Source organism: Amblyomma mixtum, chromosome 8 (genome assembly GCF_055824585.1).
Source record: "Amblyomma mixtum isolate Tamu chromosome 8, ASM5582458v1, whole genome shotgun sequence".
Classification (NCBI taxonomy): Eukaryota; Metazoa; Arthropoda; class Arachnida; order Ixodida; family Ixodidae; genus Amblyomma; species Amblyomma mixtum.
Window position 1 is genome coordinate 41,406,897 of NC_143019.1, and position 144,179 is coordinate 41,551,075.

Genomic DNA, 144,179 nt, shown 5'->3' on the forward strand with positions numbered 1-144,179 from the left:
TTTCGGTTACGTTTGTTCCGCTTGCAATCGTGCGTAACGCATTAGTAAATATGGATCGCCACACGGAATTCGTCTCATCCCCACAAATATTGCACAATTATATTTGGTTCCCAAGGTATTTTCGCTTTCGGTTTGAGTAATAAAATGGTGGCTGTTGCGTCAAGGTGGACCTCAGGGCCCGCGAGCCACACACAAACAGCGACATTAAAGCTACTTCGTAATCCTTTGCTATTCTAACTTTTCGGGAGGGCTGCCATGAGAATTTGTGCAAAACAAAAAGAACAAACCAGCATTATGTCTTCGTTGTTGTATGCCTCACGTGACACCATCTCAGCTTTGACGTCATAGCCACCGCTTGGCTGTTAAAACCGAAGAAACATGAAAGAATAAAATTACTTATATATTAATTACAGCGTGCAGCCTATTTCCACGAGGTGAATCATGTTTAGTAATGCATTTCGTAGCATCGTATTCCATACGCAATTGGATGCCATTCGCGATAAATAATCCCAGTCGTTCGAAATTATTCTGTAGTTCTCCAAAACGGCGTTTCTTATAGCCAATGTGCCACTTCAGAAGGGTAAATCTCGGATACCGTATCATGCCAAAGAAAACAAACGCGATCAATAATGTGAGGTCATTGTTCTTTCAAGACACGCATTGTATACTGGTTGCAATAAAGATTGCCTGTCCACTACAAAGCAAGTTTACGGTATTGACTATACGTTTTAGATATCTAGGAACCATTTTGAAAGACCGGACTGATTTCAGACTCTGTACTTTTTTGGTGCGTAGATGTGCTAAAGATCACCACTTCCTTCCCCAAACTATACGCGCATCTACTACATTGATCACGTGACGCTACTACATTGATCACATGACGCAGAAGGTGCATCTGCGGAACGCACCCCATGGATGATAGTAAATTAACATACATCTTACATACGCCGCCTGTGGTACCACTTGTTGCGGTGAAAGTTCTCGGTGCAGTTGAAAGTTTTGAAACGTGACGTCATGTAACTCACTCCGGCTCATTCCATTAAATTGTAGATGGCCATCCACAAACTGGACGAAACGTGGATGCACACCAACTACCACAACTACCGCAGCGCGCTCAACCTGACGCGATTCTACGAGGGCTTCATCCAACTCTACGACCCTAACCTCAACTCTACGGCGCTCGCTACGCGCATCGTCAAAAGCGAAGATGTCGGTACGTGCTGCTCAGCCAAACGTTGAATAATAGTTACAGCGTGTTACCGAATCACGAAGTATTTAGTGCCTGCGAAGCTTCTCGCTATTCTGGGTAACGAGGAATTGACAGGAATGGCAGTACCGCAACCCACCTCCCGCCCTAGTCATGAGCGAACGAGTGGTTGGCGTCACTATTTTGGTTGCCTGCAGCATAAGTTTTACCCCATAACTTGAATTTCTCTTGTTTGCTTCAGTGTAGAACAGAAATGTAGTGAGGTGAATGTGTACGCCTGACTCAGACCTACCGACTACTCTACCTTTCATGGCCTGGGAGAGATACTCTCTCAAACATGTTAGAGAACATCGACAAATAACCACACCCTGTCCCCAAATTTCGAGCATTTCATCTAGAAAACGTCATCTTGTCCGTGAGGAAATCTTCAGTGTTCACAACTGTGTACACACTGGGCAAAAAAATTCACAGCGAACCCTAATTACTTTGAGATGCACTGCGATAGCGTTAGATACGGTATGTGCCTTTACTGAGAGTGACGTTACATCGTATACGTTGATGACACATTCCTCCAACCAGTGTGAATAAATAAACCAGGCCGGCGCCCCTCCTTCAGGTAATGCTACAGTTTCGTGGGGAAAAGGCGATAGACATGCAACTTTCAAGTAACGGCTACCCGCTGCACAAGGACTGCGCACGGGACGCACGCCAATGCTTGGAAACTTGCAGATGGAATAAGTCTCCAACACGCTGTTACCATCGCTTTGTTACATGACTGATGGCAGTGTACATATTTGTGAGGTGTTTCACAAAGGATTGAAAGGATTTCTCAGAAAGGCGCTGCCACTCTTAACACGAGTACGCCTGTACGGGAGTAACAAGAGAGTGATCTGCCCTCCAGCGCACTCTTCTCTAAAAGGGAGTTGGAGGACAGCTTATTCCCTTTTTACTCCCTCCTGTTTAGAGATTTACTAGTAACAGGGCACGCAGCAGTGCTGTTCATTTTACGCTTTTTCCACAGTGCGGCGGCGCATAGAAGATAGCCGGATCCATAGGGGACCACTGATTGCTACAACCGTGGGCACCCTCGGAAATTTCACGAAGGAGTTCATCTCAGCAGGTGCGTAGGGCCTCCCGCCCGTACACCATTTCGCACAACTGAAAAAAATTACAGGATCGCGCTTAACTCTGCTTACAAGTGGAAATGCGAAAGCTTTTCCCTGTCCTTTCTCCCTGCATTTTTTCCTTTTCTTTTGTTCATTTTCTTCTTGTTTTTTCTTATTTTTAGTTTTGTTTTGTGTCAGTTTGGTTGGTTTTCTTTCTATTCGTTTCTATTTAGTTTTTGTTTGCTTCTTATTTTTCTTTTTGTATTACAGTTTGTTTTTTTCTATTTCTGCGGGCGGCACTCATGAGCCAAGAAAGGACTTTTTAGCCTGTTTAGCCAATGTATGGATTGTTATGTGGCTAGTGTTGGATTGGCTATGGATCTGTCTTGGCAGACGAACGCCACTCACGAGCCAAGAAAGTCTTCCTCCTTAATAACTGAGCGTCGGAGTCACGCGACACAGAAACTGTGCCGAATTTTCTTTAGGACACGGGTCTCAAACGAACCGTCCGGATGTCATGCATTCTTGAGTGCGGGCATGTATTGTGTTTCGTTTCATCTTATCTTCACCATTACCTGAAACATTCTGCAAGTTCGACAACCAGGCAAACATCTCGAGTAGTAATTAACTTAGGCCTCCTCTCCACCTCCTGAGGCATTTTTACTTGCATCCCTCTGCTGAGAACCGGAAGCATTACTTCGTGCCCTAGTGGCTGGAAAGCGTGTATCCTATTTGCGAGCATAATGAGCCCGCGTTTGTTTTTTGTTTTTTAAAACTTGTCCTAAAGTCATGGGGAAATGTTCGAAAAATATGAAACGGTAAAAACAGGGTAAAAACGAGGTCTGTGCAATAAATACTTCAAATGGTACGACTGGCCTTTCAAGTATAATAAAAAAAACTCTTCAATCCGGTTACCGTGCTCAAGAGAAGATTCGACTAGCACATACAACTCGCAGAGCGGTTCATAAGGCTGTTGTTTGCACAATGCTATATGCTCTGGTATAGCCGAATTCTCGTTTTAAGCAGTTACCGACAGCACTTTACTATCGACTTGTATTTTCCCCAGATTTCACTTTGTGTTCACTTGGCTACCGGCAAAGGGTCGCTATAGCGAGAGAGTAAAGCTTGTGACCCGCTCTTTCTGTTCAGCGCACTGGGAGCGGTTGATCAAGCTCTACACCAATAACACGCACCAGTCTTCGACACTGGTGGTGCTGGTGGACAACGTGACTTCGGTCGTGAAGATCTTCGTCGACACCTCCCGACTGGCGCGCGACAACGCCCGGCTCCTGATGTCCTGGAGCATTGTTCACAGGCTCATGTATTTGGCCCACGGAAAGGAAATGATACGGCTGGGCAAGCTCATCTTCGGCGGAGGCCCAGAGGCCATCAGTGAACTGTGCTACGACCAAGTCTTCAACATCATGGCATTAGCCGTCTCGAAGCGCTACTTCAGGAAATGTGCGTATTTAATTTTTTTTAACGCGAGAGCATTATGCGGCTCTGTCGCGTCAGCAAAAAGTGTCCGCAAAACGTGTACGCACAATTGCGTCGTTCTCTTAAGATAAATGTGTGTATGTGAAAGTCAGATAAAGATAGTGCAGATAGTGTTACAGATAGTGCGTGATAAAATGCTGCCGTGGGAAATATTTGGTTGATGAGGTATAATTAGTTAATTAAAAGCAATAAATGCACTTAGACAAGAAAATAGCCGTGGTCGTCGATTTTTTTTTTAACGCGAGAGCATTATGCGGCTCTGTCGCGTCAGCAAAAAGTGTCCGCAAAACGTGTACGCACAATTGCGTCGTTCTCTTAAGATAAATGTGTGTATGTGAAAGTCAGATAAAGATAGTGCAGATAGTGTTACAGATAGTGCGTGATAAAATGCTGCCGTGGGAAATATTTGGTTGATGAGGTATAATTAGTTAATTAAAAGCAATAAATGCACTTAGACAAGAAAATAGCCGTGGTCGTCGATGTAATATGCGGATGCTTTGCTTTCGCATTGCTCCAATGCGGGACGCCACAGTGATCCCAGTTTTTTTTTTTTTGGTAACGAATGCGATCTAGCGCTGAGTGGTGTAAAGATAATGTGTACGCATATGTGTGAGCACCGCGCAGAGCAGGCCAAAAAAAAGCTTAAATCATCTTTCTTGCTTATAGGGATGCTCATCCAGGGTTCGGCTAAACAATAAGTATTTTATGACGACGCCTTGCTGCTTTTCCTGCCTAAATGACAGGAATATTAAATGAATTTGCATTTTAAGCATGAAACAGTACATCTCGAAGGTGCACCACTCTCTCGTGTGACAGTCATTTAACAATAGAAATGTTTTTAACCATGAGAGTTCAAAAACGGTGCTTCAGTAAGCAGGATGACAATTCTCTTCATGAGCACAGCGGACGGCTAGATGAGTGCTGAAGCTGTGGAGACGGCATTCCATAAGCTTGTATTGGTATCCTTGATCGTTGTCATATTCCCTGGGACACGGAAAAGAGCGCTAGATCAGATTAGCAAAAGCAGTTTTCGTTACATTAAGTAGGATTTTCGGGCTATTCGGTGTGACATGGCGATGGCGCGAAACTGCTGGAGTAACAATGCACAAGAATGGGACACATTGAAGAGCGCTGCTGTGAACTGAACGTTTATCTGCAAATATCGCAGTAGGAGGAACGGGAAAAACGACAAGAGAAGAGTGCGCTCGTCCTTGAGTGCATGTCTGTCTCGTTAATCATGCTCCTTCCTTGTTTCCTTTCCATCGCTGTCATTCTTAATAACTCGCAAGTCCGCCTAAATGCTCGTGGTGTAGCGTCTAGCTTAAAACATTTTCCCACAACAGTGGCCTTCTCTTTCGTTTCTCAAACAATGTAAACATATGCTCTGCTGTGTCCAATCCACTGGCATTTCTTTTGCGGTTGAATATCCTCTTCCTCCACTCTACACCCTCCCCCCCCCCCCCCAAGAAAAAAAAGATTGAGGGAGCACTTTCACTATCTAAAGAGCACAAGGCGAAAGCCTTGCCACCAACGAGACGACAGCCGTAGGCACACACGAGGTGACTATGGGGCGACTTGGATTGGCTAATCATGACTAACCAGTCACGATTGGTTATTGACTAACTAGTGATGACTAATTATCCATGACTATTTTACGACTAGATAGTCATGACTGGCAAATGACTAACTAGCCATGACTAACCAGTCATGATGACTGGTTAATTACTAACAAGTCATGATTAGTAATGACTAATTAGTCATGACTTGTTACGGGCAATGACTAGTTACGACTTTCACCTCAGATGTAACGGAGGGACGGACAGAGTCATGGCCGCGAGTATGAGCGCTTAAAGGCTTTCGCCTTAAAATGCAAGGTTCACAGGGCTTTTCGCCTCTCTGCTCGTGCTTGCGGAACCCCGCATATCAGTTGCAGAGTATCCACATCTGTCGTAACAAAGAGAGTTTATCTTTGCCCAAACACTGGTGTCTTCTTCAGGCGTCGTCGCCCTCCACAGATCACTTGATAAATGTCCATGAGCGAGGGCGCCAAATATCAAAACTGTCGGCGAGCTCTTCTTTATCCGTCCTGATATTGTTATCTGAAGCGTAAAGCGGCTCAAAAGAGTGCGGAAACCTGTGCACCTCTCAACGTCCTGTGATATGATAGACAATGCAAGGACTGAGCCCCAATCACGTGTGTCGCGGCGGCTACAGCAATTTAACATAGTGTTTATTTGCAAATCAGAGTTGTTTGACAAGGTTGCTTTAAAAGCACTGATGCGAAGTCCCTTATTGCGATGAAAAACGTCTTCAGAGGAGCAGGTTTCAACTAGCGGCATGTTTTTCATTTTCTTTCATGTATGACGGCGCTTCTTCATGCCATTCTTCAACGGCCGTGGCGCCTCTTAGACGTTCCATCTGCTGCGCTGCGCTCAGCCACACGATTGATGAAGGACCTGGTTCAATCTCTGGTGCGCAAGGCATCCACCACGGCCTGGTTTAAGGAACCCATACGAGGTCTGACCTTGGTAAAGGCCGCTAATTTGAGCCTTACCATCGGCTTACCGGAGGAACTCTACGACGAAGCCTTCGTGGAATCCATATTCGGTGAGCATCACTGAAGTGATCTGTTCTACCAGTGGGACAATTGAGCGCTTTTTAAGGCGAAGGCCTTTAATGGCTCATACTGTCGTCCGTCCGTTGTTAACAAGGCGTGTCACGCGCGTTTAACTCGGGAATTAAAAAGATCGGAGAAAACCAATGGTTTATTCAGATAGAGGAAGCAAAATGAACCTAGAAGCCAAGTTTGATGACTGTAGAGTGGTTAGTTAATTAATTATAGGCAAAAATGTCGAAATTTCGTCGAAATAGCGCGGACGTCGATATAGCCACGGGAACGATGTGACGTCACATCCACCGGAAGTCGTCACGGTATAATGAAAATTGTCACAGAATGGTCGGGAAAACGTTGGAGTTTTGTCAAATTAGATTGAAAAAGTGTGTATTTAAGCGTAAAAACACTCAAGATCCCCGAAAGATGTATAATTTGGGTATAGATATAGGCATGGAGGCGGTGTGACGTCACATCCACCGGAAGTCGTCACGGCATAGTGTCCTCGGCTTTCGCCTCCCAACACATTAGTTGTCAAGGTGTCCTCGCAATTTTTCGTGGGTAGTTGATGACTTCGATGCTAATGCATTCCTCTGACTATAAATTTGGAGTAATGTAGTCTAAAGGTACTTTCTTTTCTGAATGCCTCTTGCCTCACCTAGGTGCATATTTACGTGTTTCCTATTGAAATGTACTGTAATGTTGACGAGAGTCTTCTTTTTTCTGACGCGCACATGCAGCGGACTTCCCAGAAGTCCATGGCAATTTGTTCACGCCGTATGTGGAGTGCTTCCGCATCGTGACCCAGCGCACCATTCGAGGGAACTACAGCGGCGAGAACTACAAGACCGTGGAAGCCAACGCGTTCTATCACCCACGCAGTAACGGCATCTGGGTCTTCTCTGGCATACTCCAACCTCCGTTCTTCTTCTTCAATGCCCCTTCTGCGATGAACTACGGGGGCATCGGAGTGGTACGCTCAGCAGTGGTGTTCCTGGCGTCCCATAACCTTGACGGATTCATAGCAAAGATGACGCTATATGATGCCTTTACTAAAATATTTTACGAGCTATAGTCGGATACAAATCAAGAATGCAGCGGCTTTTCCCCCTCTAATAACCCCTTTCCAGCCAATGGCGTCTGCCGATTCTCATGGACCTGCTAGCGTGAGAATGGAGGGAGTGGCGCCACAATGGAAAGAGAGGTCTATCCCCTTTCATCTACTGCTCCCTGCTCTGTCACAGTAGCGGGGTCATGAAAGTCGGCCGACGCCGTTGTCTGGAAAGAGGTTATTTTACAGGGAAAAGCCGCTGCGTTCTTCAGTTGTATCCGACTATAGTAACATGGCAGGAAATAACGATGCAAAAGCTAGATATTTCAGCCTGACATGTCTCATTTCTTTCTTGCATTAACAAATCTTTTTTTAACAGTGCCTATTTAGAGTTCGTGCTCCGGAATCCATAGTCCCTACGAGGTCATCTTGCATGGCCGTTCTTTAGAAGGAAACCAAATGTATGTTTGTGTTCTGAATTTATAACTTGTCTTCTTCACACGAATCAAAGCAATATAAACTATTGCAAGTTGGGTCAGTGTGGAATAAAACAATCAATTGTAATATTTAAAGACCGATGACATGCTTATTTGCGCACCAACAGCTCAGCGCCGTAATGTGTATTCCCGTGACAAAATTGCTGAGTCCTTGAAGGCTGCAACCAGTATTCGGTTATTATGACAAAAAAAAAGTGGTAGAACTTCAACGTAGTTAAACCGGCTACACGTACGAAATCAGGGGACACTTAAGATCAACCTTAAGGGCTTTAGTGGGTTAGTGCCCATATATGCTGAACTGGTCATTTTCTACTTAACGTTCATAGATAACGGCGAGTCCTAGCACTCCTACCAACGCAGTGGCGCAATGGATAAGCGATGCGCCACTGCATTGGCAGGTGGCTGTTTCTATCGCAGCCACCTGTAAGGATTGTGCGACCATGCGACGTCAGGATCAACAGTGTGCGCTATCTTTTACCTGGAAATTTATTTCAGGAACCGAACCAGGAATGGTGACTTGTTGCTAATTTCGTCTTCGTGGTGTTAAAGAACCCCAGGTGGTCGAAATTTCCGGAGCCCCCCACTACGGCGTCTCTCATGGCCTTAGTCGCTTTGGGACATTAAACCCCATAAACCAAACCAAACCAACTTTTGCAGCTCAGGCAAAACGTTATGCAGAAATCAACAACGTAGTGTGAAGGCTAAAGAAGAACATAAAACAGCTCTTCCGAAAAACGTCGTGCCTAGCATCATATTGTTACGAAGAAGACGAAGCTGGCAGTGGCCCGGGACGGAGCGCTCGCGCTAGGCCAGCGGCCATTAAATCATCTCTTATCCATCGTTCATCCCACCTCATTCTTCGTCTGGCCCCCACGTAACAATATTAATACTTCAGATGTGTAATTTACCTTTCTTCTGAAGATAATTGAATAGGAGCATTTTTTTGTTACTCAACTGAAATGATAATAAACTTGAAATCTGTTCCCTTCATTCGTTTCTTTACGCCTCTAGGCGCACTGTTTTCGTGGGAAGCAGGGAAAGCGTAGTTTAGTTTAGTTTAGTTTATGGGGTTTAACGTCTCAAAGCGACTAAGGCTATGAGAGACGCCGTAGTGAAGGGCTCCGGAAATTTTGACCACCTGGGGTTCTTTAACGTGCACTGACATCGCAATCATCAAGCAAAATTTCTTTCAGGCCAGTGCCGAATCCATTCTTTTGTTCCTGAAAGCAGCGCTTCTCCTTGCTGCAGACACAATTTCTTGCTTTCTTTTTTTATGGTATTCGCAGGTGTTAGGTCACGAACTTATGCACGCCAATGACGTCTCGAGAATTACGTACAACCACCTTGGTCGTCGGATCGTCAAAAACCGCAATTTGCCCGTGTTGAAGGAATACGACAGAAGGGTGCTCTGTCTACGTGACTCCTATCAAAAGGTACGTAGACCAAACAACGCCTATTGTACACCAGCAAGCATTGAGCACAAGCAAAGCCCTGTAGAATGAGGGAAATTTGCCAGAAGGCATGCATTCCAGAGAGAGGAAAATTTTTTGAAGGAATGCTTTGAGGTTACAATGACTGCTGCCGACTTGGTTTCCTGCAGCCATTCAGCCACAGGACAGGGGAGCAAAGCTTCACAGGGTGAAACATAAAAGACAATTATTATATTAAGGCGAAAGCCTTTAATGGCTCATACTTTCGTCTGTTAACAAAGCGTGGCACCCGCGTTTCTCGGAAACTAAACAAGATAATAGAAAACGAGTCGTTGGCTCATATAGACGAGGAAAAAATGAACCTAGAAGCCAAGTTTGATGACCGTAGATAATTAATTAATTATAGGCAAAAATGCCGAAATTGCGTCGATATAGCCACTGGAACGGTATGACGTCACATCCACCGGAAGCCGTTGCGGCATAGTGAAAATTGTCACAGAATGGTCGAAAAAGCGTCGGAATTACGACAAAATAAAAGAACTGTGTAATTAAGCGTAATTAACACTTAAGATCCCCCAAATACCTACAATCTGGGTATCGATATAGCCACGGGAAAGGTGTGACGTCACATCCACCGGAAGTCGTCACGGCATAGTGTCCTCGGCTTTCGCCTCTCAACACTTTAGTTGGCAAAGTGTCCACGCATCGTTTTAACACTCCATTGGAGCGGTGCCAAGGTGAGTTTTTGTTAGTTGTACATCAATTCCAAATTTCGATATGGCATCCAAACGCAGGGAAACAACGTGAGCCTTGCGTCCAGCTTCTTTAGAACGGACAGTGCCGGCCGACGTACGGAGAGTCAAGGAAAACGCACGCACAGTGAACACGTAACGTTAACGTAACGTTAACGTCGACACAGAACGCACAATGATCTGCCCGCGTGCATTTTATTTAGCGCGCTTCTCCTTCTTACAGGCTGTCGTAACCTATATATGCCAACTTTGCAGGAATTAAAAAAATAGCATAGATATTTACATAAACTGTTTATTTCGCTTCAAAATTCAGAACCATCTTAAGTTTGGTAGAAAGTTTTCTCAACGCTGATTTTTAGCTGCCGTACCATGTGGAATACTAGGAAAATGCGCCACCTATTACGTGTTTTAACAATTTGAATATTTGAATAACGCATCACGCCTGGAAGTTTTCTTACGAGAAAATCGTATTTTTCTTTCTTGGGGAATTACAATGCGATCGATGGTATGGAATCTGCTCCCTGCTTGCTAGCGAAGTCTGGCGGCTCCTTCTCAATGCACACAACGCGGCGCTAACACAGAAAAGGTTTAGAGCCTCTTGAACCTACGCTACTGGGCTTAAGCTTTTACATAACAAAATTCTCGAGTTACTGCAAAAAGAAAAAAGAAACGGTCTCCTATGGGTAGGACGCTTAGAATATCTGGGTTAATGCGAGTGGTGTTGTACCTAGTAGCCCTTCAGGGCGTATTAAATGAAAATCATACGAGCTGTTTATCCAGTATCCGTCATCGGCCACCTTGATTAGCTCGTCTCGTTAAGTGCCTACTTCCTGATGAAGTGTCCCAAAGTTCGAGCCTCCACCAAGACGACATATTCCCAACTGCACAGCACTGCACAACTTCCCTATGAACTTTGCCTATTTTAGACAGTGCTCGGAACAATTGGAACATAACATTTTTTGCCCCACCTGATAAATAGTCGTAAGGAGAAGATCGAGCATAATCGTTCATCTTTGTTTGGAAATTGAAAGTGAGTACAGTCGAACCCGAATATATCTAACCTGGATATATCGCAATGCTGTTCATATCGAACACCCACAGTATCCCCTTGAAAATGTTGTGCAAAAGCATCGCAATATTGTCCTCGTATATCGAACTCGCGTTAACAGGAACATTCCGTACATCGAACGGCGTGCCGCTCCCTGCAAGCGGCGCTTCTGGTAACGGCGCTAGTCAATCAGTTTGTGTGCTCGGAGGCCTGTCAGGTGCACGACTTCGGGCGCTTGCTAGCAACGCTATAGCTTTGTAAGACCACGTGACGCGATTAACGTAGGCTCTGCTTGAGGGTGATTTTTGGTCTCTTGCACTCATTATCCACGCCACGTTCCTGTCTTGCGGTGCAACCGACCTAACTGAACCCTAGCGGCGGCTCTCGCCTGGCGCGCTTTGCTCGCTTCCATGCCGAAGGCGCTGCGCAAAACCAACTGCACCTTAATTTTGGTGATATTATTCTAGTTATGGTGCGCTGGTAACAGGATTACACTTCTTTTAATAGGCAATTAATATTCCAAAGCACCGTCCGCTGCGGCTGCTGTGCGAAGATTAGTCCTAGCAATGCCTAGCGAGAGCTGCGTCTCCAGCGCAAAGGCGGGCGACAGGCCGTTGCTATAGTGTGTTGCCAGCTCGGGTGCAATGTATTCCTGCTTTCAGGTTACAGGTAAACTTACCTATTGCCATTATTTTATATATCAAATTATCGGTACATTATACTATATAACGACCCCCTCAAAATTCGATATATCAAATTTCGACTGCAACACCGTAGCCTGTCCTCAGAAGTCCACACCGAAATAAAATGTCATGTCACTGCAGTGCCTTTGCAAGACGGCAAAAAGATGAAGATACTTGCGTTTTAATTTGGCCATTTCTAGCTAAGAAAAAGCTCTTTTCAGCGACGGCAGGGACGTTTCTGACGACTGCAAGGTGATAATACATGAAAAAACTTCAACTGTAACGTTAAGAGATAGGAAGCGGACGGAGTGGGTGCGGGAACATATGCTGGTTAATGACATCCTAATAGAAATCAAGAGGAAGAAATTGGCTTGGACAGGGCATGCAATGCGAAGGCAAGATAACCGCTGGTCCTTAAGGGTAACGGAGTGGTTTCCAAGAGAAGGCAAGCGTAGCAGGGGGCGGCAGAAAGTGAGGTGGGTGGATGAGATTAAGAAGTCTGCGGAGTTATGGTGACCGAAACTGGCAAAGGACAGGGTTGATTGGAGACGCATGGGAGAAGCATTTGCCCTGCAGTGGGCGTAGTCAGGCTGATGATGATGATGACAAGGACGATGATGATGCATTTAGACCTTGGAATCATTTTATGAAGATGTATGCGCCCAGACACGTGTCGTCAAGGTGCAACGCTTTGCGTTCGTCTTCATCCGCTCGTGCAGGCTGAGTCAGACTCACGGGCGAGGACAGTCAGCGACGAGATAGACTCGGAGGGCTTCGCCGACTTCACGGGCATGCAGCTGGCGTACGACGCGTTCAGCCGCCTTCCATTGGCTGAGCGCACAAGAACTGTGCCAGACGTGGGACTCACCTGGGAGCAGACGTTCTTTGTGGCGAACTGCTTGAAGTGGTGCGATATAGACAAGGACAACAAGCGTCGGCAGCCGAATGCACTGTACTGGCACAGCCGATCCCGGTGCATCGTACCCCTCCAAAATATGCCCCAGTTCGCCCGAGCGTTCTCCTGCGGAACTGGCGACACGATGAACCCCGAGCAGCGGTGCGAGTTCTGGTAGAGCGGCGCGTGTTTTTTTATTAAATGATATTAGCACTGACAGTCGGGATATTGTGTCCGGACGCAGTGTGTACCAGCTTAGTTTGGCCGGTGTAACTAAGGCTTGCCGGGTTTTACCTAAAAAAACCGATAAAAATGCGCCGGTAAGTAACATATGGAATCAGTTGAAACTGAAAAATGCAATATATGATCACACTAGCAGCTGTTGATGCATTTACCGGAAGGTAAGTGACGTCACGCCACCAAACCGGAAGTGACTGCCGTCTGGTCACGTCACTTTACTCCAGCCAATAGGCGATTTATATTATCCAAAACGAAGTTTGACCCTATGGAATTTCTAATGCTATCGAATTCAAATGCAAGGCTTACTTTAGCCATCAAATGAAACAATTCATTTGTTCTGTAAGCTTTACAGTGTCTCTAACGCTTTTGGGTGGGTTTCAGTGTGCTTAGCCACATTGGTGCGATCGGGTTTCCACTCAAGCAGTTTGAAATCTCTTGGGGGTGAAGGGTCAGAGCAAAATGTTTTTACCGAGCGGTACACGTACTCGATGTTCTTTTCCTGGATAGCGAATATTTTCATCTACCTGGGGCTTCGGGGCAATTCAATCGCGGACCTTGCAAAGTTGAGCTTCAGCTGAGAGAGGAAAATAAATTCAATCAATATCCATTACTCTGAATCGAATCCGCTGCTGCACGAAGATCTTCTTTAAGGGCCGCTCAGCGGGTCCACTAGACTATCGCAGGAGCCAACACGCCTCGTGGTAAACTGCACCACACACACGCGCTGTGCATTGGAGAACGTCGTCTGCATCAACTTACATCTGCTGCGTTCCGCGGCACTGCCTGCTCACCGCCGTCTCCTATGCAGCACAAATGCAGGCTTTCGTTCCGATTTGAATGCAGTACACATTCTCTCTTGTTTTTTTTTTTTTGAAGGCATCAAGGACCAGCAAAAACGAAACAGCAGCTCAACCAGTTATTCTCAGGATCTGACGACTGCGAAATAAAAAACATGATCGGCTTCCACTAGTCAAAGGTGGTTCTGAAAGACATTCTAGGCCTCTAATCAAATGTAATGATTACGTTCTGCATGCTCACTGCGGCAGTTGCCACTCTAATGTTGTTTCATTCCAAAGGGTAGCCTTAATAGACTAGAAGCCATAAGTGAGCACACTTTTTTCATAAAATGTGGAAACAATGATCCCGGCTTAGGTAGTGAATACCGATGTTTTATTCGAGTGCTTATAATTTACGCTCAAGCACACACCTTGGTGCTATGCTAGAAACAGCTTTCCCTCTATTTAATGTGTGCAACCTCTGCACCCCCCCCCCCCCCCTATCACCTGAAGTCCAGTGCGGTCAGTCTTACTGACGGCTTGGACGCCAGCAATATATGTCATCACCTCCGACTCCGTAACGAGCTCAATTTGCTAATGTGGCTGCCGGCTACAAATGGTTGCAGCATATACTCCACGATGTAGCTCTTCTTTGAAACGCTAGGAGCATTTTCGGTGCTTGCATCTCCGGTGTACTTGTTCCCGCGAGCACTGCCACATCTTCAACATTCCCCTCCGAGCTCATCATGTCGCGCTTCGGAAGAGCATTACGTGGTTTATAACTTCTGCAATCTCGGCTAACATGGCATAGTGCATGGCTGCATTTGCAGTCTTAGATACCTGCCGTCTTTTTTTTTTTTTATGCGAAGCATACTAGCCGCACAACCGAGCTCTTCCTTGCTGCGCCGCGCGCGGCCGCGTAGCTACCACTTGACCTACATCGGCGCACCACGTGATATGACGTCACAACAGCTGTGAAAGCTGGGGATCAACTCGTGCGCTCGCTTACGGACGCGCAGCCTCCACCGGCGGCCTAACTCCCGCTCCTTCCGCTAGGGGCGCTGACGTCACAACAGCTGTGAAAGCTGGGGCTCAACTCGTGCGCTCGCTTGCGGACGCGCAGCCTCCGCCGGCGGTATGCTTCGCATCCTAGGCTTAACCATAAGCTAAGCCAGGCCATTTTTTTTTTATCCCTAGCTATAACCGGACGTTAAGAGACCAGGAGCAGGCAGAGTGGGTGAACGAACAAACGCGGGTTAATGACATCCTAGTTGAAATCAAGAGGAAGAAGTGTGCTTGGGCAGGGCATGTAATGCGAAGGCAAGATAACAGCTGGTCCTTAAGGGTAACGGAGTGGATTCCAAGAGAAGGCAACCGTAGCAGGGGGCAGAAAGTTAGGTGGGCGGATGACATTAAGAAGTCTGCGGGAATACGGTTGTCACAGCTGGCAAAGGACCGGGTTAATTGGAGAGACATATGGGGAGACCTCTTCCTTGCAGTGAATGTAGTCAGACTGATGATGATGATGGTGATTATAAGCGGACGTCCTCAGCGTGCTGTTTCTTCCCCGCACCTCTTTGTTACCACGGTCCAGCAACGGTCGAAAACAAGTTCCTCGGTGTTCAGTAGAGGGCATTGTTACGTGTACACAAAGACAACATTCTTCATCACCGTGAACTTCATTTTCCGTCATCGATTTTAGTATATTTATTTGATTATACTAATTCCTGAGACAAAATTCTGTGTACAAAGTAAAAGAAAATTTTGTATTTGTATTGATTTCAGTACCGTATTATATCTTTGTGCGGGAAATTACAAGAGGAAAAAGCCGCACGCTTTTGGTATGGCTAAGTCGTTGTTGTTTTTTCGATTACCTGCTCCCTCTTTCGGCAGTTGTTTGGTTTGCGCCATGCTGTCTGTGAAGAAGTAGCTCGCGAACCCACAGCGGGGATTGTCTTCTTCTTCTTCTGGGGATTGTGTTCTTCTTCTTCTTATAAAGAGGTGAAGAAGAAGAAGAAGACAATCCCCGCTGTGGGTATGTGCCATTCCTCCAGAGGCTAACTACAACAGCAGCCCAGCCTCTGCCAGCACCTCCTAGAACTGCCCAGACAACCCCTAAGCCTCGTTCTTGTACCTCTTCCACGGTCTCAGCGACTTCACTTTCGTCTCAGCTAAGGTGAGGCGAACGCTTAGAACAATCCTTTGTGATTCGGGGACTCCGCATCCGCCTCAAAGAGCCAGGTCGAAACTGCAATTCTTCGCGTCTCGAGACAGTCTTTTTGGGGATTTCTGAGACGTGCTTTTCCATGGACGGCATAGACGCGGCCAACCCTCCGATTTCAGGTATTCACGCGATCGTAGTGTGAAGGGTAGGACTAATGCCCGCGATTTGTTCAGTACAGACTGGTAGAACTGGCCGCGGTGGATCAGCGGTTCTGGGATTCTGCTCAAGAGTACGTCACGGGTTTGAATCTAAACTCAGATGCCGAATTTGATTATCGCAAACTGCCAGTACACTCTGTTATTGGTAAGCGTATCCAACTATATAAGAACTTCAGTCGGTTGTAGTTGATCCCGCTCCTCCAATCCAACTTACGTAATACTCCAGAACGGATCTCATACTTGTAAAAGGTCATCATTGAGCATGCACAAACAGTATCGAAAGAGGTCACGTGCAGGGTACGGAATTGCGACGTTCGGTATCTTTTTCCCTCACTTTTTTCGTGTTCTTGGCGCATCATTCTCTGGTTTTCTCTTCCCCCCCGAAGTCAAGAAAAGTAAGTACGTTAAGGCTGCGGGTCCAGTAATCGTTCGGCAGCTTCGGGGGGTAGTGAAGAAGGACGGAATCAGACCGGTTTTTTTGCGGTTATAGCTTCGGTGAAAACTATTACCACGTCCTTTGTTCAGCCAATCGCTGAATACTTTTGGGGTCAAACCTGGCAGGTGTGATGATGGAATATAGGCTAGATAATTTGTTTTTTGGTCAGTTCGAAAGAGTAATCCGCACAGTGCGGATATAAGCTGATGAAAGTTTAAACACACGATATTATCACTTTAGCGCTTGATGAATACGTACATAACTTCCTTTAAAACGCTTTGAATTTTCTGATGAATCTTGTTCTGATTAAAGCTGGAGACGGCATGCAATACTGAATATGATAAGATATTCTCTTACACATGCATGCATTCGAAATTTTCACATCAGTCTCATAATTTTTAACCTTTGCGAATGATAGCGCTAGTGCTCAGGTTGAATTCATTACACGAAGCAGTGAAAGTCTCGAAATTATCCAACGCAGTGTACCTGAACAGATGCGAAACATTCATCGCCTCAGCAGCGGAAAAAGTAACAAACGGCCCAATTTCTCTGTTTATTGGACTCACAGTTCAGCTGAGGCGAAAAATATCGCATAATGATGTCGCGCATGTCCCGAAGTGATAGCATCAATTGCACACAGGCGCCACCTGCCCCGTAAACAGTTTCTACTAGGCTTAAAAAAAACAAAAAAAAGGACGAAGTGACATCCTCAAGCTGGGAAAAATAGTACCCCCTACTGTGTTATGTCTTCTGGGAAAAAACCGTGCTGAAACGAGGTACAAAGAAAGAAGAAGACAACAGGACCAGCGCTGTCCTATTGTCTTCTTCTCTGTCTCTCGTTTCAGCGCTGTTTTTTTTTCGTCAGTATGGACCATCTAGCTCAACTCTCCGTTTTATTGAAGGTTATGTCTTCATTTCGCGTAAAAAAAATGGCTGTGGTTTAGCTCTGGTTAAACCTGGAGCGGCACGAGAGCGGGAGTGGTGCCCTTTCCGCCTCTCCACTCCCCCCCCCCCCCCGACTCGACACGGCGCATGCTCACAGCTGTTGCAGTAGCTCGGCTTCGCCGGAAGCAGCAGCTGCTTCGCACCACGTGACCAACGGCGCCATCCTGAAGCTCGAAGAGCGGGCGTAGTGTAGCTCTCGCTACAAAAACGCAGTTTCTTCTTTCGCTCAGTAGAAAGAAAGTGAGAGTTAAGGTAACTTTGCTAGCTGCTCATTCGACCATAGAGTACTTTCCCGCTAAAGGCAGTTTTCTGAGCCGTTGGTGCCATTCGCTTTAAACTAAAAATAAGAATTTCACTATGAAGTTCAAACTTCGTTCGTTGAATTATTCATTCACTCACGTGTGCTTGGATTTATTTACTTTTTCGGTTCTAGCTCTACCCCTTTGGGGAGAAGTTGGTGGCGTGATTCTGCCACGGAGATGTTATTAGGCTCTGTCTTTGGACATATATACACCCCGGCAACCGCTGCTGCTGTCGCAGCAACGCCTTATGCAATAAGGAGGAATCAAAGTGGAAGAAATGTTCCTGCTTTAAAGGTGTCTCTTATAAATTGGGGAGCGAAATTTTGCGTCTCTGCATTAATTATGTGGCACACTATAAAGGCATGCTTTTTAGTTACATTATTGAGCGAAAAGACACGGAATATATCCTAGCTGCCATTCGGTATTCGCTTCCAGGTCCCAGGCAGCGATAGGAGTTCACCATGACATTCACCAATCAATCATCGCCATATATGCCAAAAATGGAAGCGCCAGAAATGGAAGGTAAGTGTCGAAAATTTTTGTCTGCAGTACTTTCCGCTAGAAACTACACGAGATTATGTTGCTTCTACAGATATCTGTTGTTATCAAAAGTTCATGGGCAAATATATCACATAAAATCTGTTGTGGTGACAAATTTTTCTGTTGGGGTTGTCGTATAGGACGAAGCTCTCTTCTGCAATCTTTACGAAATTGTTTATGATTTATGGGGTTTTAACGTCCCAGAGCGACTCAAACTATGGGAGACGCCTTTTAAGAAATGTAACATGAAACTTTTCTTGTTACCCTCGAGAACATCACCCCTATTTTCTTGCATTTCAGCCTCGAATGAAGGGTAAGTCCTGCTTGAACTCTTGCGCCACACAACCCGTTTAACGGAAACGCTTCAGCAACGAAAAAATGCGTCACTACCACACACTCATGAAACGTGTCGTCTCGAGGCGTTTGCAGCGTAGTTCGCGCTGCATATACCGTCTTGTAAAGCCAGTCGTCTGCGGCCAACAGAATACAAGGTGCCGGCACATTCTATTCATTTTGCGTGGAGACACCGAAGATTTTGCACGAAGCTTGAAGGAACAATTTTCCTCCTTCAAATGATCCACTCTTGAACGTTGCTCTTTTAGAAATGTGGCCGTTTTTTGCCCACTAGCGACACCTTGTTGCACGCCCCTGTACTACACCAGTAAATATCTTAAGGCCCGCGGCACCATTCGGCTATTGTTTAACAACGTTGGGCACAACTCTAAAATGTGTTGTTCCGTTAGTTGTGCGCAGCGATGGCTGTGTTCGCAGTAATGAGGTCACCCACAGACGCCTGACGCCCTCTGTCGGAGCGGACGACAACTATTGTATTAGTTGTCCACTCAGACAGGGGACGTAAACTTAGTCGAATCAAACTCAAACAGCATCGTTGTGTCATCAGTCTTACACGAGAGTGTAATCTGCCCCAAAGTTATGTGGGCGAATGAGCTTAACAAGTTTGCGGGGATACTGTGGCCGCAACTGGCGAAGAGGGTTAATTGGAGGGACGTGGGAGAGGCCTTTGCCCTGCAGTAGGCGTTGTGCGGCTGATGCTGATGATGATGATGATCAGCCAGTTCGCTTAGATGTTGATGAAAATGCCGCAGGTTAACAGAAATGGTTATTTTAATACTTCATGTTAACTGACATGCGAGATGAGTGCCCTGACATCGCTGTGGATGATGGCCTGACTTGCATTCTGCTAACCTGCTTATACAGGCTTGACCTCTATTGTGCGTGAGCTCGATTTGAGCCGCTTTCAACAGGTGACGCAAGTCGGGTGCAAGCATCCATATCGAATAAAACTAACTCCGCCTTAATAGCCCAAATTGCGTAAAAATTCTGTTGCTATCCGGGTAAACTTTCCAAGCAGTAAACTGCGTAGAACAGCCACTTCCTGGAATGAAGTCCAGTGGAGTATCTCTTAGGCTTTTCCACAAAATTGTGGCACGCAACAAAATTCCCCGGAATGACCGCGGAACGCAATGTGAGCTAGACTGGTGTGAGCTGATTAGTTTCTGAGCGCTCATGAATAATCCGATAGTGGCGGGCAGTATGAACCAGGTTGTATCCTGGTTCCGAGGGAATAGTTAGTGGTCGTGGTATATTCCAAACAGTAAGGACCACTAAATTCAAGTTGTCTTCATGTGGAGACTTCTTTTACGATTTCAGCACCTAATTATCTTATGCAAACTTCTAACTAGAGGAAAACTGTTCTCTGGGCAATGTTAGCCGACCATGTGGACTAATGGTGTGTATGTGGCGAGCCCACATTGTTTGTTTGGTTTGGTTTATTGGGGTTTGAACGTCCCAAAGCGACGCAGGCTATGAGGGCCGCCGCAGTGAAGGGCTCCGGAAATTTCGACCAGCTCTACAATTTCGATGGGCCGCCAGAATTTCGCCTCCATCGAAATTCGTCCGCCTCAGCCGGGATCGACCCGCGTCTTTCGGTTCAGCAGCCGAGCACCATAGCCACTGAGACACCGCGGCGCACATTGTATGTGTCTATTAACGAGACACCACTGACTCCGCAGCATTAAGTTTCCGCAAATAGGCACTGTATGTGTCTATCAGCGGAAACATAAAGCTCTGCCTTGCGCCATACACACCGCGCTTATCCTCAAACCCCTTCCTAAGAATGTCCACCCTGAATACCATTAATCCCGCCGAGTCGCGCGAGCCAAAGCTCTCCATAAAGAATATGGCACTTCAGAGGATGTCCGCTGGGTGGACGCCGCGTGTGGTCCAAACCGTTCAGTAGCTGTGGCTTACCATTCAGCAGCCCCCCCACTTACCCATTTCATAGACCCCCCTTGTACCTCGGAAGAAGCAGAGGAAGCAGCTATAGCAATAGCCATTGCCGAAACCAATGCGGCTTATATAGTTAGCGATTCAAAAACAGCCATTCTTAACTTCGCCCGCGGACGCGTCCATCCCCCCGCGTGGCAGATATTGAGAATGTGCACCCTAAATTCCGATAGGCGTATTGCGCTCGTGTGGGTGCCGGCTCACTCTGGCAATCCTGGAAATGAGGCCGCCGATAACATAGCCTGAGGACTTATTTGCCGGGCAAGTGGCGACCCCAGCTGGGATTTCTCGAGGGAGCGGGCACACATGTTCTCAGAACTGACTCAACAAGCACGCCTTGCCCGTCGACTCCACCCCCCTCCCCACCCCCGCCTATCCCACTTCCAACAAATCCTCTGGAGGCGACTCCAGACCAGAACTGTTCCGACCCCTCTGCTTCTATCCTACTTCCGCCATGTTTCCCCAGAGTGCACTCTCTACGGGGAATCAACGCCACCCTGGACCACATCCTCTTCGGCTGCCATGCCGATCCTCCCCCGCAGGGACAGCCCGCCATCGGTACATGGGAGGAATGGGAGGCCTTCCTTGCGTCGCAGGACCCGGACGCGCAACTTCGCTGTGTGAACTGGGGGGGCCAGTGCCATGGCCCTACGTGGCCTGGACACATACGCGTAATGTGAGGGCTGTGCGGTGGCCTTGAGACCTTGCACGGTCCAAACTCGCTTGCGTAATAAAGTTTTCCATCCATCTATCCATGCAGAGTCAGTGGCGTCTCATTAAGGACGGTGTTGCAATATATCTTGTTTTCCCACAAGCGACCTTCGCTATAACGTTTCGGAGGGCAGGTGCATTTGTAACTGATGTTGTACATCAATTTTTCAGAGAGAATAACATTACGCGGGTGCCCATGGGTGTTTTCTACGCCCTCCTCCTCCTCGGATTGGTCGGTCTGGTCATTTTCGGGCTCGTTGCAAGCACAAGGGATGGTGAGACCCATTTTACGATCTGTGCTCTAGATGCAGCGACGCTATAGTTTTCCGGTTTTATTGTGTATCTACTTTGTATTTTGTGCACTGTCCATCACAGTGTTAGCATTGAATTTCTGCAGTGTCTGTTTCATCTGTGTAGTGCATGTATTTTGCACAGTGCAGCGAATGTCTGTATTACATCATGTTTTACGCCTTTCCCCTGCAATAATGTCCACAAGGCCGCTGTAGGGACCTGTATGAATAAACAAATAAAATAAAAAATTGCGAGGACACTTTGGAAACTGAAGTGTTGAGAGGCGAAAGCCGAGGACACTATGCCGTGACGACTTGCGGTGGATGTGACGTCAAACCGTTCCCGTGGCTATATCGATACCCAAATTATACATCTTTCGGGGATCTTAAGTGTTAATTACGCTTAACTGCACATTTTTTCATATAATTTGACACAAATCCGACGTTTTTCCGACCATTCTGTGACTATTTTCACTATGCCGTGACGACTTCCGGTGGTTGTGACGTCACACCGTTCCCGTGGCTATATCGATGTTCGCGTTATTTCTACGCAATTTCGGCATTTTTTCCTATAATTATTCAATCTACAGTCATCAAACTTAGCTTCTAGGTACATTTTTTCCTCCTCTATCTCAAGCAACCATAGGCTTTTTTTTTATTTCCCGAGTTAAACGCATGTGACACTCTTTGTTAACGGGCGATAGTATGAGCCATTAAAGGCTTTCACCTTAATATAGGTGCATAAACGTGCACCAGGCTTGCTGCCAACGTAGTTTAATGCCCCTCTTTGGCCCGAATAGACGCAGATGACGGCAAAGCTGATACCGAGGCTGAAGTTCACCTCATGAAGAGGAATGAGGACGGAACGGACGTCGGACACGCAGGGACCGGCAGTGATGTGGCTCCCTTTCCCGACGGGCGAGTGATTCCCCCAGGAGTCCGAACTACCCGAACAAGACCCCCGGGTGAATTCTCCGTCCTTTTTTTTTAACGTGGTATCGTTACTAGCCGCGGCTAGCGACTTCAGCGATTTGTGTGTTGCCCTTCTGCGTCAGACAAACAGAAAAATCAGCCGACGCTGAGGCAGCGATCGAATATCGAGCGTTAACACACCTAACATAGGTCGCCGGTTCGAATCCTTGCCGCGAGCTGGACTCTAACTTAACTAGTGAAATTATGCTGTGCGAAACGTTGAATCGTATGACACCATCAGGAACAGAACACACTGGGACTAATGGTCGAGACGCAATGTTCATACGAAGATTCGTAAAAACGTGGAATGGGGCTGCATAGGTCGCCGGTTCGAATCCCCGCCTCGAGCTAGGCTCTAACTTAACCAGTAAATTTGTGCTCGTATCGTGTTACGCCATCCGCAACATTCTGCTGCAAACGGTTGGCCCAGAAAGTTTATACGAATGCCGGGACTAAGTTTTCGGACTTGGACGTCTGCTGGACAGGAATATATATACCGGATCGACATAATTCAGTTTAGAGTTGCTGTGCTCGGGCATCACGTTGCCGTCTGTTGTTATTCCATTCTGTCATGTAACCACCTCGGTTACCGTGGCAACCACTGGGTTACAATGTCGTTGCTATAGAGGCCGCCATATTGGATTCTGTCCGGAGAATCAGCATAACTGGGATGCTGGAAACGAGAACATTAGAGTTTAAGCTCTAAAAATCATAGAAAGACAGTTCCACGGGTCGCATTCGAACCCAGGAATTTCTCTTGGGAAGGAAGTACGGAACCTCATTCCACTATGAGTTTTTTTTTGTTTTTTCTTTATTGTTCATGGCCACAACGAGTGACATGTTACTTCATCGATAGACGAGAACATAGTGTGTGCGGCAAAGTAGCAAGAGTCCAAAAAAAATATAAAATAGAAATATGAAAAGTACAAGCAACAAAAAAAAAGAAGAATGGTTTGAATTCATCATCATCAGCCTGACTACGCCCACTGCATGGCAAAGGCCTCTCCCATGTTTCTCCAATTGCTCCTGTCGTTTGCAAGTTGCGGCCACCGTATCCCCGCAAACTTCTTAATCTCATCTGCCCACCACTGGATCTAAAACTGCAACGCGCCCTCGGCCCTTTGTCCAGGACCTATTGAACGCCTAACACAAAGGCTGTTTTAATAAAAGTGTCGCACCACCACCACCATCCCCCACCTAACTTTCTGCCGCCCCCTGCTGCGCTTGCCTTCTCTTGGAATCCACTCCGTCATCCTTAAGGACCAACGGTTATTTTGCCTTCGCATTAGTTGCCTTGCCCCAAGCCCATTTCTTCTTTTTAATATTGACTAGGATGTCATAAACCGACGGTTGTTCCTCTACCCACTCTACTTGCTTCCGGCCTCTGAACGTTACACCTGTAATTTTTTATGCGAAGCATACTACTTTAGCTACCACTTCAGCCCTTCACCGTGGTTATGCGCCTCCAAATCACGTGATACATGACGTCACACCACGTGACACGATGACGTCACGACAGTGGAGAAACGGGGGCCCTCCTCGCGCCGTCGCTGTGGTTGTGCGCCTCCAAATCACGCGATACATGACGTCACACCACGTGACACGATGACGTCACTGGAGAAACGGGGGCCCACCTCGCGCCGTCGCTGTGGTTGTGCGCCTCCAAATTACGCGACACGATGATGCTTCGCATTCTCCAGGCTTAACCAAGTTAAGCCTCAGCCATTTTTTGTTTTTGTTTGTTTTTGTGTTTGGCCTCCATGCGAACTCGGTTGCCATTCAACACGCGACGTCTGCATCAGGAGCCGAACGCCGACAGCACTGAGCTACCTCGGGGGTTTGGATTGGAAAACATTTATTCCATCAAAAATGCAGATGCAGACGGTCCGCGCTAGACGGCCATGGCTGGCGGCGACCTGAGCGGCCCACTCGGTGGCCAAGGCTTGTATGCCCGGGTCCGAGCTGACCAGCACGGCCTCCCATCGCTCAACAGAAGGAATTCGTACTAGATCCTCCGGTGGAGGTTCTTCTTTACATTGCCATAGTATGTGGTCATACGTGGCTGTTTCGCCACAGAACCTGCATTCGGGGATATAGTCATCCGGGTACATTTTTGATAATAGATAGGGGGTAAGAAAGGACCTCGTTTGGAGTCTCCTCCAGGTGGTCTCTTGCGCCTTATCCAACGTTTTGTCAGGTGGTGGAAATTTGTGTCTTTCCAATTTGTAATGAGTTGTAATATCATGAAAAGATGCCAGCGCCTCCTTGCAGTAGTTTTCGCACCCGTTGGAAGCGTCGCGTAGTACTTTCGTGTTAGTTCCAAGTGTCGCACTCAGTGGTCTATTACGGCCATATCACACCAAGCCAGAAAGACGGTTCATGCTAGAATTATGGGTAAATAAAAGGAACAGTAACTGCTGAACTTTTTTTCGTACGTCCTAAGTGGCTCCTTAGCAAAAGAATTAATCTATAAAACTAAGGACAGAAAAAAAGAAGCATAGATGCATACAAAGTGTGGTCTCCGGCTTGTGTAGGTTTATCCAGCTCACTCGCAATGAGAATTTTACACGCACTTAACAAACATCCATAGCGTCAGCACGGGCAGGACTCTAGACTTTCTTGTGCTTGCTTGCAAATTTTAAAAGGGCCGCAGAATGTTTTCAGTTTCATGAAGAGCTCTGAAAGGCGACAAAACGTCACGAGGTCGTGACAGGAATGTATTTTATGCTAAGGCATAGAAGCCTCACCAGAGCGAAAATCGGGCGAGGACCGTCTGGTGTCGTCCAGAAAAATCCTAATTGGCTGAAGGGAATTGATGTCATCAGTGACGTCACCATAGCGGAAAAGTTCAATTGGCGAGAGGGACGTGATGTCACCCGCTCGGCACTGACGTCGCCATGCCCGAGAAGGCCCATTGGCTCGAGGGAAGTGACACTACCATACCGGGTTTGTCTGTGCGAAGCGTTCACCTGCCAACCGTGGCAGATATGGCAGCTGCTTTTCGGGAAGAATTCGTGAAGAACAACCCGCATCTCACACCAGTCATATCTGGCCCCAGTCACTTCCGGCAAAAGCACCAACAGCTTCTAAAACTGTCGCATGGCCAATACAACGGAATTAGGTCTCCCTGTGTGCTTTTTTCGAAGTTTATCGAAAAGGGCGAGTATTAAGAAGCGGCCAACGAACCAGTAACAGTTTCCATGGTAACCCGCTGCACTTTCTTCTACTGCAGCACCAGTGACAACCACTGGCTCCACACGAACTACCTCCCGAGTACCTCTCCCGAGTACATCCCCTCGGACGAGTCCTAGTACTACACGGACTTTCCCAACGGAGGAGCCCCGTACGACTACCTTCAGTCCTTTCCCAACAGAGGAGCCCCGAACGACTACGTTCAGTCCTGGCGGCATACCCCTCGCCGTCGAACTGATCAATTCTTCGCTCAACTGGAGCCACGCGCCGTGCAATGATTTCTACAAGTTCGTGTGCAGCAATTTCAAAGGCGCCCCTAACGTCCTGGACAAGGTGAGTTCTCCTTGGGCGCACCGCCTTCCGGAGGATGTGTGTCAGCCACTCTTTTATCTGACCACAATTAGCCATATTCTCATGCCAAGGTCATCTAGTTTCGGCTCGCTTTGTGCAATCTAGATGTCCCAGAAAATATTGGAATGGAAAGTGCTCCAGGTTTCACACGAATATTGTGAGTCACACAATCGTGAGCAACGAGAGATACGTGTCGTGCAGGAATCTATGCGAAAAGTGCACCTTTTGTCTTTACATAAATTGACGTCACCAGACTGGACAACTCCGATTATCTGGAGGGAATGGTCGTTACCGGACTGGCCGTGACGCCAGTTCTTGTAAAGGCATCAACAGCTGGTGATGCTATCGCACTACGACTACATAATGTAGTTACGTGTCCCTGTAATTTTTTTTCTTTGTGATGTAGCCGTAAGGGATGCTTGTAGAGAAGGAGCTATCATTAACGTGACTGAATTATCACCTTAAACAAAGCTCACACTTGCTGAAGTATTAAGATGCAAACAGATTCACACAGCGCTACGGAACGAGGACAGAAGGAACACGAAAAACGCAGGACGGGCGCTGACTACCAACTCTTTATCGCGCGAAAAAACCAGCACATATTTATACTATTTTTCTGACCCACGTGATACACTGTCAACCACGGGACACAGCGAAGGAACGCCACACACGCTTAGCGAGTCATAACACAGCTCGAAAGAACTCATGAAAAGTGCATGCACTATCAAACTATAGTATTACTAAACTAATGATAAAAGGACTAACAAATAAAAGATGTGCATGATCCAGCTACAGCCTTTGACAACTACTGCTCAGATAGGCAAGAAAATGAGCACATCAGAGCAAAACGGAATCTTTGGGCTACATAAAAACATTTAAGAGGGCGAGAAGGCGTAAAAGCATGAGAAAATGCATGAGAAAATGGCGATGAAAAAAAAGAGAAAAAGAGGGGCAAGAAAAATAAAAAGTTGCTAGGCAATAGGCACACTCAGCAGGCTAAAAGCGAAAACAAAAACCGACACCAACAAATAAGACGGTAAAAGTGACAATCGTTAAAGAGAGAAGTTGTTTTGTTTGTTAGCCTTATGCGGAACGTTTCTCCCCTCTCTTTTAAAGACTTTTAATGGTTTCACCGTCTTAATTGCTTGGCCGGTGGTGGTTCATGTTTTTTCATTATTTAGTTTCTCTTTTTAACGATTGTCACTTTTACCGTGTTATTTGTTGGTGTCGGTTTCTTGTTTTCCCCTTTAGGCTGCTGACTGTGCCTATTGCCTAGCAACTTTTTATTTTTCTTGCCCCTCTTTTTTTCTTTTTTTTTCATCACCATTTTCTCATGGATTTTCTCATGCTTTTACGCCTTCTCGCCCTCTTAAATGTTTTTATGTAGCCCAATGATTCCGTTTTGCTTTGATGTACTCATTTTCATGCCTATCTGAGCAGTAGTTGTCAAAGGCTGCAGCTGGATCATGCACATCTTTTATCTATTAGTCTTTTTATCATTAGTTTAGCAATACTATAGTTTGATAGTGCATGCACTTGTCATGAGTTCTTTCGAGCGATGTTATGACTCGCCAAACGTGTGAGGCGTTCCTTCGCTGTGTCCCGTGGCTGACAGTGTATCACGTGGTCCAGAAAAATAGTATAAATCTTTGCTGGTTTTTTCGCGCAATAAAGAGTTGGTAGTCAGCGCCCGTCCTGTGTTTTTCGTGTTCCTTCTGCACTCGTTCCGTAGCGCTGTGTGAATCTGTTTATTAAGCATGAACCAACTAGCCCACACTAGAATCCTCTCAGTAAGATATACTGAACCGAAAACACGCTCCAAACAGTTCCATCGTCATTGTCATCATAAGTTGGCTGTTTGCAATTCCTGCATGGGCAGTTGGCATGTTTGGAATTTTGGAGACGGCTTGCTAGCATTGCCGCCCTTGGTCTATTCGGACCCAGCAGTGACCTCCGAAACATTACCAGGAATTTGGTACAGCGCTCATCCAGTGACCGTAAAGCCTAGCGGCCAATAGCGTGTCAATGGCAGGGACTCGGTCATTTTCTTTCTTACGTCACAACTGGTGTTAGCGCACCCTTTTTGAATGCTCAAATCTATGCGCCATGTTGTGATAGCTAAGGCAGCGAGAAGGGATTCTCCCAAATTCTTCGTAATGTTCGGGGGGGGGGGGGGGGGGGGGGGGGGAGAGAGATGTATAGACCAGCACTGATCTGTGACGCAAGCAGGAGTGAGATGTAGAGGACAGCTGACTTCCTCTTTGCTCTCATGTAGGCATATTCATGTATAGTGCATGACCTGTAATTGGGGCGAACGTTCATTAGCCGTGTCAAAGTGGGTCTATCTGCTCGTTGCGTAATTAAATGCTCCTGCTTTTCTTCTGCTGTCAGCTAACCAACCACACGGAACAGGCAGCCAGGTACATGCTGGCGAGCATCGACATCCCCCCTGCTGGTCAGACACCGACGGAAAAAGCTGCAGGCTTATACCGCGCATGCGTGCGCCTCGGATCCAGCCCTTCAAATTCCGAGGTACGCGCCCCTCTTTTTAGAGGTTATAGGAACTGAAAAAACCTGCTTTTCTTAGAGAGTCTCGAACACTCTCTGGTCGAAACTTCGATGTACTTGTACTGCGGTTGCCAGGAGTCGTCTTTGGAAAGCAGGGTCTTAATTTTTTAGAGCGAGGGTTCCACTCCTCGAGGTACAACTTTCTATTTCGATGTGGATGAGACAATGACCTTCAATGCCACACAAGGTCAAACCGTGGATGAGACAGGGACCTTCAGTGGCTGATAAGGTCAAACCGAACTTAACTGGGTGGTGGTATGGTCCAAGCTATGATAGTATAATTGCGTGATAATACGACTACGACCATTCGGTTCCTGACCTTGAATTTTCACCTTGACCCTTGGCCTTGTTCTTGACGGTTGTCCAAGCAACTGTGTAAAACCCCGCGGAAAGACCCCGGAGGGTGGCGAGCGGCGTGACACACCACAGTCGTGGTCTTGTCAGTATGGAGGAACGTTTTTGCTCTAAATGCTGACAGTTCCTGTCAGGAACTTTGACACCTCTTAACACACATTTAAGAACACAGTGCGCTCTCATTAGATATCCCTCATGAGCAAGTATTCCTGCTCTTTCGCCTAGGTTCAGCCTACACTCGGAATTGGCCATTATACACTGAACTGTTTTTCCTTCGGCCAAAGTGCTTGAATGTTTTTAAATAATTTTAATCGCCACCGGCCACGGGTGGCAACTTGCTTACAAACCGGTGGGAAGTTTGGCACTTGCCATCAGAGGCAGGCTATGATGACGTCACAAAATCCCGTGACGTCTCTCTACCATCAATAATTTGTTAGCTATCTGCACGGTGAGCAGGTTGTGTTCACTCCAATTGTCACGTGACCTCTTTTCGACGAATCACCGTTGCAGCTGGGCCGCCTGTTTTTTCGTTTTTCATGACATGGACGGACGGACGTTTTTCATGACAGAACGGGACCTGTGTTGCTATCGCATTAGTATTTTAAATTCACCACGGCGGCTGTGGCTGATCGAGATTTCAGATAAGCAAGATTAACGTGAAAGGTTATTCCGATTCGCCTTTCCTCTTCCTGAAAAAGGATGGTGACGAAAAATCGCATCGACGCGACATCTACAATTAGATTTTGTGCTGCGTGTAAAATCCTACTCCGTATGAACACGTTATTTTCAATTTTGGCCGGCCTGACTAAAACAGTGCTACTCATGTCTTTTACCGTTTGCGATATACTTTCTGTGCCGGTTGACGCTTTCACCGCTATTTAGCTGTCTTGTTCTTATTGCAGGTGCACTTTATGAAGAGTTTCTTCTCCGGTTTGGGCCTCGACTTCGCCGACATCTCCAACGACACCAACTTCGACATGCTGAACTTGATTGTGAGGCTGAACGTCGAGTTTGGCTTGCAACCTTTCGTGATGATCGGCCTCTTGCGGAACGTCCCGAGAATCCCTAAATACACGTTATTCGTACGTAAGCTTCTGTTTGATTGCAAGAGTAGCTACAATGTCTGGCTCTCTCACGCTACACTTAAGGAAACAATGCTTTTGCCGTTACTCATTCCAAGTGCTTGTGCACAATTAACAATAGAAACATTAAAGGGACATGGAGCAAGACTTTCGCACAATATCTCTTTGACACATTCTGTACACAAGTGCATACGAAGTAAACTAGCAGCTTTTTGTGATAGCGGGCTTCACCTAGCAGTGATGTTTTAGCTTCAAGTGAATTTCCCGTCCTTCTTGTCACAGATGAAGTGTTTTTTTTTATGCCATGTAGTGAACGATGCAAATTATATTTCGCTAAACACCGAGGGGATTAACCCGTCGTCTGCCATTTTTGTGCAGACATATTTTGCCACGACCGGTAACATTTTGGTTTTTTTTTTGCAATTTCATGAGTAATGTGCACCTTCGAAATATAAATTATTTTCACGATCCTTGGGGTGTTTACATGAATAAACGCGCCATTACGATGTTGCGATTTTCATCAATTATGATTCTCTCTACGAAATTTTGCACATTCGAGGAAAATATTAACCGCTAGTATTCTGCGCCAGAAAACGAATAAATTGTTTTTCCTCAAGCCCCAGCATTGTATTTAAGTGGAGAAATATTTCTTTTCGGTGCAAACAAAAAAATTGCGTGTCAAAGATTTAATTCCGTATTTCAGATGCCTGCACATGCGCCAAATTAAAATTTATCGAAATGTGAGGTGATTTGGTGCAGCCAATATTAATAGAATGCCATATTTTTATTTTGTATGGGCAGCTTGCGGGTCTGGCAACTGTCGTGGTTGCTGAAGGCCATGGCACCATGAGAGTGTATCTGACGCTAGCCTTAAAAAGGGCCACTGCCCAGGGTCCGGACATTTTTGAAAAACAAGCCCACTGCATAGATGAGGCATCGAAGATAACCTCTGCAAAATACTAGAGCCAGAGTTGAAGGCCGCGGATTAATTGATTACCGGGGGCAATTTAACGTGCGCTGAGATCACACATCACCTGGGTGTTTTCGTATTTGGCTTCTATCTAAATAGGCCACCGCCGCCGGGATCGAACCTCTGACCTTGGGATCAGCAGCCCAAAGAATCAGGGCGACCGAGCCACAACGGCGGGTTAAAAGAAGATTTGTACCCATAGCGAGAATTCAAGCACACTAATGTCTTACGCACCACCCCGAAAATATGTTCAGCCAAAAATTTTCTCTGAAGATTTTCAGTCTAGAAACTTTATTATTGCCCGCTGTGCCCTTCCGTATGTAGGTGTCAGCTTTTTTATTTCAGCTACAATATTCTTAACTTCTCTTATATATAGCCGCCGCGGTGGCTCAGTGGTTATGGTGCTCGGCAGTTGACCGGAAGACGCGGGTTCGATCCCGACCGCGGCGGTCGCATTTCAGTGGAGGCGAAATTCTAAAGGCCTGTGTACTGTGCAATGTCAGTGCAGGTTAAAGAACCCCAGGTGGGCGAAATTTCCGGAGCCCTTCACTACGGCGTCTCTCGTAGCCTGAGTCTCTTTGAGACGTTAAACCCCCATAGACCATAAACCATTCTCTTATGGACGCTTGTCTTTCCTCCTTATAAGATAAGATAAACTTTATTTTCCATCAAAAAAAGATGGAGGGAGACGGGGCTAAAAGCTGCAACCGCAGCTTGACTGGTCCCCGCCCCCCTACATGAAAACGACAGGTGGCACTTGACAGAAACACTTAACAACAATAAGCATGTAAGAACAGTCGTTTTGACGCGACTAAATGAAGAAATGCCTATTGTAACAATACATGGCAACAAAACATGATACTAAAAAAAAAAATCTGAGGAAGGTAAATTGAACATGGTTAATTGAACATGGAATTTGAGCATGGTTACCGAAAAAGGAATACATCAGATTTCAGGACTAGCAACAGAACATCTCTATGAATTATACAATATTAATAGCGGTTACATACAGTTTGCGTTTTATTGAAGAAAAATATTCTTAAGCTGCGTAGAATTCAGCGCTAAAATGTCTACAGCTTCAGACAAATAGGCGTTTAAGATCGAAGGAATGCGGTGTTTTAGGGTTTGTGCAGCGTAATTTGTTCTGCAGGGGCCAACTTTCCAGTATTCTGGTTTTCTTGTGAAGTGACCTGACGAACTTTTAACGGCTAGTTGTGCTAATTTTGTTAGGATTTTGTTATTTTGCCTCCTTTCTCGAATTAATGCGAGACATAGGTTGTACTTGTAGATCTCTTTAATGTGTAATAGGCCCAGCTTGTGGAATAATTGTTGTACATTAGAATCATGTGCAGAGTGTGTAATGATTCTAACTGCCTTACTCTGTAGTCTGCTAAGTTTCTGGATACCGGTCATTGTGGTCGTTCCCCACACGAGTATACAGTAATTTAAGTAAGACAGAAAAAGAGAGTTGTATAGAAGCATCATGACATTTTTCGGTTGGAAATATTTGTTTCTGTGGAGAATCCCAACTACACTCGCGATTTTTGAGGCTATATATTCTGTGTGCCTGTTCCAGGACATCGTTTCTGTAAAAATAACCCCTAGCGTTTTAAATTCGTCGACAACATCTATCTCCGAACCATTTAACTTAAGTCTTAACTCAGACGGAACTAGTCTTGATTTCGCGCGGAAAACGATCGCTTTTGATTTCGAGCTATTAATTATTAGTCCATTGTGGTTTGCCCAATCACTTACTTTAGCTAATACGGAATTTGCAGTGCTAAACAATTCTGTACATTTATCGGAAGCACAAAAAATGCTAGTGTCATCGGCATAGATGACGAACTTAGTCTGCATATCCACGTTCACAATGTCATTTAAGTATATATTAAATAAAAATGGCCCCAAGATACTTACTTCATTGCGGGACTCCTGATTTACTACAAGTCACGCCTGAAGAATCACCATTTAGCTCAACATATTGCACGTTAGCGTCACGTCACGTTAGCGTTACCGGCAACTTCATCTTCAGGAACAAAATATCGGATCATTCCGCATTACTTTTCTTTCTAGCTCATGGCAGCTGCATGGCAGCTTTTTATTGCATGTGCAAGAACCACTGATGCCTAGTTATGTATGTCGTCCTTTTCCGATGCGACACCTGTCACTTCAATAAACATGGTTTCCGTTCGTGAGTTCGACAACTGTTTTGACGTTTACTACTGGCGGTGCTGTCTGTTTTAATGTTATACAACATTAGGGTGATAGGCACAGTTTCACTGTAGCCATTCCCACGTGACCTGGTGAGAAATAGGATTTCCCGTCTCGCTGCTGCAGATGCGTATAACCAAGGAGGACCAGGACTGGATGCGGGAGAAGCACCACTTTGTGAACGACACATTCAGGGCGCAGATGTACCAAGGAATCCTGCGCGTGTACGACACCAACCTTGACTGGGCGCGGATCGTCGCACGGATCGTTATCGCCGAAACCGCCGGTGCGTACACCCGTTGTGAAGGATTTAGAAGCTAATAAGGTCTATAAACCAATCCTTACAACGTGTTTTGAAAATCTAAAAGATTTCTAAATTTATGACTTTCGTACACTTTGATGTACAGTCTTCTGTATACTGGACCCTAGCTTGACTTTCTTCAGTGAACAATCTATACAGTCCGAATAGACAAACGGAAATAACTAAACCAAAGTAAAACCTACAAAAACAATATGCTGGTCAGCGGGTATGAAAGCGAAGTTACTTATAATATGTGATGATTCTTGTATACCGTGTGCACAGTATTCAGTTAAAAATTATTTATAAACTTCTACTTGTTGTTTTAAGTGGCTGAAAATGCATAAAGATGCGGAGCACTCCCGCATTTCTTTCAAGTCTTACTGAAAATGGTCACTTGTGCACTGTCTCCTGAACGTGGGCAGTAGAACTTGGACTTTAGTCACTGCGCTGAAATGCCTCGGCTGATAATGTATTTCAAGATGAAGTTCGGAGAGGACGGTATCGGCTCTCCTAAGAACTTGAATCCACTCGTTGCTTTTACTTTGAAAGCTAATTTAAACGCATGCTCTTTCTGGTCCTAAAGTGCAACGGTAAGCAGAATAGTGCAAGTATAGAGCGCAGGAGGCCGAGCGTCAGGGAAGTACTTGCCACAGCATTCAAGATGACCGACGAATGGAACTCTCCGGATTCCTTTCGTCCCCGGCATCGTGAAGAGATTTGCTTAATGAACAGAAAAGCTTTTGTTTTGCTCTCCTCTTTCGTAACGTACAAGGCACTTTGCAGAGACTATTGCAGGCGAATTCAGGTACAGCCGCCCTGATTTTTAATAATATAGCGCGAGCGTCGACCGAACTGCTTGTCAGCGCCTTATAACGGCGATAAGCGTGCAACAAGGCGAGAGTTCGCGCACGCGCACGAAGGCAGAGCGTCGTCTGCTACGCTGTTCCGAGCACGAGGACACACGCCCTGCCACAATATCAGTTCGCAAGATACCGCCAAGCCGTAGAGCGCATGCGCATGATTAATATGTGAGAACGCATCAGATATGATTTCTTCCTCTCTTTTTTTTTGCCTGTTACGGGATGCCAGCCTGGCGATGCAAAGTTATGATAAGAAAAAATAAAAGGAAAGAAATATAGCAGCACATATAGCAAACGGAGTTCTAACCGATGCCTTTTTATACCGTCAAGACACTGCAAGGCTGAATAAAGAGCTGGTTGGAACCGCGTTTATCGCGATCCAGGCAATGATTTCAATGTGCTGCAATATTTCTTTCCTTTTATTTTTTCTTATCACAACTTTTCATCGCCAGGCTGGCCTCCCGAAATAAGCAAACAAAAAAGAGAGAAAGAAATCATGTCTCATACAGTCTCACATATTAATCATGCGCATGCGCTCTACGACTTGGCGGTATCTTGCGAACTGATATTGTGGCAGGGCGTGTGTCCTCGTGCTCGGAACAGCGTAGCAGACGACGCTCTGCTTTCGTGCGCGTGCGCGAACTCTCGCCTTGTTGAACGCTTATCGCCGTTAAAAGGCGCTGACCAGCAGTTCGGTCGACGCTCGCGCTATATTATTAAAAATCAGAGTGGCTGTACCTTAGCTTATTCCTCAGACATGATCTGAACTGCTCATCTGATGTGGACATAGTTTGGGCCAATGAAGCTGTCGCTACGGAAGAAGCTTTCTCGGGCACCCAGAGATGTGAAGCTGACTGCGTATAGAATGATGACCTCTCCTCCACTTACTTACGCAAGCTCGTATGGGAGTTATATATGGAGCAGAATATTCTTAAATGGGAACGTGCGCATCACAAAGCTCTTGCGTTCATTTGGAATGCTTATTCTCTGATGCAGTCTGTTTCAGAGCATATGAACAAGGGTGCAGTTAACGGTAGGAAAGGGAAAAATGGAGCAGAAAATGATTGTCTTCTATGAGATTTTTCGTTGCTGTTATAGCATAAACTGCGTTTGAAACATCAGAGCAGGCACTCCCTGCAGTTAGTCAAGAACCCAACACACTACACATATTAAACCACTTAATTACAGCACTGACTGTTTTTTAACTCTTTAATGAATGATCAAACAATCAATTCAGCAGAATGATACGAGGGGGTACCCAAAAGAATCCGAACTTATTTTTTTGTTCAGCAAAGCTTCTGTGGTACCGCGTTTTGCCACTAGGAGCGCATAGAACGAACATTCCAGAGTCAGTAAGCCGAGTGCCGTCGCTGAAGGTGGTCAGACTAGTTTAGGCACAGTTTTAGAGACGAATGTTTTGTGTGAATGTCGTTTTTGCAATGGCTGATTTTCGTGAACACCGTGCGGCGGTGACATTCTGATTTTTGCTCGGAAAAAGTGGAATGGAAACTCTTGAAATATTTAGAAGGACGTACAAGGACGATGCTATGGGGACAACTTAAGTGTTCCTGAATCAAATTCTGAATCAAAGCAACAATCATACCAACGGAAAACTTCAAATTCACCTCGCCTCAAGAAAGCTCGTCAGGTGGGACCAAACCTCAAAACAATGCTGATTTGTTTTTTCGACTTGAGAGGAGTCGTCCGTTCAGAGTTTGTTCCGCAGGGTCAGACAGTTAACCAGGCTTTCTACTTGGATGTTTTGGAAAGATTGGGCAACAGTGTGCGGTGGAAGCGGCCTGATTTGTGGCAGTCGGGTGGCTGGTTTTTCCATCAGGACAATGCCCCTGTTCACACAGCCCAGTCTCTACGACAATTTTGGACCAAAAATGGCGTGACCCCTGTTCCTCAACCCTCATACTCACCCGACCTTGCCCCGTGCTACTTTCTTTGTTTCCTAGAATGAAAAGACAGGTGAATGGAAAGCGTTTCGCGGATGTTGCTGAGGTGAAGAAAAAAACGACGGAGGCACTGACAAGCATCACAAAAGATGAATTTAAACAATGGTTTGAAAAATGGAATGAAAGATCCGACAAGCGTATCATTTACAAGTGGAGAATACTTTGAAGGAGATTGAAGGTCTGCGCTTAAAATGTGAACAAATAAGTTCAAACAAAATTAAGTTCGGTTTCTTTTGGGTACCCCCTCGTATTATCAATTATGAGGCTAAAAGCTCTCAAGCTGCATTGCTAGAATAATAAGAGTCCCATACGATATTTTCTGTTCTAGCCTTGCCACTTCTAAGTTTTATTTGTATTTTGTCGCCTTGGGCGGTAGAAAGTTAGGTGGGCAGATGAGATTAGTACAATTGAGAGGATAAGGTGACGTCAGCTGGCACAGGACCGTGTTAATTGGAGAGGAGTATTAGAGGTCTCTGCCCTGCAGTGGACCTAATAAGGCTGATGATGGTGTTGCTCCTTTGATTCTTCTCCTTTCTGAACCCCTCGTGGCACCAGTTTTTTTATTATGACAATTGCTTGTAATGCTGTTACTTCGGCTATACGCCTTTCTTTTCATATCACATGTTTTCAATTGAGAGCAATGATTTGTGTGCGCTTCTCTTAAGAGATTTGTTAGCGCCTTTACGTTTGTTCTCACAACAGTTTTTCATAGTAAGTGTTTTTAGTTGTGCCTCAATTACTAACTTCTAAATATTTTGTTTATATTCCTTGCTTTCACGTAAAAATATTTTCACGTGCGCGTACAAATATTTTCGAAGTTATGGGTATGTGAAAATCTGGAACACGTGTTTTGACCTATGTCATCAGTAAGAATAAATAAAAAAATGGAGGCTTATCAAGGTTAAGCCCAGTGGATGCGAAGCATGTTAAGCAGCTGCCTCAGTGTGGATGGGGCTAAGTAACGGAGACGTGGTCACGTGACGTCACATCATGTGATCTCACTTCAAGGTCAATGGTGGCCACCGCCGGGAGGCGACCGACGGCGCGATATGAGGCCCCATCTGCAGCCGGTGTGACGTCATCACGTGACGTCATGTCACGTGACCTACTTGAAGGTCACTTGAAGGTCAATGGTGGCCACCGCCGGGAGGCAACCGACGGCGCGATACGAGGCCCCATCTGCAGCCGGTGTGACGTCATCACGTGACGTCATGTCACGTGACCCCACTAGAGGGTCAGTGGTGGCCACCGCCGGGCGTCGCGCGAAGGCCCGAAACCTACGTTAATATGCTTCGCATAAAAACTAAATATAAGTGCTCCGTTTACGCGATCCTCTTCTTTGTGCCATATTCACAGCAATAAACAGAGTCACTGTAAGTTACAGTGCGGGAAATCTTCATGCTGTCTTGAAAAAAAAATATGAAGTAATCTTCGGCTCTGGTTTTCGTACTTCTCTGCAGTGCTGGATTTGATGGACGAGCTTAAGGAGGAAAAGTTTCCAGAAACTTTGACGACGGTGGAGGAACTTGGCAACTATACGCGAAAAATTATCTCCAAAGGTACGCTTCTTGCCCATTTAGCCGCGCTTGCTTTGAATTTGAAAGTGTGGGGTGAGCTGACTCAAATACCATTTTACCTGCGTAGGAACCACAGTATAGGGGACTTTAAGGCAGGTGTATGAACCTCGATCACACAACGAAGTGTGGCAGGAAAGAAATGATAGATTTAAATTTGAAGGCAGAGGTAATGCACACTTTCCTCCCTGTCATACACACAAACACGCACACAAAAACTGAACATAATCTCTTTGTTCAGTGTCTATTGAAGCCCACAGCCCCAAGAAAGGAACCTCTATCTTCCATCAGCGCCGCCCACCGCGCCCTCCTAACTATGAGCTGCCCAAACACCTTGGATCCAGCTCCCTCCTTCTCCCTCTATAAACACCATCTACCACCAAACCACCCAGCTCTAGTCACCAGACGCAGCATCCACCACCAGCTCACCTGTATCCACATCCACCAGGCTTCCTCCTACTAGAGTCCCACGCAGCCGCGAACCTAAAAAGCGCTGCCTTTCCAGAAGCCCCGGCTAGCTCCTCACTCCACATCCCTCACATATCTGGGGAGGTGCCCAGCCATCCGCCATCACCATCCGGAAAAATTCTGTACCCTGTGTGAAGCAGAGTAAAATACAACAGGCAATCATCAGGCAGACACTCCTAAACGGTACTCGAAAATAAAGCACATTCACACTATCTTTCGGGTGATATAGAAAATGCGCAAAACAAGACCGACTCCTTGTGAGTATATAACAGCTGTATCTTACCGATGCTCATCTACAGAGCAGAAACATGACGGCTAACGAAAACGGTTCCACTTAAGTTCGGGATAATGCAACAAGCTATGGAAAGGAATATGATAGCTGTAACGCTAGAAGACAGGGAGAGGGCAGACTGAATCAGGGCAAAAAGGCGGGTTAATGACGTACTAGACTAAATCAAGAGGAAGAAATGGGTTTGGGCAGGGCATGTATTGAGAAGGCAATATAACCGATGGTCCTTAAGGATAACAGACTGTATTCTAAGAGAGGGCAATCGTCCTAGGGGTTGGTAGAAACTTATGTGGGCGGATGAGATTAAAAAGTTTGCGAGGATAAGCTGGACAGCGCTGGCACATGACAGGATCAAATGGAGAGGTCTAGGAGAGGCCTTTGTCCTGCAGTGGACATAGTCAGGCTGATGATGATGATGATGATGAATCATCCAGGGTAAATCCATCTGCTTTCGCAAAATTGTCGGATCGGATGTCCGACCTGTTTCGTAACCCAAACAGTTGTTCCAAAAGGTTTTGTAACAGGAGTATAGCCACTCCTGCAGAAGGCGTGCGATTTGCAGAAGTGCGGCGATTCTGGAAAAGGAATCGCAATATGGGACGAGCGTATACTCCATCGAAAGGCGTTCCCAGATGTGCTTCATTTCTAAGACTGTAAGCACTCGGTGGCTGCTCGAGTGTAGACTGGCTGTCCTGGCCATAGAGTTTCTTACTATTACCTAGAGGGAAAGCTGGCAAGCCGTCTATGGGAGTTTGCATGGAGACCCCACGTGACCACCTCAGCCACCATGGGCGCTCAAAGCATCATGGGGCGGTGAGCTACTTGTTGCGGAACTGCAACTTTTGGCCAAAAAATAATAAAAAAAATAAAGCTGTTTGATAACTACAAACGTCCTAACATTCAATATCTTGTCTACTGATTACAACAACCGAGCAGAAAAGCATTTAAGTGCAAAGTTTGCCTAAAATAAGAGACGACTCGCTCTCCTATTGGTGAAGTAGTGAACACTATAAAAACTAATATTTCGTAAATAGCAGGCGCACTTTTAAAAGTAAATATGTTTTAAAAAAAAATGTTGTTGTTTAGATACTCTAAGAGGTTTTTTAATGGCATTTCGGAAGAGTAAAACCTTTTATTGGCATCGTGTGTCGTCGCGTTTTCATTACTATGGCTTTTGCACACTGCGTTCGCGCGAAAGTCGTCTGCGCACACACGAACTACGTTTTCGGAATGAAACGCCTTAGTACTGCCACTCTGTGTTCCCGAAAAACTACGACTGTGCCGCAACAAGTAGCTCACCGCCCCATGATGCTTTGAGCGTCCATGGTGGCTGAAGTGCAGCGCCGCCAGCTTTCCCTCTAGGTAGTAGTAAGAAACTCTATGGTCCTGGCAAATATTGGTAGCTAACACAGCCAAATGGACCGCGTTTACGCGTTTAGCAGAGAAGGCGAAGAAATGAGATAGAGGATGCAATCGAACTTTATTGTAACTGGCTTTGTGACGCCTGCTGAAACAAACTTTCCTTCTTTCTTTCATTCTTCCTTTCTTTCTTTCTATCTTTCTTTCTTCCTTTCTTTCTTCCCTCCTTTCTTTCTTTCTTTCTTTCTTTCCTTCTTTCTTTCTTTCCTTCTTTCTTTCTTCCTTTCTTTCTTTCTCTCTTTTTTTTCTTCCTTCTTTCTTTCTTTCTTTCTTTCTTTCTTCCTTTCCGTCTTCCTTTCTTTCTTCCTTTCTTTTTCTTTCTCTCTGCCTTTCTTTCTCTCGCTCTCTCTTCCTTTCTCTCTTTCTTTCTTTCTTTCTTTATTTCTTTCTTTTCCTCTTTCCTTCTTCCTCTTTCCTTCCTTCTTCCATTCTGCCTCACTTTCTCTCTCTCTTTCTTCCTTTATTTCTTTCTTTCATTATTTCCGTCTTTCCTTTCTTTCTCTCTTTCTTTTCTTCCTTCTTTCTTTCTTTCTTTCTTCCTTTCCGTCTTTCTTTCTCTCTTCCTTTCTTTTTCTTTCTCTCTGTCTTTCTTTCTCTCTTCCTTTCTTTCTCTCTCTCTCTTTTCCTTTCTCTCTCTCTCTTTCTTTCTTTCTTTTCTTTCTCTATTTGTTTCTTTCTCTCTCTCTCTTTTGCTTTCTTTCTCTCTATGTATCTCTCTTTCTTTCTTTCTTTTCTTTCTCTCTTTCTTTTCTTCCTTCTTTCTTTCTTCCTTTCCGTCTTTCTTTTTTCTTCCTTTCTTTTTCTTTCTCTCTGTCTTTCTTTCTCTCTTCCTTTCTTTCTCTCTCTCTCTCTTTCTTTCTTTCTGTCTCTCTCTCTCTCTCTCTTCCTTTCTTTCTTTATTTCTTTCTTTCTTTACCTCTTTCCTTCTTCCTCTTTCCTTCCTTCTTCCTTTCTGCCTCACTTTCTCTCTCTCTTTCTTCCTTCCTTTCTTTCTTCCTTTCTTTCTTCCTTCCTCCTTTCTTTCTTTCTTTCTTTCTTTCTTTCCTTCTTTCCATTAAAAATGGAGGCCGAGATAAAAGCTGCTGGTACGCAGCTTGAAAGGCCCTCGAACCCTTTTACATTCAGCAGCTCAGAGAAACATAGCATACAAAATATACTGCGACACTTTCAAGTTTCTTTGTAGCTTTCCGCGGACAGCCGTTCACAATTAAACAAGTTTGCAATGCTTCCACTATCGCATTGCTTAACAAGGGGCTCCTCACCGCTCTTCTCTTCCAGATCAGTGGGTGTGGGCGATCCAGCACTTCACAAGGAGGGCGTTCACAGCTGAGGACAAGGTGCTGCTATTGGATAAGGCTCCGGCTCTCGTCGGTCTAACGATGAACAGCGCCCGCTTGGCGCGCTACGACGCTCGGGTTCTGTTCGCCTGGGGCCTGTTCCGCCGGCTCCTTCCGCTAGCCCACGGCGAGTGGATGAGGAAGCATGTCGCGGGCGATCAGCGTGTTGGCCTCACCATAGAAGACCACTGCTTCGAAACCATATCCGGCATAATGTCGATGGCCGTCACGCATCGGTACATGAAGACCTGTGAGTATTTTAAGGCGAAAGCCTTTAATGGTTCACTGAAGAGGAATCTGAACTCATCTTTTTGCCGCGGGAACTCAATCTACACGTTCTGAGCATTGTTAGCTTCGATTTATTGACCTGTGTGGCCGATTTCCCTAATTAAATCGAATTAATGTCCGGCTCCCGCCTTTTTTTTTTTTTTTGAATTCTCCCTCGTACGGTGTGCGGAGTCGACCAACGCGCGGAGTGCCTTTCACCCAGTCCCGTGGCGGCTTGCCGCTCTGCCATCGGCGGAGTATTACGTAGTAATCCGCAGAAGCAAATAGTCCGCTCGTATATTTATTTCTGCTGGCTTATTTTGCGGCTATATTATCTGCGACTGAAACTATTTATTCACGGAAACCCAAAAAACAACATAAAGCGAAAGCAAAGGCTCCACGGAGCTGGCTGAAAGGCACTCCACACGTTGGTTGACTCCGCCCACCGTACGAGGCAGAATTAAAAAATAAAGGCGGGAGCCGCATGTTAATTCGATTTAATTAGAGAAATCGGCCACACAGGGCAATAAGTCGCAGTTTCTAAGAATGCTCGGAACGTGTAGATCGAGTTCCCGCGGCAAAAAGACGAGTTCAGATTCCTCTTCAGTGCACCTTTAATGGCTCATACTGTCGTCCGTTAGCAAAGCGTGTCACACGGTTTGGTTTATTGGGGCTTTACGTCCCAAAGCAACTGAGGCTATGAGAGACGCCGGAGTGAAGGGCTCCGGAAATTTCGACCACCTGGGGTTCTTTAACGTGCACTGACATCGCACAGCACACGGGCCTCTAGAATTTCGCCTTCAAGAAATTCAGCCGCCGCGGCCGGGATCGAACCCGCGTCTTTCGGGCCAGCAGCCGAGCACCGTAACCACTCAGCCACCGCGGCGGGGCCGTGTCACACGCGTTTCACTCGGGAAGTAAAAAAAATAGAAGAAAACAAATGATTTCTTCTGATAAAAGAGGAAAAAATGAACCTAGTAGCCAAGTTTGATTACTGTAGATTAATTAGTTAATGAATTATAGACAAAAATGTCGAAATTACGTCGAGATAGCGTCGACGTCGATATAGCCACCGGAAGTCGTCACGGCATAGTGAAAATGATCACAGAATGGTCGTAAAAACGTCGAATTTGTGTCAGATAGATAGAAAAATGTGTAATTAAGCGCAACGAAAACTCAAGATGATTGAAAGATATATAACATGGGTATCGATATAGCCCCGGGAACGGTGTGACTTCACATCTACCGGAAGTCGTCATGACATAGTGTCCTCGGCATTCGCCTCTCCGCACTTTAGCTGCCAAAGTGTCCTCGCAATTTTTTCATTTGTTCCAGTGTTAACACTGTAGGCTTTGGAGGCAGTTAGATAATCGTGCGTGATTGTGTTGCTTGTGCGATGCTTGGGACTCACTTCGGTGAAATCAATTTGAATTTTGGGCGGCTGCAGCTCAGGCCTAATAAACTACCGTCGACATTCGGTCAGGGATAATGACTGCTAATCGACATATACAAGCTCAGCTTTCTTGCACAAAAGTTAATGAATATTGGAATGCTGTAAGGTATGGTTCTTGAAACCTTCAAGGCGATGGTCCATAGAGTTGAGACTACCGTAGGAAACCAATGGGGAACGCTTTTCACGGTAGCAAATCTGTTGATAGTAAAAACAATACAACACTGCCATCGTGTGATGTGCGGACATATTGATTGTTACAGCGAAATCTTACATTATATGAAAAAGGGTCATTCGTAAATGGTTTCCCGTTGAAAAATGCTTTTGTCCAGAATTGCTGGGTATGATGCCAGCACTTGAACGTGAAACTGCTACTTTGAACACAACGCATCTTCATAAATATACAGGGTGTTTCGGCTAACTCGTGCCAACACTAACAAATCATAATTCATGATTCAAGTCAAATCAGATCAGTATGTTGTTCAAAGCGTAAAGGATCACGTCCCGATACATGTTGGGACGCAAGTAGTTGTGCAATCAATTGATGCTATTTAATTAAGGCTCTAATTATTACTTTGTGCACGCATTTTTTAAAACAAAAGCTATGTCCCAGAATAAGCAGTGTTGTATCCGGTCTCATTCCTTCAATATGCGCTTATTGTAACTTCTATTGCGACACGGGAAAATAAAAATTAAGAAATCCTATGTGATTATGTGCTACTGCTCCATCATTTTATGGCCTCAAACACGCTGTGGATGAACGAGAGGATGCCCTTCCCAGCACTCTGATCGAATGAGTAAGATGTCGGTGATAATGATGATAACATTGAAATGATAACATGATAATGGCAACCGCCATGGCATGCACTTTCGGTAAGTTGTTAAGAGTATAGGCACTTAATTTCTGTAGCATGTTTTCTTCGCAGTGATGCAGAAGACATTACTAAACATGCATCACCGTGTGGTATTATCCTACGACCGCTAAATAATTTATCGACTAAATTTTCCCTCATGCAGCTTCAATTAATATCAATTCAAATAGTTTAAAAGCTTATCGGCGGCATGTGGTTGTTTTTTCTTCTGCTTTTCTAATCAATTAGCTTTAAGCGATAACATATTCAGTAACATTCTAAGCCGAACAATAGCACAAAATAAACTAATTAATCAAAAAAAAATCCCCTGTGCCCTTTGGTTTCTGTGGCTGTTGGCTTCTCTCATATTTATAACGAGCCCCTCATTCCCCTTTCCTTGTTTGCTTATATATATATATATATATATATATATATATATATATATATATATATATATATATATATATATATATATATATATATATATGCACATCACATCATGCGTTCTGCGCCACATACCTGAGTTAGCTTTGCGCTGATTCCTTTATTGCACCATGCCGCATGTTCCACTGCCCATCTCCAACGGATGCGCCTTCAAGTCGTCCCACCGCGTGTGGTTAACTCAGCCCGTCACGTCGTCGACGACGTCAAGGTGACTCTGGCGGAGAAGCTCAACAACACGCCCTGGATACAGAACCCTGTGCGGGACTTGGTCTTGAAAAGGTTCGCGGACCTGCGGATTCACATGGCCTACCCGGACGAGTATGCCAACGACGGCCTGGTGGAAGGCTTCTATTGTGAGCACCGAGAGATATTGCGGCTGACTGGTTTATTCTCTGATTGCTTGTACCCATTCATTGATGCATTGAGTTGTCCTTTCAATCGATTAACTGATCCCTGGAGTGAGTGGCGTATTGACCAATGACGTCTTGAATGGCAGTGGCTGTCTTAGAAGCTCTCCAGTGAGATCAACTAAACACGGGGACAATAAAAACTGAAGACAGAGATACAACACAACACAGGGCTTGTCTGAAAGGTGAATTTCGTCGGAACAACTGGCATATATGCAGCGGAGTTAGGATGATTTGTTTAAAAAGCGCGCCGAGTTTTTTTTTTCTTAACATTCTTCCGGCTCATGCAAGGCTCGCGTTTTTTTTTTTCGTGTGTACGCAGCCTACACACAACGCCGTTGCATTTGTCAGAAAGATTTAGACGTGGCAGCCTATATATGTTAATTTCTTGTACAAGGCATTATTGAACACTATTGAAGACCAAGGATTGGAATACTGGCAATTGCCTAATTGTTCGCCTTTGAAGAGGCAAGATGGTTCTGGTTTACAGATGTACAAGGTATAAATGAGTGAGCAAGTACTTTCGTGTTAGAGAAAGTTACACAAACTTTGTGCATATGGTAGAGGCGTGAGGATGCTTACGTGGGTTTTACTAGTAATTCGTTCTGCAGTGTTTCGCGATAACAAAATGTGAAGAAGGCTTAGGCGCGCAAGTATGCCACGCGTTAATAGTTTTGATAAGCGTAGGTTTAAGTTCATGATAGATACACTGGCAATTTTATTTGCATAAGAGTAACGAGCAGCAGAAAAGGAGGAGGACATCACATTATAGCAAGAAAAAAAAAAGAGAAACGACCTCTTTTGCGCTTTCCGTAATGCCTCGGCGTCAGAAGTTAAGCTATTAGCACTGTTTTAGGGCCACAGTGACTTTAGTCCGTGATAATCTCTATTACGCAATTAGAAACCAACCACAATGACAACGTCACCAGCAAGGTTACTCATTAATTCAGAAAAATGATAAAATCGGAATCAGTTTATTGTGATGAAAAAAACAAAACAAAGTGGGCAATTTTAAACAGAAGCATGTCCCGTAGTCAGCGGCTAACTGGGACCTGCCATACCATTAAGTAAAACAGTAGTAATTAACGAAACACAGCAACTGTAATAAAAACTCAATTAATAGTTGTGCAGTTTCCGCTATCGGCAGTGCGACAGTTAATTAAGAAAAGGTGGTTGCAAACAAACACAGGCATCTGCTAGTAGTACCTAGCTGAAGAAGTTATACAATACAAAACAAGAAACAACAAGAGAGGAAAACGTGACCGATATATTTGCACTTGGAACATGTAATGCACAGTTCACAAATATGCTATTCGCTCCTGTGCTGTTAATTTAATAACTGTATGATTGGGAAAATCAGCTTAATAATCATTAAGAATAGGTTTATAGATTGTTCATATGTATATATATATATATATATATATATAAATATATATAAATATATATATATATATATATATATATATATATATATATATATATATATATATATATATATATATATATATATATATATATATATATATATATATAGTGTATTTGTGTGTATATATCGTGGAGTGGGAGATGCGAAATTTTCGATTGCAGGCATTGCAAAACTAAAATTTCTTTGTTTTTCTTTGCCGGGACGCGCGCAGCTCGCTTTCCGGATGTGGGCGCGGATTTCTTCCCCTCTTTCATCGCCTCGCTCCGAGAAGTGACGATGCGTATGTTCAGGGGACACGTGGAGGCGCGCTTCAAGGCGGCCGAAGCGAACGCCTGGTACGACATGGAAGAGAACTCCGTCAGAGTCTGCGCCGGCGTACTGCAGCCTCCAGTGTACATCCTGGATGCTCCGGCTGCGCTCAACTACGGTGGTCTGGGACAGGTAGGCTTAGCTACTGGGCTCAGGCGCAGATTGCATGCGACTCAGCGCTGTTGCATTGTGGGATGTACCGGGGGACGATTGTTTACCAAATGCATCCGTTGGGATGAGTGGTGGATGCTATTAAGGCGAAAGCCTTTAATGCCTCATGCTGTCGTTAGCAATCCGGGTCGGCAGCCGTGTCTGCGTCCGTGTCGGCAGCCGTGTCGACAGGTGTGTCCGCGTTTTGACGGGTGTCCACCGAGATACGTGAAACAGTTACTGCGTAATTTCCTTTCCTCAAATACAATTTTCGGTTTCTTCATTACGGCCCCTCTTTCTATACATATGCACTGTACTTTCAGTACTATACTGTAATATACTATTCTATATATTACAATGTACTATACTTATATAGCCTTTCAATAGACAAGTCCTATAGGAGGTATTCACTGAGGCCGCGCTACCAGACGGCGCGAGCGTCGTCGCGGCAGGCGCGCCATGTTTGCGGTCGTTTCAGGCCAGCTCGCGCAGTGTCACGGTGCGCCGTGAGGTACCCGGCCTGAACTGTTAGTGATCCGTAACATATTTGTACGTTGTTGAATACGTCAGCGACCACGTATCTTTGTGGAGCGCGTATTGTGCATGAAGTTTGCAGCAGAATTCTTCTGCGTCGTGATATAACCGAGTTGCCTCAACTCGGCAGCAAAACTCTCTGGCTGCGCTGCACGCAAGAACGTACACGACTTGCAGCTTTTAATATCAGTTGATAACTGTCAGCTAGTCATGCAGGGCACATCGTGGATAAACAGCACGATTAATTACCGAAATTCCAGAACTGCCATCGCAGAAATTGATAATTCAAGCGCCTAGCTGTAATCCGCGAACTGCTGACGCTTCTCAGACATACGGTCTTTCAGAAGAAAGGCAAAGCGTCATAGCTGCCTTATTTACCCGACAGAACGGTCAAACAAATACTGCCATGCGCTCGCGGCACGAACGGCAGACACAGCGAGAATGTTTTGCAGTTTTGATTGTAGCTACGTAGCGCTGCTTCGTATGCACAAGACCGTTTTCGCAGCAACACAGTGTGCAGCCATCCCGCTAGATTCAGTTGTAACACGTCACTTTCAGCAGGTAGAGATGACAAGTTATGCTACAGCTAATTGAACAGACCCTTCGAATTACTCACCTCTTCAAAAACGGCACTTCGGCCGTCGGCACCGCGGACGTCGGCACCCACAGCACGGCTCTTGGACTCACCCGCTTGTCAAGTAATTGCACTTTCTCATAGGTCTATATCCTTTAATTCCTTGGCCTGCCAGCAAACTTAAGCCATGCACAAGGTGGGCCTCGATACCGGTGAATTCAACACCATGCCGGTGCCTCCGCATTCCTACGGGGGGTCGACTTTTTCACAAAGTAGAACCTTCTGAGCGTGCCCGCTCTTTTCTGCTTCGCACAGTTCACGGAATATTCACTCAGTCACGCGGCGGCACGGGTTGGACAGAAATTACGTGCGGCGAGACGCGAAATGCACTCACAATTCACCCATCACCAGCTATTCAAACGCTGCGGCTGGCTGCGGCGGCCGCACGCGCGACCACCAATATGGCGAATGCCGCGCCGGCCGCTAGCGCCCCTTGCGGATGACGTCATGTGAATACCTCCTATAAACTATTCGCAATAAAGTATAGAGACTTTCTTTACATAAATCCTATACAAATGCAATCCTATAGGCAGTTATAGACGATTTATAGATATATAGGTATACACGGTTAGTGTTCTTTCGCCTATTGACTATGAATAGTCAGAAATAAATATCTATACGAAGGGAACACAATCTATAAGAACTCTATAGAAAGTCCAGACATGGACGACCGCCAGTCCATGTCTGTCTAGCTAAGTCCGTGTGGAATTTTAGCGCTTCCGCAATAACACTGCCTTCCAACTGTGTTCTCAGGTCGTTGGCCACGAGATGATGCACGCCTACGACGTCCGGAATATGGGACGTGACGAGTTCGTGAGGCCGATCAACCTCTCGGAGACGGAGACCATGCAACGGTACGAGGAGAAGGTGCTCTGTCTTCGTAATTCATACATCAAGGTAAGCAGTCACGCCACTCCCTCAACACGGGATCCATATACAGGGTGTTTCGCCTAAGACTTTACACAATTTTTAAAAGCGGGCTTTTTCAGTTAGAAGACCGCTTTTTTCGTCGTAACATTGTCAGCAGTGTAGTACATCAGAATACAGCTAAGACGTACTATTCAGCAGGCTGGTTAACCGATGCACTGATTCTGAGCCTTTGTTCTGATGCACTACAGCGCTGACAGTGCCATGACGAAAGAAGCGCTCTTGTAACTCAAAAAAGCCTGTTTTTAAAAATTGCGTGAAATCTTAAGTGAAACACCCTGTATAAGCTTGGTTCTGTGTGTTTTGTCAAAGTCTCCAAGTTAGTGTCTTAAGGAGTTAGGGCCCCTTAGACATTAGAATCCAAACACGCGCAACCTTTGCCCCGTGCAATCCACGGCACGCTAAGCTAATTTTACGAAACCACATGTGATAAGTGGGTTTTGCGTGCATGCGTTTTTGCATCCCGCATGGAGCTAATAAAGAGTTCCATCAATTGGTTCCTTACAGGAGCGATAAATTTGTGTTTTAAGGCGGAAGCCTTTAATGCCTCGTCAATGTAAGCAGGAGTTGTCGATAGAAATGTCACGCTTTTCAATTGGTCAAAATGGTCGTGACGTAACAGTGCGCGAATTTCAAACGAGGCCAATTGTACTTTCGCTAGTAACCATGCAACCAATTAAAGGAATCGTATAGTGATGCTCCAAGTAAATGGGTCTGAGTTTCGTTAATTGCTTAATTAACCATTTAGCCTAATTAACATTTCTAGTCAGACCAGATAAATAAATAAAACAGGGTAGGAAATTGGTCGAGTTGGGGATTCGAACCAGGGTCTCCGGAGTGTGAGACGAGCATGCTAACCACTCCGCCATGCCAGCTCGATGGCTTGGAATGAACAAAGGGGCGTCTAGTGAATACGGTGTCTTCGTTCACTCCCATCTTCCTCCCTTCCCGTTACGGTGAGGTTCAGGTGTCCACCTAGATATGCGAGACTTTCCTTTCCTCAAAAATCAATTTACCGACGTGCAAGGCGTAGAGCCGAACGGGCGATGGCGTTCTGTGGACTCCCTGGGAGTGTTGCCAGACGCTGCCACGTTCCACTCTTAGAGGCGAAGCTCAACATCTTAACCACACATCAGTGATACAAGCAGCAACACCGCGCTTATGGTTTGGCCTCACCGCACTTTAGGTCAACAAAGCGCCCCCCTGAATTTTTGGTGTTCATTATTTTCCCCGTGTCCAATTCCTCTGCTGCTTACCTGGACTTGCATACCGGTACTCACCTACAGGTCAGAAACGCTCAAGGTTCTTTCAAGCCTGCCAGGTGGACATGCTTCCTATTCTACTTTCCGCTCGCAGCAAGAGGGCGCCTCGCGCGCCAGAACACTGGACCACCACCAGGACTCGGAAGGGGTCGTCGACTACGTAGGCCTGTTGTTGGCCCACGCCGCGTTCCAGAAGCTGCCCGCCCAAGAGCGCGACGAGGTGCTGCCAGGGGTCGGGCTTAGCGCCCAACAACTTTTCTACGTGGCGCACTGCCGCAAATGGTGCGCCCCACCCCAGTCGCGCTATTTCCGACTGCGCGCGGACTTGTACTGGCCAAGGCGCTCTCGCTGTGTAGTGCCCTTACAAAATATGCCCGAATTTACCGACGCGTTCAAGTGCAAGCCAGGTGACGTCATGAACCCCGAGGAGAGGTGCCCCTTCTGGTAGGGCATTGGCGGGGAAATAAAGAGGTTATTGAGTGTCGTGGTCTTCCCCTGGTGGACATAACCGACGGTCTAAGACTGCCAGCAAATTGTACAATAAAGTCTCAACTAATTTTTAGCGCAGTGAAAAGCCGGAAAAGGTCTTCGTTTGCTCGGCTGCTCTGCAAGACGCTGAGCGGTTGAACAGATTGCCAGGACCCAGGGTCGTGGCAATCCGACCATCCATTCTGAGCGGGACATCGCAGTGACCGCTGTGTTGACGATGGATTCCGAAAGAGCCATAACAATTGTAATATGCACATCTGACCCCGGCAAGGCGGGATGGGCCTCCATAGCCTTAGCCGCAGTCAGGACCCCAGCACATTATGCAACGACTCACAGACCGCCTACCGGTTTCTGGTTCACGGAACAACACCAGGAGAGTGACTAAACCTCGTCTCAGCAACCCCCACCCTTTCTTATCAAATTGCTGTCGTTTGGGGACCAGGGCATCATAGTATCGCCGGTAACGAGTGCCTAACCGCGCGCCCGAGAGTACATAGACTGAACACCGGTGGAACCTTCACCCTATCCTCTCTCATAGCATTCTCTCATAGCGTCTCTCATAGCCTTAGTCGCTTTGGGACGTTAAACCCCATAAATCAAACCAAACCTATCCTCTAGTGGCCAAAGTGAGAGGGACATGGGATTCAGCAACTTTGGTCTATTGGGCCACGTCAAGCTTTATTTTGTAGCTTTTAGCCCAAGAGACCATCCAATTCTTTCTGAAAATTAAAGATGTATTGTAATGTATTGTATTGTGTTGCACTGTATTGCGTTGAATTGTATTGTAATGTGTCGTATTAAATATTATAGGCAAGCCAGGACGGAATACGCCCCGCCTCGCAGCTGGCTGACGCCTGGAAAGCTTAATCGAGAGGCGAATCTAGACTAACTCCTACATCTCACTCAGACTCGCCAGCATTTTAACTCCCACTTCCCGAGCAAAGTTCATCCACTGCCGCTAACTGAAAGCGGACCTGTATCAGTACGTACGGGCGTGACCAGCACCAACAGCAGTCCCCCTCATTCCCTCGCCTATCGGGTCCCCTTGGGAGGATGCACTGTCGGTTGCAGACCTCGAGAGACAATCGAAATGGTTCTTCGGACGCAGTCCGAAGCTACCTCCATAGGGCTGCTGGAATAGGCGGCATTACTAGAGTTGCCATCTTCGTCGGTTGCTTTTGTTAAAAATTGTCTCTCTCTCTGCAGCCACACAAATGGAAGAAGACGCTTACGTAATCGAAGGTCATTGCTGCTGAGAACTGACACAATAAACCCTCACCAAGAGGCCTTCTTGTGGATATAACAAGCGCTAGCAGGAGAGAGCAAATCCTTCCTTTAAAATATAAGCATGCGGAATTCACCTCCCATGCAGTGACTTTGCATACGGGCCAACTGTAGTAATAGGCATTGAATCGTTCCATGTTACTTAACGTAAGGAAAGGAAGAGCATTGTTTAAATGCAACAGCATCAAAACCCCCATGACGGGAACAAGTCCGGCGTCCAGTGTTCTGTGAAGCCTGCGAGGACCAGCTGACACCTGTCAACATAGGCGGGGAACACCTGTAACCTGTCAACGAAGTGTTGACACCTGTCAACAAAGTGCAGAGAGGAAAATCCCCAACTCCCCATGTAGGGGAGAGGAACAATACTTCGTAGAGAATGAATCCAGAGGGTGGCTATGTAGTTGGGCGCGAGCCACCTCCAGGACTGAGTGTCGATAGATGCTGGAGATCAGACATGGAATAGAAGACTCAAGTGTGCAAGGAAGTCGAATGTAAAGTAGTATACGAAGAAGGCTTAGTGCGCAATAATGGTGGAGGTAAAGAAGTGAAGAAAGTGTGCAACTAGTACATCGCACCGATACTCAGATATGGGGCAGAAACGTGGACGCTAGCGAAAAGGGTTCAACTCAAATTGAGGACAACGGAACAAGGTATCGAAAGTACAGTTTTGGTGTAACGTTTAGAGACAGGAAGAGAGCAGAATGGGTCCGAGAATAAACACCGGTTTGTGACATCCTGGTCGAAATCAAGAAAAAATCGGCTTGGGCAGGACAAGTAATGCGAAGGCAAGATTACCGATGGTCGTTAGCGGTCGCAGACTTGATTTAAAGAGACGGCAAGCGTAGCAGGAGGCGGCAGAAAGTAAGGTGGGCGGACGAGATTAACTAGTTTGCGGTGGTAAGGTAGCCGGACGTGGCACAGGACAGGGTTAATTGGAGAGGCGTGGAAGAGACCTTTGTCCTGCAGTGGGCGTACTCAGACTGATGATGATGATTACGATGAAAGAAAGAGTGATGAATCGAACCAATCAAAGGGCAATGATAGTCTAATGCTACGCACTTCCGTAGGATCGGCCAACCGATCGTCTGCAACTTTTTTTTTATTTTAATCCTGCCGTTTCTTGACGCAGTTGAAGCAAAAAGAGAAATGGGAAGCTTTTCTTTTAATCACTCATACCCAGACTGTGGCACTACTCTTATAAGCATTTCTGCGACGGGCGCATTTTATTCCAACGCTCTCAAGAAATCAGCTGTGCTTCTAGCCTTAGCAACTTTGAAAGCAGTTAGGAAATGCTGTCCGTGTTTCGTACGAGTAAGAGACAGGGGCTAAAATAATACTTGCGTCGAGGAAGATAAAGCCGCCCGCAAGGTGAGCTGCTAACCCGATTTTTTGTTCGGGTCACCATCATCATCATTGCTCCGGTGCCTCGCCAGATGCGCTCCACCGTTCACAGCATCGAGCTTGCCTGCATCGTCCGTTGCTTATCCTGACTCTCCGAGACTCCGCCCAAGACCCACATCCTCGTACCTCCAGGTACTGGTTCATTCACTGCCGTTCCTTAGACGTAGCTTCTCCTCCAGGCCTCCTTCCTGTCCAGATGAGTACAGCTCCCGCTTTTATGCCTTGTTTCCAACTGCCTTCCAACCTTCCCGAGCAGATGCCTAGACTACCATAGTGTTGCCTTCGCGTGTGTCGATGTCTCAATGCGAAATGTTTTTTAGATTACTATGGCTCATCTACGCATTCCTTTATATTCATTCCCCTGTCCTGGACATTGTATTTTATCGTCATATACTGCAAAGTGACCGTGAAAGATGACGATGATTGCACAGAGCATAGCAAAATACCACGTAGATTCGGTTCTATCAAGCAGGCCTGATACGCGAACTGTGGAGCCTCCCGCCACCTAGCAGTACTAATCGGAACGAGGATTTTTCTTCAGCCGGGATGACTGGCTGCTATTCGCTGAATTCGCGCCCTCGCCCACAGGCGCCCCTTTCTCGGTTCATTTCCTGAGTTCAGTGTTCGCACGGAGGGCCTCGCAATGTGTAGACGGGAACGACGAGCTTGTGGGCGCCAGCAGTTTTTCTTGTCACATTTTATTTTATTTTTTTTTTTTCATTCCGATACCGCTAGCTCGAACTGTTGTAGTAGCGTTCGCGTGCGTGAGAGCAAGAAAATATAGTCTCTTATCCCTTCATCGCTGCCGAAAAGAATAGCCGGCGCGAAAAACACGTCGTTCCCATCAAATCCTTGCAAGTGCCGACTGCGTTTCGGGCGAATTAAGCTGAGATAGCAGTTGCAAGGTGGCAGTTAGCGAACGCGTGAATTGGGCCGAGTGATAGCCGAGCAACGTCACTGTCGGAAGCAATCCTCAGTACCCATGATTCCTCGCTAGGTTGGAATGAACCTGCCAAAAGCCCCGAGATCCACCGTTTGCGTTTTATTTCGACCCGATAGTACAGTCTAGCGCGATTTAAAGGTTTTCAAGTTCTTTCCAGCTGAAACGGAACAAGAAATTTTTATTCGCGTGACGGTCACTTTGTCCTCAACAAACATGACGGTAAAGAATAGAGGAATCCTTCGGCTTGGTAAGCTCACGCATTAGTTGCAGCGTTCTTATGAAAAATAGACCATGCTAGAATAGGTTTGGTTTGGTTTATGGGGTTTAATGTTCCAAAGCGACTAAGGCTATGAGAGACGCCGTAGTGGAGGGCTCCGGAAATTTCGACGACATGGGGTTCTTTAACGTGCACTGACATCGCACAGTACACGGGCCTCTAGAATTTCTCCTCCAAAGAAATTCTAGCCGCCGCGGCCGGGATCGAACCCGCGTCTTTCGGGACAGCAGCCGAGCACCATAACCGCTGAGCCACCGCGGCGGCCATGCTAGAATAGATTAGAGTGGGATCGCATGAGACTGCCCCAGATCTCCATTGCCATGTTGGGTTCTCCTGTTACGTTCTTCTGATACGTGGCAGTGGTGTCCATGTGGAACAAAAAAACGTGCTTTTGCACGCATTTCGTGCCTAGCAATGCTAAACGGCCAGCCATTTTTTTTTCAGCCTCGTATTTAGGATACGAAATTGTGTTTGCAAATATTTCGCTTCTTTTTCAACGCAGAAACTGACGCTCCTACGAGATACTTCGGGCCTATTCTCTATTACTTCTTTGAAGGCAGCGTTTTAGGCTTCATTTCCCGCCCCCACGAAAAGCTGTCTAGAATGTCCTAGACATGCGTGAGTACATTTTTGAGTCTCAATCTAATAGTCTAAATTATGCGGCGTCCAATCACATTCCTTGTAAATTTTAACTAATAGTGCTTTTTAATATCTAGCCTGATCCACAATAAATGAAATTTATTGTCAATTTTTTTCTTTGCTGCAGAGGGTTACCCATTCCAGTCTGACCCACGCTTCATCGACGCCGGCTCTTCCTATATGTCTCCAATGTCGTGTAAGCATTGAAAACGGCTCGCTTAAGTAAAAGCAAACAACTTGAAAAATCTTTTCTGTATACTACGTGCATACATCTTCATCTCGTACAATGATGGAAGGGTTCAGCTTGAGTGGGCTGTATACTTCTGAGAACTTTCCGAAAATGCACAACCTTGCGCCTTTCGTTGACGTATCCTTCAAGTCCTGCATTAAAAAAAAACAGTACTCTTTTGATAAAATAATTGAGCCCGAATGCAGCAAAAGTAAACTTGAATTTCGTTTTTGCAGATGATGGGTCGCCACTCGAATCCAATGCGTACCTCCTGAGCTCCGGCTCACAAGGTGCGTCTAAATTCAATATACAGCGTATACTTTTATAAACAACGTACAAAAAACTCAACATGCGTAGACGTGTCTTCCTATGAACAAACTCTGATACTCTGTGACTTGCTAAACCTTCTACCTACTTGCCCTCTTGCAAAAGAGAAAAAGAAATAAAAGAAACGCACAGAGACGCTTATGGCACCTGATCTAGTATATCATTCCCATTCGATGTAATCCCTTCGAACTTGCAGTATCTTTTTTGAGTTGCGCACCCGAGCCTGACACTGAACTTTTGATTTTCAGCCCAGAAAAATGAGTAAGTCCTGCCTCAGCCCTCCGTGTATTACCATGATTTTGAGTTAAATAAGAAAACTGCGACCTTAAACCCTCTTGCTTCAAACGAATAATTCAGTGAGCACCTGAGTACATTGCTTGGTTTGACTCAGAAGCCTCTCAGATTCCCCCTCGCCTACCCGCATGGCAGGGTCGTCTGCTAGTGGCTTTCGCACTCAGTAAAGAGCACGTCTGCGGGCGGCTGCCAAGAAGGCCCTACACCCGTCATGCAAAAGTTGTTATAACATGCACCACAACAACCTCCGAGTGGTTATAGTGTATCGAAGAGCGTATAAAATAACATCACACGGCTAATCCGCTGCGCCGAAGCACGCGGCTGGAACTCCTGAGAAACTCGACTATTTGAGTCCGTTGCCTGTGAGTGCTCAGGAGGGCAGTCACGTGACCCTTCGGAGGAATTATAGACCACGTGACGTCCATTCGGTGGAGCAGCTGTGTAATAACTCATCGCTGCAATGTTCAGCGTCACAATTACAAGGAGGGTTCATATCATGCATTGCATTTGGTGCCCAACAATGGAAAAGCATCCGCTGCTTTTCCAGTCGTGTCTGGGAACTTGCATGGATTGTTCCATAGATTTGGTATCATTTCAGCTGGATTACTTTGATGCTGTTTGCAAGGACCGCTCAAAGCGTGCAAAGGCAAAGAATCGGTGAAAGGGTAGAATTATATCCAACTGCATGCTACAGCACGCCATAACAGCCAGTTTAGGAACGTAACAACTTCTCTGCTTTTTGTTCTTAAACAACCTATCGCGTTGTTCGTTCTACCCAGTTAGGTTCCACAAATAACTGGCGCCCTGTAGCCTTCACGCATGATCTCATTTCCCGCACGTAGAGGTCACTTTCTCAGCGGAATACACAAGTATTAAAGGGCCCAGGTAAAAATTTTGCACATCCTCATGAATTACGTATGTTAGGCTGAAGCCGATAAAAATCGATTTCACAGCGATCGAACTCACTGGGCTCATTGCACGTATGAACAGTTTCTGCTTCACTGGTGTCTTGGTTAATGATTAACGTGATACCAGAAACTCGAGAGGTTTCGTTGGATGTCGTGATTCTCAGGGAGGACATACCAACAACGATTTCTCGTTGTGTGGAGAAAACGCTCCGATTACGGTTCCCAATTCACATGCCGTTATCGTAGCTATCAGAAGCCTTAAAAGATTAGGAAAAGTTAATTTCTGCGCTCACTGTGGTGGTCTCTCATCGAAATAATTCTTGCCCATCCTTGAAAGCAGGCCTATAATCTCGCCAAGGAATATGCTGCCTGCCGCTACAACTTTCTTGCCTAAAGAACGTGGAATAGAGCATGTAGAGTCTTGGTCAAAAGTCTTAAAGCCAAAATCATTTCGCTTCAGCCGCATAACAGAGCCATTACCGCACTATTATTAAATACCGAATGACCTTGAAATGCTGGCATAAAGTTTCTTCTAGCGGTAGAGAAAGCTTCCTGCTTGACTTGTGTTTTGGATGATTCGCTAGACGGAGCATTCTGGGAACATTCATTTCGCTGCAGATGAACGCTGTGGCCTTAAGACTTTTGACCAAGACTGTATATCTTTATGTGTCCGTCATTCTGTTGCGGGTTGTGATGCACGAAAGTATGAGTAAAATGTGATCCAAAACGGCGCTTGCAGGGAGGATTACGAGAAAACAGCCGTCACTGCAATCATCTGCGGCGTCCTCGCCTTTGTTGTCATCGGGCTGGGCACCTTTATGGCTATTCAAATGACACGAAGCGGTAAGGGCGTCAATACGGTAGGATGACCAAACGGAATTACGCGAGCCAGGCAGCCCACATGCAGATCTTAAGCAAAGAACTTTCCTGGCCGCTACATTTAGCGCAAGCATGGTGGTATACTGCGCATGTAGAAATTTTTACGTCAGGAAGATATGAAAATTTCGAGGACACTTTTAGTAGAGGAACTAAGCACAAGCGTGAGAGTATCCAGGACGATCAGGGTAGTCGCTGGTTGGTGTTACGTCATCGACAGTAACAGCACCAGGTGTCTGAAGGATAGGTGTGTGACTACTATGAACGATTAACGAGAAGAAACGTTTAGCAGTTGAATCGCCCGATTCCCTAAGCACGGATTTCTGGCTCCAACCATAACCAGTAAGATTCAGTAAAACTAACAAACGATCTACAACAACTCTCGTTTATGTTTAGTAAGAACCCAGCATTCTTTGAGGCTACGGCAGACATATGCTATTGTTTTTTTAGCCATTCTTTGTCCTAGTTTTGTTGAGAATAAAAAAATATTAATTCTTCTTGATGCGATACAATGGAGACTAATGCAGGTAAAAAAAATCACACACCACCTGTGGTATTTAAACCCACGGCTTCCAAATACCGCAGACGGTGTTTCCGCAACTTCGTTACGGCGGTGGCTATTTCCCTTCTACTTTAGAAGGCATAAATGGTGAGCGAGCGGCCGCGGTGGCTCAGTGGTTATGGTTCTCGGTTGCTGACCCGAAAGACGCGGGTTCGATCCCGGCCGCGGCGGTCAAATTTCGATGGAGGCAAAATTCTAGAGGCCCGCGTACTGTGCGATGTCAGTGCACGTGAAAGAACCCCAGGTGGTCGAAATTCCCGGAGCCCTTCAATACGGCCTCCCTCATAGCCTGAGTCGCTTTGGGATGTTAAACCCCTTAAACGAAACCAATAAATGTAGAGCGTAACCTTACCTCGAGAGTGTTCATTAGCACAGCACCCAAGCATATCGGCGGATGTGGAACGTCTTGTTGCACTTCAAGTGTCGCCAGGAACGCGATCAGAGGTTAGGAGCGGCAATCCGCTTTTTTCACAAAGCCACTTTGCGCATGCGCGCCACTTCTCCCCCAGCTCCTCTGGTTGAAAACAAAAACCGCCAGCTCCTACTCCACATGCGGAGTTCATGTTAGTGGCGGGCACATGCGACACATGGCGGCAGCTACCAAGCACACGTCACTTAGCAGGCGCAGCTGGCTCCTTGTGGAACCAGATGGCGCCTGCGTCTCCCACGCGCGTTTGTTTCCTCCCAGTAGCATACAAATTTCCGGCACTTCCCAGAGGGTGCCACATCTTATGCAAAAGGTGGATTCTTCGAAGATCTTCTTGCACTACCTTTGACATCAGTACTGCCAGAACCTAACACATCGCTATGCTATGAGCGGAAAGGAATGGGCCAGCAGACGATTCATTGAAATTATGTTTGCAAAGAAGACAACGGTCTTTGAGGCCATTCCATGGAGTTATTAGGTAATGGCGTTTCATATATTTTTGTTTACATCACAGCTATCTTTGATCACAGCAAACCTCGACATTGTTTCTATAGATGGAAGATAATTTATTAGATAATAGATAATTTAACCCGAAGTTTGAAAATGTCATTTAAGCCCGAGTCACACTGCGGAAACACAACAACGACATGAACCAAACACGTTCGCAAGCACGTCAACAAGTCGCCCAACCAACTCGTCCCACAACTTCTTGTCACACTGCACGAACGGCAGGGAAACGAGACAGGTTGCTGGGGTGTTCCCTCGGTATGACAGCTTCTGGGAACCGGAACAACAAACAAACAGCGTTCGTGGACCCGGTTGGCGCTGTTCGCCGGCCGGGCGAATTTCCTGGCGACACCGCACGAACCAAACTAAGCACTTTGCGGTGATTCACCGCTTTTGTGCCTTTCGTGCTTGGAAACGTGTTCGCAAAGTGCAAAAAGGAGCGCTTCCTTTCGTGGTAATCCTGTCTGCTGCGGTACGGCGTCTTGCAGGCGGGTGCATACAGACGGGAAGGCTGCCTTGGCCACCGTCGGCTGGCGGATGCGGCCGCCGTGGAGAAGCACGTTCGATCCCCGTCGCATTCTTGTGAGCTAGCGTACACTTCTGACGAACGCGGTTCTGTAGGGAGCCAAAAGGAATGTCCTGTTCCAGGGACTGCCTCGGCTGCGAGCTCCAGAAGTTTCTTGACGGGTTTGTGCGCGATAAGCACCCGAGCCGGAGCCGGCATACGAGCGTGCCAGTTGCTCGCGTGAACATGCCGCCGTCGTACTCGTGCCGCCAGGAAAGTTACCTGATCGCGATGATTGAAGAGAGGCGTTTTCCATGGGATATAACAGACCCAAAATATCAACTGTGTAATCTGAAGGAATCTGTGTTTCAAGAGATCGCTAGTTGGGACTGTATTTCACAGGTGAGCGCGAGTTACCAGTTATCTGTCCTGCTATTTTTGAACTTGAGATGAAGAAGAAAGCAGCGCTGCATTTTTTTCTTTGAGATAGCAATCAGAATAACTATACTGGGTTCCCATTTGATTGCAAGAATGATGCGTACAATTATATCTTTTTTTTTTAGTACTCTTAGAGCGTGGAACAAACTCGATGAATCTGCCGAGATTGTGGCGTGATTTGTAGTGACCGGCCGGGTTGATAATGGATTGTGGAACAACAGCGCAAGACACAAAATGTGTAGAAGTAGACACAGGGCACAGAAAGTAGACGCATGTAGTCCGTGTTTAATCCTTTCGCGTGAAGTTTTCGAGAACGCCTTTCTCAGGCGCCCTTCTCAGCCAGTCGATCATCCAGCGCGGTTTTTCTGCGGTGGCGGCTGGTCGCCCGAGTCAGAATCGAGCAAGGCTGCACCTCAGCCGCCGCGCACGATCATAGTTCGTCCGATATTCTGCAAAACCGCCAGTAGCTACGACAGCGCAAGGTGTCTCCAGTTTCCGCGGTTGTGCACACGCACGGAGGAGAGTGCGCGAGCAAAGGCAGAGAAGCGCCGGGGAACGCGATTGAGGTGGTTTTTCCGGTGTGACAGAGAGTTTGTGAACAAGCGGCGCACATGTGGCCAACACAGGATGGCGGGAGACAGCGACACGCTTACCCTCTGTTCGTGTTGACGCGGTGTGACAGGATCGCCAACCCGACGAAAACACTGTTTTGTCGGACGAGTTGGCGGACTGTTTCCGCAGTGTGACTCGGCATTTAGGGTTAGAAAACTGAAATGTGAAGTGGAATGTTTTTTGCTTTATGAAACACGGATTGCGGTTACTAGACGAAGGGGCACTAACTGCAGGAATGCTCGCGCATGGGATTGCGGTGGTGACAGGTTATGTCCTATTACGGTCCATCAATCTACAGATGACGGCAGCGTCGCTACAGGAAGAGGCCGCGGGGAAGGAGGCAGAGAAGGAGCAGGCGATAGCGGGATTGACGCCATCGCAGGGGTCAGAGGCCCGAGGGTTCCAAGGCCTCCCAAACCGGCACCTGGTCGTGAGTGCATGTCCTCTCGCTCTTAAAACTGCGCCATATACTTAGTCGTTCCTTCTGTCGCTTAATTCCGTGCTTGCTGTTAGGAATACCGCATGCATATGGCAAGGCACCATTGGTAGATCCCTGGGCACAGACTAACTATCGCAATGGGAAATGTTTGTTGGATGTTGGGGCTTGTTGACAAACTGGATTGTGATGTAGACTGATGGTTGCGAGCTATCTATGCAGTTACATGCAATCAAATAAAATGGAATATTCCTTTGCACACTTCGATCGGGTTGCTTGTCAATTTTCACTAGAGTTCCATAACTTAATAACAAATATTTCGCATGTAGGCTTCTTGATTCGTTTTTAGTTTCGCTGTTTTTTTGTGCTCGCTATGCCCTTCGTAATCGATCTGATGCGTCACTCTGAATTTCTCCATCGTACTGGGAGATCGCTTAGCGTGGGTATTCTCACAAATAGATGTAACAATACTTACCTAATCCATGAGCCCCTCCTCTATGCTGATGTGTTTTCCGCCATTCTAAGTTTGTAAGTACAAAGACACTAAGGAAAACGGGCCTTTGCTGATGGCCCTGACAATTAAGAAAGTACGACCTGCCGCGGTGGGTCTGTTTCTTTGGCGTTCGGCTGCACGATAAAGAACCCAAATTGGTCTAAATTAATTTGCAGCCTTCCACTACGGCGTCGATTTCCTATCTGCCTCTTTGCGGCGTTAAACCCCTTAACATGTTGCAAAAAAGGCAAGATGCGGGTGTTTGAATTAAAGGCGGCGTAGGCTTGTGAAAAAGAAAAACTGCGCAATCTGAGAGGTGGTTGCCGTTGTTTTATGGAACAGAAATAGTGAAGTCTAAGTCTCGCCCATTTAGCGATGTGCACTTAGTGACTTCTTTCTCAATACGGGTTTAGGATGAGAACCTTCGATTTTACACATTGCACGCTGCAGCTTGTCTCTCAAGTAACGCCAACCGCTTCCGTCGAAGTAAATACAGCACCTGCAGTCATAGAATGGTAGAATATAAAACGATAGACGGCCTTTTCTGACGCTCTTCCCAAACTGCACAGGTAATCTGCCCAATATTGTAAATGGATGGTTTCACTCTTGTCCTGGGTATGCCCGGCGTTTACCAATATCTGTCCAATATAGGGCAAATACTTGTGCTGCTCGGGTTTTTCACCGTTTGCAAATTCGAACATTTCTAAATTTCGTTCAATTTTATTAGATTGTAAAAATACCCAGCGGTGTACGCTGCATTTAAAAAAAAAATAAAGGTGAAAAAAGACCATGTTGATCAATACTTTTCATGTTTGAACTGCCTGCATCGGTGGAGAAGTAGACGTGGTGTGCCTTGTCGTTTGGTGGACACGATTTTACGTAAATTTAAAGAAAATTTGGATTTTGTTCCTTAATTTATTCGTATGCTTAGCACTTCAGCTTTGACACAGCCACAGATCCTGAATACCGGCCTTTTAGGCCTAGTAGAGAACAAATAAAATCAGGTGTCAGCAGGACAGAAAAAAGAAACATTGCTACCGATGAAGGTTCTGGGGACATAACAGTTTTTACACAGCAAGTGATCGCACACCAATGGATATAGCTGGAAGACACCACGTACGGTTGCGTGGCAAGTATTTTAAGATCAGCACAAGTTCCGCTTGCCGTCTTGTAATTAAGAAAACCGAGAAGACATTAAACAAACACAAACAAAGTAGTAGCCATCTCGTCCAAGACGGATGCGCCTACCGTTGGGAACTGGCATACGCGCGTGAAGTGCAGTGGCAGAAGCATGTTTTTTTCTAAATAAAACTCTTGAAAAGCAAGCATTAAGGAATTACTCGCCAGGTATGACTGAGGCACCAATTAACTTTTCAAGTGGGCCTCCTGAGGAGAGGCGAAAGCCGCGGACACTATGCCGTGACGACTTCCGGTGGATATAACATCACACCGTTACCGTGTATATCGACCCCAAATTATACATCTTTTGATGATCTTAAGTGTTAATTACGCATAATTACACATTTTACAATCTAATTTGACACAAATATGGTGTTTTTCCGACCATTCTGTGACAAATTTCACTATGCCGTGACGACTTCCGGTGGATGTGACGTCACACTGTTCCCGTGGCTATAGTGATGTCTGCGTTATTTCGACGAAGTTTTGACTTTTTCGATTATAATTAATTAACTCATTACTCTACACTCATCAAACTTGGCATTGAGGTTCATTTTTCTCCTCTATCTGAAACGAACATTGGTTTTCTTCTATCTTGTTTAGTTCCCCGACTTAACTCGCCGCCAAAGGTGTGACACCCTCTGCTAACGGACGACAGCATGAGCCATTAAAGGCTTTCGCCTTAATAACTGTGCATACTGTTTCTTTCACATCTTCAGCTGCAACAACGACAGAGTGTCCGCCACCCCGGATACAGCCCAGGACTACCAAGCGCGGGGCTGTCACTACAAAGGAGGGTCCTGTCACTACAAAGGAGGGTCCTACCACCGAGGCGACTTCCGAAGCAACCACGCCTCCCGACGCTTCGAAGGGCGATCAACTTGCGGCGGAGTGGATCAACGCGTCGCTCGACTGGAGCTACCGGCCTTGCGACGACTTCTACAGCTTCGCATGCAGGAGATTCGAAGGGGGCGAGAACACCTTTCAGAAGGCGAGTTAGGTTTTTTGAAGCGAAAAGCTTCACTAGGCTCGTCAAGACCGGGTCTGGCGTGCGCCGTGATCAATTTTAGCCACAGCTGCGCATGCGCGAAACCAAGCGACGTCACGCGGAGCGCAGCTGACCGCTGCTGCCGCAGCCGTCGTCGCCGCCGCGCGCTGACTCGGTCGTCTGAGCGTCGCCGCTTCTCCTCCTCGCTACCGTTTTACCCTTCGCCGCTGCCGCGCGGTCGCCGCCGCCGTCGCTAAGGTTCTTTCGCAAGGCGTTGCGAGAACACGTGAGCGGCAGCGGCGGCGGCCATAGAAGAGGCGGCTATCCGCGCCACAGTTTGACCTTTCGCCGCAGCCGTGCGCAGTGCACATTTGAAAGGAGGGGTATATAAGGCGCGCTTGCCCATAGAACAGGCGCAGACACTCGCCATGCAAGGAGAAGAGGCAACAGTCGGACGGCGCCGAAACACCGATCTATAAGTGGTAGCTTAGGAGTTAGCTGAAAAGCAGCGTGAGCTTTTCGCTTATCCAGGCTCAACCTTAGCTAAGCCACAGTCAATTTTTCTCACGTTTTTGGTACCACCAAGCAGTGTGACATGTGGATAGGTCGGAGCTTGTCTTTTTCCAGCCAAGCGTCGCAAAACCAAAGTTAATCGCACATGCTAGAGGCTTTTATCCATCAAGAGGTCAAGAGGCTTTTATCCATCCACTCCTGCAATTTTATCACAATACAAAGGGATGCCTACGATCGTTTTAACACTCCGCAGAACAATTAATGAGCAAACGTAAAATTTACGAGCACATGGATGCAGAAACCAAATCCATACACGTTATGCCGTTGGATTGTAAAAAATTATGGAAACAATTTCACGCTACTCCGGTAAAAAGGGATTATTAGTACATAAATCTTGCATCTTAGCTGGTAAAAAGGTGAGGCTGAACGAAGCGCTGGGCAATGTCTCCCAGACGATGTCCAGAAAGGTATCCAGCAACATCGTTCACTCAAGAGACCTCATATGATCCAAACAGGGGATAAAAGCATTTTAACGAGTTATTAGCGAAGCGACACTTACTATAATAGTTGTTAAGGATACTGAAGCTTTTTTACGTAGTACGTACGTTAGGTTGTTAGCCACCCTCTATCGCGCTGGAATGCAGAGAACCACACCCAGTGTGCAGGGTGTGCAACATATCCAGCACTTGCCCCCCCCCCCCCCTCCCCACTTGCTCTAGGCTGGTCTTCTCTTTTTGGACGTAGCCCAAAAAAATGCGCCCGCTAGGCTTCGAGTATGACAGTCTTCTACGATAGTACCTTGTTTTCATCCACTCAGACACACAGACTGTTTGAACGGAAGTGCTTAACTACAGGCATACACAAGTCAAAACGCACTTTGAGAGAAGTACTGACAGTTCTCGTTCAAAGCCTGTGCCAATGTAAACAAACATTACGGCAGGGAGACTAGATAAATATTAACCATATAGGCGATCGCCTGTTCTCATCGATCTTAACTAGAGCTATATTATTGTTGGCTACATGGACAATCATGTCTCCTTAGTGCTCGTACTCTTGTCTTCCAATCAGCTGCAAAACTACACGGACCGAGCTATCCAGAAGGAGCTCTTCGCCACTGAAGCCCCGCCCAAGGGTCAGAGCGCCACGCAGAAGGCGGCTGCCCTGTTCCGGGCCTGCGTCAACCTCGGCTCCGATGCGAAATACTCCGAGGTACGGACGCGCCTCTAACTAAGCGGAAAATTTTTTGAAACTTCCTTGTGCGGCCAAGCCAAGCAACTTAATCTCCAGAGTTGACTGATATAAAATGCTCGGTGATTAATACGGTGTCCAATGCCCGATGAAGCTTTTAATGTTGTCATATTAATAAAGTAAACAAGGCTATGTGGAAGTATTACTGGGTGCTTTCAGACGTATTCTCAAAATCGCAGTTCTCAAACGGTGTCGCCTAACGACTTCACCTACTATTATTTAAGAGATTTAAGTTTTCAGTGCGCGCCCTCTGTCCCTGTGACATAGTGGTCGCTGGTCACTTAGAAGACTCATTTCCTTGCCGCTCTTTTTCCTTTTTCCCCTTTGTTCCCCTCCCCAAGTGTAGGGTAGCCAACTGGGCATCGCCTGGTTAGCCTCCCTGCCTTTCCGTCCTTTTCTCTCTCTCTCTAAGATAGATAACATCAACTTGACAGCCACAATTTTGATTGGATGCGGTGTCTTTGCGATGTGTGCAAGCAGCAGACATGGTCGGGCATAGCTGTAATTGGGGAGAACACTCGCTGTGCTTTCTTTTTTTTTTTTTTTGGGGGGGGGGTGTGAAAATTGGGAAGCCTCACTAATGTTACTCTGACTAGAGGCATGTTTTTGAAGTCCTCACTAATGGGCGCGTTTTTCACTGTCTGTCGTACAGGTGGACTCTCTGGAGTCCTTCTTGCAAACCCTGGGTCTCGACCTGTCCGACATGCGCCCGGACCCCAGCTTCAACGTCGCGGATCGCATTATGCAGCTCTCCTTCGTATACGGCCTTCCAACATACGTCGAGTTCCGTGTGCACCACTCGTTGCAGGATCACTCGCAACTGTACATACACGTACGCGACCTTCAGAACGATGAGCGCAGATCCTTGATCGTACCAAAAAGTGGCCTTACATTCCTGCGTTTTTCCGTGATTCGGAAATTACTTCGTTTCGTTTGATTTTGCAGCGAAAGCTGTTAAAGCTTCGGTTTAGCCATATAGAACATTCATTCTGGAGTCCAGTCTACAGCATCGCCCGTAACTCTAATTACTTTGGCAATTACTAACACATTAGATCAATGTTTGAATTTAATTTATTTGAAGTCAGTTAATTTATGCGTTTAAATTAAGATAATTTAAATAAATTCCCGCCAGAAATCTAATTGAATTTACCCCTTGCCGATTCAATTCCCGCCTCTCCACCCAAGCGTGGCTTCCGCTGACAGGTGGTAAGATGGAGAGAAGGAAATACCTCTCTCTCCACATTTAGGATAAAAAGGGAAAGTGCAGGATGAAAGCTTTAAAAGCTTTCGCCGATTCATGCGCTAAGCCGGTGAGCCTACCTCTACAAATTTTTTCATATACAGGTGTTAAAATCCGCCTGCCTTTCATCAAACGCACGATCCTTCCGATAGACATCCTTCTAATTGATTTGATGCGTGGTACGCTATCTACACCGCTTTGCAGAAAAGAACTAAGTTTCGCATCGTAATATTTGCATGCGTTTTCTTCGCGGTGTTCGCTGTTTCATTTCACCGCACCATGAATCAGTTTCGGATGACATCAGGCATTAAAAAATGTGAGCTCAATGTCGTTCTGCCACGAGTATCAATCCTGGTCCCATGCTTTCTTCATATGAAAAGTCTGCTACCCTCCCAACGATTATTCGTCTGAAATATAGGCAGCTGCTGTAAAAAAAATATATGCAGAGATTTGCACCACACGTACACTGTAGCGGCGGTCCAATTAAAAAAGATGAATATGTTTTTTTTTTTCACACCGATGTCTTTATTAAAGAGCCCGCAATGGAATTCACGGGATAGTACGGAAAGAGGAACTTGTTATACCAAGTTTTAATAAAAATAGGAGAAGACAACTGTTCCCACGCGATTTAAACGTCAGCTTGCGTCCACAATTACGAAGTCCGCGAACAAGGAACCCTGTGGGCCGCCAGTTCATTTGAAACAAGGTTGTTTTCCCCTGAAGGTCATGCCAGTTACTTTGGCCACTCCTGATAGCACGCTCAGTGACGCCCTGCTGCGATGCTGCAGGTGGAGATCCAATCAGCGGACGAGGCGTGGATGCAGGCCAACTACTACATTTTTCGCGAAAACGTGAAGCAGGCGCAGTACTACGAGGGCTACATCCGTCGCTACGACCCGACTGTGGACACCTCGGCGCTCGCGGCCAGGATCGTCCAATGCGAACACATCGGTGCGTACATCTTTGCAGCCTACTAAATATCTAAGCTAAAAGCACTGCCGAAAAGGGTAGGCTTTTAACGTTGTTAAACAGACTAGGACGTGCGAGAGCACTTCAGGCAACGCAGCCTCAAAGGCAACCCCATGAATAGACGCGGCGCGAGAAGCACGCGTCCACCGCCGCCGCGCGGTTGCTCTCGGGATTCCGGCGCCGATGGCCCTCGCGCGTCGGGAGCGGGGAGGGCGGAGCGCGCCGGCGACGCAAGGCGAAGAGTCGTTTTCCTGGCGGAATAGCGGCGGGCAGACAGAGAGAGAGAACATGCGGAAAGAGGGAGCTTCGCTGCCGGTCTGCCTAGAGTCACTGGAACTTAGGTCTGCCTGCGGCGGCGCGAGCCTCCCTCACTCTCGCCGCCGGTCTACGAGCGGCTTCTTCCGCAGTCGCGCTATCAGGGCGCGGAGAGTTGATGGAGAGGGGAAGGAGGGGGGGGGGGGGGCGGCAGCTCCCAAACAGCCGCGCGCGGGAATTCGAGGGGAGGGAGGGGGGGGGGGGGGGTCCGGCTCCACACGTTGACGAAACAGCTGCGCAAGGCCTCCGTGGTTGGCACTCCCTTAAAAGATCAAAGGTTGAGGCTTCCCAGATACCTCGGGCTTTGCAGCCCTGGTAGCAAAGTAGCGCTTTCGCGCTTAAAATGCAGACGCTGAATGTATACTGCTGCTAAACCAACTTCTATTCGCGCTAGGAGCGTTCGGGCCAACAAAATGGTTCTCTATGAGAGAGGCCTTTGTCCTGCAGTAGGTGTAGTCATGTTGATGATGATGATGCGCTGGGAGTAAGACACAACTCCGGTCAAGCCGACAGAAAGCTGTTAGGACACCACATAAACTAAGTAGAGCCGGTGTATGACGTGACAACGCTTAGAAATGCCTGCCGCCTCACCTTATGTCCCCCCCCCCCCAATATATGTACCCGGAATATCAATATTCCCGATATGTACCTAATGTATACCCGGCATATCTTGTCGATATATGCGGCGTCCGCTCTCAGACAGTTCGAGCTTAAACACGTTACTTAACAGACTTCAGAATAACTTCCGACACTTCGTGTTCAGAAGGGATCACGCCGCTGTTTATTCGCTCACGCGCTAGAAAATTGTAGAGACTGAAATAGTTTAATTGCGTAGCTGTTAGAGACTTCTTTAGCGGCTTGGGTCCTCATTAATCTTCTAAAATGCAGTGAAATTCTTCTCTGCTTCACTAAAGTAATCAACGCAACATAATCAAAAGAGAGTGGCATGAAGCTCTGGTTGAAGCTGTCTTTCAGTACAAAAAAAAAATGATAAACATCTAGCCTCTCGGACCTCTCAACGCCATGGTGTAAATTAGCTGGCTTTGAAATTCTTCTTAGATGTGAACCTTGCCGTGCTGACTTCCAGCAATTGCGATCCGGCTTCTCTGTTCCTTTGAATATTTTGTATACCCGGGAGCAAATTAGTTGTGCTTTTACTTCGCTTTTTTCCTTCGTGAGGCTGAAGAGTATTAAACTGGTCTGACATGATTTTCTGGAACGCGCACTTCTCAGTTTTTCGTCATTATATCGAGTCAATTGAATGTACTGCTCACAGGGCTGCTGTTAGGGACGGGTCTCTCACTCGTATAACTTTTTTTTTTTTCTGCCGCAGTGCGTCGAGCGATAGAAGCTGTCCGGCGATCATTTACACCACCGACTACAACAACTGTGCGCGGTCTTGGAAACCGGACAAGCAATTACGTTTCTGCAGGTAGGATGTGCTCCCCGCCCACGTTCCTGTCGTCACAATCTCAGGGTACACCTAGTGACACGTTTTGGCTAGCGTGCTTCCCCTTAAACAAATTGGATTTTCCTTAAATAGGGTAAAAAGTAGGCACCTATAGAAATGCCTCTCATCGCCCGTTCCTTTCAGAACATTGTAAGGCATGTATAGTTTGAAAAATTGCGAGGACACTTTGGCAACTAAAGTGTTGAGAGGCGAAAAACGAGGACACTATGCCGTGAAGACTTCCGGTGGATTTGACGTCACACCGTTCCCGTGGCTATATCGACGTCCGCGCTATTTCGACGCAATTTCGACATTTTTTTATTTAATTAATTAACTAATTAATTTGCATTCATCAAACTTGGATTCTTGGTTCATTTTTTTCCTCCTCTATCTGAACCAACCATTGGTTTTCTTCTATCTTTTTTAGTTCCCGAGTTAAACGCCTGTTACACGCTTTGTTAACGGATGACATTATGAGCCATTAAAGGCCCTGGCCTTAATAACAACGGCAGGTCCGTGTGCTTGATATTAAAAACAGCCCCTAACTCCAGTGTGGTCACCTCAATCGAACGACGTCCTCTTACACCTGCTGACGACTTTTTAGAGCGCAGCTCTTTGGCGTCCGTTCCTGGGTTTCGCGTCGTCGTCGGCGTCGGCCTCGTAACCAGCTCCGCCCCCAATGTCACGCTTTTCAATTGGTCGAAATGCTCGTGACGTCACAGTGCGCGAATTTCAAATGGGGCCAATTGTACTTTGGCTAGTAACCATGCAACCAATCAAAGGGATCGTATAGTGATGCTGCAACTAAGTTGGACCGAGTTTAGTTAATTGCTTAATTAATCAATTAGCCTAATTAATATAGAGGAGAATGAAGAGGTCAGAAGAAAAGAAAAGACGCGCGCAGCAGCGACAACAGCGTCCGCGGAAGGAAACACTGCTGAAAAAAAAAACAGATAAGTACGAAGCCGCGTTCCCTCCACCACCACGCACTTCCCCACTCACTAAGACGTTGCTCGTTTCATATACATTGTGTCGAACATCCTAGACAGTTGCAACAATTGACAGGTTAATGACAGAACACGATGGATAGAAATACAAGAATATAAATATGAAATAGCCTAATTAACCTTTCTAGTTAGAACGCATAAATCAATAAAACCGAGAACGAAATTGGTCGAGTTGGGGAATCGAACCAGGGTCTCCGGAGTGCGATACGAGCACGCTAGCCACTCCGTAATGCCAGCTGAATGGTTTGGAATGAACAAAGGCGCGTCTAGCTAATACGGCGTCTTCGTTCACTCCCATCTTCCCCCTTTCCCTTACGGCGAGGTGCAGGTGTCCACCCAGATATGCGAGAGAGATACATTTCCTTTGCTCAAAAAATAAATTTACCGTCCAGCAAGGCGTACAACCGAATTGGCGATGACGTTCTGTGGACTCCCTGGCAGCGTTGTGAAGGACTGTGTACGGGAGGCCTAGGCATGGCCCAAAAGAACTCTCTCCGCCGACTAACACCAAAGACACTGTGTCTGGCTCAAAATTATCGCCCCGTCCCGTCAGTGAAGGCGGTTGTGTGGAATGCAGCGGGCGCAACACAGAGACGTGCGAAATAGCCAGAGGGCTAAGGAGGAGAGGCCGCGCGGGGAGCCCTGCGCGACCACACGCATCCCTGCGGCCCGTTTTGCAGCGCGTCCCCAACTCCCCCCCCCCCCCCCCCCTTTGGCGCAGAGACAGGCAAGTTTGTGCGTTTGTGTGTGCGCGCATGCACGCCTGCAGACGGCCTTGTTGCGAGGTACGGGCTGTGGACTCGGAGAAGGCTAGGAGTTGGGTCTTTATTAAGGGAAGTTAACCCAAAAGAAAAGAGGTCCCCAGGCCCTTGGAAAATAGACTGTCTCCCCGGACAGCTGCTCTGTTCCGCTGCTAGAGGAAGACTCGCTTTGTCCGTAACGGCCAAGTTTTCGAATGCCGTGGTCGCGTGTCCAAGCCGCGGTTCTTGGAAGAGACCACCCCGGGTTCCGATGCGAGAAGAGAGAGGACAGCCGTGACCCTCATAAATATGTCAACTTCGAGAGGAGTGCGTCTTCGGCTGAACATGAGCTCCGCGTTCGCGAAGAGGCCGGCACCCTGCGGCGCGGAGGGTGGGCCGGAACGCTCGCGGCACAAACAGCTTCCCGGAGTTCGCGGGCCCACTGGCCTGCATTGTCTTGCAGCGCGACGGCCTTACTAATGGCTCGAGGTGGCGGGGGAGGCCGGCAAGTTAGCACCAAGAGGGCTCCCAGCAGAGGAGGCGAGGAGGACACCGAAGGAAAGAAAGAGAATCCTCAAGAAGACGCATTGGAGACAGGAGAGACAGAACGAGGGAACGAGCAGAGACGGGCGAAGTGTACGGACGGAGGCAGATCGCGCTGGTCTGTAGTCGGTGAGGCCGGACCCGCGGGCATCCGTTGCAAACTGACCGCCAGCCGAGACGCCCAAGAAGCCGGACGCCACAACCCGTCAGAGTACCGCCAACCGAGACGCCCAAGAAGCCGGACGCCACAACCCGTCAGAGTACCGCCAGCTGAGACGCCCAAGAAGCCTGACGCCACCACCCGTCATAGTCACCGAAACGTGGGACCGCCACCAGCCTGAGCGCCACCCTGCCAGAGCAGCCGAGAGCGAGGCACCTGTTGGCCGGACTGCACCGCGACGCCTGATACAAGACAGCGGTGAGCGGAACTCCCAGTTTCACCTTCAGGCAGAGAATGTAAATAAATTAGGTTGACTCGGAGGCGTTGTGTGTTGGCTCAATTCTCCTCGCTTCAGCAGAACCCGTGGATAGCAACAAACAACTGTGTTGCATTGTGACCGACCCCCGACAGGCGGGAACGTCACAAGTGGTGGCAGCGGTGGGATCTTGCTGAAGTTTTGGTGCGAGACCATTAACCCTCGTACCCGAGGAGAAAGGGGCCAACATGTCGCTACAGGAATCACCGAGCCTTCACGAGGGGGTGATAGGAGCAAATCAGATGCTGTTGGGAGCTGTGATTCCATCATTCACGGGGGTTGATAACGGGCCCAAAATAAGGGACTTTTTGAAAATTTTAGAGCAGGTCGGTAATCTGGGCGGATGGCAGGAGAAACAGTTAGTCGGGATGGCGAGATGTAAGATGGTCGGGGCTGCTCTGGACTTTGCATGGTTGGATGAGGAGGTGGCAGGCGTGACTTCGTATAAATCGTTTAAAGCGCTCGCGCTGAAACGATATGATACTGAGCCGGCGTGCAGGAAGTTTGAGAAGTTTCTAAGAGCAAGGCAGAACATTGGTGAGAATGTACGCTCGTTCGCGAGCCGGCTGCGTAGGCTCGGAACGGAGGCTTTTGAGGACGTTGATGGCGATGACCCGTCGAAGAGAGAAGCGAGGCGCGAAATCCTTAGGGAGCAGCTGGCCTCTATTTTTCTGAATGGGCTCCGCGATCCGGTAAGAAGATTTGCTCTGTCACACGATCCCAAGACATTCGAAGAGGCAGTGGAGGTAGCGTCTAGAGAAGAGCAGTTAGAGGACGTGACGAGCACGAGCACCGCGACTGTCCGAATTGTAGAAAGCAGAGAGGAGACGGGTGATTTTTGTGAACGTCTGGATCGGCTGGAGAAGCTGCTCGAAGAGGTCCTTCGGATACGTGAGGGCCCTCCATCTGGGCAGGCGCGAGAATTGAATCGACGCGTCAAATCAATCGCCTGCTTCTCGTGCGGCAGGTTAGGGCACATCTCACGTTTTTGTCGTCTGCGTCAGATATCGCACGGGCACATTTCAGGGCGCTTGGACCACTCCGAGCAGCGTAAGAAGGAAGGCGAGGAGAGCCCTGAAGGTATCAAGGAGCTAGATAAAACATCCACTGAGAGCCGTCCCGAGCGAGGGTGTTCAGAAGCGACAGTGAGCCTATGCACGGACAAAGCAGAAGGAGTTCGCGAGCCAAGGGAGACCAATCGCCATTCAGACGCGCTCAGCAGCGCGGCGGACGCAAGGCTAACCGAGGTTCCCCCTGTGATTGAGCAAACCCGCCTGTACGAGGAGCAAAGGAAAGATTTGTCTGTGCTAAAATTGATAAACGAGTGCGACAGCTCAGAACGAAAAGAGTCAAGATTGTATCATTTGGACTCTTGTGGTTTACTGCGTTTCAGAGACAAAGCGCACGGTGCCTCAAATCGAGTAGTTGTCCCTTTGCTAATGAGGAGTGAAGTTGTGAGGTTATGCCACGATATGGAAGGCGGAGGACATTTAGGATTTCAAAAGACCCGTCGGGCGGTTAGCAAAGGCTATTTCTGGCATGGACTGAGACAAGATGTTGCAGAACACTGCAGAAACTGCCAATGGAGAAAGAAACCGAGGGTGAGCGAATTGCATGGACCACCTCCTGATCTTAGTGTGACTTAGGGGAAGTCTGGGAGTTGCCACGACCATTGAACTGTGCTCATGATTTCTGCGGTTGCGTGTTTTACTTAGAGGGCGGAATTGTCCGCCGTGTGAAATTTACTCCTCTGCCTGGGGGGACTGAGGGTCCGCCCACATTGTGCCGCGTTGTGAAACCAGTGCTTGTGCGCGACGACGATGTTTGGCAGCTTTGTCGTACTCGAAATATGACTGCTGCCATAATAATGAGTTTGCAACTTTGCGACGTACTGTTGGTTGTGAAAGTGCGGTGACCACGAATTTTTCGTAGAAAATTTCTTTATAAGAAGAGGGGGTTGTGAAGGACTGTGTACGGGAGGCCTAGGCATGGCCCAAAAGAACTCTCTCCGCCGACTAACACCAAAGACACTGTGTCTGGCTCAAAATTATCGCCCCGTCCCGTCAGTGAAGGCGGTTGTGTGGAATGCAGCGGGCGCAACACAGAGACGTGCGAAATAGCCAGAGGGCTAAGGAGGAGAGGCCGCGCGGGGAGCCCTGCGCGACCACACGCATCCCTGCGGCCCGTTTTGCAGCGCGTCCCCAACTCCCCCCCCCCCCCCCCCTTTGGCGCAGAGACAGGCAAGTTTGTGCGTTTGTGTGTGCGCGCATGCACGCCTGCAGACGGCCTTGTTGCGAGGTACGGGCTGTGGACTCGGAGAAGGCTAGGAGTTGGGTCTTTATTAAGGGAAGTTAACCCAAAAGAAAAGAGGTCCCCAGGCCCTTGGAAAATAGACTGTCTCCCCGGACAGCTGCTCTGTTCCGCTGCTAGAGGAAGACTCGCTTTGTCCGTAACGGCCAAGTTTTCGAATGCCGTGGTCGCGTGTCCAAGCCGCGGTTCTTGGAAGAGACCACCCCGAGTTCCGATGCGAGAAGAGAGAGGACAGCCGTGACCCTCATAAATATGTCAACTTCGAGAGGAGTGCGTCTTCGGCTGAACATGAGCTCCGCGTTCGCGAAGAGGCCGGCACCCTGCGGCGCGGAGGGTAGGCCGGAACGCTCGCGGCACAAACAGCTTCCCGGAGTTCGCGGGCCCACTGGCCTGCATTGTCTTGCAGCGCGACGGCCTTACTAATGGCTCGAGGTGGCGGGGGAGGCCGGCAAGTTAGCACCAAGAGGGCTCCCAGCAGAGGAGGCGAGGAGGACACCGAAGGAAAGAAAGAGAATCCTCAAGAAGACGCATTGGAGACAGGAGAGACAGAACGAGGGAACGAGCAGAGACGGGCGAAGTGTACGGACGGAGGCAGATCGCGCTGGTCTGTAGTCGGTGAGGCCGGACCCGCGGGCATCCGTTGCAAACTGACCGCCAGCCGAGACGCCCAAGAAGCCGGACGCCACAACCCGTCAGAGTACCGCCAACCGAGACGCCCAAGAAGCCGGACGCCACAACCCGTCAGAGTACCGCCAGCTGAGACGCCCAAGAAGCCTGACGCCACCACCCGTCATAGTCACCGAAACGTGGGACCGCCACCAGCCTGAGCGCCACCCTGCCAGAGCAGCCGAGAGCGAGGCACCTGTTGGCCGGACTGCACCGCGACGCCTGATACAAGACAGCGGTGAGCGGAACTCCCAGTTTCACCTTCAGGCAGAGAATGTAAATAAATTAGGTTGACTCGGAGGCGTTGTGTGTTGGCTCAATTCTCCTCGCTTCAGCAGAACCCGTGGATAGCAACAAACAACTGTGTTGCATTGTGACCGACCCCCGACAGGCGGGAACGTCACAGCGTTGCAAGACGCTGTCGCGTTCTACTCTTACAGGCGAAGCTTAACATGTTAACCACACATCAGTAACACACGCAGACAGCCAATGGACGCGTCATTCGCTGGCAGCACTTGATTCATCATTCACAACCACATTCGTGACAGAATGCTGTACTAAGGCTTTCGCCTTGCACCACTTTAGTCGCCAAAGTGACTCCTAATTTTTGTTTGTGTCGGCATCGGCGGCGTTGTTTGGCACGTCACATGAAGTTGGCGAACTGTGCGCCGCAAAGTTGCCCAACGGCTTGCTGGTAGTAGCTGCCTACTTCGCCCCTACCGCACTCACGAAATACGTCGTGCACTTCCTGCAACTCGCATTAACCGTCCATCGATCCACACCGATGTTAGTAGTGGGGGACTTTAATGTTGACATAAAGACAAACAGCAATTTCCTAACACTTATGCGGGAGAACATCCCGTTCCTCTCGCTCGTAACGCATCCCACGGCTGTGACAACCTCGCGAGGCACTGTATAGATCTCGTCTTTGAGAATCAAGCATTGGTGTACCAAGTCGAACATATATCAGTCTATTTCTCCGACCACAAAGCTTCCTTCATGACTGTCAAGAACTGTTAGTGGAGTCTTTGTTAAAGGAATACGTGTGAAAAATAAAAAAAAAATTCTGTGATAGCGCATACATGGGTTGCTCGATTTCTTTGCCTCAATCTATCGAAAAGGTGAAACAGCTTATTTCCTGCGCTCAAATTTCGCATTAGGAAGTAACGTAATCGTCGGTAATTTTTGCTAATGTGTACTTCATGTAGAAGTACCTGCAATTTGTTAAGCGATAAATCTGTTAACATTCCTTCCTCCTTACCCCCCCCCCCCCTTCCCGCCACTGTAAGCGCCTTACAAAGGATCTGGTGGGTAATAAATAGATATATGGGCAGAACGCCAGCGCGCCGTTGACTCTGTCGTTGCAACCTTTTTGTACTAGCTACAAAATTGCATTCGGCGCAGCTTGCGATTGTGGCGCCACCAGTGACAGCGTCGAAGCGGCGAACTCGTACAGGTTTCAGAACGTACTCAATTCTTGTGCGTTAATGGCACACTGCAACAAAGGAGGCTTGCGCTTGTATAGCGCACTGGTTCCTTACCTGCTTACTAAATAAGAAACAAAATAACAAGCGGAAGCTAACAGGGAATGAAAACGAAGAATGAACTTTGACTGTAAGAGCCTAATACGTACAGCAAAATACTATCAAGAATAAACCAATCAAAATTAGAACTAAAACGAAATTCCTAATATACAAGCTAGAAATACAATCAGATGCAATAAAACACAAATAGGGAATGCGGTACAAACAATACAATTAGACGTGAGTGCATGGTCTTAAAGGAAAATATTAATAAATACAAGTAGAAGTGGCGAAAGAGTTGAGGAGAAAAACAAAAACAAAAATTAAACAAGTTCAAATGCACAGGTGAAGTAAAAAGAATATGTTCGGACGGGGAAATTAATACTAATAATAATGATAAAAGTAATAATCATAATCTCTAGTAAAGTTATTCTCGTGCCTCTCTGTAAGAATGTACCGGAAGGAAATTCACACCCTGGAAAAGAGGGCGTCCCAGCATTCATTTTCAAGCAACGTCTTTCAGTTCATCACAAATTAAAATAGTGAGAGACGAGAGGTGAAACTAATTGAACGGATCACACATCGATATGGTGTCAGGCTCCACAGAGGTAGCGGTCGTGAAAAAGTTATTAAGCATGAAATGCTTTTAGCTCCCGTTGTCGGCAGTGTGGTGACGTCACGCCGAGACCGAGAGCCAACATCCGGGCACTGAATTCCACTCATCCGGGCACTGAAACGAGAACACCCGGGCACCGTACGAGATTCAACGAGATTTAACGAGACTCTATAAGCCCTCCTACAGGACCGGCATGAAGCGCCGGTAGCTTCGCGCCGAACGGGTGGTGGCGTTCCTCCCTTCCTGTACGGTGCGGTTCGGGTGTACACCGAGATGACAGAGAATTACTGCGCCATTTCCTTTCCTCAAAAAGCATTGCGTTCAAAGGGCAAGGCATCGCGCCGAACGGGCAGTGGCGTTCCTCCCTTCCTGTACGGTGCGGTTCGGGTGTCCGCCAGGATGACAGAGGATTACTGCGTCATTTCCTTTCCTCAAAAAGCCTTGCGTTCAAAGGGCAAGGCATCGCGCCGAACGGGTGATGGCGTTCCTCCCTTCCTGTACGGTGCGGTTCGGGTGTCCACCAAGATGACAGAGAATTACTGCGCCATTTCCTTTCCTCAAAAAGCCTTGTGTTGAAAGGGCAAGGCATCGCGCCGAACGGGTGGTGGCGTTCCTCCCTTCCTGTACGGTGCGGTTCGGGTGTCCACCGAGATGACAGAGAATTACTGCGCCATTTATTTTCCTCAAAAAGCATTGCGTTCAAAGGCCAAGGCATCGCGCCGAACGGGCGGTGGCGTTCCTTCCTTCCTTTACGGGGCGGTTCGGGTGTCCACCAAGATGACAGAGAATTACTGCGCCATTTCCTTTCCTCAAAAAGCCTTGCGTTCAAAGGGCAAGGCATCGCGTCGAACAGGTGGTGGTGTTCCTCTTTTCCTGTACGGTGCGGTTCGGGTGTCCACCGAGATGACAGAGAATTACTGCGTAATTTCCTTTCCTCAAAAAGCGTCGCGTTCCAAGGGCAAGGCATCGCGGCGAACGGGTGGTGGCGTTCCGCGGACTGCCTGGCAGCGCTACAACACGCTGTCGCATTCCACTCCTAAAGGCGAAGCTTAAGCGTCATTAATTAGCAGTTATTTAGTATTTAGTCATTAATCATAATTAGTCACTAATTAGTAATTTGTCTTTACTTCGTCATCAATTATGTGTGGCGCAATTCATTGGTGACGTCACCAGTGTCACATAGGCAAAGTGGTGCAGAAAACGCTTTCGCCTCTACGCACGTCAGACAGTTTCGAACGCGCTGCATATACATTGTTGTCAGGCCTGCGTCTCGTCTTCCGCGTACGCTTCTGCATCGTCCTGCATTTCATGCTTACTCTACTCTCGGTTACGGGGGAGGCAGATTTTTTTTTTGTTCATCTCGCAGTACTGTTTGAAACCGCCAAGAACAATGTAATGAAAACGCATATTGCTCACAACAATGTCCCATACTGTTTTTACGTCTGCATCAAAATTGAAGACAGCAGATTCGTTGTGCCTCTCTATAGGCTATTTCCAAACGCTAATACTAACCGTAACACTAAAAATTTTCTTCCTTTCATGTTGCTGAGACCCATAAGTTATACTTTTTGTAGCTATGTTCATAAACGAGTTCAGTGCATGAAGTTTGTGAAGCAAACCACCAAGACAAAAATATTATGAAATAATCATGCAACTATAGTTTCCCAGTGGGCGTATTTTCCTACCCTCACTGTGTTCGAAGTCAGCTCCCATTTTCCGCCCCATTTAGCAAACCAACCCAACGTTATTCGCAAGGAGTGTCACAGCGCCATGCATGACACGCGAAGTTATGTCAGGTTTAGCTCTGTGCTATCGGCTTGCCATTATAAGCGTAGTCGCTGCTAGCTCTCTAGGTACCTAAGGCATGGTTGCCTCAGCAAAAAAAAAATGGCTGGGGTTCAGCGTGGCCTGAACCTAGTTACATGGGCGAAGGCTCTGTTAAGCAAGTTCTTCCCTGTCTCAAATTAAATGTCATAGTAAAAGGTCAAGGTCAAATGTCAAGGTCAGGTACCCAATGGTCAGTCATATGATCACGTGGTCATACTGCCATAGCTTGAGTCGTCAATGCGCTGCCCGCTGTCTCAAATCAAGTGTCAGGGTCAGGGGTCAAGGTGAGGGGTCAAGGTCAGAGGTGAAGTTCAAGGGTAAAGGTCAAAGGTCAAGGTCAGGTACTGAATTTTCAGAGTTATGATCACGTGGTCATACCACCACAGCTTGGGCCGTACCACCCCGCAGTTAAGTTCGGTTTGACCTTGTTTGGTTTGGCATTGAAGGCCTATGTCTGATCCACGTCGAAATCGGAAGTCTTACCTCGAGGTATAGAGGTATGGCTCTAAAAATATAATGAAAACCACTGATTTCTATGGTGGTGCGTTTCTTTTAGACCAGTGGGAGCGGATGATCGCGCTTTACTCGGGCAACACGTTCACCGCTTCCTCCCGGCTGGTTCTGTGGGACGATGCGCCAGCGATCCTGGCGGTGCTCATGAACAACTCCCGCCTGACGCTTAAAGACTCCCGTCTGCTGATGGGTTGGAGCCTCCTCCACCGACTGCTGCACTTGGCCCACGGCGAAGAGATGATGGTGGAGACCGCAAAAACGGGGGTTTCAACGTTTGACGCCGTCACTGAATTCTGCTACAAAAAGGTCACCGACCTCATGGCAATGGCCGTAACGAAGCAGTACCTAAGTAAACGTGTGTATTACCTTTTTATCTTTATTCTTTCGGCTTAAAATTCGTGGGCTCGAACGCATGGAGATAACCTCTCGTACTGTCGTGAACAGTTTTAAAGGGAACACGGGAGCGCATGTCAAGTAGCCTTAAGCCCCACGAGTGGCGATACGCGCCGACCGGTTGTCGCAAATAGCTGGATAGGATTCAATAGTCATGGCTGCAACCGGTACCCTCTCCAATGACGGCACAATTCTGACCCGTGGAGCATTCTGTAACAGGGAGCATTTAGTAATTAATGTCAATACCAATCTTGAGAAGTGGAATGAAGCTGTGCGTTAAATTAGTGCATGCTATGTATAGTAAACGGAAAACCGCAATCACTGCTCAGTAAGCCGCGGCCGATCTGTCTGGATAACGCCCGTGTTCGGTACATCAAACAACGATGCTCTGCGACACTCTGTTCAGGCTTGCACTATCAACCGATACAAGGCAATCTCCGTGTGAAAACCATTACGCGCAGAGATTACGCGTATATTTCCCTCCATATCATTAGACGAGCCAAAGAGATTATCAGCTGACAACGATACATTTTGTCCACGCCTTCAGTGAGTTCTAATCCCCTTTGAAATATTTCAAAACACGGCGTATCAGTTGTTTACAGCTGAACATTATGCGGCCATTTTTCAACTCACTACGTTATCAAGCTCGAACTTCGTATTATCGCCGGGTTTAGCAAGCGCTTTCATGGGCTGAATGCGCAGCTCTCTGGAGTCAGTAAATTGACTCTCCAGAAGGGCTAGCTAGGACTTCTTACGTAGAAAAAACTTTGAGATCACTGCGACGGCCTGCATTGGAGCAATGCGAAAGCAAAACTTCCACATACTATATCGACGGCCGTGGTTGTTCTGACGTCCGTGTGCTATATCGACATCCTTTGCTATTTTGACGTCTAAGTATGTTTTTTCGTGTTTTTTTTCGCTAAATAATTTACTAGTTACACCTCATCCACCCAATTTATCCCACTGCAACAATGTATCACACGCTATCTGTCACAATCACACTGCCACATATGTATCATCAGAGGACGAAGTAATCGTGCAGACAGAATTTGCGGACATTTTTTGCTGACGCGACAGAGCCATACAATTATCCCGCATGAATAAATAACTGCATCCTAAAGACGCGGAACTTAAGCAGCTCCATACTGCTTGCTCTTTTGTCGCATGTTGGCTCCCGTTCCACGACTGCGGCCGTGCCACACTCAACCGACGTGTCGCCTCTTAGACGTCCCGCCGTCGGTGCTGGCGTCGGGATATGAAGTGTTCCAGGATGTGCTTCGAGTCCTTGAGCACAAGTTGAAGAACACGGCTTGGTTTAAGGACCCCGTGCGAAATGTCAGCTTGGGCAGGTTCGATACCTTGCGCGTCACCTTCGGCTACCCGAAAGAGCTCTCCGACGAGTCCGTAGTGGAAGCGTTGTTCGGTGAGTATCCGGCGACCTGACCGACGCGAGCGCTTCATTTCGTGCTGCCTTAAATATGGTTACATCTGAACCGTTTTGACGAGTCGTTATTTCGAGTGATTCGTTCACGGAAGTATTTGTCAAGTGGTGTAAGCTGCCATTGAAACCTTTGACTTATCAGAAGTGACGATGGTGGATTTCAATGGCGCAAGAGCGTCTGAGGCTAAAGAGCGCCAAACGCAAAGTAGCTGGTTGACTGAGGTAAATAAAATGCGATGAGTGCGAGAGTTTTAAAATAGCTATAAAAGTGTAACGTATAGGACTGAAAAAAATTATAGTGGTTCAACTCTGCTGAACCAAGTTTTCACGTAGCGAAAGCAGAGCTCAGAGCTCCGGTTTATATAACCCATATCCTGACGTCACAACCGTAAACTCAACCAAGTGGAACCACGCGATAACCACGTGGTTTCATACCGCCCTCTACCGACAACTTCAAAGGTCAAGGTCAAAGGTCAAAATGTGCGTGACCAAGGTGGGCCACACACGTGCAACCATTACTTATCTCAAGGTCTTTTCAAGGTCATTCGGAGGCTTACGGCAAAATGTGTGTTAGCTATCCTAGTGCAGCTTTCCCTACAAAAGTTCGTTCATCGATAAGGTTCCGATCGTTAGCAGCTGCGTGCCCGTGTCTGAGCCGTTGTGGTCGCTGCAACAAGGATATAACCGTCTCAGCGACGCTGCCTCAAACGTAGCCGATGCAAAGCGTTACACTCTCAAAGCTGCACGTATGCAAGCGGTGGGGCGCTGCCTGTAAACGTAGTGGAGGCGGGCAGTAGTAACAACGCTGCATGTATGCCGTAGGCAGGAAACGCAAACGTACGCGGGTGGAAGAACGTTCTCAGGACGCTGTCCGAAAACAAGGTGCTTCACAAAGTCCTCAGATCTGTTCCAATGCGTTTCCCACACCACACGCCACAAAGTGCAATCCTTCCATAATAAAAGCAGAATCACAGTAGCGTCATGTTTGGTTTCATTATGTCATTAATCATGCCGCTAACCAGCTCGTGGTGATTGCTAATCGTACCGCTCTGGGAAGGCGGCTGTGGCTTTTTGCCCTTCTGCTGCTGTATTGAATTTGCAGGTCGAGCGCTCAGGAAGACGGCAAGCAGTTTTGTAGCTGCTATCTCTGCTTCTTTTAACCAGCCGTTATTTTGATCAGTAACGCCTGCGTGCCCCAGGCACGAGTGCAATAATTTGTACTAGTATTGACTGTTCTGAGTACACCATTATATTTCTTTTTCTCGGCCGTAATGCAGCGGACTTCCCGGATGTGGCCGAGTATTTCTTGGCTCCCTACCTGCGGACTCTGCAAGTCCTGACGTACCGCGCCGTCAGAGGGAATTCCACCGAGAATTTCAAGGCCGCACACATCGACGCAGAGTACAGGCGACAGAGCAACAGCCTCACTATCACTGCGAGCATACTGCAACCACCGATCTTCATCCCAGATGCAGCTCCGGTGATGAATTACGGAGGATTGGCCCCGGTATGATCGTGCGCTCCCATACAAAAAAAGTTTTAGACAGTCTGTCTATAGACTTCTGTTTATGAAGTCTATAGACTGTCTATAGACAAAAGTCTATAGGCAGTACAAATGCCATAGACAATCTATAGACAATCTATAGATCTATGGCCATACAATTTCAGTAGAATATGAATAGACAAAAAGCAATATCTATAGGAAGTCAATAGAGTCAATAAGAAGTCTATAGACTGTACTATCACCAGACATCCTTAAGAGTCGAACGAACTATTACAATTATTTCACAATATCACGGCTAGTGCGTAATGATGTGTCTTTGGTACTGAATCTTTTTAGTGTTATTTCGTTCACGCACTAGGGTACTGCAGCTTTAGATGTGATGCTTGAAGCGCGCGTTCTAAAACTGAAGACGCAGTTTTTATGAGGTAGTCTGTACGAGCATTTACTTCTGAAATATGGATTTATAGTTCCTTCTTTTAAGGTGTAAAAAAAATGGAAACAAGTCATACGTAAATGATCAACACGCAATAGTACCGCTGCGCTGGGGATTTTGCTACGAGGTGACAGTTTACATCGAACTTTTCAGCGTATCTTGTCACTTCCCGTTTCTGGAGTTCAGAAGCAGGAATGCAGGAAAAATGTTGGAAAAATAATAGTAGCAATGCTTTTTGGAGAATTCTGGCTCTTCAATGAATCATGGTTTCTTAAAAATGCGGATGATGAGTCCCACCACCCAAGAAGGACTGGTAATTGGCCCAATATTGGAAATGGCTGGTGTTACACTGGCCCTTTGAAGGACTCGCCTTTGCCAACATATTTCCAATATTGCGGCATCTAGCTGGGCTGCTGGGACTGGAATCATCTACAGAGCAAGACCCACTGAACTACAGACCTTCACATATGGCGGGGTCCTATGGAGCAGCGTGTGCCAACTTTCGTTAGCTTATTGGCCGTTGAGGGCGCTCGGTTGACCTGTTCGTCTGCTGTCATCATCGTCATCGTTTGCCAATTTGAGCAAGATATTTAATACATTTGTTTCGTCTTCTTCTGCTATCTTACCATAAACGATAAAAATATCCACAATAACGACTTTTTTCGCTCTGGTTTAGTATAAAAAACGTCTTTCTTTTTATCCGCTTTCTCTTCGTCAGCATTACCGTGCCTAGCATAGATAAATGGATGTAATGATTACGTGGACAAACGACGAAACTGCCTTGTTTGAAATAAAATGATGGAGGCCGTCTTGTTCAACAGGTATAATGTAGCGCCACGCTTCCCGTAGGTGCCTTTTCCTAGCGGCAAAAGAACATGAGCGCTGGAGCACTGCCAAATGTGCAGGTCTGTAGTTCAGTAGGTCTTGCTATAGAGCTTCGTATTAGTGCCTCAAGTCTGTTTAACAAGCTTTCTTGGTGTCACTGTGCGTTCAATAGCCACTTGTGCATCCGGAATTTACGACGCAAGGTTTTTCTTTATTGGTATGAGGAATTACCTCTGATCTTATATTCACCGCAGTAAGCATTCAAGAAGGATTAGCGGAGTGCACAACTCCTCGCAGTTAACGCACCGTATTGCCTAAATAATATTCGCTCTACATCAAGTCATCAGGAGTGTCATTCTGGAAAACATGTACTCGAAAACCGCATGAAATCTTCGATACCTTATCCGCACCTATAAGGTCTATGTTTTATGTTTATATTTAATCTGTTATTTCTTATGAGATTTAAGCAGTGATGGAGTTAATAACTCCTTCGATTTACCAACGTGACGCACTGTGGGAAAGCAGGAACGTGGGAGTCACCGGCAACTTGGGAACTTTGCTTTTTTTTTTCGGCAAGCATCTTTTTATTCAGCTGGAGATGTCATCTTGACGTTGTCCGCATTTCTTCCAGATTGTCGGCCACGAATTAATGCACGCCTACGATATAAACGGTGTCAAGTCGATTCACGATGTTTCGGACACGCTGAAACAGTACGAAAGAAAGGTGCTTTGTCTTCGAGCCTCGTATGAAAAGGTGCGTAATTTTCACCCTCTTTGAGCCTAAATCTCCTCGGAAACTCAGTTCAGAAGGTAAGGAGTATCGTTTAAGAAACGGCAAGTAAATGCCTTACGAATAATAATAATAATTACTGGTAAAGAGGAAATAAAAAAACGGAGTGATGGCAAAATCGAAGTTTAACCCTATCATCTCTTGAATTTCAACTACATCGAAATGTGGTTGCCGCGATAAGGCATCAATCCAGACTCTTCACGATCTGTAGTCTAACTTCTGGTTTATGGTTTATTGGTGTTTAACGTCCAAACTTCTAAAGTCACCTTTTCACATTACTTGGTGGGCTTTTCACACGGAGACGCGGAAAGAAGTTTTTCAAAGAAATCTATAAAATCAGCAAGATCAAGGTATGCATAGTCTGTTTGTAATAAAAACGTTAAAAGGAAAAAAAATTGAAAATAAATGCAAAGGTGCGAACAGCAGGGTTCCTGATAAACATAGGGATTAAACTGAATGGTGCGGCTTGGCGGAACTAAGCGTAAGTCCTGCGTGAAGAAAATGCCAACCTTGTTTGCTATATATCCTGTCGTTTTCGCCTTCCTTCTTGCACACACTTCGTACTTGCTTGGAGCTGATTCGGCACAGAATCTGTTCAACGACGGGGCACGGGAAATTTGACCTTGGCTGATTTGGACCAAACACAATCAAGCCAGTGCTTTCGCAATATATAGGATTAACCAAGTTAAAACCCTTACTTTATTTTCGCAGTTCCTGAAGGCCTTCCCTGTCCTTTCTTTCCTCTATGACATCCACAGTACGATATGGGCTTTCGGAGTTTAGTACATGTTCTTGCTTCGGCCGCATATCAAGTCTATGTACTGTGCGCATGCAGGCGGAATCATCGCGGGCGAGAACACTAGACCAAACGATAGATGCGGAAGGATTCGTCGACTTCGTGGGCATCCTGTTGGCGCACGAGGCGTTTCGGCGCCTTTCGGACGAACAGCGCACCAGGACTGTGCCTCACGTTGGGCTCACCGCCGACCAGGCTTTCTTCGTGGCGCACTGCATAAAGTGGTGCAGCGCGGACAAAGTGAACAGAACTCGGGAAGTTGGAGGAGCCTACTGGCACAGCCGCTCCCGATGCATAGTGCCCCTTCAAAATATGCCCGAGTTCGCCCAGGCGTTCTCGTGCCAGCGCGGGGACTATATGAATCCCGACAACAAGTGCGACTTCTGGTAGAGCGGCGCGGGCAGTAGTAGTAAGAACAAAGGTTGTCATGGACTATTCACAGTGTCATGATCGATACATTTTCGCATCTCAAATTTTGTTCATGTGGAACATGTCAGACGCAGATATCCCAACTAAACTATTTGTGCTGCTCACTTCTACCTTCGGGTTTTCGTTTCCTACGCTGAGGAATCTCGTAGGTTTTTATTTTATTGGCCACATGTACCCAGTTCTCAAGCAAGTGCTTGTTCCATTCTGTTTATATACTGACTGATGCATAATTTCGCTCTTTCTTTACATAAGAAAATCGCTGCCTAGAAATTTCTTTAAAAACACCTCAGTGAAGCGAAGTACTTGCAAAGGTCGCTTCCCTCAAGCGGGCAGCAGGGTCACACGGTTCACTCAGGACGACATTTCTCCGCCTGGAAAGCGGTCGTATAGAAGGGACGCTTCCCGCCTGTGTCTAGAATTCCTTCAAACCTCTTATCTGAAATAGAAATGGGGCCAGCAGTATTTGACTATTGTGGGAGGTTGTGTGCGTGGTTATGTAGACCTGAAAGGTCACATATCTGTGCCTCAGGTTCTCGTTCTTAATTAGTATCCAAGTGTCGCTATGGCGGAAGAATTGCAGGTAATCACAAGACTAACGCTTACAGTCGCTTAACGACGCCTCAGTCTCAACCATAGGTAACAGCGATATTAGTTATTTGAATTTCAATATCAAGATTTTACTCGCCAATAAAATACAACAAATTGGGATCCACGTGGTGCAGTAAAACAAATCCCCACGGCCGCTGAGCACGCGCGAGCACACTCACAATGAACCTTCACTCGGTGACGCGTGTGTCACGTGACCACCCGGGCGCTCTGTTTCAAGCAGCAAGGAGCGGCCAGGGAATTGTTACATGCTGCGCCTAGCGGCGTTTGTTGCCGTGTGTTGTTGCGTAGGCTTTTCGGCGGCGCTGTTTCAATACGGCGCGCTGGGAGAGCTGGAATTTGTCTCGCTGCATTGAGGGCCTGATACGGGTTTTGCAAATTACAAAACTTATAGTCAGTTAAAACTTTATGATGGCAACCTGACGCCTATTGACTGGTGTGTCTTGCTCAAACACCTTGTGCATCTGCCGACGTAGTCGTCATCTTCCTATTTACCTTGGCGCAGTTTGATAACTTTTAAAAATAGAAATCTCTCCTCCTTATACCAGGTGTCCCAGCTAAATGTAACCAAGCTTTTAAAAAACTCGGGGTGTCCTAGCCGTCTGCAACCAAATTAGGGTTGTTTACAGTCGCGTGACCTAGCCTGCAGTATTTTTTTAGTTCTTCAAGGTTGAATAATTAGTTAAGCTTAACTATCTTTTTAATTATTGACGTGAGGAACAAAGTATCATGGAAAAGTTGTAGATCGCTTTGAGAAACAGCTTTCTCAGACATTTGCTGCAAAGTAATATTTACGTAAAGTAGTTTTTTTACCGGCCTTTGACCATAACCTGCACAATAAAAAAAAGCTTCCGCATGACAACTGTACCACTTCAACGTCCCAAGACGCGCCTTAAAGAATAAAATCCGTTTTTTCTGAAGTCCTCTCCTCGATGAGACTTTTGGTGCACATTGGGGCAGAGAAGTGAGTGAGCAGCTGGTCACGTGACAACTTTCTTTTAAGGCCAATAAATGAAGCTGCGTAAATTGCATCTTGACAGAAAGAGCACTACTAGCGGTTTTTCGAGGTGATCTAGAACCTTTGAATTGACACTTTTTTCCTGACGTCAGTAATTAAAAAGTTAGCTAATTAAACTTAACTAGTTCATTAACTTTGACGGGCGAAAAAAAAACTCAAGACTAGGACTCGCGACTATGAACAACCCTGACTTGCTTTCAGTGGACTACGACACCTCGCCTTTTTTTAAAGTTTGGTTACATTTAGCTGGGACACCCGGTATATATACACATCACACTGTCTCGCCACTTTCAGCCAATCTCAGCGATGTTTAGAACGACATGAATCCGATTAAGTCACTGCATTCCACCCGTGCTATGCTCCACATAATGCAATATAATACCGTAACAAATTTCACAGGGTTGCACCCAATTCAATTGTGTATTGGCAATGCGACAGCATTGGAAGCTTTTTATGCCTCTGCCGCAGATGCCGCCAGTTGCCACCTGGTGACGCCACTTCATTCCAGCCAATGGGAATTATGCGTTCTGGTGCGGTCATTTCATTCCACCCAATGAGCGAATTTTATGACCTACACGTTTTTCCCCCATCAGGCTTTTAATTCTATCGCTTTAATCGGTGATTACGATGAATTTCTTCCAGTTTTATCATCGCTATTTGATAGCTGCAGTGAATGTGCCTTCACTAGCTTGTTTTTTGATCATGATCGCTATAAACGGCCTGAATGTGCTTACCCTTTACGTTACAACATATTGCTACAAGAATTAGTCTGAAATGCTGTAATTGAAACTTCGTAAACACTGGTGAGTCACAATATTCAAACAGAAATGCATAATCAGCCATCTCGAAATGCCCACATGGTGTGGGAAGGACGCTCTCAGAGATGCAAGTCGTCACGAATTGAAATGAGAGGGAAGCTTCGCATAAAGACAAAGGCTCAGTCTTCTCGGGCGTCAAGGAACCATTATGCAGTGACCGCAGGGATTTTAAGGCGGCCACAGACACCACAACACTTCGGTTCATCTACCCCGGCCTGAAGAAAAAAACACGGGAATTTTGCATGTGGTCACAACAGATGTTCTTGTATTATATTAAGACACGGACTTCACTTAACGACACCGCCTTCTCAAGTATTGACCAGTCGTCGGATGTTGAGAAAAAACTTCTGCGGTCAAGACACCTTAAATTTAATGCTATAAAAAATGCTGCTGTTGCGAAAAGTCAAGAAAAAAAAATTTAAATTTTGGCCTTGATTCTGCCATTTTTCACTATGACCGAATGGTTCTTCGGTGCCCTTGAAAGAAGGGAGGCGTGATTCAGTTCTCTCAGATAGAGAACTGGTAACCCCCGATTCTTAGTCCAAAATAGCCAGTACACCCAGCTGCACCCACCTACAATCAAAAGAATCGCATCGTCTTACCTAGGTAATACCCAACACCCAGCGAAAGTTATAGATAGAAATAATACCACCAATTTTATGAATAAAACTCAAAAAGATACCTTTACAATGCAGTGCTAGCCATTTACAGCTGAGATGATTATGATGATGTTGCCATAAAATTTGCTACGACTGGATGATGCCGTATCGGGCTAAGTCTGGATGAAGTAAAGATAGGAAAAAAATGAAAAAGAGCAAAGGTATAAAAGCGAAAAAATGTCACCAATGCAAGTGTCCCTACGACGATGATGATACTACTACCATACTTTTTGGAATGGGTGTTAATATGTGCTCCACTTAATGGAGCTGAGCAAAGTTTTTTTTCTGCTGTAGTGTGACACTGGTTCGCATGCATCCGAACGAAAATAAAACAAATGGCAAGCCACTGGAAAGGAAGAAGGAAGCCACGAAGCTCATGGAATAAGACAAGTCATCAACACCGCATGGCTTCGAGGGATCACTGAGAAGCAAAGGTCGCGTAGCTCTCTCAGGACGAAATAGAAAACAAATGCAAACTATATTGATCAAATGTATGAACGTTTATAATGGAATAAAATATAGACTTTTATTTATAGTAAACGAAGAACAAAATCCTCGTCCAGAAGCAGTTCAGTTATCTCTGGGTGGCTGAAGCACGGCATTGAACGAAATGTGCATCAAGAAAATTCTCGAACTACAAGATCTTTTTGTGATGAAACAGAAACCAGGAACAGATTGAAGATGCTGACAGAAACTATTTAGGGCGCGAGGACTTTCTGAAATACATTAGATCAGTTATCGGTGAGCACTACGGGACTGACTGAGGGCAATTACTCTTAATGGAAAGCTAGTACAGGACAGCATGACCAAAATCGGTTCAAATATTAACTGTTCAGGAAATCTTTACAGCCTTTACAACGCGGGGCTAACCATTTACAGCAGAGATGATTACGATGTTGTTGCCATCTCGCATTGTACAGGCGCGGACAAAAGTAAACGGAGCACGCAACTGTCTTTGAATATTTTTCACGCGTCACCTAATTGAAATTTCCAGCAGTAGTGCGCGCATGCTGGTAGCGAAGGTTGGTGGGCTTTCCTGCAGACAAACAACGCTTCTTCATTACCAATGGGGAAAGCGTGATTGCACTTCGAGCGCAATAGCGTGCTCCGTTTACATATGGCCGCGCCTGTACATCGTCATCTTCATAACTTCCATCTGCGGCCTAAACAGATTTGCTTCGCTGGCCACTACACGACAGCCTTATGCTATTGTCGCAGAAGATTACGCCACGTGTTAAACTGCCACACACTCGCGCTGTGCACTACAAATCGTCATCCTCATGAACTTCCACCTGTGCGCAAAAGTTGCGAAAAGAAAGGAAACGCACATAAGTGGCTCCCTGAGCCAGTGGACACCTCAATCGGGCTTTGTGCTACGTAGCGGTGGTGTCCACCTGCAGAAAACTGCTTTCGTACAGTCGTCCATAGAGCTCTCACAGAGCACGAACTGCGTGCCGTCTGCGCTCCGCAGCGCGCAGAGCGACGTCCAGCGACGGCGCCTGGTTCGAGTTGGTTTGTCTTTGAGTATCGTCTGACATGCGCTGTCTCGAACCAAGCGCCGCCGCGAGACGTCGCTCTGCGCGCTGCGGAGCGCAGACGGCACGGAATTCGAACGCTCTATAGACAGGTCTGTGGACGACTGTACAATATTTAATGCTTAGCAAGGCTAAACCGCCAGCGGACCACTTGCACGGGAGGCGGATGCACTCCCTCTGGGCCATCGCTGCTTTTTTTTTCATGCTGTTCAATGCATTCCGGCATTAAAACTTTCCAGCCTCGATCGGGATGCGAACCACCCTCGGTTTAAACAAAGCGCCTTCATTTGCCGACGCCTTAGACGCGCGGGCTCTTCGCGCTACTGTTGGGTCGAAAACATGGATTGTGCTTCGAAACCACAGCTGCGCCACGATGTTGTCTCCTCTGTGCGCATATCAAATTCGATTTCAGTGCGTTTTTGTCTCCGCGAAATTTACCGCGAGTATTCGGCTCGTATGAAAACTATGAGAGCATTCTTCGAGGCTTTGCTTGCAGAGGAGTCGTATTGTTATGATTGTCTGTCCAACAACAGCGCACAAAAACATGAAGTATACATTTTTCAGAATTCTTGGGTGTTTCCCCGCGGGAATTGGGAAATTTGATGAATAGCACTTAATGAATGAGACCCGGGAGCCATTTGCAATTTATGAGTCGTGTTACCCACCTGATCATAATGATCGGTCATAATTTATAACGCGACATGGATACGTGATCTTATGGTTTGATGCACACAACCACCACGAGGTGTGGGGCGGCACCTTACGCCGTGGAAACTGACACCTCGATAAGGCTGACACACACAGCACATCACAAGTGTAACGGCGGATCAAAGCAGAGGACTGATAATATCTGTTCTTTCAGGATCTAATTTTAGGCAGTAGTAGACGTATCAACCACGTGTAATAAAGAGCCGGAAATTTTCAATCCTTTGGGGAGCATATAATTGTATACTGACCAGTGACGCAATTTAAAACTTAACATTCTGTGACATGAATTCTGACAGCTTTGCAAACAGGCATGCCCAACAGATCTGGACAAACGCATTTTTGAGCGGGAATCTCTTTATGAACGCAGTTTCTCCATATAATGTATGATTTCACTATAGTAATCAACATATCCGCCGATCAACCGACGGCAGTCTTGTATTCTTTTTTCCATTAACGTTTTTGCTATCTTCAAAAGCGTTCCACATTGGTTTGCTATGGCTGTCTTAAATGTTCGATGCGTTCCATGGAAACACATACTACTTTTCAGAAGAATGGACCATTACCTTCAATATTTCCATAACTGTTCGTACAGTTTTCAAACTTACAAAATTTTTAATAAGGAAGCAATTACTCATTGGCATCCACCTTGGATGCCAATGAGTAATTGGCAAGAAAGCTATACAGCTTTCTCAGAAACTTCGTAGTTAAAGAAAAATTCGTCCTGGTCCGGGGTTCGAACCCCGGACCAGGACGAATTTTTCTTTAACTACGAAGTTTCTGAGAAAGCTGTATAGCTTTCCTTTGTAGCCGTATGGCTGCGCTCGGGTGGATGCCAATGATTAATCCACCTTGGGGGATTCCCCTAAACATTTGACCAACACTGTTCCCACTTCGAGTTATTGATCAATTCGATCTCGCCCTACCATAAGCTTGCCGTCCTGGTTAGCTCAATTGGTAGAGCGACTGCTCCGGTGTAGCGGTGGTCCTGGGTTCGAACCCCGGACCAGGACGAATTTTTCTTTAACTACGAAGTTTCTGAGAAAGCTGTATAGCTTTCCTTTGTAGCCGTATGGCTGCGCTCGGGTGGATGCCAATGAGTAATTGCTCCCTTATTACAAATCTACTCCACCTTGGGGGATTCCTCTAAACATTTGACCAATTACAAAATTTTTATTCGAGAATGCTGGTCATGGAGTAGATATTTCGGTAATATTGTCGTACGAATAACTTCTTCACTCTGCGCCGTGAGTTTCTGCTACAAGGAAGACTTCAGTGACTTCTCTGCTCATATTTGTAATTTGCTGAAGCTGCATTACGAATGACCGGGTATTACTGTAGCCGAATCCAAGGCAGATCGATCGGTATTTTATGCGCCCGAATAGCACAGGTAATCGGCCCAGTATTGCAAATGGATGGTTTCACACTGGCCCTTTGTACGACCGGCCTTTCCATACGTTTCCAATATTGGGCCAATCAGCTGTGCTTCTGTGGACATTGGTACTGCGAGCGTTTCCGTTCAACGCATGAAGTGAACAAAAGTGGGCCGCACTGTAATAACGAGAAAAAATGCAGAAGGGCATGAAAGTGCGAGTTATGAAATTTCCTCAATATCTGTAAGGACGGACATTCAGAGCGTAAAGAGTGCAAATTTGTGCGAACTTTCTATGAGCGAGCTTCCTGTATTTCCTTCGTTTAATAATGTTACTCCTCCATACCATGGGCCACAGCCATATGGGCAGTGTTTGCCACAGTTGTCGGGGACGCCTGTGGCACGAAAAAAATGCACATGATCAGGATACCATTGAGGGGCAGGATCAAGCTCTATATTTGACAGTAAGAAGCGTTCAATTTTATTTTTTTTTCCCGAAGCATCATTTGAATTTCTTGACGAACGCTCGACAACAGTCCGCAGAGCCGTCATTCACCACCTTCCCATCGTGCAGGCTCGATGGCTCGTCTTGCCGCTTGGTTCCCGATCATCCGTCGACAGAACCACCAGAAGACTGGGTCCAGCTGTGTGCGGAAAAATTCGGGAGTTATGAGGACTTGCAAACTTTCTACAGCGAATGACGTCATGGCTTTGATTTTTTTATATCCATAGTGTCCTGCATTCTGCCAGGGAATATACAGCGTCCGCCGTAAGATCTTAACTTCTTAGTGAAATAGCGTAGGTTAGAAAAACTTTACTGTATTCAACTCAATTCAATGGCTGCGGTGGGTGGCAGGTGCCGGTCATGTGGCTGACAGCTGACACCGGTTGGCAGGTGACAAAGTGAGGAGAAGAAAATCCCCTTCTCGCCCTTAAGGTTAAATGAGTGGAAGGGAGAGAACGAGAGGGAAGATAAAGAGAGAGAGGGCTGGAGTCGACGGGTGGCCAGATCAGATATCGCTGATTCTCCGGAGCACTACTAGGCTTCCTCTTACGGCTGACAATGTAGATTCGGAGGCCAAACACAAGGATAAATGGATAAGCCAAAGCTACCACAGATTTCTCTGATTAATGAGCTAAACCGGTAAGTTTTCGCGATGCATTTATCCTCAGTGTAAAAGCTAAGTTGTTAATGGCACATTGTTCTGTAGATTGAGCGCTTCAATATACCTATTTTTAGAACACGTTTTCAAGACACAAAGCACCGCTGAACCCTGTGCTCACTTCCACTAGCATGAAAGAGCGAAGAGAGAATTTTTTGGGCGAGTGGAACGTGGTGTAGCCGTATTTAAAGCACTGGTCTCAGGGCCATTTCAAATTTTACCCCTACCTGAATTGGCAAACAGACTTCACAAGGCACCACTGAGACGACTTGGTTGGCTGAGCTGACAATACAAGGCTAGGAATGTCGGCCAGCTCTTCTTTTCTGGGATGCACCGAAATCTGAATACATGTTTTTTTTTTTTTTTTCGTCAAGTTACGGCCGTTAATTTACGGCCGGGCATAAACGCACTTTCTCGCGGCAGCTTTGCTAAGGCATCAGCGGCTTTCCCGTGCTGTTCGAAATTAGATGACCACCCCCAAAAAAGTGCAACAAGCTCAGGGAGCTTGGAAAAGGGTGTCTAGTTTGCACCCCTTAGGAAGGTACAGAAGTTAAAGAAAAATGACAAAAAAACTGCAAACAGAAAGACAGAGCATGCTCTCGGCAAGAAAAGTACGTTTGCAAAGCTGACAAAGGCCAGGTGCATTTTTAAGACTAGAATTCCTGGACTGAACGCTCCCAGGCACGAAACGGGCTGCTGGCTTGCACTGATAGCTGCGTGGTCTACGATCTTGGTGATACTCGTCTGAACGCAAGAAAGGAGAGCTTCCTTACGGCTATAAGTGAGACGGCCGAATGGGCACTGGGATTATCTTGGACATCCCATGGACGTCGTAAACGTCCACAGGACATCCAATCGAGTTTCAGTGACCGTTGGGGAGGGAGGGCCTGTAGACTGGCATCAACTCTGCTGCTACTACTAGAGACAGGATATAAGAAATATTAGGACACGTCGCATGCTCCATGTGCAACTGAGTGGCGACGATGACAACATGCAGCCAAGCGTATAAATATTTCCCTAAATGTTTGCAGAAGCAATCGCAGGTAGGCACCTACCATTATCTATCCCATTAAGCCGCTCCTGTGCCAGATCCAGCCAACTTATCCCCACAAATTTCCCAATCTCATCCACCCATCTATCTTTCCGCCACACTCTGCAGTGGTTTGGTTTGGTTTATGGGGTTTAACGTCCCAAAGCGACTAAGGCTATGAGGGACGCCATAGTGGAGGGCTCCGGAAATTTCGACCACCTGGGGTTCTTTAGCATGCATTGACATCGCACTGTACACGGGCCTCTGGAATTTTTCCTCCAAAGAAATTCAACCGCCGCGGCTGGGATTGAACCCGCGTCTTTCGGGTCAGCAGCCGAGCACCATAACCACTGAGCCACCGCGGCGGCACACTCTGCAATGCTTGCCTTCCCTTGCAATCCAGTCTGTTATCGCCAAGGACCACCGGTTATCTTTCCTTCGCATTACATCAAGAGGGAGGAATGTGCGTGGGCAGGATACGCCCATGCCCATTCTTCTTGATTTTAACTAGGATGTCATTAAATCGGGTTCGCCAGCGAAACGTATACCATGTCCCGCGTAGACATAACTTAGACCGTTTGCTATGGTGAAATTAGTAGGGCGAGGGTGATATCTAATCCGCTTAGTGTCAGGTCACCATATTGCAGCTTCATAGCGACTCGTATACGGTCGGACACATACCAAGCCGTAGTGGGTGCTCCACAAACATTTCTTGGCTGCTCTGTCGAACGCTTCGATTGGGCTGGCTATTCCTTTGCGCTGCTCTACCACGTATAGTATGTAGAAGCGCAACACAGCGACCAAGTCGTCCACGGCCATCTTGATCAAGGCGACCAACACCACCAGTTGGATGCCAAGCGCGCACACCCACACGCAGGCAATGAGGGAGTTGTAACGCCAGAAGCTCTGCACGTACGGTCCGCTCGTCTGAAAAACAGAGGGCGCGCATGCAGCACTTATGAGTCGGCAACTCGGGCTGAATAAGGTCACCCCAACGGGACGACTGCGTGCTATGAACTGAATTTAAGCGAGTCAAGACCGACCGTACTACAGCGACGCCCAGCGGCGAGCACCGCAGAGCGAGCGTGTAATGGCGGCCGTCTCGGAGGCGCGCGGCGCAAAGGAAACACAGGTTCTGATTTATTTTCACTGCTCCTACTAACCCTACTCTTTGACTGGACAATTTTAACAAGCACCTCGACGGCAAGGCTCGGGCTCAGTCAACCTGGGCCTTGTGGCGGAACTGAGTGGATCCGACCCCTTGACTCTGAGACCCGATAGACTCGGCGGCGTTTACATGAACTCGGTAACCGGTTTTCCACACGGCAACTCAGCGCGGCCATGTTCGGTTCATGTAAACACAACTGCAGATGCTCGGCACAGAACAGTCCTGTCGTGCCTGTTGTTCATCATTTTAAGTTGCGGATAAGCAGCGAGACACACGGAGAAGAGAAAAGAGAGCTGCTTGTTTGCAGCACTTCGTGCAGGTACTATCAGCAACAAATGAAACATTGATAAGAAACCAAATGCGAACCCGAAGACTGAGGCATATTGTCTCCAGGAGGGGAAACACAGAGATGTGAGAGTATTTGTGCCTTCAAAATGAAATTAACGGATGCGATAGCTGCGAGCTCCCCCGGCTAAGATCTTCTCATTTTACTTTTCGTGTTTCAATTGTTTTGTTTCCGTTTCCTTTGTTGCAGAGAGTATACCTCGCTTTTGTATGGCCTGTTTTGCTGTATTTGTTGCAGTTTAAAACTCTTGAAGTTCTGAGTATATGTAGGCGTGTTCACAAGCGCGTACTATTGTCTTTAAGAAGAATGTCATAGAGTGAATATGCGTGGCTAGTGTTCAGTTTTTCTTTTTTTTATTTATTAATGGTTTGTGAGGGTTTAACGTCCCAAAGCGACTCAGGATACGAGAGACGCTGTAGTGAAGGGCTCCGGAAATTTCGACCACGTGGGGTTCTTCAACGTGCACTGACATCGCCGAAATCCATGACGCCGAAATGACATCATCGAAATGCGACCGCAGCGGCCGGGGTCAAACCCGCGTCTTTCGGATCAGCACCCGAGCGCCATAACCACTGAGTTACCGCGGCGGCAGCGTTGCTTATTAAGGTATCCGGCCTTCAAGTTAGCGTCATTAGATGTAAACGAAACAATCACCAATTACAATGGTTGAGGACGACGATGGTATCATACATCCTCGAAATAGAATCAACCATGGAGTTCAATTAAACGTTCTCTATGTATGTGTGTGCGCGCTCATGTGAATGCGCGTACGTGTGTGGTCGTTTCCAGAGTGCCTCAGGTGTTATTTATGAATAACGGAATCTTCGATTTAGTCGCAGAACACTTCCTGTTTGACGAGAATCATGGAAAGCTAGAGCGCCTTTTGCACCGGCGCCTTATCAAACACTGCGCGGTATGCTTCGCTTGCCACGCTACCTGTCAAAACCAGCCCGACCCGCGTCGTCTGCGGCAGCGCTTTCAGAGCGTTAGCTCTACTCACCGGGATACAGCTTCGAAAAACGCCTCATGCTGATACTTTGACCTTCAAGATCAGCCAAGGTCAAAACGGGACTAAGTCATTTCGCTACTGCCTAGCTATGTGTCTGAGCATAGTATATGCCACGTGATCAACCATGAGTATGGACTATTGGTTTGTTACACAGTTAAGTCAACTAATGAGGTGGCCGAATTAATTAGCGTTAATTAGTTAATTCAACTAAACTGCGCTGTAGCATCGTGTCATATATCATTTGATAGCTTAGGTCGCGTGTAAATGCGCTGTGCTAGTAGCGGCCATAATCACCTAGCATTAATTAGTTAATCGTAATTAAAACCAAAACCGATCATAAACACAGATGTAACGCTCTACTAACAAGATTTAACCGAGTTTAACCGTCTGCGAGACACGTTGCATTATGTTGCGTTTTTAGACTCAGTACGTTTTCTGAAAGCCGTTATTATAACTGGATGCAAGAGGAACGCTTCGCGAAGAGCGTGCTGCCGTCTGAACACTTCCATAATTAGTATACAAAGAGGTTCACGAACTGAATGCTTAGCCAGCCTTAGTGAATGCGACCTGAGCCGACGAGAGGGGTCTGCATACCTGGATCCAGTCGCCATGCTCGGCGGCTAGGGTGTCATAGATGCGGGCGCAATCCCGCAGGATGTCTTCTGTGGAGCGGCCCGAGGGATTTTGGTACCATGCCAGACGTGCGCAGGTCTTTGAATCGTGCAGGTCTGGCAGCGTGCGGGGCAGGCATACGTGGCATTTGCTGCTGTAACCGACGAGGACATCCAACGTCTGTGCCGTGACGTAGCGGTCCCAGATCATCTGGGCAGGAAAGCCACCCTTATAAACATGGTCTATAGACAGTCTATAGAGCTGTTGCCTTCCTATAGATATTTCTTTTTGTCTATTCATAGTCTGTAAACTGTCCATCGACAAAAATATGCTAAAATTAACGGCCATAAATCTATAGATAAATGCCATAGACTGGCTAGAGCATTTATATTGCCTGTAGACTTCTCTAGGATCTGTCTATTGAGAGTCTATGAACTTTTTAAACAGAAGTCTATAGGCAGTCTATAGAATGTCTACCGGTGCACGGTTGTAACATAATTCAAACCATGCAAGCGAATAAAATGCGCGCAAACCCGCAACATTAATATTAAAAACTTGGAAACCGCATTCACGGATCTCCGCCACAAAATAGTTTGTTCTAAAATGTCTAAATCAAATCTACCGGTTGAATCTCAACAAGAACTGTGCGACTAGCATAAACACATTTGAAGATAAGAATGCCACCACCGTATAATAAAGCTTAGGCGTTAACGCTGCTTGCAGACAACCACACTTATAGCGTGTCGTGCAGTTTAAATTTCTGCTCACTAGTTTCTTCCGGAGAAACTCGTGGGGCCGCCTTTCTCCTGAACACATAACGCATCTATACTACTGGTCCCCCTTCCCGGGTGTCTACGCGTATATCTGGCATATCTTAGCCAGGTTGACGTCTTTGGGAAGGCAAATGAACGAATGTACCGGACAGTGTCATACGATCAGCGTTTCGTGCAGCATAAACTTACTAGTTAGGTTAGAGTCTAGCTCGCGTCAGGGATTTCAACCGGCGACCTATGTTAAGTGTGTTAATTCTCGATATTCGATCGCTGCCTCAGCGACGGCACATTTCAAGGCGAGAGCCTTTAGTGCCTCATGGTTGTCGACAGAAGGTTGTCAGCAGATGGTTGTCAGCAGAGGTGTCACTCTTTTTCTAGTCAGACCAGACAAAAACTCTTTGTGCACGACGGGATTCGAACCACCATCCTTCCGTTCCGCAGCCGAGCGTGCTAACGTCTACGCTACTTCCTGCCAACGCGTATGTAGTTCTTGTCTAGGACACTGGAGAGTGTTTGCAGAGAGGCGTCGAATTAGACGGATGCCTTCCAAAGCCCTCCTGTGTGTCCAGCATTTAAGATTCACAGACAATCTTAACCACACATCAGTGACACAAGCAGCAACACCCGCGGTAAACGCTATCGCCTCCCCGCACTTTAGGTCAACAATGTGCTCCTGTGAATTTTTTTTTTCTCAGTTGTATCCTATTGCAGTAACCGAAAGCAGGATAGAGTGCGGTAAAGTGCGTCCTTACTGCCACGCCCGACGCTATCAGGGCAGCGTGACGCTTGTTCGAGATGACCAGCAGCACCCTGAAGAGCAGCTTGATGTGGAGGTAGACGCCGTAGGGTGCACCTAGATCCGCCACACGCATGAACATCGTCGTGAGGTAGATGACGGCGTCTGAGGTGATGTCGTCGAGTGCGGCCATCGCGGCCGTAGCCGGAATCTTCAGGTCAGTCAGTGAATCCAATGTGTCCCGTCGTTTGCGCATCGATAGCATGCACATAATCCCCATAAGCGGCAGGAGCTGCACGCGCCAGATGTGGTGCGGAAGTTGTGAAGTGTGAGTGAAGTGAAGGGAAGTGAAGTGAAAGGAAGGGAAGTGAAGGGAAATGAAGTAAAGTGAAGGGAAATGAAGTAAAGTGAAGGGAAGGGAAGTGAAAGGAAGTGAAGGGAAGTGAAGGGAAGTGAAACGAAGTGAAGTAAGTGAAGGGAAGGGAAGTGAAGGGAAGTGAAGTGAGGTTTACATTTCAAGATTACAGGATTATGTGCAGAACAAGGAAACTACAATATGTACGTTTTTCGAACGGGACCCAGGAAATAAAGCATAAAATACCAGACAACGGCATTAAAAGAAAATGGCGTATCAAAGCAACACAAGATAACAGACTAAGGCATAGAAAGGTGACATCAGATCAATTAATACAAACACAAGGATCAAACGAAGACTGGAAAGATCCGGGAAACATTCAGCCCGTGGAATATGGGTAACAATCACACCGGCGGATTCTAATTGTACGTGACATAAAAGGTTCGGTTTGGTTTATTGGTTTTTAACGTCCCAAAGCAACTCACGCTACGAGAGACGCCGTACTGAAGGGCTCCGGAAATTTCGACCACCTGGGGTTCTTTAACGTGCACTGACATCGCACAGTACGCGGGCCTCTAGAATTTCGCCTTCATCGAAATTCAGCCGCCGCGCCCGGGATTGAACCCGCGTCTTTCGGGCCAGCAGCCGAGCGCCGTAACCACTGAGCCACCGCGGCGGGGCTGACATAAAAGGAAAGTACACAGTAACGTTGAAATAAGTAAAGGGTAACTGGAGGTAAGAACTATCGGACCAGGAAGGCATGGGTGGTGGTGGTGGTGAAAACTTTTAATTACTGAAATAGAGTTTGGGAGCCACAGAGTGGCCACGCTACATGGTCGGCGTCCCTAGTCCGGGACACCGCATGACAATGCCCCGTCTCTAGCCCGTTTCACCAGAGCCGTTTCTTTAAATATCTTATTTGTAATTCTTGGTGTTATTATAAGTAATCCCGGAGAACTGCTTAAAGTGTCCGGTATGAGATAAATCATTTTCTGAAAACCATAGTTCGTTCGAGGTCGGCAAACTTCGTAATGCGATAAAGTAACTTTACCGATGTCGACACCAGGAGTGCATGGTAAGCGTAGAGCCCGTATAGAGTACGGCATAGTTCGGAACTTCTAAGGTACTTTTGACTCCGACAGTACCTGCAACGTGCAGACAAAACTGGCGCTGACAGTAAAAAACGCACAGACCACAGTCAGTAGCCCTACTGGCCCCCTTGATAAAAGTGGCTCCGCTGTGGTCCCTTTCCGTACAATTTTCCAATTTTTAAAATTCTTGTCCGGGAATGTTGGACATGTGCGGGCTCTAATGCTATCGCATTAGAAGAGAACGTCCATGCCACCGAAATATTTTCGCTACCCTCCGCCACGATGCACTGGCGTTAAATTTCATTTGTGTGGAGCATTTCGCGTACCCATACCGTATAGAGGAAAAGGGGAAGGGGGGAGTAAAAGAAAGGTGGAGCACATGTCCCGCTCAGGAGCGTCCCATGCTGCATATAAGCTTACCCCGAAAGCAGTGCCGTATGCAATGTTGACTGCTGTTAGGGCCTCCAAAAGCCGAGCAGAAAGGCTTCGCCTTTGGTGCTTGTTTCGACCACTTTTGTCGGTGCGAGGATTTCGCTCCCGAGGAGCCACACCATGGGGTTGCTCCGCATCCGGTAAAGGCACCTCCTGCCTGGTGTCGACACCTTTGGGGCCATCGTTGTGGGCTTCCGGACGCGACACTGCCCTCGAGACAGAGCAGTGGTCCACATCAAAGCCGTTGGAAGTAGCGTCGGAGGCTTCGATGCCCTCAGCAGGACTCTGTGCCACTCCAGGACCGGCAGCCTCCACGGACCCTCCCTGACACGACGTGGTCATGACTGGTTCGTCGACGCTTTCCTGGGGATTGAAGAGGAAGCGCAGTAGGTGCTGCAGGCTTAGGCAAGCAGCAACGCTTCGGTCACCTTCTTCTTTGTCGACGGCGAGGACACGAAATGCTCTTCTTTCTTCTCTACTGTGGAGTGGCATTTACCAGCGTTTCAGAATTACCCTAAATCAGTACACGCCTGCTAGGGAAAACTTTACAAGTCAGAATGTTGGCACTGGGGTTAAGTCACGGATGTGTAGCCGATACAGAAAAACAAGGCTGTAATCCTCATTCTTTACCCAACACCTAACCAGTGGGAGGTCATCCTGCTGAACTCAGTCCCTGAGGGCCAGAGGGGGCTCGCAGACAGAGCCGCCGATGCAGCTTCGACCAATGGAATCCTGAAATGGAAACTCCAACCAGAGGATTCATGCTCAGTTTGGCCAATAAACATTTTCAACGACATAGCTACAAAGTTCTTTACGGCGACCTCTATACAATAAGGTTTATTCGGCAGGTCTGGTCTGTAGTGTTGAATAATTCAGCCCATGCGTGAATATTGACCTCTCTCGGCGATCGTTATGAATTTATAGCTGGCGCACTCCGCAAGTGTGTAACCGCAAAAAAAAAAACACTTCCCTGTGGTTTGATAAGTGAAATAAATAAAAAAAAGAGAGACACACTTCGAAGGCCGAATATAGAATCGCAAAACGGAAACGCAGCGTACAAAATATACTTCTTCTTTTCTTGAAAACTTTTGCTACATTCATTGGGAACGCTACCCATGCAAGCATGCACACCGACAACACGTTTCTGAGCGCGATCTAGAGCACCACCACCGCGTATCTATAATGAACGCAATGCATTCTCAAAATAAAAAGCTGCTAAAACTTCTTTGTTCCGCGACGCGGCAGAACTAAAAAAAAGAGCTGGCAGAAATCCGTTTGTTTCGACATATTATAAATACGAAGTATTGTGTATGAAATGCTTAATGTTGACTATAGCTGAGCGGATGGATGGAAAATGGTTGGAAAGCTAAATGTACGCCTTGTAAGCCACAGATTTTCACCCTCATTCAGAAGTTAATGAATAAGAAGATGGGTTCGCGATAACCCTTTTCCAGCCCGAGACCGAGGAAACCCGAGGGGTCACTATACCGCCGTTGGAGCTTAGACATACTTTAGTAAGAGACATACTCTGTTAAGTCAGTGGGCCAGTCAAATGCATCTGGGCACACTCTAATAGTACTTAATGCCAACAATCAGGGCGTTTGAGAATCTTCGGAGGGCGAAACTGTTTCAGCGTTGCTGAAACCAAAATCTGTGAAGGGATTTAAATAAACCGGAAAGTTCCCTATAAAACAAGACGATTGCACTGCAAATCAGCAACGGAGGGGGAAAACGCAGACATCTTGCAAGCACAAGTGACGCGTACGAACGAACTGAATGCGCAAAACTTAAACAACGCCGCGGCATCAGATCCCGAGCAACGGCCGCGAAGCGCCTCTTTTTGCGGGAGTCACGAAAAAAAATTTAGTGAAGGGCATACAGCGTGTGTTCAGCTTTGAGTATAAAAATGAACCGGTAATCCTGGGAAAGGCGATACAAGTGCCGACCGATAGAAAACATAGGCAGTACTGGCTTGTTTGTCAAATAGTTGTTGCAAGGTGGTCTTCCAGCACTGGTTTACTCACCTTCATACCATCAGCCCCACAAAGCATAAACGCCAATCTTTGTAGCAGGAAATACAAAACAGCATTGTCATCGGCAACTCAAGGAATGAAGGAAAGGAGATAAGTACTCGATGAAAACGACTATGTTTGTAATCCCCGTCATCCGTTGCTTACAAACTCTTTCTTCTTCAAACGAACACACGAGTCCCTGTGAGTGAGCCAGCGGGCTAACCGTCGATCTACACAGAATGTGCTCTAATGGCCCGGCCTAAGTAAACCCACGTAAGTGAAGCGTGCGGCGTCTTTACCAAAACGGCCTAACTGGTGTAAAAAAAAAGGTCAGGTCTCGGGATAGACCTTACCGGCAACCAAGGTTAAAGCAAAGAAGCCCCGATTTACTTTCTACTTCCGTCAACAATACGCTCTCAGGTGATCCTATAGATACATCCCACTGCGCAACACGGAAGAATTAATGCACTCCTACGGGGTGAAGAAGCTGGTCTTGCTTTAACCTCTTTTTTTTTCAGGACTATTATTATTACCCCCTAGTCTAGAAAAGAGGGTTCAGCTTAAGTTAAGAACAACGCAGCGAGCTATGGAAAGGAAAATGATAGGTGTAACGTTAAGAGATCGGAAGAGGGCGGAGTGGGTGAGGAAACAAACGCGGGTTAACGACATCTTAGTTGAAATCAAGAGGAAGAAATGGGCTTGGGCAGGGCATGTAATGCGAAGGCAAGATAACCGCTGGTCCTTAAGGGTAACGGAGTGGATTCCAAGAGAAAGCAAACGTAGCAGGGGACGGCAGAAAGTTAGGTGGGCGGATGAGATTAAGAAGTTTGCAGGGATACAGTGGCGGCAACTGACAAAGGACAGGGTTAATTGGAGAGACATGGGAGAGGCCTTTGCCCTGCAGTGGGTGTAGTCAGGCTGATGATGATGATGATGATGATGAGTCTAGAAAAGCCGGTTACGGGAGCGTAAAGGTGTTTCGCTGTCTTCTTGTGGGGCATAAAGAGTGATGCGCAGCAGCGGTGGGGTCTATCGTTTTGAGCTGAAGAGAGTTGTTTCCGATTAAATGTCCGCACGAACGCGCACAACGTGCGTTCGCGGTTGAAAGAGACCGCACTGGGCAGGCGCCGCCACCACAATTGCGACACTAATGGAAGCTCAACGGGACAAATCGGGAAGTAAACGAAAGGAAAGGACCATGGCGCCCTGGCTCACAGTGGCGGCATAGTGTGAATAGCGGGCTAAAATTAATTGGAAGAAGCGACGACTCCTTTTTTCTTTAGCGCTAAAGAAAGAAGAAAAGGGTGCTTCCTCTTTCCTCGATACTGCGAGTAATAGCGAAAGAGTGCGAGACAAATACACGATGGTCATTCAAACGAGCAATAAAAAGAAAAGAAAAGAGAACTTTAAGATGAAAGACAGTCGAGTCGAGAGTCATCGAGCACTGACGCCTCGTCCTGTCGCGTTAGGTGGCGGCGGTCGGTGGACCCCCCCGGGGAGGCGGCTCGAGATGTGGCGGCGTAGCTCTGACTGGGGAGGGAGCAGTTAGAGGGCGCCGCTGCAGAAACGCGGGTTGAGGGATCAATTTTTTTTTTTTGTTCTCAGAGGCAGGGCGAGGGAGTGCTGTTTCTATTGTGCTGAGGGCGACCCCCTTACTTTGTCCCACTTGCCATTCAAGTGGCGGCTGGTTGTATGTCCCCTCCCCTCTTCCCACTCTACCGATTTCGAGCTCCGTGCGCACCGATGACTGTACATGCAACACTGATCCGACTGCGTGTTTGGCTTTGAACTCGCTTCTACAGCGCGCTCTCTTTCCTACCACCGTGTTCATATGCGCCATGGGCATATAAAGAACAATGACCAACGAACCTGTGTGGTTAGCAGACGTATATAGCTGACGCCACCCGCTCGCTTAATGCTTGCAAAATGTAGAAAAAACTAATGTAGGCATGTAGTTTAAAAGAGCATGTTGTTGAACGAGTCAGTCGTTGCTGATCCCATGTTTATGTTACTACTACTGTTACTATACTATACTATACTATACTATACTATACTATATTATATTATCCTATACTATACTATACTATACTATACTATACTATACTATACTATACTATACTATACTATACTATACTATACTATACTGTTACTATACTGTTACTGTTAACAGTAACAGTATACTGTACTGTTACTGTTACTGTCACTATAGGCTACTGTTCATGTTTGAACAGTAGCCTATGTTATAAGGGAGGATGTGCAGCAAAAGGAATGAGGTTTTGCGATCGGCGGTATCGGATAAAAAGTTGAGCATGCTCTTAAGGATGTTTGGTATAACCCTGCAAAAAGAAAAGAATGTCGAGATAGGACTGAAAAGGTGGGTGAAAACATATCTTGCTGCCGAGGCTCTCTTGAGTCCTGATAATACCATCTTCAGCGCAGAGAATGTGACGTATTATTAAAAGGCCATTTTGAGTGTTCTATACGGAAAATCGCATTCATAACGTGCAGGAGTAAATATGCTAGCTCTTAGAACCAAAAAACTAGGCAATGCACAGAGGCAAATTCAGACGCTATGTGTCACTAGTTGGGCTGAAAAGTCAGAATTGCAAGACATCCTACCTGAATTTCTTGCAGTTGTGAGACTTAGTTATAAAAGGAACACGTCTTCTAGAGAACCTGGTACTGGCTGTGACCGTGACATGCTACAGCCCTTATCTTTAGTCGAAAAAGGCATCCAGTGCATATTTTTTCTTACTAATGGACTAGAGAATTTATTCCCTCCTTAATGGGACGTAAAATTGGCTGCTGCCGCGTTACGAAACGTCTATAAAAAAGCGTAAAGATGGGTTGCGCACAAGAGACAATCACATGAAAGAAGACGGGACAAACCAACTTGCCCAACAATTCATCTTGCCGAATTACATTTCTAGTACATCGGGCTTTGTGTTCTACCATCTTCTTGTCATTGCGCTTGTCCCGTTTTCTTTCATGTGATTGTCCCTTTTGCGCAACCCATCTTTACCATATAGTAAACCAACTTGTCCAAAAACTCATCTTGCTGAACTATAAAAAAGCTCCGACTGATCTTCTTGCACGCCAAGCTAGGACCGTCTATATTTTCCGGTTTCAGTGACTCAACAATTGCTATTGAAGTTACCTAAGACAGCTTAAGCTGAGGTGCGATGTCGTGCACGTTTAAGAACCCCCAGGTGATCGATATTTCCAGCGCCCTTCACTGCGGCGTTGCTCACAGCCTGAATTCCTTTGGGACGTTAACTCCCATAAATCATAAATCAAGACTAAAAAAAAAACCATCAGAACTGAAAGAAAAACGATGAAACAAAAAGGAACACTAGTGTTTAAACCCAGTACCTTAAAGGGAAACTGCATAGGTTTTAGAAATCAACGAGCTTAAGAGGGTCGAATGTGTGTAGCTTGCAGGTAAAGCAAACGAAGTCTTTTTGGGCTATCACTTGAAATAGTGAAGTAATCGCCGATTAAAATCCGGACGCCTTTCAAGTTTCTCCGCAGCACACAACACAACGTGAGGGGGTCGCATGATGACGTCATCTAAAGTATGGGTAGATTTCCAACGCACAAATGCCAGCCTTGAAGGAAAAAAACCAGCGCCACCGAAGGCAAACACTGCCGAGAGTTGTTTGTCAGCGTCTAATAATTCAGGGCAGGATGCGGCTGACGACAGCGGTAATTTGAAATCATACCTTCCCTGACGTCAGGCTAAATTTTCCTGCACTCCTCCGGGGCATTGAGGAGAAGCGCAAAATTAAATCGTCGATTACGTCATTATTTTAATTGTTAGATGAAAAACAGTTGGCATGCTTTGCCTACAGCCTGTATAGATTTGAATCCTTGAATATCGCGAAATTCTTAAAAAAGTGCTGCAGTTGCCCTTTAAGTGAACCTCGTAACAGTCATGCGTTACTGATACAACCACGAGCGATGAATATTTTGAGTTTGGTTTCTTCAGTGCCATTGAGCAACTGGGACACTATGTGGGGTTCTCAGATTCTCTCTGCTGAAACTGCCGCGACCTCAGCCGGAATCTCCCACATTCGCCTCATTCAGCGATCGCACTCATGCGCGGAGCCCGCGGGAGCAGTTGGGTGCGACCGAGGCGCCCACCTGCGGCGGGGTCTGATGCCCCGCCACCAGACGCGCGGGCGCGCTCACTGATGAGTTGCGACACTTGACGATGCCTTACGAGGTACAAATTTGAGCCGGAAAATCCACGTGATTCAGCAGGAGAGAGCCGTTTAGAAACCATGTAAACAATTTTGCACGCATAAACTCGCAGAATTTTCCACGAGCAGGTAGCAGCGTTTGCTTTGCTTCGTATTAATTTAACTCCATTTGGATTGAAACGTGGATGCCTTTTTTTAATGCTAACCGTCAAACCCGGTAGAGAAAAACTCTCGAGAGAGTGAGATTAGCTGAACTTCCTGCGACTCTACCGCGTTGGCAGATTTTGTCATTCTCATAATGCGATTTTATTCTAGCTTACTATTATCATATGGAGCTGCTAAAAAGATATATGATCCCATGATTCCTCGAGCACTTGTGTGAGAACCGACCAGGTAGTTCAAGCAGCCAGCGAGCAGCACCCCCCCCCCCCCCCCTAAATATATCTGTTATGATAGTAAATAAGTATTATCATAAATGAATTTATTATAAATGGTGCCAACATTGAGCTCACTTTTGTAGCGGTTTCTTGACTACAGTTATCTCCACCCCTAAATCCTATTCCATAAAATTCTTGATCCTTTCATAATGAGCTTTCAATTCGTTCCTTATGCCCCATGTTCTCCTTTTCTTTACCATGCTCTAATTCATTATCTAATCTTTCTTTCCAAGCCTCTGCGTAGGCGTCTGTCTATTCAAATGGGCTTAAGCAGTTAGCGAAGAAAGTAATGAAGGCAAACTTTTTTGACATTGTTTCCTTCTTTGATGCTGCCGACATGACAACCTTGCTTTTTTAAGCAATTTGGGAACTCTGCCCTCTTTGTTCGCCTAACATATGATGATCATACACGCTAAAAGAAGCGAAAGATTTCAGTCGTGTATGACAACTGCATTCCGAAACATGATGCTCTCTATAGTGCCGGGACGGCAACGTTCGGCAGCTGCAAGATTTTTCATATCGGCTCCTGCCGCCGCCAACCTTGCTTGCACTGCAACGGGTGTTGCAGTAAACAAAACTTTGCCGTCATCTCTTCAGGCACTCACCCCAGAGGACAGCAATGAATGTTTGCTGGAGGCAAGGGTGGAAACAAAACGCATAGAGAACGCACGGTGTTTTACGAGGAGGTTGTTATCCATGCCTCTTCCCCGGTCGGGGCGCCTGCTTGCTCACACCACCACATGGCAAGGCACCCTAACAGAAAACGAGAGACTGACAAGCGGGGAGTGTGAATTATGCTTCCTCCTTTCCCCTATACGCTGGACGGGTTAAAACAAAGGTTGCATACGACAGCCTGCTAATTCATACGACAGCCTGCTAATTCGCCTAGGACCTGGTCGTCTGGCGTGGCAGGCAGTGGCTCTCAACCTGCCTCGTAGCTCCAGTACCGCACCCCGCGCTTTGGGACTGCCCGCGTTTTACGGCTGATAAACCTTCCCGCGCACGCTCGAACGGGCGCGCCAGGGATAGGTCCGCCACGCTCACCAGATGGCGCCTTAATTCCCTGCTGGTGTTTCAGTCAATCCCCGCGCCCTCTGTCGCACGCACTCGCGTGATTATATAGCTTTTTTTTTTAAAACGACAGGATCTCCATGCGTCGCGTGCCACACTGACAGAATATGTGTCGCCGCATTGTTTCAAGGTTTGAATACGGGAAACTCGAAGGACAACTTCCTTTCGGGCGTTTCGTTGACGGGTGCGCCGTTATAGGCTCGTAAAAACGGAAGCAGAAAACTAATAACACCATAGGGTGTGATACCGCCACCTGGTGTCAGGTTTCGCCGCGTTTTCAACTGGCTGCAGCTGCGAGGATGATCCGTCATCTAGCTGAAAGAGGCACGAGCGCGTTGTCACTTTACTGGAAACCATCCTATTGTTTGTACGCGTGACCGCTGCTCTTGGTATTTGAGCGATGAATCCATCAATAACGAGATCTTGACACGTGGGGAACACTCCTCTCATTTTTTTTTTCATTTCTATATTTGAACACACGCGCCCGCGTGCCCTCGGACACACATGAACGGTCTTTGAACAGATAGTTGCTTCTGTGAGATAGAGAGAATCGAACGTTTTAAACGATGCCTCAAATGCACAAAATTCATAGCTCGGGTAAAGCTGACCGCTTGTCAGGGGCATCGGCTACAGTGGCTCCATGGCTGAGCGCAAGCTCACTGATTCAATTCTGGCCATGGCTTCCGCATTTGTCGGTTCAGAAGAAGACGAGGAGAAAAAAAAAACCACTAAGGAGTGAACGCGGTTCCAGGTAAGCATAGCCGCATGTTGCATGTAACTACATATACTGAATGTTGGGTTTGAAAAGTCTGACGCCCAAGAACATATCGCGTTTCAATTCATTTTCCATCTCTCAGATATCCCTTAAGAGAGGTTTGAACAACCCTAGATACACTGTTTTGGGCTAGAATTTCTGTCTAGTTTCATTTAGATATGCTTTCCTTTCCGCCGATAAAATCGAGTCGAAGTGCAACTGTTCCAAGTATTTCGGCGCCCATTACTAAGAAGGCAGTGCTTCCCTACAACAGAAGGATGCTATTTCCAAAAACGGAAAGACTTGGAGGGAAGATCGACTGTCAACAGGCGATATCAGTGGGGATCCTCCTAACCGCACTACTTGGGATGATCGGGTGTTTTTAAGCTGCGCCGCCTGCTGTCACGATTTGGCGCTAGGCAATCCATCAGGGCGCCCCCGTCGTGTTCGGGAGCTGTTGCCACGAAGATCACAATTAGAGAGAAGGTCACGCGGGCAAAGAGGGGGAGCAACAGAGAAAACCAGTCCAAATCATGCGATCACAGGCTTTGCGTGCCATTACTTGCTCGCAGTGGCGCAGCAGCTTAGAGCGCGAGTTGAGGTGTTTTATGTCACCAGTTTACAGGCACTCGCGAAGCCATATTAAAGACTATAAGGTCGCTGCCTCGCGGTCGAAACGCTGCGAGAGAGAATATGAATGGAGCAGTAAGCTTCAAATGCTTTTGGCTGTTATTGTTAGCAAACTGAAGCGAACATTGTCCAGAAACAGCGGCGAAGACAACACCGGAACTGTCCGAAACGTTGACAGATTTTTCGCTCGAATGCTGTCCAGCATAATAAAAAAAGTTTTCCACCCTCGCACCCTAAGCAGGCCTATATAATACAACACCGGCGAAAGTGAAACAGCTTCGATTCTAGACGGCTCAGCTATTCGACATCTCGGAGATTCCTGGTGCTATACGTTCGATATGGTGTGTAGCCTTTGGTATTTGCAGAATTATTGTTGCGTCATCTTACGTCAGTTCGTTCTCGGCTACCGGATGTTGAGTGCCAGTAATAGTACTGCCGTAGGCGTGCAATAAGGCCATCATGAATAGAAATAAGAGGGCCTCTGATATTGCCAACAGCAGCGTTATGTAGCCCACACAAAGGTGAGAAGGCAGCCAAGGTTGTCTAACAAGTCGGTAAGTTTGTTGAAGAGGGGCGAGTACTACGGCGCGCCATGCATTGAATGTTGACACCGACCGACCGACCGACCGACCGAGCGATTGATTGATTGATTTTAAGTACTGACTGACTGACTGACTTGATTGATTGATTGATTGATTAATTGATTAATTGATTAATTGATTGATTGATTGATTGATTGATTGATTGATTGATTGATTGATTGATTGATTGATTGATTGATTGATTGATTGATTGATTGATTGATTGATTGATTGATTGATTGATTGATTGATTGATCTCATTCGGGCGATGCCAGTTCTTGGACTTGCAGCTTTGGGCTGTCTCTCTAAAACATCTGGTAAAAAGGTTATTTCTCACCCGTGCGCACATCTTTCCGCACTGGCTTTTTTTGTTACCTCTATGTGGGAGTCACTCAGCGGGGACCTGCACCGACACCTATCCGCGCTGGAAATGCGACTTCGTAATCATATCAAATTGTGTACGACGCGATTGCGCACTTGCACTCCTGTTTTGTAATGTAAACGCTTATAATAATCTCTTTGACAAAGGATTTACAGAGAAATATAGACAAGGACAGTCACGAATTTTCTCCCTCTCTCTCTCTGATGTTGGTGAAGTTGCTCTCATTCGATGTTTATGTAGAGCGGTAGAGGGCGGGTCTCGTGAGTGACCCGGGGGACGTACTTTGCTACTGGTGAGATCAGACAGGCGTGCAGGTCTTCGGATGATAAGGCACTTGGAAGGCTTCCATCAAGAAATTATTTAATACAAATATATACACAACTGATTTACATATGCCGAAAAGATAACGGCCTCTCCGCTTCAACTAAAAGTAAAACCTCAAACTTCCGCGACTCCGGACCACCGCTGGCCCCCACACGGCCGACCCGTCCGGCCGCCACTCGACTAACTCGAGTCTCCAACTCTACGCTCTCGGCCCCGGGACCACCACCGGCCACACACGACCGATCTGTCCGGCTGCCACACACCCAACCTCGGCGCTCTCCTTCGCGCGCACCCATCTCGTCACATTCCCGCCAAAAACTCCATCCTCCGCCAATAACCAATCCTCCCGCCAAAACTTACTTTTTAGCCAATAGACGACTTTCCCGCCGTCGTTTAGATGTAAGAGGTCACAAGGCAAAAGACAAGTAAACAATATAAAACACACGCCTCGCTGTAAGCAGCCATGGCTAACTATAAACTATTACAACAAGAAGAAACAAACAATTTCAAACACACGCTCCACTGTTAGCCGCTCTGGCCAGCTAGCAAGAACGAAAACAAGAACCGCGCCAGTCCACCCCAGCCGTCCTGTCGTCGTCTCGGGTTTCGGACCGACTTCCTAGAAGAAACCATTCCCCACTCGCTGGGGCCGAGAAGCGCGACCCTCGCACGCTACGCCGTTCTAAGTCCTCCTTTTGTCGGCGCATTCCCCTGCTCCCTTTCGGCGACACTCACACTTTACCACGACGCACGCTAGCTGCGGCGTGACAAGGACGTAGAAAGTTGACGTCTGCTCAGCTGTGCGCTTTTTAGTTTGGTCATTCCTTTTCTGTTATTAACAAGCCTTCACGATACGTCTATTGCAGCATAACCTGTAATTGCAGCAGCAGAGACGCGCTATTGAAGCTAGCAGTTGGAAGAAATAGGAAGTGACTGGATGTTATTCAAAGGCGTGAGCGCATTTTTTTTTTTTACTTAAAAAAGAAAAAACTGGCTCCTGACCCTTGTCTTCCACTGCAGGACTGATAGTTAGGAACAAGTTTTTTTTTTTTTTTAGGACAAAGGCCTTGAGCCCTCATCCGATACCAAGAGTACCTATTTCGTTATACTTGCTTAACGAGACCACGCCAGCTCGGTACAAAGGCTGTTGTCTAGCGGCTATTTGATGACGCATCGCAGCGGTTGTTGGATCGTCAGAACAAAACTGGTTATTCCCGTATTATATGCCTGCCCCTTCAATCTGTGTATGCATAATCAGGACCCAAATAGTGCAGTGACTGCGTAAATTGTGTCTTTATTATGCATGAATAAGTGAAACAAAATCATCGCCGTTCTACTATCTATGCTTCTACATTCTTAATTCGCTATATTATTCAGACACTCGTCGCCCCTGTGTATTGGATCTCTCAGGCCCGGCTGTATGCTACAGGGACCCCACTCCTTCTATTTGCTGTCGTCGCCGTCCATTAGCAAGGCACACGGCCGTGTGTAAATAGCCTCTGTCTATACGAAAAACAAAGAAATTACTATTTGAGGGTCTCTGAAAGGACTCGCTCGGGCTAGAAGGAATAATAACTGGGAAGGGATAGAAGGCTGACACGAATTAACAAAGAATTCGAAGCGGAAATGTGGTAGAGCACTTGACGCGGAAGAAATATGGGAGGGTTGGCAGAGCATAGCTCATTTCCATTCCCGATCACGGGCGCATACAGACAGGCGAGGCCTAAGGCAACTGCGTGACGTAATTAATGTAAGTGCATTCGCCGCTTCGTTAAGAGCGATGAGCAGGGCTCAGTTTCTGGGGAGAAGAGGTGGTGGCGGATTCAGGCGAAGGGCTCGGAGGCCTGTACAAGGGGAGAACGTCAGCTGCGTAGGCCTTAGTCAGAGACCATGGCGCTACAAAGTTCGGATCGTGCACTTATTTCTGAGCTGGTGGGGTTAATTAGCGAGGCGCTGTAGCTGGCGAGGCTGCAGGAATTCTGTTTCAAGCGTCGATGGAGATTGGAGGAGGGGGATTGGCTCTGAGCAGCAGGATGCAACGACATGCTCACTGCTCAGAGCAAGCCGCCCGTGACTTAGCGTTAAATGTAGCCTTGAAACAGGCCGAGTAGAAAGTGCCTTCAGTGTGCTAGGTTTGGTACGTTAGCTGTAGACGGCAGGGCACGGAAGGTATGGAAGCCTTCGGGATTCAATAATATCGTTGAGTACTGTACGGATACACATGGAAAGACAAACAGTAAGCAAATTCCAAGAGACGAGCCTTTGAACCAATTGGTTACTTACTTGGGATATAAACGGAGCGCCAAGACCACAAACACAGCGACTGTCTCTCTGTGTGCGTTTATTCCTTATGTGTTTGTGGTTTTGCGATGAACTTCTGAACTAAGTAGTTAAAGAGTATTATACTGAAGAAATTAAGGCCAAATTGGTTGCATATAACGTCAGTGAAAGTTTACGAACGCTATCTAGCAATTATTTGGCATTCTGTAGCTTGGATTGGCTTGTATAATGATGTGTACAAATCTACAACGTTACCTTGGTCATGAATTGACAGAAGACCCAATCTTTAAATGCGTTTTACATCTTTCTTGCAAAGTACGGTTTTAACTTAGGCTTCTCTTTACTCACGAGTATCTACTACTGCCGCTTCTACCTTTTAAGAAGAGAGGAGGCTGAAATTATTATGAATGCGGTGCACATTACGTCCTTCACTATCTCTGCTTGGTAAAAGTATGAGACAAAACAGTGTCAAGTACGGGGCTGACTGCGCAAGGATATTTCCGAAGCGCCGTCGCAAAGCATAACAGTGTGCTGAACATGCTATTCCGAAGGTAAATGTACCAGGCAGTGTGCTTTCCATCCCACTCACGTACAGTACTATCTGCGTGAGCATTTTAGTGGAGCCTTTCTGTGCTCCATCACTGTGTACACCATTCAGAGCGCGCTCTTTTATTTCGTTCAAGTTTTGCACTACGCCTTTGCTAATGAGCTAAGAATCACTCTTTTATTTCGTTCAAGTTTTACACTACGCCTTTTCTAATGAGCTAAGAATCATAAACGCAAGAACGGCACAAGTAATTACATGAACCTTTATCATTTCCCGTCAGACTTGAAGCCACATTCCCTGAATTCTCTTCCATATCAAACACCAAGTACATAATCCGCCTGTATATGACACCACAGCTTTGAAACAAGCGTTTGGAATCATCCCTCATGTTCAAAGCACTCTAATCGGGACAGAAAACCCGTCAAACTTCTAGTGTCGTTGGCTCAAACAGAGCTTTTTAAAATGCTCAGACATATTGCAATTGGAATCCTGTTTGTTCTTTTACTTTCGGCTACCAATTGAATTAAAGTGGGCCCGTAAATCCCAACACACGATTTCGAGTGTTGCCACCTTCTAAACGAATTAGGCCACTCGGATTAGCCCCGACCAGAACCATCAATCACCTGACAAGAGCAACGGAGGGCCACCCCAGAGGCGCCGAAGCATAATTAAGTGGGCTAGCGCTACCACCGTGCTTAATCCAGAGGCTGAGGGGAACGCTGAAAATAAGATGCCGCCCCGTCGGTTAAAGCCGCACGGCAAACTCTACCTCAGGGGAACGGGTATCAATCCCCGAGTGAGTTTGACGATGCGCTTTCGGGTTTGTGAGGTTAGCGCTCCTTTCATGCCTGGCATCACGGCATTGGGCTCTTCGTTGTATTCACTACAGCACCCCTTATTAATGCCGTTCGCTAGCGGGAAAGCTGGGGAGCCGGCGTTCAATTCTTTGGCGGGAGAAATGACGGGAGTTCCAGCGCCTAGGAAAGTTTCTTGACTTGCAGGGACCCTGGCTGCTGTTAGATGTTTTGACCGGTCAGCTCTATTCACGGTTTTTCTTTTTTTTTTTTTTTGCTGCCGAGCGCCTTCGTGGATACCGCCTCGCGGTTATCTTACGTCGACTCCATGTAGCGTCCACATAGTGAAGCTCGTTTACTGAGAAAGTATAAAGCCGCGCTTAGATGCCAGCGCCGCCAAGCGGAGATCTGGTATAACTAGCCATATGACGTAATTTGGGTGTTCCATAGATCATTAACGCAGAGCATAGCGATGACGAAGAAAGAAAGATGACGGAGGCAGCCCACATTCCGCCTCGGTCCTGGCAAACGGGGTTTTCTGGCTTGTGTCGTAAATGAGCAATCCAATTGGGTCTGCTGAGCCCTGTCGGCATTAAGTGGCTACATGTGATCCATAGGTGTGCACTGCTATTTAAGGTTCTTGCATTAGGAGAACATAAAAACATGCAGTGCGTATTGAGAGGTTGCTGTGGAGCAAAATAACTACCAAAAAGTATGTTCTTGAAAACTTTCGAATTTTAAAATGCGGACAATGTACGAACAATATTGAAGCAAGTATTTTGGTCTATATCTTAATGCACCATAAAAAATAAGATTGGAAAAGGTGCCTTGCGCGAGCGCTAGAATGATGCAATCAAAACACTGATTTTTTTTTTTTTTTGCCGCATTCGCACACTCGAGCGATTATACGTCAAAACAATCTCCAATGGTATTCTTTTTTTTTTCTTTTTGCAGGTTGCTAACTTCTTTCAATGAACCTTTTGCTCGGGTAAACGTCGCTACCCTTAAATTGTCGACTGTAGAAGCAAAATGAGAAGCAGCAACCATCCATTACTATAACTGCCGCAACACAATCACGGACTGATTTTGTTTCTTCGCCTGCGTACTGCAGTTAGGTAAAAAATGTCAAAGGGCATTGTATTGCACGCCAATTTACCATCCCATGTATTTCTTTCCCTCTCTCTTCATATGCGCAGCGCAAGCGATGCAAGCCAAGAGAAGCCATCTCTCAAGACTGGCCCACAGACTTATTGGCGGCGTACGTGTCTTTGATGGTTTCATGGTGGAAGACCTGCGCGTAAAGAAGACAGGAAAGTAGGAATGACCCTGCGAAGCTTGAGCACACACACTAGAGTGAAGTGAACATGGACTCCTACACAGTGGCCGGTGTTCGACACCGGAAGTGAACTGCCTTATCACCTCGAAAATCTTCACTGCCATTTTAGTTGTGAAGTGTAATTTTCGTGCGTAGACGTTTCTTTCATCATTCACTGAGTAACTACCCATGCTCTAACTAAACGGAAGACTGAACCCTTGAAATTCTTGTTTTCCTGTGCATAGCGGGCAGAAAATAACTGCTCATACGAAAGCCGCATTAAGCACGCCAGTGAAAGCGATTCTCAGTGAGCGACATGCTAGAAGAGAACGAGCGAAGTGTGCCGTGCGTGAAGCAAGTGTTAAAAGAGCGTAATCAGTGCTCCTAAGCTGCACTGTAAACACGAATACGCCTATGTGGGAGTAAAAAGGGTGTATAAGCTTTCCTCTAGTGCACTCCCTTCTGTAAGAGGGAGTTAGCGGACGTCTTACTCCCTTTTTACTCCTTTCTGCTTAGAGTGTGGGTGCTTTGGTGACCCAACTCGAACGCCTTGCAACAGCTGTCATTCGAAAAAGCAAAGCAAAAGCAAAAGCTCGGTGAACCTAGGAGCAGCATCCGATGGTCAGTAACGAGTCATGGTCTCGTTTCCGTAACTCACACACTCATCCTACCAGACAGCCTCTAGAACAGGCCGTGTTCAGGTGAGCACTCTCATTCTCAGCCGCTCGCACTCGGTACAGTTTCCGCCGCCGCGGTGGCTCAGTGGTTATGGTGCTCGACTGCTGACCCGAAAGACGCGGGTTCGATCCCGGCCGCGCCGGTTGAATTTCTTTGGAGGAGAAATTCTAGAGGCCCGTGTACTGTGCGATGTCAGTGAACGTAAAAGAACCCCAGGTGGTCGAAATTTCCGGAGCCCTCCACTACGGCGTCTCTCATAGCCTGAGTCGCTTTGGGACGTTAAACCCCATAAACCAAACCAAACCAAACCATACAGTTTCCATTGCCCCCCCCCCCCCCCCCCCCCCCGGGGTCGTCAGCCTGCAGCCAGAAAATATAGCGGTGAGACACAGCCGTTGTCACGTGGTCTCACACTATGCACGCCCCATACGTATTTTTGGCCTGATTTATATGTACGTCTTGTCCATCATTATTATGCAGTGCCAACACGGTTATTGATGTTTCGATTTGAACATGCTCTTTGCGTAATTATGAGCACTTCCCTATAACTAAGGGTTGAATTTTTCGGTTTTAATTTCTTGAAAACTCGGCGAGCCTTTTCCCGCGCTTATTTCAAACTCCTATTGTCGATTTTTTTTTGCGGTGAAAATAATTTCTCATGACTCATGAGAAAAACGTTTTTTTTTTCCTTATTGATATAGGTGATACCCTAGTGCACTTAAAACTTACTTGTAGTTTATCCTGGCTTGTTTCTTGGCAAGGGTAGTTTGTCTACAAACAGTTAACGCACAAATGGTCACGTTTAGTGCAGTGGCTGCAATATTTAGTGCTATTGCCATGACTGAAAAAAATTAACAGCGTGGCGTTAAGCGGCCGCAGCGTGAGACAAAAGCGTAAATGGAACATCATTTGCAACATCTGAACTCGAAAAAGAAAACACGAATCAACCAGAAAAAAAAAAGCGAAAGCAACATGGAAGCAACACATATACACATTCCTTGCTTAGGCAAGTGGAGCAAGGCATTTCTCTGTAGTCACCTTCATATCGGAGTAGCTTTATTTTTTTGAGTAAATGCAGGTGTGTTTATACGTTGCCACGTTCTGCTCACTCTTGCTGTCATGAAGCTGTGATGACAGCAAACACTTCATAACAAAATTTCGCATAAGAGAGAAATCAATCCGAAAAGACCCAGAGGACCTGCAATCAAGCTAGCCTCATAATGATGATTGCGATGGAAATGCCGCTGAACCATGGCGGAAGCCAGACCATATCACCTTTTCGGGAGGTGCGTGCATGGTTTACAGTTAACGGCGGCTGGTTACGTTTACAAACCTCGTCAGTGTGCATGCACGTCGTGCAAACTTGTTAACCAAGAAAAGACTGGTAATTGGATGATAGTCGATGAGCTGATGGTGTTACCTAGCCAGGGAAGCTTGGCGAGACAGTGAGCATCTTGATCTGCGCCTCGCGTTCGTGTAAAACAGCGGAGCAATGCGTCGAAACATGCAACTCAGTGTTTAATCGAATGATACCATTGTCTCAACGCGGTCTTGGCTTTCGCACTTTGTTAACTGTCTCTTGTGACCTATTGCAACTCATACTAAATAGCTAGCAAGCTATGACGTATCTATGAAGAATATTGATCTCTTTTGGTTAAGACTGAATTTAAAAAAAATAGATTCGACGTACGTTTATCGACTTTTTATTTTGCTAAAACTAGGAATTCTAACCATTACCTGTAACTTGATTGATTTTTTGAACATGGCTGTGCTATGTCTGTTGTAAAAAAAGCTAATCGGTAATTTTCCACGTCGTCAGCGTCCTTTTTTTTGAAGATCAATGCAATGTAACCTTAATATAACGGGCACAAAGTTAATTTAAGTTCTTCCCAGTTTCAATGTCAGGCTTTAGGTGAGATGTTCAGAAGCTTCAGGGGAGGCATTATTATTTGGACAGCAGGGTGGTGTGGGGGGGGGGGGGGGAGGGCCTTAAAGTGACACTCGAAGTCTCTATACTGTGCTATTGAGATACAGGAATTCCTCGTTCCTGAAAAGAACCGTAGTGAGATATCACTTTATATTTTTTCTGCATCCCGCCACTCGAATGCTCTAAACATGCCTACTCGCGTTTCGCGTGTTGCTTTTAGTGAAGAGCAGTGGGGCCATGTCGTGCTCAGCTGTTGTATTTGCTAGGAAGCTTTGAAAACAAAAACGCAAAAACAAAAGGGCGGCCAACTGGTGTTAACAGCGCAATGTCGGGTGTTCCTTCTGATTACTTTTGCAGCGTCGACAATGCACATTGATTGACCTTTCCTCTACTAACTCGTCAGGATTTGTCGGGAGCGCGCGTATAATAAATCAATTCCTGCGCTGTCGGCGGGGCAGTCTTCATCACCAAATGGAACGGTGATGGACCGCAACTTCCTCGGCATTCTTCCTCGCAATGCTGGGACGCATGACTGAGGTACTAGCATTTCGGCGGTTCCACTATTATTTCCGGACGCTCACTTCAGCCTGGAGGCCCCATTTGTTGTGGTCCGGACGGAGAAGAAGTGCTGGTAACGTTGCTTGTGTCCGGATACCACCATTAATAGTGCGAATAAGTAAGATAACAAAAAAGCGCGTTAAAATTCCCTGCAAGAAATAAACAAAGTAGCTTTCTGCCCTAAGAGCTGTCATAGCCGCGAACTGGCTGAATGCTGAGATGTTCTGTGCTGTGTGTTTTTTTTCTTTCGACGACTTTGCACGACCTCAGACGTAACGCCACCAAGCGGTGTCGAGGCGTTTTTTCATCGGGGACTGTCGCCTTCCAGCCTCTTACACTAGCGAGATCGGAACCCCACATCATAACTCAGGGAATGCGGGGATGGAGGAGTCCCATTCTTCAGAGATTTTTCATCGCGACAGTCGCTCTTCTACCACTTCGCCCTCTGACTCCATGGTCCGCGGCCTTCGGAGTTCTTTGCCGCTTTTAGTGTCAGAGCCGTGAAGCGCTGTGGCATCAAAACCTAATCCCTCTTCAGAGGGTCAGAATTTTTTGCTGTTGATTTAAAGAGCATAAATCCGTCTTCTGCGCACGTTTTCGATATTCATGCGAGGCATCGATGAGAGCCTCTCTTATCCGACCAATCAACACCAGGTCAAAACGAGAATACTACAGGCGATCAGTTCTACTAATTACTCGCACATTGTAAAGAGGAAAAATAGATGTGTGTCGTTGAAGGCACACTGCGCACATTACGTAATTAAAAGCCTGCAACACGTTTCCGCTTAATGTTATTGATCCGTTCGGACGACCCAAAAAGGTACGTTGAGAAGTGGGGCACTACACAGGGTTCATCCGTGCGGATAAATATCAACTCTAACGTCATTCACGTGCCTCAGTAATGCCCGGGCTCCATTTTCTGAGGTCAGTGGAAATATTTTCTGTGCCGGCGAGAAAGAACTAGGGCTTTTAATCTTTCCAGTGGCAGGTGTACAATGGCAGCGTCGTATCTCTCTCCAGAAACTTGTGCTCTTTAATAAAGCTCACCACTACAGGAAGTGCTTGTAAACCACAATGAGCAGAAACGCTAACCGGCCTTTCCGCATCAGGGAGCTTGCAGCGATCGCTGCAGACTTGTCGAGAAGTGGACGAGCAGATAACGTCGTCTTCTTGGCGCTGCGCAACATATAAAATCTCTATATAAAAACGTGAACAATGACAGACGCATCAAGATTCTTAACTGCAGCAAAGATATTGAGAGATTAAAGAAAATCCGAGAAAAAATCCACAGGGGCACACAATTTCATTGTGCGTTGCCAATGCTTTTAACGGACCTCATGGCGCTTCCAGTATGATGATGTCACTTCTCTCCATCCAAAGCAAACGCTCCTGCCTTGTGAGGTGACTTCCCTCCAGAGAGTGGGCGAATTTTATGACCGACGTCCATTATGGCCAAATGAAGCTTGTAATGATTAAAATATTAATAACCGCATAACCGCAAGTGCTTGACAAAAATGGAAAGATTTCAAGATTTCAGGTGTTTTTTTTACGTTTTTGCCATTAAAACGTGATTCTTTTGTACTTTAACATCTCTTCCTCCCAACATTGCGCGAGAACTGGACCTTCGCGTCGTCTGTTGCAAAAATAAAAAAAAGACTACCAAAAAATGAAAGGTGCTCAAAGAAAAAAGAAAATGTATTATAAAAACTGGAGGGTACACACATGCTCCTCCTTTAAGTTATGACTCGACGTAATGGGTTAATGCAAATATATGCGGAGTTGGTAGTTCTCTACTTTACAATCATAGATCTCTATGAGTCCTCCTTCCACTCCTGGCGCAGTGTTGCAGCGGTTAAGCGATTCGCCACTGCCCTGCGATGGCAGGTGCTGTCACTGGTGGGGTTTCTGCAATTCACGCTGCTCTTTACTAGCAACCTGTCGTTGCCAATCATTAATTTCACTGCCACCCGCCCCGGGGGTCAGTTTGCTCACAATCCGGTGGGCATTTTGTTATAAGGCCACAAGATCACGCAACCTGGTTGGCTCACCTAGGTTCTTTAAAACAGCGCAAAAGACAGGGACACAGATAGAAAAGACACACACAGCGCTGTGAGTCACAGGTTGTGAGTCAGCGCTGTGTGTGTGTCTTTTCTATCTGTGCCCCTGTCTTTTGCGCTGTTTTAAAGAATCATGGTTCACCAACTATAGCCTGCACGTCTACCCTTGTAAGCTTCACCTAGGTTGCTTCTACGGGGATTTTCGCTCACAACGCCGACGACGGCTGATTTTCCAAAGCACGGGAGCCTTGACGCTGTTGCCATAATACACAAGGCTTCTATGCATGGCTGGTGTCACTTTATAACTTTATAAGGCAGGCGTACAAAACAGCACTTCGTACTGCGGATCGACGCTGTTCATGACGTATACTGTATCACAGTAATAAGCAGAGCTCTTCTCTGCGTATTTGCAATGAAGTGTGGTACATTCACTAAGCGTGTTTTCTAAATGGTGGTTGTGCCGACTGTCTATGAAATGAAAGATATTTCACGGGTTTTTTTTTTTCTGAATCAACATTGCTTACTCATATGCTGGAAGGTTTAGCCACAGATGGCTGGCAACAATTCCTCCGAAACTACAAGTCTTTTGTGTCCCACATGCATCGGAATGATCCCGACTAAATACCACAGCGGTACTCTAAAGCCGGCTGCGAGCATTTCCCCCTCCACCCACAACCACGCCCTGCCGATGGCGTCCGCCCTTCAGAAATAAACTAGCCGTGTCCACTAATCCGCGGTATGGGACCAGCTCAAGCTGGTCTCCTTATTTCTTTCGTGCTCTCTTTTTGCTCTCTCTATTATTCCCACTTGGTTCCATATTTTCTCCCTCACAGTCTCACCGTCTTCCCTTCCCCTGTTTTATTTATGTTTTTGTGTGCACGTTTCTGTTTGAGGGAAGCAGCAGCGGTACAAATAGCCCCTAGGCCACGGCAATGGCCAGACTTCTTCCGTATAGGCACACACAAGGAGGCAGACATAAACGCGGACGGCCACACGCACACGAAAAAAACACACAAAACGCTAAAAACACGAGCCGTAAGTTCCTCTATTGGGTTTTAGTGGTCCTCAGGACCAATGTCTGTCACTCGAACTAAGCTCCAAATGTGCTGGCCATTTCATGGCCGCGGCTTGCTCGTTCTACTGTTGTTTCTCGCTTCTTGCTTCCCCGTTGTAAGCTCATTCCCTTCAATAGGAAACTAAAGGCGGCAAGGAAACATAGAGCAGGGAAAGATATAGAAGTAGTAGCGATTTATGGAAGAATCAAGCGCCCAAAGAAAATCACCGGTGCTCAAGAGCGCTTTCCGCGGATTTGTGGCCGGATTCTCTGTCCCGACCATTTGCCGTACTTTCTTTCAGTGCCATGACGACATATTAGCGAAAGAAAAAAAAAAGATAAGGGGTGGCTAGAAGAAGTGGCTAGATGTCCACATTCAGGAACAGAAGGTGACAATGCCGATTGAACAAGAATTGCACAGCGGTTTAGGATTGAGGAAATCGAGAATAGCGAATGGTTTTTCAGTGTCTACAACAGTTATTTGTCACCCGGCGACGGGATTACAGGAGAAGCAGGGTGGTTTTATTCTGAAAGAAATCTAGCAAGTATGGCGATCTTTTAAGAAGAGCCACTAGAAACTGAGTCTTGCTTCCTGTTGCCGGCTTTTTATTTTTTTTCTGGCCAAAGGAACTCTGCATTTCCTCCACTAGGACCCTCCCCAAACAGCAAGGCAACCGACCCAATATTGGACACTTATTGGCGCAAAGGCCGGTGCTACTAAGGACTAGATGATACCATCGATTTTCAATATTGGGCCGATTACCTGCGCTGCTTGGGTAGGCTGTCAGTCGTCCTTTTTGTTCCAAGCGTTGGGAGTTCGGCGATTAGCAAAGGCGAGTGCAGAAAAGCCTAAACTCCGACATTCAGGCTTAAGTCACGAGCTACTCTTCCTTTTTCTGTTATTTCATTCCCTTTCAACTGATGTAATGTGCTGCAGGTCACAGAAGGGGACATTAGTTTTAACTTTGAATGCTGATTTGTACGATTTGCTGATATAACTTGTGAAGCCTACGGCCCCTCTTGGCTCGACGCTATAGGTTGCGCACGCCAGGTGCACCAATAGTTCATCGTGTTTCGGGTGTGAGCGGATGTATCCGAGTGCAGCACCAGCGCGCATGTCCGGCAAGTTCTTCGCCGCCGACGCGGTTAGCATGATTGCTATCTGGCCAGCGGCTAGATAAAGGCTGAGCGAGAAGCGGACGGTTGGATCAGCGCAAAAGCGCTGCCCGCGCACTACGTAGTTCCGGCGGCGCTGACCAGCCGCCGATGGGACGTTCATGGTTCGCTTTCGGCGGGTGCGGCGTCCTTCCTGGGTCTTTCACGGCGTCCTACCGGCAGCGTTACAGCAGAACCTGGTGTGAGTGGTGGCGACACGGGCTGTCGTGTAGTGTTATGTCTTCCCAAGCAGCACAGATAATTGGCCCAATATTGGAAATGGATGGCTTTTTACGCTGGTCCTCTACAGGACCGGCCTTTCCAATACAATTCCAATATTAGGCCGATTAGCTCTGCTGCAGAGGTTTTTGTGTAGCCTTTTGTTGGAGCAGACAGCGTGTTGTGATTTATTTGTGCGTAGTGTCGAGGCTCTAGGACGCTACTTATTTGTCCCGCTTGTGTAAGCGCTGCTCCATTGCTTGGACTACGGTGCGAATGCATTGGTTACGCTTTTTCTTTGTACTGTGTTGTTCCGTTAACTCGAAGTGAACGGTGTTGTCTGCTGCTCGTGACGTAACTCATCGCTCGATACCCTCCTGAAGGGAGAGGTTCCCTCGAACTGCAGAATCCCAGTTCTCTCTTTTTTGGCTGTCCCCTCACCTCTTTCATTTCATTCCTACAGCCTGATTTTTCTCCCTTTATTTCCGCTGCCCCAGCTCAGGTACTTCCAGCAGCAATGGCAGATGCCGGGGCTAGCAAAAATCTTTTCTTTCCTTTTATTATTATTTTTAAATAAACCGCCACTACTACTACTACTAATAGTACTATACTACTACTACGAACAAAGGGCTATAGAGTGGGCAGGAAAACTGACTAAAAAGTAAATTATTCGCCATGCATGATGACACCGACCAGATCTAACGACATCGAGCTGCAATTATTCATTTTCTAAGGAAGAGTTCTTCATTCAATTTAATTTAAACTTTATCGGTCCTTCAGCCGCTTTCAGGCTTCGTTCATAAGGTATCACGCGTGTTCATTTATTGCTATTGCTCCTACCGTTTCTTTTCTTGGAAACCTGAAATGCTGTCAGTTTACTTCTTAAGTTAATCTGTTTCCGAATTTGCAGAATCTGTACAATATAGCGCTATTTGCATTCTATTGTCTCGTTTCTTTTTTTTTCTTTCCAAAGTGGCTGTTTGGACAGATTTAACATATTAAACGAGAGAGGAATAAAAACGCTTTGTTACTTTAAAACTTTGTTTCTTTTTGAAAGGTCACTAGTGACATCGTCGTAATGAGGGCTGAATGAGCGTCCTCATTCCGCTAAGTGACCTCACTTTCCTTTCTTATTTCTTTACCACAGAGATGATTCATTCAATTTGTTTTCTTTCGTTACGTAACAATCGCATTTCTTTGCTTGCACCGGGAAGGGTTACATTACCCACCGGGCCCATTCGCCCAGTTGTGCGGGCAAAGCGGAGACACAAGTGGGAAGGGGGGGGGGGGGGGGGCTAGTAAAAGGGTTGCCCGCGATGCTTTCACCTCATTAACTCGCATTAAAGCACATTGCTCGCCGCGCACATCAGCGCAGAAAGACTGCTGCCTCAGCAAGCGCTACTGGCTATTGATTGACTCACATTGCAGCACTTAGTAGTATCCTGCGGCTGTCGTGAGCGGCTCTTCTCGTTGCCATGGAAACCCTTCCCATTGTAACTGCGCGGCGTCCCCAGTACGGGCTCATACACAGTCAACAACAGGAGCGGAGGAGAGAAGCGCCGAGTCTATCTAAAAAGAACTTCCAGAGGGCGTCCGGATAATTCGATCTATTACAAATAGAGGCCGCAAAAGGTCCGTGTCAGGAATTTTGTGCGGGGCCTTCTTTACGTGATCACAGACACGGAATAAGGCGCGACCCGCAGCCCTTCTCGCATGCACCTAAGAGGGAAGATTAAATACACTAAGTAGGGTGTGATTAGCAATTCCTGCCGTGTGTTGTTTAATGCCGATCCAAAGGTGCGCCTTTGAGCACGTAGATTTAGTGGAGCTGCTAAATTGGTCAAATGTTTAGGGGAAACCCCCAAGGTGGAGTAGATTTGTAATAAGGGAGTAATTACTCATTGGCATCCACCCGAGCGCAGCCATACGGCTACAAAGGAAAGCTGTACAGCTTTCTCACAAACTTCGTAGTTAAAGAAAAATTCCCACTTCGGGTTATTGATCAATTCGCTCTCGTCCTACCGTAAGCTTGCCGTCCTGGTTAGCTCAATTGGTAGAGCGACTGCTCCGGTGTAGCGGTGGTCCTGGGTTCGAACCCCGGACCAGGATGAATTTTTCTTTAACTACGAAGTTTCTGAGAAAGCTGTACAGCTTTCCTTTGTAGCCGTATGGCTGCGCTCGGGTGGATGCCAATGAGTAATTACTCCCTTATTACGGAGCTGCTAAATGAAAGCAATGCCGGGACAGTTTCTCTTGGTGGTATCACTTCATAATGAAACATGGCTTAGTGTAGATCTTCCTAATTGAGGAACTTTCTAATTGAGCTAATTGAGCTAATCTCAAGTAGTGCTTTTGGCAAAACTATCACAATCGGAATCTAGGAGTATAGAAGATATAGGGAGGAAAATCTTTCGTACGGCAGATTATAAACACGTGGCCTTTTTTAAAACAAACATTTCCAGATTTTAATTAAGTGTTACGGCAACGCAGATTTTGACATGGCCTCTCGGATAAGGCCTCAGGTTATACAGTCAAAGAAATATGCAACAATAACAGGTATTTTGAACAATAAATTAGCACATTAAACTTCGAATTTCAACTCAAAAGCAACTATTCCTCTGAAAGCAAGTGAGGTTTGCTATTAACATAACATTTCTAAACATGTTCGATAAGGGATTTCAAAATTGTTTGTTTTTAAAAATGGGTCAGTTGATCACATTCAGCTCTAAGTAAAATAAAAACAAGAGGCATAACAAACTGTAAACGTTTTAAGGAAGTAACATTATCCGATGAGAAAGTTCCTTTTTTTTTGCATCATGACTTTGGGATTATTGCTTTCGGCCTTTGACAGTGGCCGAGCCCAAATAAGCCGAAAACACGAAGTGTAATAAAATTTACTGCATCACGCAGCTATTCTAGAATTCAACGGGAAAATGAGGACTCATTGCTTTCTTGCTCACATTACCACAACTTCGGAGCACCCCAGGAGCACCTGATGTCCATGTAGCCCAGCTTTGGCATGCTGTCCACAGATAAAACCACGGTGAGAGATTCGCCGTGTGTGCTCAGCCCTAAGTGGCTTTAACCTCCCATTTTTTTGGAAATCGATCGCGTTGCAAGGAAATTGCGATCTCATTCAGTGATGTCGATGGCGTGCCTAGCAGCTTTGCGTCTTGAGGGGCGAAGAAACTTTCCGGGAGCATGAGCAGATTGCTGCTGTCGATGTCTCGTAATCTGAGGGGGTAAAAATGAAAAAAAAAAAAAACTTAAGGGGATTAGGGTGAGTCTTTTTCTGGAAGCTTTGACGGGTTTACGCTTTTTTCATGTTACAGCGTCCAGTTTACTGATGCTTATTTTTTTTATTCGTTTGCGGCGTGCTTGAGCGCAATTTATTCCTTTCTTGTGTGGTGGCATAGGTGCGCTGCTTTCTCAAACTATTATCTACCTTTGATGCCTTTTGCACTTCTACAGGTTTTATTTTTCTTTCATTCGCAATCCACTACTTTAATAGCAATTGTAGGCACGTTAGTAGACTCGTTCACTGTATAGAGGGCCACAAAGCATGCAGTGCCATAAAATATATCGATGTTCCCAAATATGCGAAGTGCGCGCATGGCCTTAGCAGTTACTTAATGTGATATTTACGCAATTTTCAACGAGACAAAAACTACAAAAGAAAACAATGAACAACAAAGTTACTTGGACTTTAAAAGACCGCCACTATCTGTTCGAGTTTCTTGCACAGCGCTTCATCCTTTAAGCAAATGCCGAGAAGCGTAAAACCCGTATTTTTTATAGCTAGCACATGCCAAAAACTTGAATTCAATGTGGTTACCTTGACTCTCGATTCGCGTGCATATAAGTAGGTTTATATGGTTAATTATTGCAACTTACAAATAATACAATGTGCTTATTGTATTCCTGAAATCGCGAAGTGCCTAGCGTATTCGCGCAGCTCCTGAATTTCGCAGGAAGTCGGAGCTGTGGTACGACTGCGTGCAAATACAGATATTTGGAATCGTACATTTTTCGCTTTAATACATTCCGCACACGTAAACTCCTGGTCTTAAGCATGTTATTGAACCAGTAGTGCATTAGGGGGGTTGTGAGTTAACAGATCGAGTAGTGCACCGTCGGGGGGGAGGGGGGGGGGGGGAGGCCGGGAGCAAAAAAAAAACATATTTCATCTGACAAATTCACGTCTTGAGGTAACCAAATGCGAAATGCGAAACGAAATGCGAAGTTCACACTTTCACGCAATTCCTAGATGAATGACTGATCGCAGCATGACTATTTTTCCTAGTCAACTGTACGAAACTGTATGCTTTGTACAGGGAGCACGCATTTGCTTTGGACTACTTTTAACACCGAAGTCAATCTATAAAAACACAAAAATAGGGCCAAGATTGATCACTGCGCAAGGTGTTCCGAAAAAGGCTTTACTTCTCTGGTCGCAGTCTCTGTTTTTTTTTTTTTTGCACGAATAATGCGGTCCATATCTTACAGGCTATGCTAATGCTCTCCTTCGAAGTGTTTTCAAAGGGAGTCCAGGTGCTACTCGCAAATAGAAAAGCCATTCCGTTCTGTTAGTTCACCAAGGAGAAGAGAGCAGAATATCTCTTCGTGTGTAGACATAATAAAGAAACACGAGAAACTGTGAAATCATCAGATTAGTTTTCCCTGTTCCGAGGCGTGAGAGAGATCTCAAAATAAAGATTTGCTATTATTTATAGGCCCCCTTCCAGCCCTTCGTTTAACTTATTTTTATCTTCCGACGGCTTCTTGCATAAGGGCTTCAAGTGTTTAGGTTTCATTTAAATGCAGATTCGTGTCGGCGCAAAACGCGGGTTGCTTTTATGAACTTGGATCACAAGAACGTACAGCGTGGCTTCGCTGGACAGAGTTATGAATAGGAGGTTGAAAACTGAATTAAGATTTTATTTCAATATAAGCAAGAAATCTAAGCTGAGCACTATGTCGCTATATCTAAAGCGAACGTAATATGGCGCAAGGGCCGCTGCTTTACATGCAGATGACCGAAAGCATAGAGTAAAGAAGCATATAATTTAGCGAAGTTAATATAAATGTGAGAAATGCATGGTATAGATATCCCTCTCTCTGGACCCTTTTTTGCGTAGAGACAAAATACCAGGTTACTGAATCGCTTTGTTTCTGATGACGGAAAGAAGTGTTAGATCATTGCAGTAGCCCAAACCGTGATTTCAACGCCATTTTTTGTCCAGTAGGGCATTTTACTTAGCAGGAAGAGTTCTTTTTTATATGATTTGATCTAACTCTCATCGTGTTTGCTTGTACTCTTCGATTATGACAACCACACAGTTTGCGGGTTTACGGGAAACATAAACCAGTCGGATAGTGGAATATGTCTGCTGCTAGCTGATACGCGCTGTGAAAAATGCCGCCTAAGGGAAGAGAATATTTGAAGAAAATTGATAAAATTAAATGTCGATATAATACGGGTCAAAGGTACCTGCTACTGTATCACATGCAAACTCTGCGCATAATATCCGCTGAATGATGCTCATGGTGAGCCCTTGGCAGGGGATGACAGACGGTCAGTAAGGTCTTACCATTTAGGTGCAGTCGAATCGTTGGCATGCGACACTTTCATAGCTGCAGTTTCTTTACCAATGTCTCATCGGTTGTGAAGATTATCAAGGTTATCAAGGTTATCAAGAGCCAACCCACCAGCTGCTCACAAAAGAGCCACGCCAGAGAGCCTTTGAAAGTGGGTCTGTCAACCGGTTCATAGTACCTTTCTTTTGCATTAACAGCTACATTTTTTCTGTTACCCTAGAGGTGGATGACCGCTCTGGTGTTTCCAGGACAGCGCAGTCGTGACAGGCAACGAGAAAAGACGCTGGTTAACCAGGGACTACATTTTGGTAATAATACTTTCATGAATTTTTCTTCCAACCTTGAAGCGTGAAAAAGGGTGTTTGCGGGTCGTTCGAAGGTTCGCCGATGCTTTAACAACAGCCAAGTTTATGCTAGCAAATAGCTGCCGTGAGCCAAACTTCACGGTTATGAAGTGGTCTGCCGTTTACTTCTCTTTTTCTCTCTTCCTTGATGCAGGCGGACGCTGCTCCCCCGATGTGGCAGTTGCTAAACTGGCGTTTACCTTGAATATGCGCTTGATCATAGTAATGACATAACAGCAAGCCATTTATTGCTTATTCTGGTGTGGAGACATGGCAAACTCACTTCGGTGCTCGTTTGGTTTTACACCCCCCTCCCCCCACCCTCTCACCCCCCGGAGTCACAGAAGGCCCTCTACTAGTGTCTGTCGTGAAACCACACAGTGCACCTAATGCGTCACCCCAGCGCCTTCACCCCCGCAACAGAATCAGGCGCTTAGTGGGAGCGCCAGAAGAGGTTTCCGAGCGATCTAAGATAATGAGCATCGCAGGACGATCTTCTAAATGGCATATGCTAAGGGTTCCAACACTGTTTCCTGAAATGACTGTTTTGATGAAGAAAACAAACTTCTTATTTTGCGTCTTTGTCTTCTATGAGGGTACAGAGACAACTGACCACAGTGCCTTTTTTCTCCAAAGCCTGCGAAAGCAGGACCAATAAACAAAGGCTTAGAAGCACCATCATTGTGACGGCAGAGGGCGGCAGGTGCAAGGACTAGCCAGCTAGCTTTCGAAACGTTTAGGTCCAACCGAAATCGCCTTTAACAATGGTGATGATGATAGGCACAGCTTGCGATAATAGAACAAAAGAGTGTAGCACGTATCACATGAACGATTTGTGAATCCTTTTACGATTGATCACAAAAGCTCAAAACCGTTATCAAAGTGTTACTCTCCAGAATTTTTGCGTTGTTTTTGTTCGGTTGTAGGCCTCTTAGTTACCATGGCAGCATTACAGCTAGTTTTACAGGCGCGTGAAGAAGCCCCTTCGGCGTATGTGTTCGCTGTCCTCCTTAAAGCGCACTTGCTTTACGTAGCGCCATTTGCATAAAGTTTTAGTTTAGACTTCGGTTTGGTTTGGTTTATGGGGTTTAACGTCCCAAAGCGACTCGGGCTATGAGAGACGCCGTAGTGGAGGGCTCCGGAAATTTCGACCACCTGGGGTTCTTTAACGTGCACTGACATCGCACAGTACACGGGCCTCGAATTTCTCCTCCAAAGAAATTCAACCGCCACGGCCGGGATCGAACCCGCGTCTTTCGGGCCAGCAGCCGAGCACCATAGCCACTGAGCCACACGGCGGCTAGTTTAGACTTCATTAAGCGCTATAAGAAAAATTTTTTCCGCAAAAGCTAGCACTTGCAAGTGATACTTAGTGTTGAGCTTTGTAGTTTGATGCATGGGATTATGTTGTGTGCAGAAACTTGGGGGTTTTACTTTTATTCAATGGATAAAAACCATGAGTTAACTTAGACCAAAAGAAAACACTGGTTTAAAAGGTATTGCAAAGTTAGTTGTGTGAAACTTGCTGGTTACTTTAGGTAAAAAATGAGAATGTCTTGTCTTCCATGCGTTTAGAGTGTGCGTTTAATTAGCAGTCCAGTGCTGAAGGCATTCAATATAGTTTCTCAGCAACTACAATTTGGTCTGATTAATGGCGCCACACTGGCTGTTAAAACTAAAAGCTGAAGTGCAGTGGTTGTTGTCAACAATATGTTAACACCAGGGGTCCGCTTCTACCCATCTCACCACTCTAAATTGACTGATTGTTATCTCTACAGGTTCAATGCTACCGTACATCACACGTATGCTGAAATAACAAAAGAAAAAATTTGATAGCCCCCTTAGCTTGTGCAATAGTTAAGCATTAAGAAATACATCCTGATATAAAATAGTTCTGCGCAGGCATAAAGAAGTAAAAAGCAAAAAGTCCTCTGCCACACAATCATTTCTGAACGTTCACCACAGGGTTCCTTATGGAAGTACCCCGATGCTCCGAGCTGGCGTTCATTGGTATTTATGGGGTGGGAGACTCAAAGGTCCCCGGAGTATTTCTTAAAAGCCAGCCTTTTGCCGAAGGCCTTCCTTTCCATGCACTGGCTGCATCCGGGTGACCATGTCCCATTTGGGGACTAATTCGATTTGTTTCCTTACCATCAGTGCCATCGATGGCTGTCGCAGCACGAGATGAAAATGACCGATCGCATTTCTATCTGGACATTGGTTTTATTTGGGCCTTATTAGCGCTTTTTTTATTATAGTGAGGCAACCTCTCTCCAAGTAAAATCAAAACAAAGCCGAGACAGACGGGGTCCGTGCAGAGGTGAACAAAACTTGATAAGTGCAGGCACATGCAGAGGCGAGCTGCGTGCCTTTGAATGGGATGAGGCGGGCTTTTAAGGACCCACTGGGACTACGTTTATGGGCCATTCAGAGCAGCGACAATCCAGATTGACGGCCGAGACTTGACTTTCAATTCGACAAAATGACCAGGCTGATATCTCCCTCGGTGCGACTGTCACATCGGAAGCAGCAGTGTCCATGGCAAGTTTGTGTCAGGCAGCAATGCGAGACATGCCTCTTGCTGGTCTGTGGGAGAACGCGAAGAAAGAAGGTGGTTTTGGAAGAAGCACTTTCACATTTTTTTTTTAGCTATTTTCGATGACTGTAAAGACCTGTTGGTCTCAGTAGATGCGATTCGGCATCAGTATTCGTTTGAAAAATCAAATAAAGTGTTAAAAGCCGCGACGATAAATTTTAGCGCTCACATTCCCAAAAAAGAAAAAAATACGTCCTAGTTGCACCCGTTGTCTTTTCCTTCTTATATCGGCACTTCTCAAGACCAGCAGTTTTTAGTTTTCACTTCTGATGGATGGATGGATGGATGGATAGGAGCGCCCCCATTGAAACGGGGTGGTGGCTATTGCCACCATGCTCAGCTTTTCTTTCTTTATTTTTGTTCAACTGTGTTGTCAATTCTCATTAAGATTCTCCATCTTCTTTACCTACGGTTTCCTACACTTCTTTTTGGACACATTAGCTCCCTCTAGGGGATCCTGCTCGGTTCTGGGATGAACACATTTCTGTGTTTTCTTCTATCTGTACGGTCAGTTTGTGCACTACGAGAAACACTGAATTCGTAAAAGCACTCTGAAGTCCGTTTCTTCTTGTTTGAGGCGTGGAACAGTGCAGGATGTTGGCGCACCCTCAGCCCTCAGCAGGCAGAAAGCACGGAAAGAAGGCTTTGCCTTTAGGCACGTCCTTCTTCTCGGTTAACTGAAGGGATCGGAGAGCTTGTGGGCATCCTGCATCTGTGTAAAGAGGTTAGTGTTGGCAAACATGGTATTCGCTAGCTAACAGGTTGGGTTTGGGAAAAGCGCAAGTATATAAGCACCATCTCTACTGACTGCCACAGTTTCCTCGGCAAGCGAGTTCACCGGCAAGTTCTAGTCGCACCAAGAGCTTCGGCCAGGCGGCTGGGCGCCATGTAAGCTCAATGGGATAAGCGTCAGTCGATAATTAGATCTGCAAAACAGCGACAGCTGCCTCTTGACACCATGGGCATATCGCGCAGAGTCATACGTGGTCTACAATTGCACTACATGCTTTTTTTCTTACCCTTTTCCCCTTCCTGACCTTTCTTTTCCTTCCTCTTCTAAACTCTGAAAAAAGGAAATGTCACGTCAGAGGCTGCACACAAGGCTAGTCGTCGCCAAGCACACGCGTTTTGAAAGTAGTAACTGCGGCAGCTTCGGTCACCACATAAGAACTAGCAGGCTTCGCTAACCGGCCAAGGAAGCCATTTTCGACGTTTATGTGGAACATAGGTAAGATTTAACACAGTTATTTTTTAGCTTTTCAGGACTAGGAAAGGGCTTGTACACAAAAACTCAAATTTTTCCCGGAAAAGTTGTTTTTTAGCCTGCCTTCTCCGCCAAAAACCAGTCGCGAAAAATTTCTTCGAGTACACTCTCGTAAGACACAATAGTGGGTGTTTGATTTAGTAACTACTCTCTTAACAATTGAAGAGCGCCATATCCGTCTGGTGAGCATACAAATTGAAGACAAAAATGATCGGTTTTATGCGTTACAAAGCAAAATTGTTTCTCTTTATTGACGATATTTCATAAGCTCAAACCGGCGCCTTATATCCTTGAAAGCTGCCCGTCTAAGACAATCCGAACTGTTGGCGCCTACCACCATAAGGCGTCCTTGACGCCCAAAATATTAGTAAATCTATGGAAGCGAACCTTTCATGTTGGCTTATGCGAAAATCTTTGTATAAGAAGGCTCAGAATTTCAACTTCATGCCATGCCACACCTTCCCCCCTGGAAAACATGGGAAGGATCGATTGCCTACAGTAAGGCTTAAGTGTTTTGCGCTGCGGTAAAGCAAGGTACGATTTTTCTATTTCTGCGCACACTTTTCCAACCGCTTAATAAGTTCTGTGTGAAAGAGCTCGCAACCGCCCATATAGCCGACTTTATACGCCAAATGTCAATCCACATTTTAGAACCTTAACACGTGACGTTGTGAGAAATGAATACGGTCCTATAGCGTCCACTAAATTGGCGCTTTATCTATCTATGAGTAGACCGCTCATGAGAACATTATATAGGTAATTTATCAGAGACATAGAACTTGCTGACTGAATCGGGCAGCTGTACTGACCACACCACACTGAGGAGGAAGGGTGTGGACGAATGAGGGCTCCTACGCTGCAGTGGAGCAGCTCATCTTCCTCTTCGTAACCCACACGTCGTACACTGCCACCCCATTCCACCACCCTCGTTGTATGTCCGATTATTATTGGTCGCCTTCCCGCGCTTCTCGGTAGCCCATCGTTACGCTTCGTCTCGTTGCACGGGCTCCCGGCCACCGGCACGTCTGTTTCCTACATGGGTCCGCTTGTGAAGCGCTCACTAAAGGGGGGCACGTCCAGATGAGGGGAAAAGCATCTGCCCGCTCCGATGACTAACAGCGCGCAAACAATGGTCTGTGTACCGGAGGAGCGTGTCTGCCTTTATGTACGTGTGTATAGTAGGTAATATCAATATCTCCCGTGCAGACATCTTATAACAGAACCATCGCCCCGAGCGGTCGGGTTCATCCACCCCTTTCTTGCGGGCCTTCCCTGCTTTGATTGAACAGCCCTTGTCGTGCTGTTTGTAAGCCTTGTCTGGCGCAGACTCTAACTGGGACCCACTGAGATTTTCTTAGGAAAGGATTATTGCGTCCCTATGCACGCTAAGCGATGAAGTCATGGCAGCGACCGCCTATCGAAACAATAAGAACGAACAAAAGACTACACCGTGGAAAAAATTCGCGTGCGCACTGAGGTCGCCCCGAAATCTAAAATTGAATATGTGGCCCAGCTGACAACCCGGCTACCGTTGCTGGATGCACATTACAGAGTAACCTACACAGCCGAAAGATACGGCATAAAAAGCGCAGCCAATTTCAATCAGACTAGGCTTAAGGAAGTGTCTACATATATACGACCAAAACGGGATGGCCTTTGACACTCGGCGCCGCAGTAAGATGACTGGCGCGTGGAGCACATGATTGGTGAAAGGCTGAGATTCGTTATAGCCACTGTGGCCACATATCATAAGTGAGATATGATCGGCTTCTGCTGTCTTACATGCTCGCTATTCCTGTCGTTAAGACCGTCTCTTAAAAAGTAAGCGGATTTAAAGCGCTTGCGCGTAAAGTGGCTGATATGTAGTTGCACGACGTTTGAGGGCACGCAGAGAGAAGCATTCACTTCCTATTGCAAGGCGACCGTAATGTCCGCGGTAGAAGCAGTAAAGAAAGTTGGAAACCGCAGCTAATACAATGGTGGGGTCCGGAAGCTTTGTTACAGTTTAACAATTAGTAGATATTTTGATGAAAACACTATTTTATACCAACCTTTTTCTACAGAGGATGTCTGATAATGAATGGACCGTGCCGAACATTTCGGTCGCATGCCGGAGCAACGCTCCCTTTGCCTGAATCGGTTTTAGACGTGTGTGTTCAGGAAGGCAGTGTGGGATGTCGGCCTTCTTGTGTCACCAGCTGGTTGTCTCTGATTGCGATGGTGGTTGCACTGATTATCCATCACGCATGCCCCTATAAATCCTCAGCCGATCTTACGTGCGGTGGTGCACGGACTTTTTAGTGATTCTGGAGCCTGCTTCTTGACAGGTTAGGCGCGAAAAAATTAAGCGCTCATGAACGGACCGCAAGCGGTCTTAAAAATGGGGCGCCATATAAACATCACTACGTGGTCCTCCCCAAAATAACAAAAGGTTTATTCACTCCACGTCTAAGTGCCACTGAAACACGCGAACGAAAAGCTGCGTACGCTTGCTAATCGCAACGTCCAGACTTCGTTTCGGAAACACCACGCTGGCTTGTGGACAAAGTTCTTAGTTTCACTTAACGGTCCGCCCAGTGTGCAGGCTCTTCTTGGGATAGCCCATTATAGCGCCTAATCTCATCCTCGGTCAGCCACCAGACTGCCGGCGCCCGACCTTTCAAGGAGAACAGTGGGGAAACCCCTTTCTCTTCGCCTCAATCCCCTTCCGCTGGCCTCCGGAGACGTTTCGGCTTTGCTGCCGGAAAGCGCCGTTTTGGCCTTGATAAATGACCGTGCTTCTCGCGCCAGACTCGCCCGACTCCTTTCCGGGAGACGCGAAAAGTTTCTCCCCGAGTCGACAACGCGACGTCGATCGCGTCTCACTTTCACCCCGACCGAACGCCGACCACTGTCAGGCTTCCGCTCATTAGAGCTGCCTCCCGAGGGTGCCGGCTCATTCTCTTAGTTGCGCGCAATTGAGCCCGTGGTGATGCGGGTCCCGATGCCCGCGCCGGTTCCACGGCCCCGGGTGCGGACGTCGGCCTGATTGTAGGCGCATGGTCCCCGCGGAACGAGAGTTCCCGCTTCTCGCTTTTGGGTAGTTGTTGTTGCTACAGTAGCTTTCGAACTGCCGCGTATCTTCCACAGGGAAAGGTAGCGGGGAAAGACTCATGATTTCCCGGACACCGAATCTCTTGAAGCGCCTTTTGTGTCTGGAAACAGGTACTGCTACGTCTGACGTTCAGGGGTGACAAGGCAAATTTTTCGGAGATTGAAGTAGGATCAGGTGATGGCAGCAAGCAAAAGGCCACCGGTTTTGAACACTTCTGGAAGCACAGGGGATTGAAAAGTTTTAACTGAGATTTGAGATTAGGACGTATATTTTGTAGACTTATGAAACGAAAAAAGGTACAGTCACCGTCAAAAGTAAATGGAAGGCGAATTTGTCGAAAAAATTTAATTTCTTTAAATCTAAAGCTTAATGGTCCATGTTTGTTGGTGCACAGTGCAATTCGCACAATCACAATTAGTGGAGGGCTCCGGAAATTTCGACCACCTGGCGTTAAAAAACCCCAGGCGGTCGAAATTTCCGGAGCCCTCCACTACGGCGTCTCTCATAGCCTTAGTCGCTTTGGGACGTTAAACCCCATAAACCAAACCAAACATATGTATTCAAGGATGCATGAATTGAGCAGGCAATGATTACATTTTTTCGTTAATATTGCCTTCCATTTACTTTTGATGGCACCTGTACAAGCAGAAATCGTGTCTAGTGGGGACAGAACCCATCTCTTGTGGCTGTTGCGGAAGGTTCATATTTCTGCTTTTTTTGTTCTAGGTTACGATGCTCAAGGTCGTGCGTCTCTTTCATTGCCGCAAGCAATCAGCCTTCGTATAGGGCACCACGTTCTGCCTTCGTTTATTTCACCGGAAAAATGTAACAAACATAAAACCATGCTCACAGGTTTTGATACTCTTTTATGATGCAGTCTTGCTTCGTTAATAAGGCTTCCTTTCTTTTGGACGACTCGCATTATAAAAAGTTTTTCTCGGGAGAAAACGTCGTCGATCTGTTCAGGCCTCGTTAAAATATTGGAACTCGCTTTTCGGGAAATCGACAGGGTGAAAATGCATTTAGGACATGGGGCCTAGGCATTTTTGTCTTCGTAACATACATTCCGCCCATCCTAACCGGATGTCTCTGTTGTTAACAGGAGAATAATTGAGAAGTTCTTACGAAGGCAGAAACGCAGGAAACGGTTCCCAAGAAGGAAGGAAAAAAAGACGTCAACAGGGACATCAAAACAAAGCCGGGGGTGTGAGTTGGAATTCACGCGGTACTCATGTGCAGACAACCTCGTGGACGTGGGTTGTTATTGGTTATTTCAGTTAAAAAAAATTCTCTGATGCCTCAAAAAGCTCGTCTGTTAGAGGCTTAAGAAAAAAGCCCGATACAGATGTGTTAAATATTTTACGCAAAATGCGCCCGCGTGTTGTGCGATGTTGTGCCCCATGTCCTGATGCATTTTCACCTGGTCCGTATTCCGAACAGTGGGTTCCCATATATCAACCAGGCCTAAACAGATTGAACACGTTTTCTTCAGAGAAAAACTTTTGATAATTCGAGTCGCTCAAAACAAATGGAGTCTTATTAACGGCATCTCTTCCATTCTTAGTTCACTCACTCCTTTGTCGCTTCCCTTAAGGCGTGGTTCGGGTGTCCATCGAGATATCTCAGACAGTTACTGCTTCATTTCCTTTGCTCAAAACCAATTTTTACTTATTTATGCTAGGTGAACTTATCGCGTGAGCGGGAATTTGTGGCAGGCATTTGTGGAATATGTGGCAAAAATAATTTTGCTTCTTTCTGAGTGACTCAAAGGTGCCTTTTCCTTTTTGCGCATGTTGATTGTGTCATCTTTGCCGGGGTTTCTTTTCTTGCCTTGCGCGTGCTTATATTTGCCACGGAATTGTAATCTGATGCCTTCACCCTCACTTCCTTATTGGTTTAGGTTGGTTTAGGGAGGTTTAATGTCCCAAAGTGGCTCAGATTATGAGGGACGCCGTAGTGAAGGGCTCCGGAAATTTCGAACACCTGGGGTTCTTTAACGTGCAATGGCATCGCACAGTACACGGGCCTCTAGAATTGTTTCTCAGATTACACGCGTGATTGATTCATATAAGCCATGATGTTGGTTGAGTAAATATTCAGTTAGTACCGCCCTTTGTTGTCCCTTCCTCTGACCCGTCTCTTTTTGCGGTTTTTGTAGCGAAAGCTACACTAAGATACTTAACTCACACTTCGCGTGACTAGCCGCCGACCTTGAATGACCTTGGTTGAGCTATGCCTGGGGTTGCTGTGCGCTTATGTCTGGTTCTGGTTCGAGCCTATGGCTGGTGTTGCTATGCGCTTATGCCGGGCCATGTGTGGTCTACTCAGTGGACCACCCTTGCCTTTTGACCTTGACATTTGACCCGTTACGTTACACATGGTGCGGAGATGTGGAAGAAGTCACATGACCTTCGCGTGATACCACGTGATTGTGGCGTCATGGAGTGTGGGTGTGTCGTCAGCGTCGAGAGTTGTATGTAACCGAGAGCTTCGCGCCGCAGCTTTCGCAGCGGTTAACTCGGTTCAGCCAAGCGGAATCATAGCCATTGTTCTTTATAATTCGAAATCTTATCAAAATATATTCCACTCCACGCCTGCGACTGAAACTTGAAAGCTCCTCCAGGGTGCGTTCAAAGGCGGCAAAGGGCGTAGCCGAAAAAACTTAAGAAATTAAAGAATCCATAATACTGGTGCCATGCTTTAGCAAAGATTTGACTTTGGGGTGATTTGGGCAGGGCAGGGAGGAATGTATCCACCTATGAAGCAAATCACATAATTTGTACACGTTCAAAAATTTTTGTCTGTACTATTTTAAATAAAAATATTGACAACACGCAATGTTTTAAGGACACACCAATGACTGCAAAGGGGAACTATATCCGCGGCGTAGAAAGAAAGGACGTGTTTCAGCTATAGCTTCAGCTACATCACCAGAATACGTCGCTGGGGAAAACAGGCGGTTTCAAATTAAGTGGTCTTCTACCGCTAACGAAAAGCCAAGATGATCTTAATAAGATCCCCGGCCCGCTTGCGTAGCAACATGAGCTGTATGATTCCCGTGCAAGCGACTATCAAGAATTTTCGACTACTGAGTACTTTCCTCGCCACTCGGAGCAGCTGACGCTGATATTTACCGACGTAGACTTACAACCACTTGCAGGTAACCATCCATCCGCTCCAGACACATTTCCGGAGCGGTGTAGGGGGTAAAATAACTTTTATCAGCTCTAAAGAAACTAATCTAACCTGTGCTGCTCCTCTAGGGTGCGTTCAAAGGTGCAAAGGGCGTAGCCGAAGAAACTTAAGAAATTAAAGAATCGATAATACTGCTGCCCTGCTTTAGCAAAGAGTTGACTTTGGGGTGTTTTGGGCAGGGCAGGAAGGAATATATCCGCCCACATTAAGTAGTTATTTTCCCCTCGTCACCATATTACTGACCGACTGATAAAAACTACCGCGCATCTGCTGCCAGCTTTCTATAGCCGTCAAATCATGCGACGAGGAAGGCAGGGCAATGAATTTTTTTTCCAAGACCAAGTATGATAAACATATGAACAGACAAATTCTTTCAAAGCGGAAGCGATGACCCTTCAATGGAGAATTAATTTCTGATGTCCCCGGCAGAAGCCCTTACTGCTTGCCGGTTAACCTCTTCTTTACATCAGCGCTCTTTCCCAGAGCAGAGACCGTCAGGCGGTCACAGGCAATAAACGCTCCATTACTGATGGTTGTGTTTTAACGCCGCTAGCTTACGCCTCCAGTCCAGCAGGTTTCAAAGAGGCGCCTCAATGGCACAGCGCCGCACGATGCCGACTTTTATGGGCCCCAGCCCACAGCCAGCGCTGTTCAAGGGAGCGTGTGTCGCTTCCGGGCTGCATTTACCCACCGAACGTCTGTGTGGAGCGGCCGACCGGATTATAATTCGCCCGAGTAACGGTGGGGCCCGATGGCTCTCAACGCGTGTCCGCCGGTCCACATGGGAGAAGCACGCGACCTCAGTGGGACCAATTGCGTGCAGTGGAGCAAGAAGTCGCTTTCAGTGGCGCTACAAGTCGCTTGCTGTGCAGTGGCGCTACAAGTGGACCTACAAGTCTTCTAGGCGCAAAAGCTTAGTTAATGGTTCATGGAACCTTTTTCCAGTGGGCTTAAAGGGAATCCGTGAAATGGACTAGAGTGCAGTTAGGAAATGATAAGCCATATGCATCTACCAATGGGCTGCCATACGACTATAGAGGAAAGCTACAGAGCATTGTGGGAAACATTACAGTTGACGACAAATTCATTCCGGCCCAGGGCTCTAACCCGGGACTAGCACCTGGCCGCAGCAGCCACTCTACCAACTAGACTATTAGCACTGGAGCCGATGGCTGGGCAAGTCCTAATAGATCAACAGCTTGAACCTGGAATAGAGTTAGATCAATCAGTTAACAAGTACTCCCAAGGGTACACCAGTTCTCACTTGTTACCGTATGACAACGCTCAGCTGAGATCAGCGATTACTCTTCGATACATTGTGATCACCTAAGGCCGAGAGGACAGAAGTTTTTTTCATTTTCTTGCAGGACCGGAGAATTTTGCTGGCTTATACGATTTCGTTAATGGGAATTCACTGAATAGCTTGCCTGAAAGGACTCCGTCTAGTGCCGATGTACGTACAAAAGAGGAATATAGAAACTGTTTTACAGTACGTTTTTTTTTTTTTCATTGTAACATGGTACCCCTGCGGACAAGTTTAACAGCTTGGAAGAAAATATTGGCGAAGGCTCGTGTGTTCATCACGAACCATGACGTATGAAAAATAGCCCAATCAAGCAATGACAAGAAGACAGGTATAACAGAGTGCGGCGCTGTTCACACACAAGGCAGCTGCCTTCCTATGCCTTGTTTTTGGCTTTACCCTGCGTCGATTTAATTGGCACTGTTTTTCTTTCATGAAACTGTCAAGCGTTTGGAACGAACCAAACCTGACTTACTAAACGGGTGTAAACTTTCGCAAACAGTTAGCATTATGTATGTATGTGTTTGAGTCAGAGACTCTTATACACTGATCTCAATTCCCGCTTAAAAAATATAATAAAATAAAATAAAATTGTATTGCTTTGTATTTTGAAAGACAGCTCGTGTTTTATATTCGCATGATTTTTTTTTTTTGTGCTGCATACCATATAAAGTAATCCTTATGCATTTTTTAACAGAGAGCCCTCTTATAGGCTAACTTCAGGAACACGGTCTTTATAGTTCGCAGTATTTTCTAGCTGGCTGGTTGCACTAAGTGCTGTGTGGTTGTATTCTTGTCTATTCTTTCGTCTTTTCGAGCAGTTTTGCCTATGTAAGAAATCTACCAGCATGGAAAAATAAAATGAATATATAATGTTGAAACTCAAGTAGAAAAGCCACTTCTTAGGAAGTTAGTCGCGTGAACGCAAGGATTGACTGCTCAAATAAACAAAGAACAGGTGATCACACGAAGGCAGGAAGATCCCCTGTGCTTCGTCCACCGGTTCCTTTTAACTGCACAGAAGAGAGAGTTGTGCAGCGCACCCATCGCGCCGAACCCCTCAGAATGGGACTCGGACGCTCGCCGTCCGCGTTCTATCGACCGTGGTATGCTTCCATGCCGTCCCCGACGAGCGCGATGCGCGGTGTTTCCTATTATGCGTGTGTCAGCCGCTCCACCGCTGGGTTTTATGATCCCGAAAGGCTGTCGTGCCCGCGTCATTGGCGCGTCGGTCGCTGGCGTGCGTCATGATTTTTATGCGATCAAGGGGAAAAGGCACCATTGACGCAACAGTCTGTCCCTCCATCTCCCTTCCTTTCTTACATTTCCACTCATGCTTTTCTTATTGTTCGTTTTCTTTATTTCTCTTCGGGTAGCTCGCTCTCTTTGTCAAGAATTAGAAGGGCTTGCAGAGGGTGGATGGACATTTCGCGCTGTTCGTGTCCTTTTCCTCTTCCGGTTCTTCGGCTCCGGTAATAATGTGGTTGCCTTTAGCGGGCAATGCTGCAGCGGGGACCATTGGTCGTTCTCGTCCGCTCGACTGCGGCTGACAACGGCCGGCGGTAAGTTCTGGCCAGTGCCTGAATGAGAGCCGACGAAATGAAGACGTGTCGTCCCCGAAGCTGAAATTAAGCTGTGGCTTAACGCATGTTTCGTGCTCCGTGAAGCCGGTTTTCCCGAGAGATGAAGCCGAAGGGCAGCAGGCTATTATTTTCGCATTTCA

At 46.6% G+C, this 144,179-nt stretch overlaps 3 protein-coding genes across 3 annotated transcripts; all 3 read left to right on the plus strand.

Moving 5' to 3' along the window:
• The first annotated feature begins 3,563 nt into the window (after positions 1–3,563).
• On the plus strand, positions 3,564–12,955 carry LOC149332246 (neprilysin-2-like). Its single transcript, XM_089555720.1, has 5 exons — positions 3,564–3,774; positions 6,220–6,417; positions 7,162–7,394; positions 9,256–9,402; positions 12,602–12,955. The coding sequence occupies exons 1-5, from the start codon at positions 3,606–3,608 to the stop codon at positions 12,953–12,955; spliced, it is 1,101 nt and encodes a 366-aa protein (XP_089411846.1). The 5' UTR covers positions 3,564–3,605.
• A 13,130-nt stretch (positions 12,956–26,085) lies between these two features.
• On the plus strand, positions 26,086–50,724 carry LOC149332247 (neprilysin-1-like). The gene is made up of 10 exons (XM_089555721.1): positions 26,086–26,203; positions 28,613–28,753; positions 30,046–30,225; positions 33,533–33,692; positions 37,989–38,087; positions 41,557–41,865; positions 44,783–44,980; positions 46,672–46,901; positions 48,841–48,984; positions 50,371–50,724. The coding sequence occupies exons 2-10, from the start codon at positions 28,646–28,648 to the stop codon at positions 50,722–50,724; spliced, it is 1,782 nt and encodes a 593-aa protein (XP_089411847.1). The 5' UTR covers positions 26,086–26,203; positions 28,613–28,645.
• Positions 50,725–61,292: 10,568 nt separating this feature from the next.
• Positions 61,293–86,626, plus strand: LOC149332248 (endothelin-converting enzyme-like 1). Its single transcript, XM_089557493.1, has 10 exons — positions 61,293–61,424; positions 63,860–64,093; positions 65,672–65,812; positions 66,504–66,683; positions 67,880–68,042; positions 80,090–80,401; positions 81,665–81,862; positions 83,158–83,387; positions 85,274–85,396; positions 86,268–86,626. Exons 1-10 carry the CDS (start codon positions 61,293–61,295, stop codon positions 86,616–86,618), a joined length of 2,064 nt encoding a protein of 687 aa, XP_089413619.1. The 3' UTR covers positions 86,619–86,626.
• Positions 86,627–144,179: the final 57,553 nt, after the last annotated feature.

Excerpts from the sequence above, each read along its gene's own strand:
- LOC149332248 (XM_089557493.1), top strand. The coding sequence starts at position 61,293 with ATGACGGCAGCGTCGCTACAGGAAGAGGCCGCGGGGAAGGAGGCAGAG. Across the intron at positions 65,813-66,503 it reads CCGATGCGAAATACTCCGAG|GTGGACTCTCTGGAGTCCTT; the intron begins GTACGGACGCGC and ends TCTGTCGTACAG. Across the intron at positions 81,863-83,157 it reads CGTAGTGGAAGCGTTGTTCG|CGGACTTCCCGGATGTGGCC; the intron begins GTGAGTATCCGG and ends GCCGTAATGCAG.
- LOC149332246 (XM_089555720.1), top strand. The coding sequence starts at position 3,606 with ATGTCCTGGAGCATTGTTCACAGGCTCATGTATTTGGCCCACGGAAAG. Across the intron at positions 6,418-7,161 it reads CTTCGTGGAATCCATATTCG|CGGACTTCCCAGAAGTCCAT; the intron begins GTGAGCATCACT and ends GCGCACATGCAG. Across the intron at positions 9,403-12,601 it reads TACGTGACTCCTATCAAAAG|GCTGAGTCAGACTCACGGGC; the intron begins GTACGTAGACCA and ends CCGCTCGTGCAG.
- LOC149332247 (XM_089555721.1), top strand. The coding sequence starts at position 28,646 with ATGCTGGCGAGCATCGACATCCCCCCTGCTGGTCAGACACCGACGGAA. Across the intron at positions 33,693-37,988 it reads CGTTATCGCCGAAACCGCCG|TGCTGGATTTGATGGACGAG; the intron begins GTGCGTACACCC and ends ACTTCTCTGCAG. Across the intron at positions 48,985-50,370 it reads TTCGTAATTCATACATCAAG|CAAGAGGGCGCCTCGCGCGC; the intron begins GTAAGCAGTCAC and ends TTCCGCTCGCAG.